At 38.1% G+C, this 144,179-nt stretch overlaps 2 protein-coding genes across 4 annotated transcripts; one reads left to right on the plus strand and one right to left on the minus strand.

Moving 5' to 3' along the window:
* Positions 1 to 2,320: 2,320 nt before the first annotated feature.
* Positions 2,321 to 57,465, minus strand: ADGRA3 (adhesion G protein-coupled receptor A3). Of its 3 annotated transcripts, none has more exons than XM_030492689.1 (19): positions 56,941 to 57,465; positions 41,144 to 41,215; positions 34,467 to 34,538; positions 33,100 to 33,171; positions 32,154 to 32,225; positions 30,379 to 30,539; positions 29,338 to 29,551; positions 28,267 to 28,431; positions 22,885 to 23,086; positions 19,594 to 19,743; positions 16,612 to 16,773; positions 16,122 to 16,325; positions 14,812 to 15,025; positions 14,449 to 14,657; positions 9,930 to 10,054; positions 9,252 to 9,375; positions 8,094 to 8,239; positions 4,097 to 4,192; positions 2,321 to 3,898 (listed from the first exon to the last, which is right to left on the minus strand). In XM_030492689.1, the coding sequence occupies exons 1-19, from the start codon at positions 57,204 to 57,206 to the stop codon at positions 2,656 to 2,658; spliced, it is 3,969 nt and encodes a 1,322-aa protein (XP_030348549.1). In that variant the 5' UTR covers positions 57,207 to 57,465; the 3' UTR covers positions 2,321 to 2,655. The 3 variants fall into 3 exon arrangements, with proteins under 3 accessions (XP_030348549.1, XP_030348551.1, XP_030348550.1); XM_030492691.1 differs by lacking the exon at positions 56,941 to 57,465 and adding an exon at positions 53,359 to 53,408; XM_030492690.1 differs by lacking the exon at positions 33,100 to 33,171 and having other exon boundaries at positions 56,941 to 57,395.
* Positions 57,205 to 96,098, plus strand: LOC115610783 (cytosolic beta-glucosidase-like). The gene is given in 9 exon segments (XM_030492783.1): positions 57,205 to 57,900; positions 85,143 to 85,215; positions 89,416 to 89,643; positions 94,585 to 94,630; positions 94,632 to 94,686; positions 94,688 to 94,820; positions 94,823 to 95,173; positions 95,617 to 95,681; positions 95,964 to 96,098. Coding segments are annotated over 9 exon segments (1,782 nt in total).
* The last annotated feature ends 48,081 nt before the right edge of the window (positions 96,099 to 144,179 follow it).

Below are 144,179 nucleotides of genomic sequence, written 5' to 3' on the forward strand. Positions count from 1 at the left end.
AATGCAAAACGTCGGTTTTTGAAAGCAGGGATTAAAAATTCACAGGGTGTTCGTTTAAATTAGAACCCTTCTTCATGTTTTGTTAAAGTTAACTTTGAACTATAAGGACAATAGTATTTCTCACAGATGTCTACACTATTAATCCCTCTCAGATCTAGAAACTCTGACACCACACCACCCCCCTCAAAAAAAGCAGCCAAAACACACCGAAAAAACCCCAATCCTTCAGTTCACTCAGGGATGTGAAAAAGCACCAACATAATACATGAGACAAACAGCTTTGGCAAGCAGCACAGTGTTAGCACAGAACTGGTCAAGATGGGATACAGTAAAAATGAAAGAACTTAACGGAAGGTAATTGCTTCATCTTCCCTCCTCCCAACACCTGAAGTAGTTCTTAACCTACACAAATGTAAAACAGTTAGCATTTTAGGTGTTTTGATAACACTTTACCTATGAGCAAATAGTAATATAGAACTCTCTTCATTCAGTAAAACCAAAACACTTGCACCTTCATGTCTTAATCGTATGTTCAAGCGATGATGTTTCATGTGTGAATTTTGTACTGAGATGTTCATTAAAAGCAGGAAAACTTACCTTTTTGGTTAGGAAAGACACTTTCTTCAAAGATGTCTAATCCAAAAGTGACTTGTATTTCCCACGTTTTTTAATGCATTCCCAGAGATTACAGGTAACAGCACTTTGACACGATGCCTTCCTGCACCTATCCAAACAGTAGCTGTAATGTCAATTACAAGCTAAAAGCAACCTCTCTTGAAGCCAGTAAAATAGAATAGCAATCAAAACTGAGTCATCCACTTGTCAGAATGTTGCTTGAGGAATTCTTAAATGGCAACTACTCAGAAGAAGCAGAAATAGAACCCAAATCTGGGTTCACTGTCCTACTGGAGAGGTTTGTACAATGCATCCAAGATTAGTTCAGATTATCAAACCAATCAGTAGAGTGCAGTGAACCTGGCAAGCAAGAACTAAACATACCTGAGTCCTCACATTATAAGTTATTTAACACAATATTTCATTACTGAGACCTGCACCTGTACAGACCCGTACCTGTATCCAAACAGATACACTTCACTAAAATATCCAACAGGAATAAGTCTGAAGGAGGTAACCAGGGATCCAGGTATACACAATCCAACTCCACTTGTTGCTTAGAAGTTATCAGTACTAGATTATACAGAAGTATTTTTTGCTATTTAATACACATGGTTTTATCAAGACAGGAATCAGTACCAGAAACAGATAAAGCCCCAAGCATTTTTCTGCAACTAAAACCTCAAATTTGTCACTGCAGCAGGATGACACAAAATATGATCTTGCTTACATTAAGGTGTCAACAAATAAAACTATATTTCTAATTTAAAAAATAATCTATTCTGTAATATTTCATTTTACATAAAAATTTTTGACCTTGACACTAATTTTTGTAATTATACTACTATTATAAATTCCCACTTAAAACTACAACTTTTATTTTTCAAGATTTACAATAATGTAAAACATTACATGTTTTAGCTATTCCTAACTGCAGGAATTCACATGCTTTTTAAAACTGATAACCTTACTAACATAGCTCTGCTACTGCAACTTTTTTGACACAGATGCTGTATAGTATGGGAGAAGATTATTCTGCAAATTGTCACATACACGTGAGTAAAAGTGAACTTGCAACTCAAAACGCTCCCTTGAGAGTTGGCTTGTACAGAGGCAATGAACCTGAAGCCCCTGATTTTGCACACCGATCCTACTCCTAACAGATTATCTCATTGCCACCTATCGAAACACCTGCACTATTATTCTCCCACACCATTACAGCTGAGTTTTTACTGGTAGGTACTGACAACCTTCACAAATTAGCACCTGTTGTCTGTGAACATTCATAACCTCCTCAACTATGAATTAAAACAAATTAATAAAAACATCCCAGCCAGGTAATTATGAGGGCAGAACAGAGTATTATCCAAAAACATTACAAAGTAAACTAAAACTCTGTACATGTGCACTAAAATAAGCTGCAGCCATCTGAAAATATAGCTACCTTAAGCAACAAGCAGAAGACAATGATTTTGAAGTAAACAAGTTGCTTGTATATTAAAAATCTCTTTAAAACATAGCTTCATTTCAAACAAATTCCAGGCCTTATGCAATTAATTGAGCTATTTGCATTGTCTATTTCAGTCACCAAATATTTTCTTTAGTAACTGAAACTCGTAAGTTTCAAATACTGAAGTAGTAAGATCAAGATGTTGCTTCAGTGCAGTAATCCTCAAAAACCCAACAAATAAGTGCAACATTGGGCTGCTGGGGAAAATACTATTTATTATACATTTAAATACAAATTTGAAATGTGTTGTGGACACATCTGCAGGGTTACAGGTAAAAAATAAAAATGTACAAAGCTGTGTTCTGCATCCCTCAAGACTGATGCTTCCAAAAAAAGTCACAAAATACCAACAGTTCATCTTTGTAAGAACAGCAAAGATAATAAAGGATAGTCTTTTGCTTGGTAGGTTATCTTTGTTCCCTCCCTGCATAAAGTACCTAGAGTTTGTAAACAGTCTTCGAAAGTGTTAACAGCTTTAAGGAATGTGTAATCACAGTTTGTATGGATTCATCCCTCAATGAATTATGCCGCTACACAGTAGTTTCGTGTTTCCATAACCCAGTTCTAATATTACCAGTACCGTCTGCAGTGAGCAAGGGTCCATCCTGTCCACTGCTTTTAAGTGGTCCATTCTGAATGGCTAAATTTAAGCCATAAGATTTTTGTTGGTTTTCAAGTTCAACCGCTATGGGTTTCCTCAGAATATCTTTTTTGTTGTTGGTAGCTATTGTTTTTTCAGTATTTCTGCTACTTTTTGGAAGCGTACTGCAAGCATCACTGCTGTCTTGTTGGGACTGGTTATACTGACGTTCTCTATATGCCAAGTAGGCTCTTCGGCTCCTTGAATGCCCTTCGATGTTGCTTTGTCGACTTTTAGGTAAGCCGTTTTGCACACTTCCTTCCACACTTGTGGGAACATCATACGCGTATTCTCTCAACACTGCAAGCCTGCTAGCACGATGCCCCTTGCTTCTGTTCTTATGGTGCCGACTTGGGTGTCCATTTGTCCGAAACTGTACCTCTAAGGGAGCTACATGCATTTTGATATCGTTATCCACTGAATGTTCAGTGAGGCTGTTATCAAGCTGAGGACCTGTGCTCAATGGCAGAGAAGTAGGGTGGCACTGAGCTGCTGCAGCTTGCAAGTTAGTTAGTTTACAACCTTGAGAAGAATTTTTTAGGCTTGATGCACTTTTATTTGTGCATGAAGATTCTGCACTACTGTTAGTGCACTTAGGGGCTTCTCCATTGCTTCCACTGGAACTGGCTGGCTGCACATTTACTTGCACTGAATATGTACTCCTTCCAGGGCAGCAAGTCGTTATCCAAGCGTGCCTTACATCTTCCCTGTTAATGCAATGGTGCACCATAAGGAAGGCACTGAAGCCTAAACACGTTGCCCCAAAAAAACAGCTGAAGATCAGGTCCATGGGATAATACAGGGAAACTGACAGAGCTCCAAAGATCCACAAAGCAACATACAAAAGCAAAGTCAGGCCCACTCCCAGCAGCTGTGATTGAAAACTGTGCTCGTTCTCCAAAGCCGATGTGGAAACTAGTGACACCGACAGCGAATCTTGATGAGCCAGTTCTCCGTGTTCACTGGTGGCCAGACGCTGCTGCTCCTCAACAGGTTCCTTAAGTTCGTATTTACGTTCAGGGTGACGTTTTAGTTGTATGAATATGCTGAGAAAATACATACAGTTGATGAAAATTATAAAGCTAGCTGGTCCATAAAATGCTCCTAAGCTAGGCTCCCACGTCATCCAGCAACTGGAAAAGAAACAAACCAAAGAATCAAAATTAATGTCTTCTCACAAGTCACTTATGCTTTATCAGTTCATAATGGTACTTTGAAATGGTCTTGGCTATGTTACATTTTCCGGAAGAATCAGAATTAATGGCAACAAGTACTCAGAAAAGAAAACCCATGAAATCTTATGACAGAGCTCTCGGTTATATGGTACTTACTAAGGAGCATTAGGTCTGCTGCCATAATTTCGGATGTTTGCTGCTGCTGTTATTCCACAGACTATGATAGGGATCCCTCCACCAATAAGGTAGAACCTAAAAAGTAAAAGCCAGTATATTAGTGGCTGCTTAATGGCAATGGAATTTATTCAGCATGAAGGAAATGAGAACTTTCCAGGATTCTGAAACTCATTAAGTTCTTTGAGAAAATAAACAGGTTTGGGCTTTGGCAATATGATTTTTTGCCTAAGCCTTCCTCACTACGATTCCTTCCTCCCACGGTAAACCACCTCTCTCTCACCTCCCTCACAGGCACTAAACAAAGGTACACACGGTTAGAAAGAAGTAGCAAAAGCTGGCAGTCAGAAGTTGTAAACTGCTGGAAGAAAATATGGAAACTTAGAAGGAAAATAGCAATCTCTTGTTCCAGAGATAACTTGCCCATATTATGGACACTATGTTCAGAAGATCAGCTCAAGAACTCTTGCACCTTGAGTTTTTTGGGGTGGAGGTGTTGGTGGTGGTCTTCTTTATTTGGGTTTAATCTCAAAGCATATACCTCCTGCTTCTCTGTGGCGGTGTTAATGAAAACTGCCTTCACAAGGACGAGGGCATTTGTTATTGGGAGTATCTTATTTTTCATTCCAATTTCTATGAATTCACATTGAATTCATTAGTGGCAGATCAATAATTACTGACAATTGTTCCAATTAATGGCACTCTGTCCTGCATCTTATGCTAATCCAGCCCAAATTCAGATCAGAACATGCAGTAAAACCTACTACTGCGACATACAGATTCATAGTTTATTTTATCGTCAGGAGACACCTATTCCTATGATCCTGGGCCTTTCCACTGTGTTTCAGATTATTCACCAGGAGTTAATACTGCCCCCCTTGAGATACAAAACAACAATCAAACATAAATTTAGTCTTTCTTGGAAGCCTAAGTACACTAAATATATTACTTAGTTGCTGAATCCTACCAAGATCAAATGCCATGATTTGTTTATTCCTTATCTTGATGCAGCAATCAAGACCTGGCTGAATGAAATGGATCTTTGTGGCACATTTTACTTATCATTCACTAAAAATAACTAAATCACTGCCTCGATGCACTGCTACTCAAACATGAACAGACAGGTGAAGGTGGTTCTACGCAAGGCAAATTGTTACTGGTGGGAGAGTGAAGCAATATGGATCATTTGCAGCTGTAGTTCAGGTTGCTATATTGAAGGAACACGTTTACAACTGGCCTTGGACCAAACCAAGACACCAAGTACCAACACCAAAAAAATAACAAACAGAAAAAACAAAACCTGTGCCCTTGTGTGTTGTTAAGTCTCAGCAATTCCTAAGAGTCTAAATTACAAACCAAAACTATTATGCAACAAGGAGTTCTATGAACAGAATATTAACTAAAAAACACACACAAAATATGCTGTAAGGCCAGGCTGGATGGGGCTTTGAGCAACCTGGTATAGTGGAAGGTGTCCCTGCCCATGGCAGGGGGTTAGAACCAGATAATCTTTAAGGTCCCTTCCAACCAAAACCATTCTGTGATTCTATGATCCTATGCTAAGGGAGATGCAGTAATACTAAGATTTGGGGGTAGAATGCTGTACGAACTAAAACGTTTCTTTAAATTAGATCAAAAAGAGAAAAACAAATCTAATGACATGGGTACAACAAGAGGTGTTATGCTCGTAACAAAACCTTAAATAGCGAAATGTTGTGTTTCTAAGTAGAACATTCACCCAGTATTTTTATTATAGTAATAGAAATATTTGTATTTTTATTTTATTTCATGCTTTACATAAAGTACCCCATTATCAAGATCTTCAGTAAGATTCTTTGCAAAGCAGTTCTTTTATGTAAAAGAAAAATTGATGCTGTTTCCTTTTGTCCTGTTTGGGATCTGTTGAGCAAAATACCATTTCTGCATGACAAACTCCATTGACTTCTTGTGATTGGTATCTGAGGACCTCAGTTATTTTTATACTCTCTTGCCTGGCATGGCAATGCAAAATATTTACTTGGCATAGATTTTTCACAGTTAAGAAATTCCAACTGGTGCCAACTGTTGCACTATCTTCTCAACTTGGCTACAGTGAGCCACAGCAAATCTCCCCTTTAATGTCTGTAGCAGCTTTCTGAAGAACGCCAGATCCATTTCAAAGTCTTTTACCACCTTGTTCGTGACCTGTGACAAAGTTCCATCAACACGCTGAATGAATATAATCACCACCACCAAAACTGGTTTATTTCCCAAAATAAAGAATAAAGCTTGTCGATGCTAGAGGGGAAGGAAGCTAATAGGTATGGAGTGCACCTGCAGAAAATATCTACAGAAACTGAAGATCAGTGTAAGCATCATGCCTACCTATCACCTGCGAGGTGGACTTTTTTAGACCCAAAAAACACAAAGCAGGATAATTTACACATGGCAAATAAGTAGAAAAAAGTGTACTTACATACATTAATCAGGGCTTTTAGTTTTAATGTTCTGAAAGACCTTTTGTAATTCTGGAAAGGCATACAGAGGAGGAATATAAACAGTGTGGAGGCAACAGAAAATTGGTTGTTTTGTCCCTCCAAATTCCAGAAACAGGGGACCTGATAACAGTGGATGACCAGTTCCTGCACAGAACTTTGTCCTATGCCACCACAGATAGTTTTGTTTTGATCATAAATTTAAAAGACAACTGAATAAAAAAAACCCCAAACCAAACAAAAATAATCCTTCTATGGTTGTTCCATGCAAAAACATCAACATCACTCTGACTGTGGAAAAACTTGATCTGAAAGAACTTGGACACTGAGAAAAATCTGAAGAATATGAAGCCTGGTTGCTCTGATCTGATATTTTCTTAAGAGTCATTGCCATTGTCGCAGATGAGGTGTCTATATCTGAAATGGTATGTACATGTTTATGTGTACGCAGAGCTGAGCCTGTGAGGCTGGTAGTTACGGTAACATTTCCCAAAGCAAGAACTCCATGACAAACAAGGGATGAAAAAGAAAAAAAAACAAAAATCACAACAGGTTTTAAAAGGCTACTCAGTACCCTGCTGGAAGGCACACAGTTGGCAATGGGCATGATATCCTATAGCGAATACAATAGATTTACTTTTCCTTAAAAAAAACCCAGTAAAAGTTAAAGAAAGCAAAGACAGTGCTTAAAAGTGGTACAAATATTAACATTCTACCTTCTAACTTATTAATTAAATATTTCTATATGCTTATACGTAATAATACAAATTTTATTTTATGATATTGAGAAAAGCATTTTTGATTTTCTGCAGTCTGTGTACTTGGAAATGAAGCTTTCTACGTATTTGCCTATAACTAATCAAAGTTAATCGCCTTCTGCCACCTTGTGGAGAATTCCAGCTTAGCAGTTCTAAATTAACATCCAGAGGCTAACTAAGCTACATGAACAATGTTTGTTACTCTTTTCTATTAAAAATACTTCACACAGGATGAATTACACAGATCATTAGTTTGTCCTATTTTGGTGATTTCAGAAGTAAAAATTCTAAGAGGAATGCTTCACAACTGTATTTTCATTTGATAAAGCGTGATACCTATTTTTCAAATTATTTGTAAGGAATCCTTGGAAAACATACTAAACTTTATTTACTTAAATTACAGTGCTTATTGTTAATTGTGTGACAGCAGTTCTACACATTCCTTTTTCTCTGATAAATCCATGGGAAGTGTTGCTATCTAAAGTGCTAAACAAAGCCCCAGTGGTGATGCTGAAAAGCTACCAATTTCTTATTTTACAAATCACACACACAGCACTGCAACAGCAATAGTCTAAGACCAACCGTCCTTCACCTCACCCTCTTTAACACAACGCTGAGGAACAGAAAAATCTAGAAGGAACTTTATGGAACTTCTGGAAAGTAAAGTGAGCAATGACCTGTTACATTTTCTGGTCAGAATATAAACTCAGCAACCTGGGAAATAATAAGTTGCAGAAACAGCCTCACCTCAGCATTGGTCTGGGTGGAGGAGGTGGCTCATCAGGATCTTGACATCTTTTTGCTTTTTTGGTTACTTGCTTGTAAATATTACGAGATGTCACTCCCAGCCACAGTACTGTCGCAAGAGTGGAATAATGGAGAATTATCCCAACCTGAAAAGAAAAATATAAATGATTGCCCAAACATTTCCTTGATAAGTTAAAAAATTAATCATTTAACACACAACTCACATAAAGCCTGAATAAAGACTGAAGAACTCAGTTCAAGATAAAAAAAACACCTTACTGTGACTGTTCTAAATGCCAAGTCATTGTGAAAAATAAAGTATGTTATACACACCCGTCTTCGTATCAGTTGAGTCTGGAAAGGCCAGCTGCAGCTGCCTCTAGGGGAAGGAAAACTTAACACAGGAAGAAAAAACCAAAACCAAACCAAACCAAAAAGCATTATGGAGTATTATGGTAAGGGATTAAAAACTTTTATGAATCACTGGATGGAAAAAACCAAAACCAAGCCAAAACAAAACAAACAAACAAAAAACAGTAAAAGAAATTTCACTGATGTAATTCCAAAGTGGGAACTGTTATTATACTGAAACACTGCAACTGAATTAAAGACGGCCAAATCTTAGAAGAACAAATCACTATAAAAGACGAGTCTCAATAAATCTAGTAACGTTCTTTTGGAGAAAGCATGGAGTCTCTGACTTCAAACACTTCTCTCTCCCTCGCTTTAGGGTATACTGAGCAAATGGAAATAATTATTTTAATACCTTTGGAAATCAGTTTTCACATAGTCTATAAAGGCCACATACAGGCCTATACAGAATAATTTCATAGTAAGTTAGTCTCAAAAATAAAACTAATAAGTAAAACTTATTTCTTGTGATAGCATTTTGGGGAAAAAAAGAATTTTGCACTTCTAAAATACATTTCCAGTTTTCAAGTAAGAAACTAGTTTTACCTCCATGGCTGATTGAAAATACAGAGAAATCTTAAAAAAAAAAAAACCACCTTTTTTTTTTTTTTTTTTGGTCTAAAATTTTACATTCTGATAAAATGTCTGTACTGGACTACTGTTCTGTAGGAGGAAGAGGGGGTATACACATTTGTAGGAGTATGAAACTGATAACTAATTTTTTGAAGTATTTGCATGTTTACTTACTGCTTGGCAAATGCTGGCATTCCTGGTCTGAGTTATGCCTCCAATAAACATCACACATGTCAGGAAAATATGAAAGCTCAGGTTAACTAGCATATGCCAGCTTTTCACACTGATCCTGATCACACTGTTAAAAGGAACAAATTAGATAAAGTAAAACACAGCTACATTATTGTCTTTCACAAACCAGCAAGATACACTTGTGATAAATGAGCTATAATTACTGCTAATGATCATTTGACTACCACATACTTTGTAATCAAATAGAATCTGGTCTTCATCACAAGAAATTATAACAACCTCCTATTAACTACCTTTATACGACCATTTGGGGCCTGATTCAAAAAATTTTAGCCTTCGAGCTTTCATATCAACAAAAATGTAAAATGCTGAAGGGTTCGTTAAATTCTACCAACATTCTTGAGTGCTCTCTTTCATTGTGAACCACAAGTGAGATACATGGCTAAAAACATTAAAAAGAAATACATGGTTATGAGAGCTAAACTGTCATACTCAAGAACCTATGAAATAGCTACTTCCTTAACTGCTAGTTTGCATCAACAAATTTTATAGGGAAAAATCCCAACCAAATGCAGATTACTGTGTCGTGTTTCCATCAAAAAGAAGTAGTAATCCTAGGCACTATGAAACTTTTTTTTTTAGTTAAGTTTTGATTCATACCTGTGATGGTATATGTAACTGACTATGATCATCAACAGACACATTAGCAAAACCACGGCAGTGGCATAAATTACTGGGTGCAAAAGATCAGCTGGCTGCGTATATAATTCAGCTCCCGTCAAGTCCTGACAACAAGAAGAACAAAATTAACATTAGTCCATGTTATTTCTTCTTTTTGTGAGGGCAGGAAAATGGCAGAGGACACACAGGTAGTAACAGGAACCTTTAAGGTGAAATATGATGCAATATGACCTCACTTTGAAGGTGATTTGAGCAGGTAACTGGATCAAATGACACCCACCTACCAGACTGTTATTCTATGATTGCTGTTTGACCAGAATAGATAGCTGATAACGCAAATAGAATTCAACAGCTCTTTAGCATCGTTCAAGTTTTCTGAACCCACCCATCAAAATATTACTCAAGAGTAAGCATGAGATGGAACCTTGGACTGTTAAAGCATGGAAGTATTTCAAACATCTAAGAAGTGACGTTTTCATTTACTAACAAGAGCAAAAAGAAAGAATTCTGTTTGGATGCAGTTACAATTTAGAGTTCCATTTCCATAATGGTAATAAACACTGGGAAGTAAACAAACAGAAAAACACCCTTCAGTCCATTCCAGCACAAAACAGACTTTACCACTGATCATAGAACCATAGAATAGTTAGGGTTAGAAAGGACCTTAAGATCATCTAGTTCCAACCCCCCTGCCATGGGCCGGGACACCCCACAGTAGGCCATGTCACCCAAGACTCAGTCCAACCTGGCCTTGAACATTGACAGGGATGGAGCATTTATCATTTCTTTGGGCAACCTGTTCCAGTGCCTCACCACCCTCACAGTAACAAACTTCTTCCTTATATCTAACCTGAACTTCCCCTGTTTAAGTTTGAACCCATTACCCCTTGTCCTATCACTACAGTCCCTCTCCAATATCCTTGCAGAGCCCCTTCAGATACTGGAAGGCTGCTATGAAGTCTAACACTGATCTTAGGCAAATTCAGTTTATGAAAAATAATTTTTCAGGACAGACAGGATACAGAAACTTCTCTCACCTATAATTCTGAGTAAGTGCCTCTAAAATCTCTAGAGCCGGCAAAGTTCAAAAGTGTGCTGGTGGAAAGGAGAACAAATTTGGCAATCATAAAGGAAGGTAGAAAATTAGGAGGAAGCCTCAGTTTGTTTTGAGAAAAAGCACAGTGATGTACAATCTGTTGTTATGGTTAAGATGGGTAATCTAATTTCACAGACAGAAGAAGAGTTCTTGAATCGAGGCTTGTAATTAAATTAGAGTCAGCAGTCTCTTCACCACTCCTTCAATTGTTCTTTCATCAGAATATAAATTTGTTATTCCTACCTAACTCACCAACCTCATTTCAAACTAATTTAATCAGATTGTCAGTTTGAGTTTTATGTATTTGGTTTTCTTTGGCACCTGGAAAAAACACTTCAGGAAAGATCATAAGGTATTATGCCTGAGGCAGCCAGCGTCATATGATTTCAACACTACCCATACGCTGGCTGATACCCAGCCAGAGATCCCTAGGAACTCACTGATGTTACAAGCATGAGCAAATACATCGCCACACAGCCAGTGAGTATTGAAGAACAGCAACTTACAGAATTGTAGAATGGTTTGGATTGGAAAGGACCCTAAGATCACCTAGTTCCAACCCCCTTGCCATGGGCAGGGACACCTCACACTAGACCATGTCGCCCAAGGCTCTGTCCAACCTGGCCTCGAACACTGCCAGGGATGGAACATTTACCACTTCCTTGGGCAATCCGTTCCAGTGCCTCACCACCCTCACAGTAACAAACTTCTTCCTTATATCTAATCTGAACTTCCCCTGTTTTAGTTTAAACTCATTATCCCTTGTCCTGTCGCTACAGTCCCTCTCCAGTATCCTTGTGGGCCCTTACAGAATTCCAACTGCTGCTTCCAGACTGGTGACAGGTAACAAGATGCGATGCATGTACTCGTGTGAACTTTGAGAACAAGAGCTACAAAATCACAAGATTTACAATAATCTTCTACAACACCTGAGAAAACTCAGTATGCCTAGCCTAGCTAGGACAGGCCTTGACCCAATACCCACTAAGTCAATGGAATTCTTACCGATTGCACTGACATTTTTAATCTGACCTACTAAAAGGAGTGAGGGGAGCTAATAATGCTATTTCTAAGCTAAACTGACCCTAAATAATATTTCATTTAAAAAAACCCGACTGTAAAATAACAGTAGAGATGGCATTAAGAACAACACTGGGGTGTTTGCAGCAAACTAGAACTCTCTTCTCAACTACCATTGCTGGTTTTTTTCCTCTGCTACAGGCCTATAATAATGAGACTTCAGCTGACCCTCCTGGTTACCTTCTCTGTTATTAAACAGTGGTTAAAATAATTTCCAAATTAATACAAAATTTTACAACTGTATCTTCCTAAATCACTAGATTAGAAAACTAGGCACTCCATTACAAGTTTCCTTACGAGGCAGGACTTTACCTTATGTTCTGAAATGTATGAAGACAGGTCAGTACATTACAGCCTGCTTTCTTCTACACACAAACACACTAAAGTACAGTAGACTAAAAAAAAGAGTGAAATAACTCTGGTTAAGTCATTCACCATCCAGCCAGGATGATGAAGCATTGCATTCAGGTCTCTCCTGACACTACTGTTCAAGTATCTGCTGTTAATGATAACTGCTGAATTAAAAGCCAAACGTCTAAAACGGAACCCAAAAGAATCTCTTACGACCCTGGGACCAGAACCCAGACTTTCACAACACTGCAAGATTTTACAAACGAAATAAGTTATTATGGCTTTTTTAGTTACTATATGGATAGGCAATATGAAAACCTTTTTCAGCAGCCACTTAAGACATCTAGAGCTTTTGCAGTGTATTAACTGTGTGCAAGGAACATCTCTTGGAAGAATATTGCACTGTTCCACTCCACCTACCCCCTCCTCTCCAGTCTCTACAGCCTAATATTTTGGTAACCAGCTAAATATTTAACGAATACTAGTTTTCAGCAAGCACAGAATGAGAGCGACTCAGAGAAAAGTAAGAAAGCTGCCCCTTCCTCTAACTTTTTTGATTTCTGCTTGTCAACAGCTCTTCAGATAAGTCATAATAAGATATCAATATAATCTTAACGTCTATTAATTTACAAATACAAATATAATTTACAGCACCAAACCGAATATGCTTTTATTTCCTCCAGATGACAGAAAAGTGACCAATTTAAAGCATCATCTCTTTAATGCATACTACACATACAAATGAAGTTTAATTCTGTTTTAAAGAATGCTGTTATGTATTAGAAAAAGGTTATATATTAAAAAAAAAAAAAATCAAAGAAAGTAACTATAGGATTATAACAGTTTGAAGTAATTTAAAACAGTACCTTCAAAGGTAAAGTTGCTGAGTTCTTTTTAAAAGCTTGACATGTAAATCTTAATTTATTTATGCTTAGCTTTTTGGTATTCTAACATTTAATTCTCTTAAGAGGAATTTTTGAAAATTTGGGTTACAAAACAAAAAAGTAGCTTCTAATGCACTGATCATCATAAAGGAATCCTCTTTCTTCCACACACATTACATAAAAATATGTATTTAATTCCACACAGAGCACATTAACTACAACAAACTCCATACCAAATTAACACTTCAAAATATTTCCTAAACCTCTTGCTATTTCAGTCAGCTTCCTGCTAGCCCACCATTTTTAGGTATCACATTTTATCATTTAGCATCTGTGGTGATGACTGATGAGCAGGAGAGCAGTCACCATCTGTAAAAAGGGAATCTTCCCAGGCCAAATTCTGAAATGAAGAGCTCTGGGAACAGAGAGAGAAGAAATCCTGCTTCATAACTGACAAGCACTAAAAGAAGGTGTCTTGTTCCCTTCTTCTTTAACTATTGCTACATTTTAGAACTGGTTAACCATTTCATTAACATTGATTTTTTTCCTTTTTCAATTGATGTCTTCTGGTAATAGACTTCTATACTAGTGAATGAATAGCTAATTTGCAGTGAAATAGCTATCTCTGCTTACAGATCACAGAAAAAAGAAATACTTGGGAACACATACCTGTCAACAGACAAAGCTAACAAATTTAACACAGAGAAGATAGGGTTTGCTTAACTTTGTTTTCAACTTTTTTTTTTCAACTGTCATTATTAGACTGAAGTTCATAAAAGCCCGTTTGATTAAGTAGCTCATTAAAATGGCTTCCTATAATACAGCACATTTCATATGAAAATTCTTTTGTGTCTAATATATTCAGCAATTAATTCCACTTTGACAGATTTCCATTTAAACCTCATCTTACACCAACATTTGTATCAATGCAAGCAAAACCTGAAGATTTCTTATGCCTAGTTTTATGTGAAATGAAACATGGGAATGCTCATTTTATTTAATGCAAAGAAAAAACAAAACAAAACCAGAATTGGTTTCTTAATATTTTTAAGTTCCAGAAAGAGACATGTAATTCTAACTGTCATACCATTAAAACAGCATAGTTGCTGAGGGAGTAGCACTGAATGGTAGTAATGTTTTCATCGGACAGAAGAATGCGGCAACCATCAGATTTCCATCCCCCTTGTCCGTTCAGTAGATCAAAGTCCCACTGAGCTGCAACAGCATCTGCTCCATGTGCAATGCGCCGCAGTGTCACATTTATAGGAACGTGGTGACTGGCTAGGTTTAAACCATCTGTTACAAAAGAAATGTATTTGCATGTGAATTTCTCAACACATAACACGAGATGCTAAAAACCTTTTGTAAGATCTACACTAGCTGAAACAAAGAGGTCAAAAATCTTTCCTACTTTTTAAAGATTATAAAAAAGTAATAACAAAAAACAAACCTATCTTGGTAAGAATAACTGGTGTTACAACTGTACGACGTTTCCCATCGTCAGCCAGATTTGTGGAATTTCCTGTTGCTGGAAAAAGCTTTCCATTGCGAAATGCAATAAGCTGAAGCTTGCAGACAGATTCATCTGCTGGTCTGATTTCTCTTTTTTGCTTTTGGGTGAAGAGAGAAGCTGGCAACTGGATAGAAGCCTCTACAACTGTGTTCTAAAAATAAACAGATTTTTAAAGTTTTAAGAGAAAGTGAAATTCTTTATAGAGATTAAATTAGCAACTCCTCCAACTACATTTAGCAGACTATGTGTTGTGACAAACCTATCTGACAGTATCTCCAAATAATCCATGATAAAATAGTTGAATCAGGTTATTGAAGTCTGAACACTTTTTAAGAAAGAAAAAATAAAAATAAAAATTAAGATTCTGCAGTTACCTTACTTGTTACAGAGAATAAAGTTGAAGTTAATATCAGTAAAGTATTACCAGAGTTTTCCAGATTAGACTACTGGCAACTAGAAGCAGCAACCAAGACAAGCAAAGAGAAATGCTGTAATTGTGCATTAGTACCTTTCAAAATGAAATGCTGTGTACAAACAGGTTTTGACAACCTGTATATAAATTATAGTTGGGTAGAGAAGCATGCATGTAATTTCACAGAATTACATAAATATAATTTCAAATATACACCCTACAGTGACATTCAAGCGAATTAAGTGATAAAAGCAAGCCAGTATGTGAGGGAATGTAACTGAAAAATTACTTTTAAGCAATATGAGGAAGTGTTTCCATACTATACACAGCCACAAATACATACGCGTGTGTGTGTGTGTGTGTGTGTATATGCATACACACATTCAAATAAAATTAACCTTTCAGGTTCATTTTCTACTTCATACTTAATTACAGCATCACCCTGAGCAGAATACTTCAGATACTTAAGGAGACTGGTAATATTTCATTTAATATGTAATGAAGGTGAATACACAGCAAAATAAAGCCAAATATTATTATGACCTAGGGAGCATTTCGATTTCCATACTTATGAAAAGGTCTGAAAGCATCTTTCAACTTAGTAAGTTTTAATAAAGGAAGCCACACCTACTCATTAGAAATTGTGTCTATTAAAAAACATTCTATAACCAAGCTTTATTATCCTTTGTCGCTTTAATTATCTCTTGTCACAGTCATTCTGGCTATGTAAAAATGCTACTTTAACATTAAAAATTAATAATATAAGCTTGCTTTCCAAATTACTCATATTTTAGATATTTTTACAAAGTCAGTAGGGAAACAATGAGTATACAACCTTTAAAGCCAGACTTGACAGTGTATTTGAAACGTTGCACTTAAAGCTTAATTGTTTATCTAGATTTCCATCTGGATCTCTTCTCCCATAATCACTGAGTCCTGTACGGTCTGATGTAGCCACTTTCTGAAATACGGTGCATGTCATCCCAGTGAAACCAGCAGCCTTTATTACGTAAGCCTCAAGAGCAATATTTGGAGAATACTGTGATGACAAAAATCAAACATTAAATAATTTTACACATCACAGGAAGAAGAATAATCTTAAGAGGGATTCTCTACCTTAACAGAATAAAAAAAAAAACCCCACAAAACAAAAACCACACAGAAAACTGTTTATCTGGCAGAGATAAATCTCTTCAGAGTATTTCTCTTCTCCCTACAGAAATAGTAGGCATTTCAGATAATGCCAACATCTATTAAGAAAAATAAAAAGCTATTGAAACTCGAGGCAGCAAAAATGCCTTCTAAATAAATAAATTTATACTTACAGTAGAATAAACTTGAGCTCCATTTGCAAGCCGATACATAGCAATTTTCTGTAGACACTGTACAATCCTAGTGCAAGCCTTGGCTTCCCTTTGTGCCATCCACAGAACACGTTCATCGGCTAACATAATGTTACTTGCTATGTCCACCATCACGTCACCAAGCTAGCAGAGAAGAGAAATAAGAATATTTTATATCTCTGAAAGCATTCATCAGGTAGGATCATTATCAGAAAATACAAAGCAACTTGTCAGCAAAAAAGCAAAGGGAAATTGGTTGTTCGTATTTCAACCACCCGCTTGTGACATTGAGATATTGAAATTCTTTTGACTCAAGCGTTTACTTTCTTTCAAGAAAAATTTTATGCCAATGTAATTTGTCTGTTACATTATACTTAGAAAACAAAAACATGAGAAATACAGGTATTTCATTAAAACCAAAGAGAGTAATGCTTCGCGTTCTACTGTAATAATTATTTAAAAGGACTATTTATAATCTACTTTAGACACTTAAATTTATTAAAGTAAAATTAAAATAAAAATAAACTATAAATCAACAATAAAACAGCTTGCATGTATGGGGGAAGATAAGAAGAAAAGAGAATACAGGCAAAGATTAGGATGCAATCCTTCTGCTTCTCTTCCTTTTGCTATGTCTGCCTTTTCTTTTACTGCTTCCTTACTTGCCTTCATTTTTGCATGACCTGTTTTAGGTCATGGGTTATACATGAGACAGCAAATATCCGTTGGTACCAGAGCTGCTTTCAAACCACCAATTATGTTGTTGTAAGTTTATGCTCACAATCCCTACCCTGTCTTCTGTATGACAGACAAATACAAACTATAAAGGGAATTAATTTATTTAGGCCACAACTCCACCAAAATTAATGAGCACCTACATTGACAATGTTGACCTTCACTGGATTTTCGTAACATTTAAGAAACAGTGACAAATACTGGACCAAAAGAGAAGGTGCATGTATTTTCTAGTTGAATTGACTGAAATGCAATTCACAGTGACGAAATTTAGGGACTGGGATTTTCTGCTTAAAGAGAAACAGGGTGGGGTGTGGAAGACATCTCCTTTGCCATCCAAACTTACCAATTTCTTTTCAGAATATTACTAGTACGGACAGAATACAGTAGTTTGTTGTTCTTTTTACGTTTTTAAAAATAAAGGCAAGAACTAAATATAAAAATATTTACTGTTTTAGGAACTGCCTCTTGTAAGGACAGAAACTACAGTTAGTAAACATTCTCAACAGCTAACAGAGCCTCAAACAGCATTTGCAGGTTGTAGCCCTTTAAATACTCAAGAACAAATCAAAGTTCAATTAATTGAAGATGCTTATTATGACATTATTACTTGAAAAATAGTAACACGTTTTACACATCAACAAATGGTGGGTTTACAATAAAGTATCAGTATTAAGATCTTGAAGTCACAGGATTCAAGTTGTTTCATACTGTTAAAAAAAAAAATAAAATTACACATTCTTTCCCCAGCTTAACAAGGTACACACAAGTTTTTTGCCAACTCTATTCTAACTTAAGACAATCTGCTAAGGACTTTCTGAACATTTGCCTTCAGTTTGCCGCTTCTGACATGAAAAAGCTATTAAATGAAGCTTTTTATAATTTATAGTATTTATGTTAAAAGAATATCCACTGTAACACAAACTAAAGAACAGTAACATGGTACAAGTGAATAAAATAACAAGACAAAGTTTGTAGAGCAATACCCTAATAATAACTAAGCCTTACTATAGATACTAAAAATTATTATGTGAAATTGCACTCATGTTCCTTGAATATACCAGCAAAGCAAAGGCTGACTTCAAATCAAACCAGTTAAGACCAAGACTACCTAAGAATTTAACTTAGATTTTTTTTTTTTTATATCATCTATGTACCTTCAGACATGGCAATGTAATGCCAGGCTGTGTCACTCTACAGCCAATAAATCACAGCCGAGAAAAGAATATCCTTATAATGTAACAAATCATGCAGCAATCTAAAACATGTTTCTATTTTCAACTGGGTACAAAACTAGCCAGTTAATGAACTGCTTGTATAATTCCAAAATACACCAAAAAGTCCAAGCTGTGATTGTAAAAAGGAAGTTTGGCCTGAAAAGTCTCCAAGGAGTTCTGCAAAGAATTCAGAATCAGCATTTACGGTTTGCTGAGGGTAGACAGGAAAAATTTCTTTGGGTTTTGTTTGGGTTTTTTCTTTTTTGTTTGCTTGGTTTGTTTTTTTTTTTTTTGGGTTTTTTTTTTTTTGGTTGTTTTGTTTTGGGGTTTTTTGGGGTTTTTTTTTTGCACAAGTTTAAAATTGAGGTATTGTGGTCTCCAGCTTCCCAACATGCACTGTACAGTGAGATCAACATAACCTCTGTTCAGCAGTGAAACAGAGAGTTCCTACCCACAAGTGGGACTATTCAACCACTTGCATTTTTCTCCCCAACAATGAGCATTCTCTAAGATTTTATTTTAAAGTCTTATATCTTGCAAGATAGAGGAATACTGAAAACCTTAGAGATACAGCTCAATATTGAATAAAGACAGCCTACCATGGTGGGAGGGGAGAACATAAGTCTTGTTTTATTCATTATTGAGAGGATCTCTGAGGCTTTCATTACTTGTATTTTTATTAGATAAGAACACACCAATGAAAACCTGTGTGACCCACTCCATATTAAATAAAAACAGACTTACTGTACCTATCTCCCTGCTCCAGTGCTGACCAGAGGTGTTACTCACATTACAGGTCCAGTGAATGCTGGATCATCTCAGCGCGAGTGCGAAGTCTGTGACCATGGGTCAGCAACTTCAGGGACCTACTAAACAAACAAAAACATGGAATAGAATCTGATAATCCACTAACTCAGTGCCTGCATCTAATGTTGAGACGGTTTCACTGCTCAAAATACTTAAGGACAAACACTTCGATTATCTTTAAAGTGATGGCAAATTATCCAGTTACCTCTTTATATTTTTCAGCAAATCTTCCAAATTTCTCTATCATTTCAGCCACAAAAATAACATCCATCTTATCAGAAAAATTTGCTGCTTCAACAGTGTAAGCCAAGAGCTGTCTTGCTGTTGCCACTGCATTAGTAAGGTTGAGCGGCATCTACGTAGAGAAGACACATAATCATTTTGAAGAAGTGAAAATTAAGTGCAAGATAGAGGTAACAATTCAGTAATCGATATGCATTTTTCCCGAAGAGTACAGGAATTCCCACAGGGATCACAGTGCTTTAAGTAGCCAGGGACTACCACCTTATCTGTTGGCAAAAATAATTCCTACAAACCAGGGAACCAGCACCTGTACCGGCACCCAGAAACCAGGTTTTGTCCTGTTGCCCTAATAGGAGAAAGACGTTGCACCAGGAAAAGGAGTGGGGGGAAGCCATTACTGTACAGTGGTTATTTTCCTTTTCACCTGAGCCTAGGCAAGACAACACAAAGCTCCTAAAATACAGCATTTTATAGCAACAGAAGCCAAAAGATATTCAAACACACCACTGCTGTAGCATTCAATCTTGATTCTGTAATTACAGAAAGCATTTGGGACACACACAAAAACGCCCCAAACAAGATAGACCCTCTCTATGACAAAGCTCATGATTTCATTCCTGAAACAAGCACCATGCTGGAAAATTCTTCACTAAATAGCGTACAACATCAACATGCCTGAGCTAGCAGGGACCAAAAATGGGATATTTCACGTAGCATGGTGGAAAGCTGTGCGAATCTTATCAGCTCATGTTCAGATGCTGTTTATCTATGATAATCCAAACCAGAGTTGTTCCATCTCTCTGTTTACTAGTGTACAGATATCTGGTCTGTCCTACCGAATTTGTAATGTGCCACATAAGCACAACTATGCATTTGTTCCTGCTGGTCTTAGCACTTGTATGTACATTTGAATGCAATTAATGGAAGATTAATTTTTTTTCCAAAGCACTGAAAGACAGGCCTATAAAGAGTAAATAAAATTCAAAGTCATAACGTACACTTTCAACAAAGTAAACTTTCAAATTCAGATATTATGTATAATTTCTCTGAACTTTTTCTTTAAACATCAATTTCTTTTCGCCTAAAGCTTTATATGTATGATACACAAACAAGAACAGTGAAATATAAATGTTCTTGCATAAGTGCTACAAGGGTTTCAGTCCATTTTAGACCTAGACCTCTGCTTAATTTAAATTGCTTGGCAGAGTTCTAATCTTCAGAACAGCTCAACTACCTTTGTGTTCAAAGGCTTTAAAGGTGATTGTAGTATTATTACATTTATTATTAGTCTCAAAGAGACAATAAATTTCTCTGCAGAATACTGCTAAAAATTCTAGACCTACATGTAAAAAAAGGGTCTAATGAGTAAAACCAACTAAAACAAAAACATGCCAATTCTTTCTTCAAAATAAAAATTAAACCTACATTTCAGTGTAGCACCACTGTGTGCATGTATTTTTAATGAGATAATAGGAAGTTACCTACTTCACACATGGAAATTATACTTCAGCTTTTTCTGAAGATACTGATCTGACCCTCACATTTTAAACTTTTTAACACAAAGTTGGCAACATTCTTCCACAACCTGATAAATGCTGGCTAAACAAAAGCAGTTAAGCCAGGCTGAAGTAATCCAGGCTCTTGAGCAGTTCCAACTCTACAGTACATACAGTACTGTACATAGCCAGGAGTAGTTACAGACCCTGCCGGAAAATGTGAATTCCCAGCTGAGGGAAAAGCAAACCAGCAGCATCAAAGCTTTCAATAAGCGAACACCCAACTCTTGCAATGTCCTACAAAGGGATGCCCGGCATCGTCTCCCACCTGCTAATCAGTCATTTAGCACTACCACCCTCCATTTCAGCCCTCAAGTATCTTTCTTGTGACCAAGCCATGGCATGCACCTCTACTGCTAGGAATATAAAGCAGCAGAGCACAGTTATGTCAACCCCTAAGTTTATCTTAGACCAAAGCAGTTAGTCCTTTCCCTTTCTCCCTCTCCCACACTTTCGATCTTTCTTACACCACTGCTCATTGGTCCTCAGGGAACCAGAGCATGAAGATAAAAAGCTATGCCTGCATTAGTAACTGAACGCAGAGGAAGCAAGTCCACAATGACCTATCTACACAATATGCAGTTCAATGCTTTTGCCTTAAACTAGATATAGCCCAAGCCACTAGATGTCAAGATCTCACTACACGCATAAATCTCAGACATCCAAAGGGCAAATATCAGTTCAAATCCAGACTGTCCCAGTCAGGGGCTATGGCGCTTTTGATACAGTGCGAAGTGTTTTCTAAAAGCATGTGAGCTCACTCCCTGAACACATGCAGTAATCCTACCCAGAGATCAGACAAGCACCAGAGCTTATGTTAAACATGGGCAGTGCTATCAACATCATCAAGTGGCATAGCTGTATTAGGAAAAAACAAATAAACAAAACCAACCAACCAAAAACCTCAAACCCAAAGAAACACAGGACTCACCATACCAAAAAACATTCTCACATCTCTGTAGTTTCACCAGTGGCACTGATGCTAGTGAGCTGATAGTATGCAGTGAAAAATATCAAGCTTAAACCAGAGGCTCAAAGCTTTGTGGACTATTATACAATACAGCACCTATACATACAAGGCTGGATACATCATTGTAGAACAGTGTTTGTGAAAGTGTGAGTTAACTAGACATAAGCCTCAAAAGAATTTGGAGATGAGAAATTTTGTTTCATAGCTACATTTAAAATCTAGAATACCCTCTGGTATCCTGGTGAGTATTACCAGATTACAGTACCTAGTTCATACTACTTTCACGAGTTAACTCTCATTGCCCACACTGAGTCTCTTAGAGGTTTACAGCAACAGAGACAGAGTTTGACTACTCTGTTAATATAATGGAAATAGCTGTTCTCCTTTACAACTTCAGCCTGCATTATTTCTTTAAAGCATGTGGCCAGGACAGGGCATCCAGTTGACAAAACCAATCATGACAAGTACCATCCTCCTCTGCTTTACGCAAATACACCAAAGAAGAAAATTTTCCTTGCACTTTCAAGCTGGGGGCACTCAAAACAGATATTAAACCAAGCTCTTAACATAACCCTACAAATTCTAGTGTTGTATTCAGAGGCATGTGTTCATCAGAATTCATCTACACCACCAGCATTACCCACCTAAAAATAAACCTCAGAGAAACAGACTTTAGAGTTTTTATTTTCATTAAAGAATTTGATTTTCTAGAAATGTAGAAAATTACCTGATTGAACATATAAAGAACTCTAGTCACATCATTTGCATACTGGCACCTGGAGTAGTCCTCTTCGGCCCAGTACCCTCCCCTGTCGCATCTGCGCCAGGCTCTTCTCTCATCTTGTGAGTTGCCAGGATATATCCCACTGCCAGCAGAATACCGTGTACACAGCAGGTATGCTGTGATGCCTGCCAATGTTCTAGGCCACCTGGGGAGGCAAAGGCAGAAAAAAATTAGACAAATTTACATGACAAGTAAATAAAAGGATTAAGCACTACAACGTGAAATAAAGAAAATAATGAGACACTCAAAACTAAGCATCTCTAAAGTATTTAAAGGGCCACCTTGGCTCATGTTCAGTATTTTCAAGCTGTTCATATTTGTGTACTATTAACAAAATGAGTTCTAATGCTAGCATGCTTTTTTTTAATTCTTTCATGAGGTTGCAGGTGGAGAGAAGGTGCTTATAAAAATTACTAAAAATAGTTCACTTTTTTATATGCTTGCCTACTTCATGAAAAATTCCGTATTAACACTATAAAACCAGTTAAACACATATTAACAGCCTTGCAAGCTTTCTACTTGTCCTGTTCACGTGCATCAATGTAACTTTCAAATGGCTGCATTCATATCTAAACTGCAGATACGAACAGAAGACTACATTTACTGTATTTAAGAGTAGCAGTAGTACAATCACTTTGATCAATTTTGCAACCAAACATGATACCAAATAGTAATCAATGGGAAAAGAAAGTGGTCATAATGTTAAGAGTAGAAGAGAATTCCTTTCACTCGAGGCATGTGGAACTAAGCACTTTTCCAGAAAACTTCTAAGTCTCTCAACTTTCTCCTCTGTAATTTTACTGCATATTTTATCTGTATAAACATATGCAGAGATAAAAATGAATTAAAGAATAAAAGCAGAAAATTAAATTGCAATACAGCTTTAGTACACTGATCATTCATTAGATCAGAACTGATTCAAAGGAAACTTAAGAACAGAAGGCAACCACGCCTGAATTAAGGTCCAGTGCTGAGAACAGAGAAAGACAGGGACAAGGAATGCCGTTCTGTAAGGAATGCCAGCCAGTCTGCCTGCCCCTGCTTCTGGTGCTCTCCCCTGTTAACATATGGATAACCAGTATTTTATCATTCAGTAGACTAATACTGAAAGTTTAAAAGCAAAAAGCATACATACCTAAATTGCAGAATGCTAAGTATCTCAAATCCAACAACCCAACATACAAGGTTTAACTAAAACTGAGAGCAAAACAGAGCTTCATTTGGTCGTACCAGGCTTTCTGTACCCTAATTAAGTCAAGCTCCTTGAACAGTCTTAAGAGCTAACATACTTTTTCTCAGTTTTAAGTCTTTCAAAGAGCTTTGCACAAAGCAGTTGTCTCCAAAAATTGAAATGGTCAAACAAAAAAACTCCGTTAGATTACAGTGTGATATAAGGTTTGCTTTTGTATCTGGACTGCATTTCAGTAAGTAGCCATTTAATCATTACTATCATGTAAGTTAAGATACACTCAAAACATATCTATATTTGAAAGAAAAAAACAGAAACAAAAATATCTGTGTTTTCAGAAGGATGGAGTAACCACCTTGAAGAATGTTCCATCTCAGGAAATTAAAAGCTAAGTAATATTGCCAAAACACAAAATGAACAAGTCAGCTTCATTTTCCACATGGCCTTAGAATAATTTAAACTCTGTGGTACTGACAGATGTTGTATGACACAGCCTCCAAGACAAATATTTTCACAGAAAAATGGCACTCGCTATTCACACCTAGTGCTAAAATATTAGAAAACTAAAAAACAGAGTGGAACACCAGGACTTAAATGAAAAACACATTTTTCAAGAGAGCTTTAATTACTGTATTTTTAAACAAGTATAATTTCTATATATGTATCTTCTGGAACTTTGGTAGCCATCGAATGGAAAAAGTGAGAGTTTCAGTGTTGAACACTACTTCAAAGGTTATTTAGATTACCACAATACTATTGCCTTCTCCCCCTGTTCTTCCTACCACTTTCCCTATTTTTTAATCCACCTCTTCCTCTTCTGTTACTGTCCTTTTTTTCCTACTGCATTTACTTTTAACTTACCTCTCTACACAGCATTCTATCTTTTACCATGATCTTCTCAAAAGAGTACTAGCGATGTCAGTCACAGTCTGTACTACATTTATAAAAGATACCTACAGAAAGATTTTACTAATAAAACTACTATATTATTTGTCTAATGTTTTAGAAAGCTTCCCGCTAAACCAGATATAAAAGGTGGAAAAATTAAAATTCCCACATTCTGCCATAATCTCACATCACAAAAACAACAAGAGAAATGCTTTGTGGGGAAGTGTCCTTTACCCTCTTTCCTCTCCCATTCACAATACCCCTTGTGCAGGTACAAGTTTCTCTGCAGCCCAGTGGTGAATGAAATGGGAGAACCGATTCCAGCTGCAACTACATTCACACTTCCCTTATTCTTTACTTTTGCTAAGTGAATGCTAACTTGAGTCATTCCCAGCCATGAATTGTTTCCTCCCAATACTTGTATGGGATGAGCTTATGAGGAACTCTCCACTTTCCATGAAGACACAGAGGACATCCCTCCAGCAGGGCTCAAAAGGTGACTAATGACATGAAATTCTCGTCATTCAAACAAAGGCTACGTAAGTTTGGCTGCATTCTTAATTTCTTATGAGCTTAAGCTAGAATATTTTTCACGGTTTATGTAACTGCTAGCAGAAGTGCAAATCTGGACTGTATTAACACCCTTATTTCATCGCTGTTTATAATTAGGTGCTCAAAATTTATCACGTGTACATGAGAGTAGACAGCTGTGCAGAAAAAGATGGTTCATTTACATTTAAGTACCGTAATTTCATTTCAGGGGAAAAAAAAAAAAAAAACCAACAAACCCCAGACCATGAGATTATAAAAGAATCCTTTTCTTTATGCATATTAATTCTGTTTTGAAAACATTCATTTATTTAAATCAACAATACTTTCAGTTACAATGAGTTTTTATATCATCATTTCATTAGCTTACAGGTAGTCTAATATTTTTTTCTTATTATACCTTGACAATTATAGTTTCAGGATTAACTACGTCCAGTGAGTAACAGTTTTCAAAAGGATAATTCTTAAATTTAAGAAAGAATTTTATCAACTACCAGCATAAAATTATTCTAAACACAACAGTTGAAGGATTTACTGAAGTAGAAGCATTAGGTTACATTTTAACATGCAAGCTGTATTTTCAGTTTAATCATGGACTGTAATATCAGGGATATTATCTGAGTAAGACTTAAAAAAATATTTATTTAGGAAAAAAAATTGTTTCCAGGATGAAGACAGTTTTTACCCGATCTTTATAAATTCATGCTAAACTACTATTACTGCCAAAGACGCTGAAGACAAACATCCACCTTTGCCACACTTTGCTATGCCATCTCTGAAGGGATAAAAATCTAGATGTCAGTTTTGAAACAGCTTCCAAGCTAAAATGACTAACCAGTTCCAACTAAAAAGCTATAAAATCAAATTCACCTAGGATCATTTACAGCCATCTGTTCAGAACCATTTTCTCACTAGTCAAAGCCTTATTTCCATATGGTCTCAAAGGTGAAAAATTACTCTTTATTATTACACTACCTAAACTACAAATGGAAGTCTGTTACAGTAAACCCAGATACAGTGAAATTTTTGATATGCTGAACATTTCCTGAAATCTTATTTCTTTCTACTGAATTCCAGAGGGGGTAAATCCTATTACACTGAACAGTCACTGAACAGCATAGGTTAATTTAATGGAAAACACTTTGAAATAAGCCTTTACCATCTGTTTTCACCTCTAATGGCAAATCAAAGAAGAGCGATTCACACTTGTATCATAAAAAAATGCATAAGTGATTTAAATAGATGTGTTCTTTGATGAATACAGCATGCATCTGTTTGACTTTCTTCACCTTTTATTTTAAGCAGGAAGTTCTCATTTTCTAAGATAATGCTCATCCCTGCAATTGAAACCACCACAGTGTAAAAAGAGAATAAGCATGAAGTTTTTTATATAAATAATTCCTTATAATGTAAGTTCTTCAGTAGCTCTAAATTGCCTCTGTGCAGCAGGTTATTTTAACACTACTTCCCTTACTAATAGTTCCTCATACTCAGCTACCCTTCTTCTCAAATTGTCCAACAGATAAACATATAAAAGATGAACTCAGAACAAAGGCTCTCACTCAGGACTTTACCTAATTCTTGCTACAACTGGAGAAGGACTTCTGCACTTGAAAGCTTGTCTTCTCTCTCCCCAAAAACTATGTCCCAGCAACATGCTTTAACTTAGTTTTAATTCCTTCAGATAAAAGATTTATGGTCTTACACTAGCTGCATAGAAATAAGGCAACTTTAAAGAACTCTAATGTACACAGGGAAAGGAAGAAAAGTTTGTAAACAAAAGATCAAGCAGAAGATCAACATAGTCAAGCAGCATAAGGAAAGTGAAAATAAGTGTGTAAAAGCAGTAATTACAACATTAAGAAATCCTACAGACCACCATGAAAACATATGCTGTGACATACACTAATTCTCAGTAGGAGCTATTGCAGGGAGGTACAACACAGAGTAGTTATAAAGGGAATTACCTTACAGATAGAGAATCTATACAGAAGCTATCTGTTACAGCTGGCACCTCCAGGAGTAACGTGTTGTTAGAGTGACCAGCAGCAGAAAGATCAGAAAAGGGAAAACAGGTGAAGAGGTAAGAACAAAAGATAAAATACTCTGTAAGACCCAACAAAATGGAACATCAGAGCTACCACTACAGTCTCAACAATCATTAAAAGAAGCACCATTCATTTATTCCAATATTCACAAGGTGTGTGTGTGGAGAATACCTTGCGTATGCTTTTATATATATATATATATATATATATATATATATATATATACACACACACACACACATACACATACATAATTTTTATATATATATAAATATATATATAGAACATACTTATTATATAGTGATTTTGTCATACAGGAGCAGGAGGGTTTTAAAAACAGTATGATAATCTGATGGAAAGCCCCCTGTCAGTTTGTAGTCCAACTCTATCTTACAGGTAATCTAAAAAGTTTTACTCTATTCCAGTAATTTCATTTATATATTTCAAATATCATCACTTACTTTCCATCTCTTCCAAAGATGTGAATTAACAGGCTCAAAGTCTAACATTCCATAGTATAGTTGTGGGCGCTTCTTCCAACATATACTAATTTAATACAGTTAATAATCTATTACACATCACTTACAAATATCCACATAGGTGCTTTTAAAGCATAACATCTTAGTTAAAAACAAAATTAAGGTTACCAACCTGAAATCCCCTTTATTGTTCACAACCCTCTCTGGAGGGCAGTACTGCGCAGAACTTTCTAACACCACAATGTCTACTGTCCTTGTGTTATTCCCACGTCTGGTTTGTACATGGCAACCCCAGTTTCCTGTGGAGCCAGCCTGAATGTTTGAGATTGTCAGAGCACTGGGAAGATAAAATAAACAAATAAAACCCAACGGTCTTGCAATAAAATTTACATAAGCTTTTAACAAAAGATGAATAAACTACAGAAAGACAATGGACGAAATAACCAACTACATACAACTGTGAGTGATCTTACAAAACCAGAGCTATCTATGAATCAATGTACTGTAATTCATAGAGAAATATTTATTATTCTTCTAGCTTTCATTTTTGCCAAGGTAGGAAAAAAAAAAACCAAACAGAACAGCCATGGGAAAAAGTTCCTTGACTTCAGAAAGAAGAGATGAGAAGTCCAAGTTCCCCAAGTGTTACTATCATTGCTCTCCAACACAGAATTTTTCTAGTTGTTCCAGAAAGGCCAACCTAAAATAACTTCCCAAATGCATAATTTGTGATAAAGTTTCGAAGTCCTAATTTACTAATACAACTACAGGATATATAACCACTTTGTAAATGCTGAATGAGTCAAAAATCTGCTGCAGGCAAAATAAATTATACTTACAGATCTCTGCTGGAGATCTTCAATATTACCAACTGCGGTGTGCTCAAAACGAACAGGAAAAATCCATGAGTAGTTCACTTAAAGATCTTTTTTTCATACTTGCAATGTTCTCCTGCAACAGTCTCCTGGGTAACCTGCTCTAGCTAATCCTGTTGCAAGCAGGTGGGTTTGACTAATCAAATTGCTAAACCTCCCTCCTCAAACTTGATAGTTAGCAAAGGTGACCAAATCCAGGCAATTTAAGAGATGTGTGAAGTTAAAGACTACTTCCCTAATTGGAATATTTCTGTCTACATATGTTCACCCAGCAAAGACATAAGAGGTCCTTACTGGTTATGGAAAGAGTCACTAAACCAGAGCAGAAAATAAGGAGTGTGAAATACATTTCCTCTTTATGGATTCACCTTGCAATCAGAGAGCAGTTATGAATCATGTTTTTTTCAACAAAAATACCCTGGGACTCATCAGTTTCCACTATCTTTCCATCCTGATACCACAAGACTTGCATATCTTGATCAATATATGAAGCCATACACTGGAAGGGTAGGCTATCTCCTTCAAACACAACCTGACGGTGAGATGGAGTCATATAGAAAGATGGTAATTCAAGTGGCGGTTCTAGAATTCAAGAAATAAAAGTACAATTAATAGCAAGAATCTGTCATATACATAATTTTCAAAAGAGGAGAAAAATACACGGAGTGCAAGATTTATATAAAAGCTACCTTTCACGCACTGGATATTGAAAAATACAAATTCTCATCATATTCTTTTTCAAAACATATATTCCTTTAATGTAATACATTTTAAAAATCTTTTGCTACCCCACATCCAAAAAAATGAAGCGTATAAACTCGAATGCAAAATAAATGTATGCATTTTTTCCTTCATAATTTCTCATTATCAAGATTTCAAAGTCACAAATACATGTTTTATTATTTTGATAGAATAACTCTATGACAAAGAAGTTAAGCAAGTTGGTTATTGTTTCATCAAAACAGGAAAGCTAGTCAACAACAGAATCATCATGTACGAAAGTAAATCATAAAAGGAAGGCCTTTAAACTTCAGAAATTTGGGCTTGGAATACTTTGCACATCTTAAGTTGGACAGCTAGGCTTTGGAACAAAATTATCAGTTTCCGACTCTTGTGAAGTTTGGGTAAAAAAAGAAAAAAAAAAAAAAAAAACCCTGAAAACATGGATTACCAGGAAAAAGGAGGTTATCTCCACAGAGTGCTACTCATCCTTAGGTTCTACAGACTAACATCCACAATCACCAATTTATTTGTTTCCAAAGCAAACAACACTAAATCACCACTAAAGATCAGCCTTTGAAAAAGAATCACTATTACCACTGGATTTCAGGGAAACGAAGTTTGTTCACTAATATTAACAGAATATGGAATATGTTAGAAAACAAGTATCCATTCTCCGGAGCGCTTACCGCAGGTTAGAAGCTCCTGCTTAACACCAGTCACTGTCTGTGACTGAAGTGACTTGGGATAGGCACATTTAGTTTCACGTACAGTTATGTTTCTTTCTTTTAACCATTGATGCATCCACAGTATGTTGCAATCACAAAGAAGATAATCAGTCTGAAATTCTCTGCAACACAAAACAGGTATTCACATTGACAAAATGCAACACTCGAACGTCTGAAAGCTTGACATCAATAGCTGTGCAATGCCTGTCACAGACACAGAGACTAGCAGTCAGACCCCAGAATACAGCGGAGTTGCCTACCACTACATATATATACTTCTGCAAGCTGTGGTCTAAGAACAAAAGTACACACTCCCTGAGAAAAGGAATCCTCTTCATAAACATGAGCAACACCTGTGCATTAAGTTTTCTAGTAACTTCTTTCCTGGAGTAAGTTCACATTATTTAATTGTGTATTAACAAGGAATTGCTTGAATATACATCAACAGAACTTAAGAACGCATTTCATTGCTTCATTTTAGCAATCAAATGCTTTAACAGTAAAATCAACAAAAATGTAAAAATAGCCTCTTACATATTTCTCTTTTCAGAAACACTATTCACACAATTTTAATGATAGTTTTATTCTGCTTTATATGAAAATCAAGGCTTCTCACTGATTCCTAATGTCTTCTCTGTACAATTTAATACTTTCTACTAAAAAGACACACCAAATATCCCCATGAGTGACTGAGGCAGTCAGCTAAATTAAAAGAGAACATAAATATTTTATCTGTTCAGAAACAGTAAAAAAAAAAAAAAAAAATGTATCAACCCATACGGCTATGTCTACACTGTTTTTTACCGCTAGTGAAAACATTATTTTTTTTTTTTTTTTTTTTTTTTTTTTGCAAATGTCTAAAGGATAACACAACATCACAGGCAGAACACTACAAACACTAAATCAACATTCCTGTGAAACTCCATTTGGTCTTTGTTCACAGGAATTCCTCCAGACACACACATTTTTAATAGCAATGGTTGTATCCAGATTCTCTTGTCAGATCTATGACGTTCTTGCACAGCAACCTTTCTGTACACAAATAAAATACCAGGAATAACAACTTACGAACAATTAAAAGAAGCTGGAGGAGGAAAAGAAATGTTTGCCTTTATAAACAAGAAAATAACTCAGTGTCAAAGCAAGAAACCAGAGCTTTTGAGAAAGTCCCCACACAATGAGCCAACTGTCATGAGTACCAGGGAAAAATGCAAGCTAATCATCAGCACTGCTAATTTTTTTTTTTCATTTACTGTATTCCTTACACAAGAGTACAACTCATGAAATTAAGTAAGAGAAAAGTAACATGAGGTTGGGATGTACACACCGTTATGTGCAACAAAACTATATTGTTTTAAAGGATTAAGAACTTCCTTAAAAGTATTTGTTCCCTTTGTTAAAAAAAGGTGCAAAACTCTTATTTATTTAATATAATATAAAGTAATGACACATACATGATGCATACAGAATAAAACTTTCAGAAGCCCAGATGCAGTTACAGCTTTGTTCTCTTGGAACTAAGTTACCACAAAGTGAGCATCTTTTGAGGGAAATTATACAAACACGCAAATACCCATACATAGATTTCCCCTGCACTTATTCAGATAACGAAACCACTGTTAAGAGGCTTAAAAATAAAAATGCAGAAATGTAGTACAAGCAAGCGTATATGAAATGGTTTTTGTTAAGAACACAAATGATGATGCGAATTAAGATTAGATGCAGTAAGTACTTACAGAGACTTTAGTGAACCAAGATGATCAAATGTTCCCTGTGTAAGTGTAGAAAACTGATTTCCAGAAAGATTCCTAAGAAGCAAAAGCATCATGATTTGAACTCATGCTCAAGCAACTGACATTTGAAATTAAATAAACAACAAAAAAAAACCCCAAACAGAAAAACCTCTTCAAGATAACATTATTTTAAAACACACAAGATACTATTATGACACTGTTACAAGACTCTGTGAATAACAATCAGGTCTGATAGCCTACCAAAATCCCAAAATTACATGCTCCCCAATAATTCTTTTTTAGCTGAAGAATTTTAAGACTGGGAACAAGGATTGAAAGCAAATACTTTATTTTTATTTAAAGCAACAACTAACACATATTGAGCATACATTTAAAGAAGTTTAAAACTAACAGTGAACTGTTATGTTGCTATTAACGTGCTATTAAGAACCACGTTCAAGCTAGCAGAATGTTTTTGAAAAATATTATACATCCCACTTTGCTATTGGTGAAGACACTGCCTAAGACACTAACAATTAAAGCAAAAAAAAAAAAAAAAAATCCCTAATCTTACATGTTATCTTTTTGAAGTAAATCAAGAGCTACAAAACATGCAAGAGAGCCAGCAAAACACAACCACACTGATGCCATGGTAGAAGGCATGGATATTAAAAGATCCTATAACCGTGAAATATTTTTGTAAGGAAAATACTTTGTCTAGTCTGCTAATCTCACCCCCGTGCCCTGCTACACCTAAGAAACTGGGAAATGTCTGCAAAGCAGAGAAAGCACTGAGGAGGCATGGTTTGGGTTACCCCTGCTACCCACCCTCATGGCCCCACTGCTTGTCTTTCAAGCACATGCTTAAAACAAACTACTTCCATTGAAACAAAGATTGTCAATGTACATAAGACTAAAGAAGAAGTTATGTACAACAAATTATACTTACAATCTAATAAGATTTACAAGTCCTCTAAATATATCTGCATTCAGGCAGCCTATTCTGTTATTAGTTAAGTCTCTATAAATAGGAAAAGGCAAAAAAATAAGGAAAAATTGTTTTATTTCCAAATGACATAGTCTGCAAACAGAATCATGAATTTTAGTTGAAATACAGATTGAACCATATTTACGTTTAGTCTTTTTCAGCAAAACCCAAATGGTACTGCTGTACGGGTGTACACAGGCACATAGAGTACTTATTCCATTTCTACAGCAATAACGCTCTGCCCATACACAGTTAAATGAGCCCTGCCTTACCAGTAAATCCCCTTAGAACAGGCTTGGCTTACATCACTAAAAGTAAATTTTCACATTTGTACAGTATATTCATTACATGAGCTACATCACTTAATTTAACGTGCCAGAGATCCCTATAATGGTACATTTATTGTCCATAAATAGGATCACTTATGTATTTACACTTACATAAATATTTAAATATTACACATTTTACAATGTAGGTCTTAAATCAAATTGCAAAAAGCATTCTAAAGGAATAAAAATTAAGCTTGCAAGCAGTAATGGTCCAGAAATGGTCCTTCAGCTTTACTTTTCAGGTGCAATTACCAATAAAATTCCCTTTTAAGTGAGCCAGATCATCTGCTCAGTGACAAATGAGCATATATACTACAAAAACTTAAGAAGGAAAGCTGTATGCCAACTAGAGGCAGCAGAGGAGGAGTAAAGCAACAGAATCACTAAGAATTAAAAGCTGTCCCAGCTATTCTGAAAATCTGAAGAGTGGAAGTGGGGGAGTGGATGAGGCAAGGCCATCATGCTGATGTCTTGTTTTTCACATTTCATCTGGGACAGAATTTTTACAGCTAAGGTATAAATCCCAAAAAAATGTGTTAACGGGAATGTTGGCACAACCTTCAACAAAGCAGCATTAACAGAGCTAAAACTCCAGTGTAGTATTAATAGCAAGGGATAATGTGTTCCACCATGACCTTTGGGGAAAAAAATCATAAGGAGGTTAACGTTTAACAAAGCAAGACTCGATGACATCAAAGCTCTGAATGAATGTTCACCCAGTGATGTTTCAACTCACTGAAACACAAAAAGGGAGGAATAAAACATGACTGTCAGTAAGAACAAATGAGACTGCCAAGCCACAAGCAGTGGATGTTCTTCAGTCATAAGACTGAAAGCAAACTTTGTTTCATACATAAATATATGTATGTATATAGACAGTGTATACATATTCAACTTTAATACATAATAGCTTTGCTGTCTAAATTTCCAGAACCTAAGACTTACTCTACTTCTAAGGGGCTGCTTTGTTTAAACTGATTAGCTAGATAGACTACTTACAGTCTTTTCAGAGATGAAAGCCCCAGAAAAGCTCCTGGATCTATCGTACTAATAAGGTTGTTCTTGAGGTCTCTGTGGAGAAAAATGAAGACACTACATTTACCACAAACTACCCTTTAAAACAGATACACAGGCATGAATGTATGCTTAACTTGTTTGAAAGTCTTGTTTGAAAACTGCAAAAACACAACAAAACCCATGCAACACATTTCTACTTTCTCTAACAGTATTTTTCAAAATTTGCAAATCTGTATTTTAACTAGAAAGAGAAATATAAACAGCATGTGTATTCCATTAAATATTCCTATACCAGTTCCTATCACACGAAAGGGTATAGAGCCAAAGATACTTTGCCACAGTGTCCCAGTAGGTTACAGCTGCTCAGGATGTAACATTTGCTCATTACACAGTACTATACTGTTTAGCACAGTGTTGTCTTCTTCAGCCTACACATTTTCAAATACTTTAGCAGTGCCCAACACCTACCAAAAGAAGCAAAACAGATCCTAAAAACACACAACATTGAAAGTTACCACTGGTTACTAGCACAAAAGCAAACCCTGGCTGTAAACCCCAAGTAAAGCTAGCGAAAAACTCAGAGCACAGATTTTTATATCTTAAATTTCCAGACTATGACACTGTAAGGAGAAACGTGAGGTAACTATGTCATTAAACTGCTTAATTAATTGTGCAAGTGATATAGGAGTTTTAACTCCTAGTTCAATACATTTTGCAGATACAGCTTAATTTGAAGGGTCACAGAAAGTATCTGTCAGCTTCTACAGTTTTGAACAAACTTTTATCACTGCACGAACATTAAAATTATTTCTACCTCCTTAGGAAGGCAAGATTTTTACTACACTCCTATCTGAAACTTTGCAGGCACTTATTACTACTACCAAAAAAAAAAAAAAAAAAAAAAACTCATTCCTTAGTAATAGCTGAGCATTCTGCATTTGAAAAGAAAATCGCTAATTTCAACTGAAGTCAATGTTTTAGTATGCAAGGGTAGAAAAAACATCTCCTAAACCTACCACAACATTAATAATTCTGCCCAAAAGAGAAGAGCACAAGAGGATTATGTCTACCATCATACAGATATGTATGAGTGAAAACACAAATTCATCCCAAGATTTCACAATAGGCTTTCCTGCAGACAGATTAACAAATCATGGCACAACAGACAGTGTCATGACACATGGATCACACTTCAATGCTGTGCCTAAAAAACATTTTTAAATACTTGAAATACTTTAAATTCTTTAAATTTGTCCTATATTAATTTTCAATAAAACTATGACACATACACACTCATCTCAACTTGCTTTTCTTGCCCTGCACGGAGGCAGGGGCTGCCAACTACTTACAAAGCAGTATCGGCAGCCGGAAGAACTATTATGTTTTTAAGCCTCTTTCTGCAGTACCAAGACCATGACAAATTTGAGAATACTAAATGTTATTCGTTACTTATTTAATGAATATCCATCAGTCTTTGGGCAGGGAAGAAAAATGGTACTTACTCTGCACATTTAAAATTTCAGTTTAAAATCATGTAACTCCCACTTAAAATCTCACTGGGGAAAATACTCAGGGAGGAAAAACCTGGACAACATGCCTTGGAAATCCACTAGCCTATAGATTATCAGTGAACATTCATTACTTAAATTCAAAGCATACACCCTGATACACCTCTTTTTTAAATCCACTGGTTTAAAACTAAAAGCAAGAGTTTTACTATTTCCACAAACTGTTTATACATTGTCAGATTCGCTGATAGTACTAACTAGTCTATTCTTTATGTAATTTTTTGCCTTTTTGTCTCCTCCTTAATACCAGTTCCAGAGGGATGATTACACTAGAATGGATAAATTCTCTTTTAAAAAGAAATCCCAAAAAATACCATGTTTTTATAAAACTCTGTGTGTATTCCATATTTTCAAATAAGATAGCAAAGCATTAATGAAGCACCATACTAAAGTAATTGTAAAAAACAAGCATCCTGAAAGCCCAAATTGTCAGCATTTTCTCAATCAGCATCTACAACAGTTGTGGAGTCTCTGGGGATTTTCCTCCCCTCCCAGTGGCAGTCATTAGTAAGCACTAGCTATGTATCCATCTATCAAAAAGTATTAGCAGATGAAAACTGTGAAATAAGATATTTAAAGATCTCAAAATTAACATAGCGCTGACATGTCTGGCAGCTCTTCTGAAACAGTAAAAGCTGTTGATACACAGGCTGGTATAACTACCAGTACTTCAGGATCTAGGACAGTTTCTAAATGAAGAAATGACAATTGTGGGTAAACCAACAGATTGAGAGGATTCTCATATAAAAGGGAGGTGGGGGAGACAATCTCATTAGACAGTTGTGTTTGGCTTTGAAGTTTCCATTGGTTTTAACACACACAAATACATTTATACAAACTATTCATTTCTAGCAATGGGATTTTAATAAATTTTCTTTGGAAAGCTCAACCAACAGGATACAGTCATAGATACCTATTTGTCCAAATGAAAAAAAAGAAAGAAATCCATTAGAAGAGTGTATCAGGGTAATATTACAATTCCTCAGTAGACAGTTCTGAGACCTGGACATTTTCCAAATGGAAATTAAAACATCATTACTAAAAATAATCTCTTAACTTTTTGAAAAGTTCTTACATATGCTTTTGAAATCCCCTTGCATGTAAAGAATTCAACAGCAACTTAGATCATTTTGCTGTTTTGTGCTTACCTCATCAAATCACCTGTGACATGCACTGATGAACTACAAAAGCAAAAATTTCTTGAAGATGTAACACAAAAAAGCTTTAAAAAAGAAAATGCTTGAGACATTTCTGCAAATTAACAAAAGCTAAAACCTCGACCAGAAAACCTTTCTGTTTCCTTCAAATAATTTCTATACTTACTTCCAACAGTTCAGAATACTCCAAAGCATTCAATCTCACAGCACAGATTTTTTTTTTTTACCAGAGACTACAAGACTATTTCCCACCAGCACCACTCATCTTTTGGAAATTACCTGAGAAGAAGGTGAGGATGGGAAAAGTAAACATTTTGTTAGCCTAACACTCATGGTCTTCTCCTGAAAAAAACACAGCTAACAAAGAGATGATGCTTTCAGAACCAAAACCAGAACTAAAGCTAGAGCAGAAAACTTCATGAATATTCCTGAACAGTTTCTCTGCTCAGTAATATTCAAACAAGAAATACCGATACTTTCCAATCTCTTTTAACAACTTCAAAAAAAAGATTCAGATGAACCATTAAGAGAACTCAGGTCTACCTTTTCACCTGTTCTGCTGCACTACCACAGCAAGAATTAAAATCAGAAATTATTACTCTCTGAAAAACTATTAAATGCTTCTATTTTTATTTAAGGCATCCATATATCCGTAGACTGGTGCTGTAAAAACAGGAGACAAAAATAAGACTGTCTACAAATAATCCTCCTTTCACACTGCATATTTTCCCTTTTCAAAGGTATATTAGTATATCCTAAAAATACTTTGGTAAACCCTCACCATTATTTATAGTTTAATAAATATCAAACCCCTCTTTTGCTATCTAAGTATCTTACTAAATCCCAAGCCTGTCTCTTCCTCCCTTCTCCCTCACATATGATTAAAACCGGTACTTTACAAATACATAATCTTCGTTATCCTTGCAAAAATCAACCGGCAGCATTGCCTAGCTTCCAAATGGAAGACAGCAGTTTGCTTCTAAACTGGTGAAGTTTGAATAATACCATATGAAGTCAAGTATCTACTAAATGAAAAATTAACTGTCATAAACTAGTTGTGCAAGAAGTTACTTCAGCATTTAAACTGCAGGAAATTCATAGCAAAACATAGCATTAACAAAGTCAATGGAGATCAAAATATTTAACATCTTTTTGTACAGACACTTTAATTATCACTTATGGCAGTTAAAATCTTTGATCTGCTTACTGTTATTTGCATGACTTTTTTCCTATAAGAGTAGATGTTGACGAAGTAGAAAATGACTAGCTTCCAAATGGAGTAGAAAATGACTATGCTATAATTAACAAACATTTCACCCTCCAGTAAAACAAAACTCTTGTTTTGGTAATCTTATCACCCTGTTTACAAAATAACGCATTACCAAATTTTACATTTTAATAAATTAACATACATACACAAAATTATTAACAAACAGATTTGAATTTCTTACTTGGAGGCAGCATTTTTAATGTACTTCCCCATAATTTTGGGGCATACAAGCAACAAATAAAACAATCTCTCCCTTGCAACAGTAACAGTGAATAATTGTCAGATAGGGATGAGGTCAGAAGATAACGTTTGAGTAAAACAAAAACCTAAAGGGCAACAATTTGCCAGCTGCAGATATCATATCCCCAAGTTTATCTGAAGAACTGATAAAATAACAGAAACCATTTAGAAATATGTACATTTTCATTAAGATGCCCAAGAACTAAACAGGAAAAAACAAGTTTAGTGTGTTAACACATGAATTATGAAATAGTGAATCTGTATTTCAGGATGCAAATAGTGATTAAAATGCAATTAAAACCAATTATTATGCTGATACATGTTCCTGACATTAGTATGATTTATTTTCTTTTAAAGGCTTTGATTAAATATATCTGTACATCTAAACTCTTTCAGAAAACTATTAAAGAGAAATAGCAAAAAATATTTGTTGGGAAGTATAATATTACAAGGAATGAACAAGCAAGCATTAAATGCATACAGAATCTCTCCCCCAGTAAGCAGTAATGTTAAGTGACAATGCTACTGTCTGAATGAACTATTTAAATGCTGAGTGAACTTCTTTATCTCTGTTTCCTCTCTTAAAATAAAAGTGGGAAAAAGAGAATATCTACAAAGGAAGAAAACACTCAGACAAGGGGAAGTATAAGTAGTAAGAAAAAACTAAAATAAGCAAGAAACTGACAAAAAACTGCAATTTTAAAGGCATGCAAGTTATCACTGTGTACATTAAGGAGTGTAATTTGAATCTACTTAATATAATGTTAAAATTTAAAACAGTTACAGTGGCTTCCATTTTTCTTCTACTAAGGATTATCCATTTAAGTTTGAAAAATTATTTTAATTACAGTAGCTTCTGTTCAGGGTCACAAGAACATTTAAAGCAAAAAAGTTTAATTTTACTGTGGTTAAATAGATACTGTTTTTAAATAAGTCATGCACACACAAAAAAAATAAAAGAGAAGGTCATTAATGACTAGTGTGTCACGCTAGTTATTCCTTCCTTCAGGATGAAGGCACCTGGTCATTTAGAATCATTTGTTGATGTATTAACTCTTACACCAGTGTACATAAAGCATGTCATCTCCTTCAGATGAGACTACCATACCCTCTAAAATACTGCTATCACAGATCACTTTAAATGCTCCAAACATGATGACTGCTTTATTGCTTTCTCTTCATTCATGAAAAGGGAACATATTAAAATAACCTAAAAAAATCCTTACAAATGACAGGAGTTAAATGGAACAAAGCTAGGATCTTATGATTTTAAAGAAAATTAAGATTTGGATTCATAGAGCAAATGTAAATTATCACCTCCAACTAATTAGAGTTTCAAGTATTTCCTGTCTGAAAATTGCATGAGTTAGAACAAATAACAACTGTCAGCAGATGCCTTTATTACCTAAGCAAGGATGCCAAAAGAATGTGTATAGATCTAGAATGCCATCACTGCTGATAACCTTGCTTCTTTGGCACACTGGCTTATTTCTACAATAAAGCTCCTCTGCGAGGGCAGAAAACAAATCTTTCTTCTGGCATGTGGGGGATGGAGTGGTGGAAGTGTTTGAATTTATTTAGGCCAGGTGACTGGGATTGCATCCTTCAAGTTTTAGGAAAGAATAAAATACTTTTAATCCCCTGAAGCCAAATTTCATTTGGAACACTTCCTAGATGTTGTGAGATGATTATGAAGCTGGCAACTTTCCCAGTCAAATGGCCTAGAAAAATCCTTATCTCTAAAGTTTCTGCTTGCTCCCAGGTAGATCAACCTGCCAATCCTGACCTTCTACCAGCTGGAAAAAAGCTGACTCTAACAGAAGCTAAAATGCTTCTTATGCCATAGGCGATACATCATCTGAAAGGGAAAGTGAAAACAGGAAGCAAAACATGTCCAAGAAGTTCCTCCCATCAGATTTTGCCCCCGTTCTCCTCCCTCATGCATTCAGTATATACTAAAGTTGTGAAGAAGCAAAACTGTTAAAGTAAATGTCAACAACAAACTTTCAATGAATTTAGCCTTCATCTGCTTCCCATGCAAATATCCCTTACTATTGTTCAACAAATGGTTTGACACTTCATAAGAAATTAAAGAAACAGTTTTCTTTACAACATAAGGTTTCATGTTATGAGACTAACAACAACAAAGCACATCCAGCTGGTGTAGCATGCCACTGAACTTCCCACAGAAACTGCCCTAATCACAGCCACTGGTGAGATTATCCCTTTATGCTGTTCCATGACATTCATGTTCTTGCAGAGAACATTTAAGTGTGTTAACTCTTCAAATGCACACAAATGAAAATACTTGGAAATAAAGAACACATCTCTTAAATAAGACATTTTGTTTTCAGAATTATTAAATGAAACAAACAGTATATCACTTATTTTTAAAGTGAAAATAGCTTCTTAAGAAGTGCTTACAATCTTTCAAGAAGGTGTAATCCAGAGAAAGAGCCATTCTTCAACTCTGTTATTTTATTGTTACTCAGGATCCTGTAAACAAAACCAGACAAGAACAACATATTTTAAGTTTGGTAACAAATTATTTGCTGCAGCTTACCCTTCTGGTGTACATCTTCTGTTTAGCAGCCTTTACATCAAACTACCATGCCTAGCTCATTGTCTGAGGTGTACACAACAGCACTGCTTAAAGATTGTTAATGAGAAAAAGAGGATTTTCTGTTATGTGCCCTAAGTAGCATGCAACCTTACATAATTAACACACGAAAGTACCCTCATAAAAAATTATCGTAATAAACCACCAGGATTGGCATAATAAATAATGATACTGAACAACCAGTCTACACATTCAACATTCTGTTCTTCCATACCCATTTTGATTTTCAAAACTAGGTAGCATATTGCCTGTTTTGTCTCCTCAGCCACTCGCACAAGTTCATTTCTCCCATGTCTTGCCACCTTTCCCAGCCATCATTCCACACATTGATCCTTCTTCTCAATGCAGTCTTTTTAAAACATCTGCAAAAAAACCTCAGCAAGCACTCCTCCTATCTATCCTTTTTTCTTTTAAAGGACCACACAACTGCAAATTTCCTCTTCACATGAATAAGTGGATCAGGCCCATCTAGCCAAGTACCCTATTCTCCAATCATAGCTGTCTGCAGATGCAAATTATCCACAAGTTAGGAAACCCCTTGTATAGCTGGATGCTTCCTTACTTAGACAGACCTGATTTCTATATAGCTTCATACTTCTCTGTCACAAAAAAAGCATGTATTTTCCTTTTGAATCACAAAATTTTGGCATCCACAACGAAGTTTCGCAGTACAAAGCTCTGTTTCATAAAGAATGCTTCATCTCATCTGTTTTGAGCACAGCTCCTGCTATCTTCATTTGATACTCTGCATTTTCTTACATTGAAACAAGCAGTAATCAATTCCTACCTACCCTCTCTTTAGTGTGTAATTATGTAGAAACCTAGATGGTCTCTTGCCAGATGGAAGATTCATATTTTACTTAATTACTCTTCACACAAAAGTAATTTTGTGCCACCATAATAATTTCTGAGCTCTTTCTAGCCTTATTACGCCAAAAAATTCTGAGATAAGACCACCAGAACTCAAATAGTCTTCAACAGACAAGCCACAAATCTGCATAGTGGGATAATGATGTTCTGTTTCCTACTGTTTTCCTAGCAATTCCTAATACCTAATCTCTCTTTACCACTTGTACTAAGAATTGAAGATTTCTGGTCAGCTCAGTGCCCATCATCTTATATATGAAGACAGAATTGTCATCATTCCCGATACAACTTTCAATGTACTGCTTCTGCCACTTTACTGCCCAATTATTAGTTTCATAAACTTCTTTCAAAATTCTTCACTTCACCCTCTTCCTTATTACATATCAAGCAACTCACACTCACAATGTTGTACGCATTATGAAGAAATATGTTGTGCATTTCAGGTCTCTCAAACTGCACACTCCACTAAGACTAACCATTTACTTCCACATCCACTTCTTATTCTTCAGCAACTTAGCTGTACATGTAATAATTTTCCATTTCATGCTGACACACTATTTTCATCAAATCCTTTGGAAAGGAACTGAGAGACGTCATTTGGAAAAGCATCTGTCCCATCATATCAACATGATCATCCCTATTTGCTGATTCTGAAAACTCAGTTTGTGGGGAAGAGCTTCCCATTACAGGAGATGTTAATATTCCAGAGTACATCTTTCTCTTTATCTAGGTGTGAAGTATATTTGTTATAAATTCTACTGATTTGTTCAATACAAACATCAGACTTGGAACCATGTAGTTCTTCGAAACTCCTCATGCACTTACGAACACCAGCATTTGCCATCCTGCCAGTCCTCAGAAACCAAGTTTATTCTAAGCAAGACTTCAGACATTCACCATCTGACTTCTTCATCCTTGAGTTCTCCCAAAAGCTCCCCTGTACACACCATCTTGTCCTGGAAGTTTATTCACTCTGTCAGATTGTTCCACAACTTCTGCTACAGTCACTTCAATTTCAAACAAGTCCTGTGAGAAACCTATGCTACAGATCCAACATGTCCATGCACTTCTTCACTTATACCAATTACATCTTCAGGCTGGGTAACTGTTTCTGCAGTTAAAACTGCCACTAGATTTCTTTCCAGCCTACTTCATATTTCAGACATCCTTTAAAATAGCCATAAACCACACACACACAACCCTCTTTCCTCCAATACGTAAAATTTGTTATCTAATGACAAGGATCAGTACTTGAAAACACATCATAAATAAGATAGAACTAAAATACAGAAATACTAATCTATGAAAACAGCATCATTTTGACACAACCATGTATTATGCCAAGTAGTTTTCTTTCCCAGGTTTCTCAAAGATTGCCTCAAGTCTCTGTGGCTTAGACGAACATTGGGCAGGCTTTCTTTTATCTCAAAGCTCTGGTTTTGAGTCAATCCCTCTCAATCAAGAGAGCTGAACAAATTATTTGAAAATCTTTCTATTTCCAGCCTGACGGACAGAAGTTTGAAAATTCTTCAAAAAAGTACAGATTAAAACATTCAACCAAGGTAACATTTCTGATGCTAAAAGCAGAGATCTCATTCCTTCTCCTCCCCTTACAGTCATACCATGTATTTCTGCAGCTCATCTCTAGTCTTCCCCAGGGCCCATTGCTCTGCAAGCAACGAATGTTAAACTACACATTTACCTAAGGCATCTTCCAAGAGATTAATTTGTGTCAACTGCAAAAGTGTGATCATCATAGTATGCTACACAATCAGCTAATCCCAGGCGAAGGCTGATCACAAGAATGGTAGAAAGGATGAGAAAAAAGAACTTAAAAGTATACTGAGAATTTGCTGTTGTATGTGCTTATAATGCCTGTAACATTCACTAAAGCATCAGCTAAGAAAACATGCTCTTGTGAAAATACAGTACTAGTCAAATACACTAAGATACCTTATAGGAAGGAAAGAAGGAAAACTGCCCCTTGGCAGCAGCTGTGACAACCTAGATGACCAAACAAATGAAAGAGAGTATTTTTAAAAAAGAGACATACAAACCAAGGAAGCCCGGGTACCCCTTAGAAATCTACATGCATTTCAAGGAATCTTTGCCTCAAGGAAGTTCCAACATTAACAGAAACAGAATACATATTTGCAAGACTTCAAGTTTGGTAAGCATAATAATAATAATCTCCAACTTTGCCTCCAAAACTAGTAAAATTTAACTGAAGCATTAAAATCACACATCCTAAAGACTTTCAAACTACTTTTGCTTCTACTCAAAAAGGTCTTAACCTATATAGTAAGTATTATTATAGAAATGGTAGGTACAGGATTCATTCTTCAAATCTATTCAGAGCAAAGCACATCTTTATTTCAACATCCTCCCTGGTTTCAGAAATGTCAGCAGGAAGAAAAAGAATAATCTATAAAGAAAATAAGGCATGTATAAAGGCGTGTAAAAAAACCCCTTACTAATAGTTAATGCAAACTGAACATAAAGTGTAACAGCAACAGCAAGAAAAAACACAGACCAATTTCAGACTTATGGGTAAAATAAGAAGAAAAATATGAGGTTCACAAAACATCCAAGTCAACAGAAGCAAGCAAGCACACTACAATCTTTACCAGCACAGAAATAACTTGTATTTTAGTTATAAATGACTTCATCTTAAGATTTATTGATTTTACCTGTACTTTTCTATGAGAAAAGAGCTATTCAAAATGGAGCAGAAACTATTTCAAAAGTAGCTATAACTGACAGAACTAAATTTAAACTAAATAAAAATCACAGTTCTATAAAAAAAATTAGTTTTCTGACATTGCCTATAAAATAACAGGCCTAAAGTAGAAGCCTTTGAATATCTGTGCACTAGGTAAATTTCTCTCTAGAGTGTGATGTACAGATTATAGTCACCCTGATTTAGTATTTTCACTGCAGAGGCTGTTAGTTGCTCAACCATAAAGGTTTAGTACAATAAACGGTAGATTTTACAACACTCCATATAACCTAAGACATTTCATCACACTTAAAAATGTTGTAAGTGTAATCTTTAAAAAAATGCAGTTTCAAACTTGCTATTAATATATTTAGTCTATGCATTATTTGAAGTGCTAAGGGGTGTGGCGTAAGATGACAAAATATGATAAAGCATTCATCTCAAAGTAAACATTTTATAGTGACTTTCACAATTTCTGTGCATTAATGTACAGTGAACTGATGGACTGTTATGTATCATTTAGGCACAGCAAATTATTTGTGATCAATAATAATTCTAAGTTACTAGCTTAAGACTATAATTTTCCCTAAGAGGCAAGTAATTCTGAAAATACACGAGCTTTTCCAACATTAAGAAGTTTAAAGGGAAAACCATAGAGAGCTACAGATCTCCACTGATGCCCATCCTGTTCAACTCTTCTTTAACAAGTGACTTTGCAACCTAAGCTATGCACCTGGAGATTTCATGAAGGGGTTTCCGTAGCCCAGTGTTATTGTTGCTCCATATGTCTTACAAGCTCCAGACCAGATTTCCACCCTACCCCGCAAACCCCCCTTTTAAATGAACAACAATACCTGCTTGGAATAAATGCATTTTGCTTGCCCAACCCTTACATAACTGCAAATAAAACATGGAACTACCGCATGCAAACACACTCACAGTCACAGCAATTAAAAAACTTGTAAGAAAAGGCAGCTCAAAAGTAGGTTCTAGAAAGCATTATGAACATCTCAAGTCACCTTAAAGCAACACAAACAAGCAACAAACTCTCCTTTGACCAAGCAGAATGGTTTTAGAGACAGAGGTGATCTAAAACAACGTACCTCATAAAAAAAAAAAAAATCCCCCCCCCAAAAGACCCCCGATCAAACCAACAAACCAAATACCACCCCAGCTTTTCACCCATTCCAAGAACATTGCTGAAGTGTTCCTTTGTTGAATAGACTTTATTAAGCGATCCTTTATTAATAGTGATCCTTTGTTGGATCTGAAAGCCCTGTTTCCATTTTGCTTCATAAAGTGGCAGAAGAATTTAGCAAAACTCTGCAGAGAAACTCAACTCTGGCTTTTAACCTATTGGCAAGACCTCTAGCAATAGACACCTGGTCTCTAGCAAGCAAAACATAACTACGCAGTCAAACTCAAAGTCTGTCCTCTGTATTACAGAGTTTTAGCAACAGATACTAAATGTGATGTAATCATTCTTTTCTTTTTGATGCAGCAGGAAAAAAAAAAGAATAATCAAGGCTTGACTTGTTTTTACCATTAAAATGAAAAGCACCAAGTGAAAAAAGGTTTTACTCTATAAAACAGTTTGGCCTTCACTAAGACAGCAGTCAACTAGACAGGAATTTAGAATCCATCTGCAAACTCACAAATTAATCCCTTCATAGGATGCTACTAAAACACACATCCATTAACACTATTATAGAATAGTCGAAATGGCCTCCAAGAAGGCTGTACAAAGCCTGGGAGACAGAGTAACTTTTAGCCGAAAGCTGAAGGAGCTTCCAGAACACATTTTAAGAGACTCAAATAGAGAGCCAGTAAAAAGAAAATAAATCAAATCATTATATGATGATGGCTGTATATTCTAAGGACTGGGAAAGCGGCCACCAACAAAAATTGGACTAAAATAACCATCTGTACAACCAAGAAAAATGCTTTCTGCTGAAAGCTGTGAACATGCAAAAAGAAATACATTTTTCAAAGTTTATCTTGTAGAAGCTGTGATTTAACAAGGATATAAAAATCAATATTTTTCAACAGTTAGTATTTTGCCTTCTAGTGAGTTACTGGTGTCAAACAGAAAGAAACATAAGTAATACACTGAACAGAACATGAACAGGACTTGCGTAAAAGTAACCCTAAAATGAAAACACTCCACAAGCTACATACAGAGAATGAATTACGAATCTTTCCTGAGTCTCTTACAAAAGGAGAAAGTATTTTCCAATTTAACAAAAGCATTATAATTGAGGAAGCTTAGCAATGAAACATTTGCAATGTAAAAGTTTGCAACAGATAAAATATTTCCTGTGCTATTTCATTCTTATGCATATTAAACAATATTAAGACTGTAAACTAAAACATTCAGATATAACAAAATTACAGAATTAAAACTGTGTCTATTTATACCACTCCATTTTAACTGGGAATGTCCTAACTTTATATCATGTAATGATAGACCTTTTTTTTATTCCTACACAATTCCTGAACACTCAAGCATCCAATTTCTTCTAATATTAATTCTGAGCTGCTGTTTCAAAAGCTACCCAAAAGGACCGTAACATAACCTCTGTGAACATTACATTCCAGGAAGCTTCATTCAAGTTCTCTCTCCCTTAAATCTATGTAAGTTTAAGAGAAGATGATGACCTTCTTCTGCAGTAATCCTAACTTACTCCCCTCCTTCCTGCTCCTTGCTGAGTTCAGAGAATCATAGAATAGTTTGGGTTGGAAGGGACCTTAAAGATCACCTAGTTCCAACCCCGCTGCCATGGGCAGGGACACCTTCCACTAGACCAGGTTGCGCCAAGCCCTATCCAACCTGGCCTTGAACACTTCCAGGGAAGGGGCATCCACAACTTCTTGGGGTAACCTGTACCAGTGTCACACGACCCCCACAGTAAAGAACGTCTTCCTAATATTTAATCTAAATCTCCCTCCTTTCATATTAAAGCCATTCCCCCTTGTCCTGTCACTACATGCTCTTTGTAAAAAGTCCCTCCTCCAGCTTTCTTGTAGGCTCCATTTAGGTACTGTTATGCTGCTCTAAGGTCTCCCCAGAGCCTTCTCTTCTCCACGCTGAACAACCCGAGCTCTCTCAGCCTCTATTCATAGGCGAGGTGCTCCAGCCCTCTGAGCATCTTTGTGGCCCTACTCTGAACTTCCTCCAACAGGTCCAAGCCCCTCTTGTGCTGAAGCCCAAGTTGGATGCAGTACTCCAGGTGGGGTCTCATGAGAGCAAAGTAGAGGGGAAGAATCTCCTCCCTCAACCTGCTGATCATGCTCCTTTTGATGTAGTCCAGCATACTGTTGGCTTTCTGGGCTGTGAGCACACACTGCTGGCTGGATGGTCTCACTCAAAGAGTTGTGGTCAACATCTGTTCAGTTTCTCATCAACCAACACCCCAAATCTTTCTCCTCAGGGCTGCTCTGGATCACTTCTTTGTGTTTGGGATTGCCCCAACCCAAGCATAAGACCTTGCACTTCGCTTTGTTGAACTTCATGAGGTTTGCATTGGCTTACCTTTCAAGTGTGTCAAGGTCCCTCTGGATGGCATCCCTTCCCTCCTGCATGTTGATAACACCACTTAGCATGGTGTCCTTGGCAAACTTGTTGAGGGTGCAATCCCACTTGTCCATGTTGTCAATGTTGTCAACAAAGATGTTAAACAGCACCAGTCCCAATATCAAACTTCCGAGGACCACCTCTCATCACCAGCCACCAGCCTCCACTTGGATATCAAACCGTTGTCCACAACACTTTGAGTGAGACCACGCAGCCAATTCCTTATCTACGGATTGGTCCATCCATCAAATCCATGTCTCTCCAGTTTAGAGACAAGGATGTCATGTGGGACAGTGCCAAATGTTTTGCACAAGCCTGGACAGACGATGCCAGTGGCTCTTCCCTCGCCCACCAATGCTGTAGCCCCATCATAGAAGGCTACCAAATTCGTCAGGCATGATTTGCCCTTGTGGAGTTACGTCGGCTGCTAGCCATCACCCCCTTATTGTCCATGTGCCTCAGCATAGTTTCCAGAAGGATTTGCTACATGATCTCCCCTGGCACCATGGTGAGACTGACTGGCCTATAGTTCCCTGGGGCTTCCTTTTTTCCCCTTTTTAAAAATGGGCATTATGTTTCTCCTTTTCCAGTCAGTGGGAACTTCATGGACTGCCATGACTGCTCAGACACGATGGATAATGGCTTAGCCACTTCATCCGTCAGTTCCCTCAGAACCTGTGGATGCATCACATCAGGTCCTTGTGCACCTTCAGGTTCCTTAGATAGTCCTGAACCTGATGTTCTCCTACAGCAGGTGGTTCTTCCTAGTCCCTGCCTTTGCCTTCTGCAACTTGGGCAGTGTGGCTGGAGCACTTGCCATTGAAGACCGAGGCAAAATTTGTCAAGTACCTCAGTCTTTTCCACATCCTGGGTAACCAGCTCTCCCATTTCCTTCCAGAGAGGGCCCACACTTTCCTTAACCTTCTTTTTATCACCAGCATATCATAAGAATCTTTTCTTGTTGCCTTTGAGTCTCCGGCCAGATTTAATTCTATCAGGGCTTTAGCTTTTCTAACCTAACTCGCTGCTCAGACAATTTCTTTGTATTCTTTCTACGCTACCTATCCTTGATTCCACACTTGGTAGGCTTTCTTTTTCTGAGTTTGTCCAGGAGCTTATCACCTACCACATGTACACTGTTTAGGATTCTCACAGTTAAGTGCAAGTTTACCCCACCTCTCCACACATACATGAAAGAGAGTAACTTGCTTCACAGAACATTCTGTACACACAGATACCTAGCCAGACTCTCCTAACAAGCTGTTACAGCCAATACATTCTATTTGTCATATCACAGTAATATTAATTAGAGCATAGGCTGTCACACCCAGTCTCACATTTATTTACATTTCCTATCAGGTATACGTGCTCTCTAGAAAGTGCTTTGTCTAGACATGTTAGCAAGCTCTTCCTGTTAGCTGCTGGCACACGAAGATTTTTCACAAAAATTTAAATCCTAATCCTATAGATGTAAACTGGTTTTGGATAGTTTAGCTCCCTGAACTGACCAGGCATGGAGCCAGAGAAATGCCAGCACAGCAGCAACGGAGGCAGGAGGGAACCCACCCACACCGTGAGAGACTGCGAGGTGAAGGTACAAACACACCAGTTTGTACCTCCAGTTCAGGCTACAGTTCTGGAGGCAGCTGGATGCGGATGTAACTTTCACTCAGAGGAAGAGATCTCCTCACCCCTGCCCTTGCTTCTCATCATCCCTGTGCCAGAGCAGGAAGAAAGGGTGGACGGGGACCTCCGTTCTCCAGCACAGAGCTGTAAGGTCAGCTCACTGCAATCTATGGAAACCTTAATGAGCCCGACAACACACAATTCTGAGAACTGCTTTAAATTCCTGCTAACACCAGAGGCTGTTGCCCTAAAACAACAGTTCAAGGTATTGGAATCAGTTGTTTGAGATGTCTTACAGGATGCTTTTAGAAATCTGAGCATAACTTGCAAACTCTGCCTAATACTAACTTTCAAGGCAAAAGCTATTCTGTAACAATACAGGCTAACTAACAAGTTCTTGCATCTGACAGAAATAAGCCTTTATGTTCATCTCTTCAGATGGAAATAGCACATCATATGGATGATAACAGAAGTTTTTCCAGATTGTGTTATACCACTACCATTTCCTTATATGATCCATCTCCTACTGGCATTGTCACTAACCCCACCTTTACTGATTTTGTGCGCAGTTGCTGAATTTCCAAGAATTCTTGCCGATACCACTCTAAGCCAGTTACACTCATCCTTCAGCACCTTATCTGGTCTGCTTTCATTCCCGCTGAAGTCCTTCTGATTTCTCATCTCCATGGCAAACATATCCATTGAAAGAAACCCACACTCCCATCTTAACTCCTCCCCACCTCCCAGTAGTAGTTTCTGCCTTTTAATCTAAATCTCCTTGCCTTTCTTCATTCTCTGTCTAGACCCTAACCTCCCTCTACCTCAAAGCATCTTTTTTTTCCCTAAATTGAACTGACCTAGCAGAGGACACAGACTGTACTCTTAGACAAAGCACCTGAAGACAGCTCAGCCCACAGCCACCTAGAGATGTAATGCTGGCAACTTGCCTGGATGAATCCTAGAACACACTGCTCAGTGTAGAGAATTGTGAAATTAAGCTTTCTACTTCTTAAACATCTTTCATCAATCTATATTTATCATGTTTGGTTTGTTTGGGTGCCTCTCCCTCCTCCCCCCCCCACCCCCAAAAAAAAAAAAGCTCTTGGTTGGTCTACCTTGCCAAAAAGGTCAAGTTACTACTTCAAAAGTGAACTCCGAAGCCCTGCCAAAACTGGCTAACTAGCTTGGATCACACATATTACGAAAGCAACTACCCTACTTTGGGACATAACAGCTCTGCACTGCAGTGCACTGTCATCCCATTTACTCTAAGGCAGCTTGGAGATCTGTAGGACAGTACTGTACTGCACCACTGTTCACGCCCTGTGTCATTACAGGAAGAGTCACAACACGGTAATGCACATAAACAGTAATTAATAGATATGATCTGTCCCAGTGTACCACTCTAAAGGCAACAAGACATTGCAGTGCTCAGTGCTAAACAGCCAAGCAGTGAAATCCAAAGGTGACAAGAAAATTCTCACCTACTTACTGTGTTAAAGACTAAAGATATTTAATAAGATTAAGATTGTGCAAATTAGTATTTAAAATTCAGTCATTATCTCACTGCAGAAAGCAAAACTCACAAAAATACACATTAGTTCTCTTAAGTTCTGAAATTTAAAACAATTTATTATGACTAAGGAAATGATCAACTGTTTTTAATCTTCATGGATTAACTAAGTCCTGGTACAAAGAAAGTATTTAAACTGTATAGATTCAAAAATCATAGAGACTATTATGGTGAAGATAACAGGCTAAATAACACAGTAATGACAAATTCATGAACCTGCAACATATCTGGCCCATGCAAAGTACATATGGGAACCACTAAATTCTGAAAAACCTAATCTTGCAGCTATGTACTTATTTTAAATTACAAAAATAACCTCTGAAACATAACAAACCGCAAGCAAAGAGGAATGAGAAACACTCATTCTTCATCACTGCAGCACAAATTCTAGTTCAATTTCTTTAACTTAGCATTTACTTTTAGATTTGGCATACAGCAAAGGATGAATCTAATTCTGCATCTTCTCAACAAGGTAAAAGACATGCACAAAATCCGATAGATTGAATAGGTCTACTAGAATACAAGCCTACCAGAAAAAGAAACATCACTAACAACTTTTAGGAGTCAGATGCCACTGGTAAAAAGGCAAGTGCAAGTACTTGTGAATTACTAAATTGTGGACAATTCTCAAGTTCTATCTATGTACTGCCATGTGTTCATGAGCAAAATATATTTTGCAGAGTCTGTGTATCCACTGACCAAAGGAAATTTTAAGTTAAGATTTAATGGGAATTAGTAACACTTTATGTCTTAAAAAAAATGTTATCACTGCCCAAGCTATTAGTACTGAGCACTTACAACAGTCTAACCTAGAATATTTTAACAAAAAGGCATTAGCTGCCAAGCATACCTTCAAGTTAATAATGGAAACGTACTTTAAAAGAAGAGGCAAACTGCTGCAGTTACTATGCCTACTTCCTGTTTGTCAACATTTTGGTAAAGGACACTTTTCGAAACACATAACAGAGAAAGGCTGGAATAAGTAAAACAAAGGAAATTAAAACAGTTTAGCAAAACATTACATCACACCCCAGAAAAATACTATTATAAACCATAAATATAAATCACTATATAATAGTAGTTTTCTACTTCAAATTTTAAAACTTGAAGACTTGAAGAGTTCTTTTTCTATAAGAAGGAAAAAAATTATGTAATAACACAAAATATATGTAATTACAATGTAATCACAATGTAACCACACACTGTGATACAAGTGACTTCTTGCAATACCAGTGATCTTTTGCTTTAAAACTTATGTAATTGAGGAACTTGTGTCATAAATGGAAAGGCTGTGTAGATATCCAGAGGTCCGATATGTATGCCTTTCAAAGCATGCCTTTCAGCTGCCCAAAACCCATCACATTTTAGGACGTTTCTCAACAGCCACCCAGTTAAGTATGTATTTGAACAGTTCTGAACAAAAAACCAGGCTGATGCTCTGGCTTGGAAATTCTAACACTTCTAAGTGCAAACACTTATATGTTCCTGTCAGGATACATGGGTAAGCAAAGTTGTTTGCAGACCAGTAAGGATCCAAATTCAGAAGCACAATTCTTTACTGAATAAATATGCTTTTTCTCTGTTTAATTAGATTCCTTTCCCTGTAGCATAACTTATGTGTAACAGGTAACAAAAATTCTAATCAAATAACAAGGCTTACAACTTCATGGGCTTGCCTTCAGTAGGATTAGACATTCTCTTCCAAAGAATGAAGTAATGGCTAATATCCAACAGGTCATGACATCATCATTGGAGCTTACCTCAAAAAACACAACAGCAATTAATATCTTATCTCACACTGCTATTACAAGACTATAGTGCATTCCTTACTTAAATGTGAATCATGGCAATGACTTCAATATCTACTGAAATACAGAGCATGTCAGACAAAGCACTGAGTTACATTCAAGCAGTTATGTTATCTTCACACCAAAAGCATCTCATCTTGCTAGTTAAACTACAAAGGTCAATGCCATCTACGGTGTTCATGTAGATACACCTTCATTTGCATTCCAATCAGTCTTTATTATATCTGGCTAGCAAAAAGGTCCTTTGCTTAGCTATAACTAAAATTGAATTCACTTTGGAATTTGACCCAACTCTCCGTAAAGCACCAGTTAATTCTACCTTGATTCTAAAGCAATTTTGATGTACAGTACGGCCAAAATCCTAAACATTACTTATTCTCCCACAGACACCTCTCTATAATACTTCCAGTGTTTGCTTTCCTTCTTCAATCATGAAACAAACTCACTTTGCCTCTTACCAACTGAAATCAAGTTCAGATTTTATGAATTGTAACTAAAGATTCTAAATAATACTGACCTAAATAACTAGGACAATAAAATACTTTCTGGCAAACAAGGGCCAAGACATTTCATAAATGAAGTGACTTTGCCCAATTTATCAATATCACTGTTAACCACTAACTACAATGGTGTGAAGAATGAAAGAACCTCACCAGCATCCTAAGACACTATTAATTTATCTTCATTTCCACTATTTATTTCCTTACCTGTTAGAGACTTTTGTCCTCAAAACAATTTAACTGGGAAAAAAAAATGTAAATGCTAAATGCACCATAGCTGATCTACTGAGAGTCCTAGAATTTGATCAGTGATAAGGATGGAATATTCCTAGCTTACTCAAAAACCAAGAGGTTATATAAAACTATATAAATATACATATATAAATACATATTTAAAACAGGTTTGCACAAAATAAGTCAACATAAATAGAAGTTAACTGAATTAAAATGCAGCTGATCTACACAACAGTGATCTATTTTCAACTACTTATCTCTGCAGTGATCCACTAATCCAAAAAGCTATAATAGAACTCATACTTATCTTAGAATAGAAGAATCCCACAAGATTCAAGATAACTTAGGGCACTTTGACTCTAATCAGACAGCCTTTCACTATCCAAGTGCTGCAATTCTAAGTATCAGCTTGGAGAGGAAAAAAAAAAAAAAAAAAAAGGGTATTTTTTGACAAAAGATTAGATAACGATTAACTCAGCCACTACTAATCAACATGTTAGTGAAATGGCACCTGGCAATACACCCTACAAATCACCTGAACTTTCTAACCAGGTTAACACGGATTCAGTAAAAACTCTCTCAGGGATATGGAAAGTCATGCCTCAAGAGTCAACAAACTTGAAAGATCCTGAACAACAACAGTTGCTGTGTCCACTCTCTTAAAACAAGCAGGAGCCTTGGTTTAATAGTCTTTGACTCATATTTAAGTAAAATTTCAAAGCATGTGTTCATATTAAATTATATCAACAGTTATGATACTACATATAACAATGAAAATAATCACACTGGTTATTGCTAGGTTTATTAAAAAGTTTCGAAGGGAAGAAATAAATATTATGGAAGTTATAATGAACTTCAAAGGCCAGTTAAAATTGAAAGCAAGTAATTAGTGTATGTAGATATGCTCTAGATACGCTCTAGATAAAGACTATGAAAATCAAAATGAAAGATGAACCATTCTTCCAAATTCTTCTGTCACTGCAATTATAAACAAAGGCCCATTCACAGTAAAGCTGCTGTGTTCGATATGCTTGTCTTTCACAGCAATCAGAGCTGTGACTCCAAGTTTTCTGAACCAAAAGACTTCTGCAGTCAAGTTCAGCATAACAACCATACTAACATTTACTGTTATCAAAATTATAATGGATAATACTGTATTTTTAACAGTTAATCAGCTGCAAAGCATTTGAGCCCAACAAAGACAGAAATGGATTTGTTGATCAAACAGCCATCACCACCTACTTTCTGCTTTCTTTTCTATCTCACATATGAACATTTCTGGTCGCTTCTCACAGGTAACGTTGAATCATCCTGTGAACCCTTGCAGAGTGCCAAGTGAGAACAACTACTTTAGCCTTAAACACCTTCCTTTTTTTGGCTTTCCCTTTTCTCATACGTCCAGATCCATGCATCTGCCGCTGACTGGGCCCACAACTCACTAAGACTTCCTGGAGGAAGCCCTTCTTTGGTGCTTCAACGTTGTCAAAGTTCACAAAAGCAGCAGTCAGACTGTTGTTCTCATGACAGAGTTATGTTCATACTGTGCTTATTAAATTCTGATTATTAATAGATCTTTCAAACCTGTAATTTCTAGTTAAGTAAATGCATATCTTAAACTAGACACCATAATTCAGTTTCTTTGCATTGATTTTCTTGAGTACTAGTTGGTTGCTCTTGAGTCTTCCCATGGTAGTACAAGCACTTTAAGACTCTAAAGAACAGACAGGGTTCCACTTTTAGGACCATCCACCAATGAAATCCAGTACTGCTGATGTCAGGGGGGTTGGACTAGATGGTATTTAAAGATGCCTTCCAGCCCCAACCATTCCATGATTCTATGAGCAACTTCTCTGTTAGAGTGACCAGTTAATGTCTCCAGAAGAAAACAACTTGCAAATCATTTTTTCACGTGTGCACACTCATGTCTAAGTACATAGCAACATATATCTTACTTTGGAATAAGCTGCACATCCTGTTTGAAACTTGTTATTCAAATGGATGAGCTAGGATTGCCTCCACATAAAAAGAGCACACCTACTGCTACATGGAAGTAAACTGAGCTTTTTTCCAAAGAAGAAACAAAACAAATCCCTTTGGCTGGTTTTATTGCGAACTGCAACAAACAAGTTGCTATTTGCTACCGCAAAACTTCAGGCCCACCTAGGCTACAACACACTGAGCAGCTCGTACTCTTTATCAGCGCTTGGCTGTTAGAACTACCTCAAAGCACGGAACTCCTAAACCGAGTTTCTCCTGAGATTAAAAAAAAATAATAATAAATTTAGGTAAGTTTAAAACACCCCCCCCCCAATAAACAAATTAAACTGTGGAATTAATTACTTTTAATAAAGAAATACCTAAGCCTTAAGACTACCCTGAACCCTTTGATGGCGAGGAACCCCAAGAGGGAAGAAGGAACAAGGCGCGGGGATGCTGAGCCAGATGAGCCGAGCCCCCCACCCCGCCAGTGAGTAACGGGATGCTCTCCCCAAATCACCATCCCGGGAAACTGAGGGAAAACATGAAAAGCATAGCCAAAAAAATCCAAAACACTTTTGGGGCTTTCCTCAGCAGCAGAGGGGTCAACCACGCTTCCACACCCCTTGGCTGACCCCACTTTACCTCAGGCTGGCGCTCACTCCCACCTCCCCACCCCGTCCACGTCGGACCGCTCACCCCCCACCCGGGGTCGGTACTCACAGGGTGACCGTCCGGTTAGGCAGCGTCTCGGGAGGCAAAACCTGAGCGAGCTCCAAGTTGCTGCAAACTACTTTCACCTCCACCGGGGCACCGGCCGCCGACGCTTTGCCGGCGCTCTTGGGGCGACCGTCGTACTTGCAGCCTGGGGGCAGCGCGGCGCCACCGCCGCCCCCCAGCGCCGTCAAGAGCAGGAGCGCGGGCAGGAGCTCGGCCGGGCGACGGCGGCGTGGTGGACGACAGAGAGCGCGGCGGCCCGGCGGCAGCATGGCGGGGCCGTGCAGGGCCCCGCTCCGCTCCTCCCGCGGGCGGCGGGGACGGACGAGGTCAGCCGGGCCGGGCGGGAGAGCAGCGAGTAGAGGCGGGAGCCGCGGGTCGCCCTGGCCTAGCTTCGCGGAGGCGGCGCCGGGCGCGCCCGCACCACTACCGCCATGTGGTGCCGCGGAGCCGGTGGGCTGCGGGCGGGAGCCGTGGCCGCCACAGCCGCCCTCCTCTTTGTGTGGGACCGAGCGGGCGGCGTGCAGCGCCCGCAGCGCCGCCTGCCGCCGGAGCCCCGCGGCAGCCAGCGCACCCGTCGGGCCTCGGCACCACTGCGCAAGCGCCGCGCTGGCGGCCGCCGCTACCGCGCTTGCGTGTCGGAGAGTCGGGGGCTGCGGTGCGGGTGGCTGTGACCTGGTTGAGGGGCAGAGCTGTTCTGAGGGAGCAAGTGCCCTCCCGATGAGGAACTTCTGGCCCGTTCCGTCGCCGCGCCCAAGCAGGGCTGTCGGCAGCGCCGGGCCTGCTCTGGGTCTGCTCTGGGTCCCACCGCACCCCGCAGCGGCGGCACCGCTAGCTGTCGGGACCTTCCTGCCCCGGTCCCCTCAGGCGGGAGCTCAGTGCTCGAGCGTTGCGTGTTCCCCGATGGCCGGTGTCTTTGGGCCCTGCTTCCTTGGCCCTGTCCCCTCGCAGGAACGGGGTGGAGCAGTTTGTTTCTACTTCCATGCCTTGCCTCTCATACCCAGTTCCAAACCCTTGGACTTACTGGAGGAACTCTTGCCATTCATGCTTTCATGGAGAAAGGATAATCCCCTGCTTAGGGGCTGAATGACCTTCACTACTCTTAACACAAAGTATCTTGTGCTTGTAAGACATTTGTCCTCAAATCATCCCTGTAAAATGAGTTAACCTGTTATTCTCACTTGGCAACCAAAGGATGGAAAAATACTATCAATCTGAAACGTAAAAAAAACCCAAAAACCAAAACACACAAACAAACAAACAAAAAAAAAAAAAAAAACCCACTCTTTCTACAACGTGCCTTTTCATTTCACTCTTAGGACTGCTTTTCTGGGTGTAGCTAGATCATGTTCTCACATTTGTCTGCAGCCAGGACAGCCAGGCACAAATGCCTCTGTGCCAATGACAGCTGAAATTCTCAATATGTTCTTTACCTCTAGTAGGTGTGAGGGTAATAAAATAACTGTTACCTGACTCGCAGTCAAATTACAAGAACTGGCAGTACGTACTTCAAAATTTAGGCAAGACTTTGCGGAACCCATAGGAAGTTCTGGTCCCTAACCAAGAACTCACAATGCCCCATTCTTACAGAGGAGCACTGGCAAATAACATCCTGCAAAATACCTGTTATTACACAGCAATGCAATTTTAGGCATTGGCAATAACAGCTGCCAAAATTAGTCTTACGAAGTCAGTGACCTAAGGTGTCCTTGAATAATATTGAACACTCAGGTTGTAACCCAGTTTTAAATGTAACCTAATGAAAGATGCTGGCAAGCAACAGGAATTGTGGACTGGGGCAAGTGGAACAAGGTTAGAATAATAACTTCACAATTAGCAGGGCATGTTGTAGATACCCTTTACCCATTATCATGTTTTTTCTCCTCGATTATATGGCCTCTTATAAATGAGGATGGAACCTGTCCCACATTATGAAATTGTTGACCAGAATACAAAGAGGGCACAGGTCCTTGAAGTCTAATATTAGGTTTGCATGCCACTGAGTTACTCAGCAGGACCAACCTGATCTGGGTGAGATGCAAGGCTGCTACGACACTTGAACTAAATTAGGTCAGGACACAAAATACAAAGTTGACAATTCTTTTGTGCTCCTATGCTGCTGTTGTGCCAACTGCAAAAGAGAGATCTAATTAGCATAAGTTCACCAGTTAATTCATCCATTTGGGGCTTTGTTTTAAACAAATTCAAGCTGCATAGTGAATTTGTATTGGGTCAGAGCTTTGTATCATGGAGCCCCATCATTTTTGACCTGGCATCAGGAGTTTTAAAGCTGGAGTGACAATATCAAACCAGAGCCTAATTTTTCCCTCAGAATTTGTGCTGGGTTAAAGAGTTTTTCGCTTTTGCTACTTTCTTCCCATAACCTTCAGCTACATCAGTAACGTGGCCCAATTCACTGCACAGCTACATGAAACATCTGTGCTGGATTAGGGATCAACATGGAGATAGGGCATACAGCTGCCTCTTCTGGCATCGGAGTTGGTTTGTGCCAGTTTAAACCATTGATCCCACCAGAATTTTTGCTTGGCATCACCACAGCTTCAGCATAGCTAATCAGGATTGCATTTCAGTGCTACTGGTGGAAACATTCCCAAGTTTTTCTGAACCTACTTGCTTCTCTCCTATTTGTGGCAATGTACATGTTTTGATCCCATTAGCGTCCAGTTGTATCAGTGAGATGATCCACATGGTCCCATCATCTAAAGATGATGATGGAAGTCATGAACCGTTGCTTCTGGTGACTGTGATCGTAGACCAACTTAACTCTTGATTTTGCCATAATCATGGCAAGACAAATTTCTTGCCACTGCTTTTCATCTTAATGTCATGTCCAGATACTTTCAAGTGTGATAATTGCCATTGGTGTTTCTGAACTATCTGCTGTGTTCTTCCCACTCCATTGAGATCACCCTTACTCAGATCTCTAACTGTGGATCACAGTTGCAACTCTCCTGCAATTTTAAATGATGTCGCTGTTTAAACAGCTCGTATGGAAACCTTGAAGTGTTGTTTTCTGTTGTTTTATATTATCTTAGTTTGTCTGCTTCCACAGTGAATTTAATTCCAGGGCGTATTGTTCCTCACCTGTTTTCAAAAAGCTTGAAGGCTTCAAGCTAAAGGCTTTTTTTTGAAGGCTTGTGCTTTTACCCTCATCTTTCTTCTTTCATGCAAATTACTGCAACTTCCATTCTGCACCAAAGATTTGAAAATGTATTTTCTTACATTGACTCAGGAAAGCTCTTAATCCAAAACATATGTCCCACACAGCAGTCACTTAACAAATTTCATGCAGGTTTTTTTGAACTGCCGTATGCCTTCATCAAGTTTATTAGATCACTACTTTTACTGTAGTTGTGGTGGTCTAAGTGTATAAGCACAAAGTTACACTGTATGTTTGCTTCAAACACCAGAAAGTCCTTCTTCTCCTGGCTTTCCAACAAACCCTCTGCCAATAGATTATGTGCCCTTTCTCTTCCTCTATGGTAGTCATCTGATTGTTCAGTAAACCGGTTCAACTCCACAACTAGGCTAACCCTTTTTTTTTTTTTTTTAGTTTAGTTTCCTGCCAGGTTACTGAGTTGAAGGGTTAGAGAGTGCCAGAGCTGGAGGAAGGTGAGGGCACTAGGGAAGGGAGTGGAACCTCTTACCTGGGTGGCAAAGTAAGCCACCCTGTGTAACTTCAAGAAAGACAAGGATTGTAGAGGGAGGCAGAATCTTTTATTACAGTAGCTGATATTGCAAAAATGGAAGCAAGCTGTTCCTAAAACTTACTGGACATAGCTGCATGAATATTACTTCTTCCTGCAACTCTTGCTTCTTTTTCTATATTGAAAAAAACCCCAAACTTACTTTCAATCCCCCCCCTCATTTTCCATCAGTGTTCATCATGTTGTTGGTGCTAGTAATGCTTTACTGGAGGTGAGGCATGTAATTTGAACTTTCTTGAATGTGCTTTGCTTCCAGATTGCAAACAAGCATACTTTGTCCTTGTCTGTTGTTTCCCTTCCCTTCATAAAATTTGGCACTAGTACATTCAATGTTGAAAATTATTTTTTCCTCTCTTCTTCCTCGTCTACTAAATACTAAATTCTTGTATCTAAGATATTAAGAAAAAGGGTGTGAGAAAGAGGGGAAGGCAAAAAATAAAATCTTATCAGTGTTTATGTGTAAACAAAGGTAGCTTTGGCAGCACTTCAAATCCTTCATTTGTCCTAAGGTCAGAGAGATAAATAGGAGCTTTTAAGTGATTTTTGTCTATCTTTCATTCTGATTCTTTGCTTACTCCTGTCCTTTGCTTTTATCAGTTCAGGTTTCACATAGCTCCACATTTTTATGGGCTATCATCACCTTCACTGAAATGGTTGCTCCCTAATTCTCTCAAGGGACTCTCATGCTGCCAGTACCTTTAGATCTTCTCTGTTTTTTTTCTCACTGTCACAGTCTTTTACCTACCACATGTCATGGATTGGGACATCATCAGTTATGTTTTGTTTGCTACAGCAATTGTCAAGGAAGAAGCAGCATTTGATTGCCCTCAGTTATGTCTGCAGTACTGTGGTTATCTGCTATTCCAAGTACAGGGAGGTGATGTTAACTGCTGGAACATGCTGGCATGCTGTTGGTAACCACTAAATCCAAGCAGTCACAGAGGCGTCTTTACACAACCACTTCTTACACAGCTACAGGTTGTAGTATTACATCCCTGCCTCTATCAGAGAGTTCACTGAGTTACCCCAAGCTCTGCTGTTGCTTGTGACAAACAGAGGTATTCCCAAATGCTTGGCTGGTGTTTGTCATGATGGACATCTCCATTTGTTCTCAGACACAGAGATGTTCTCTGCAAACCCTTCTCTCAGTCAACTGCAGTCAAGTGCCAGAGATCTTCCGTGTCAGTAGTATAACTGGGGAAAATGCAGTTTTTAGACTCAGTTGGGAGTCTGGAGAGAAACACTATTTCTCATTACCCAGTTGTTCCTTTAAGTAGACATATTTCAAGAATACTTTGGCAGACTACGAAACATTAGTTGTTTTAGTTTGTATAGTTATGGAAAACTTTTTGGAAACGCTTTAAAGGAGAATGCTCTCAAAGCTGTTTGTTTAGAAGTCTCTGGGCTTGGTTATCAATAAATCCCAAATTAAGCCAGCATTAGACCCTGAAGTTTTAGGTATTAAAACTTGCAATATCACCAGATGCAATTCTGCAGAAAGAACAGTCAGGCCCTGCAGATTTTCATGCTTGATTTTCATTATTTTCTTTGCCTTGAGTGAAGGAAAAAAACCCCTACAGTGTGGGTTCAGCAGATTCATAGAGGGATCTCGCTCCTCTTCTACTGTTCCAGCCTATAATTTTAGATGGAATACTGACTTTGAAATACAGCCCCATTGCTAAATTTTAAGAAGCAGTGTACACAGCTCAAAAATACGTAAAATGTGCTGTGGAAGGTTTCTTTTTGACATGTAATTCCATCACCACTTTTTTAGTGTTTGGCCTCCAAATAATTGTTTCATATAATTTTGCATTCTCCTGGCTTTTTATAAATCTGATGTGAATTTTGAAGGAAATAAAGATAGAGCTATAGAAATATATATTTACATGGAAGAGAAAGAGATAAATGTAGTTTTCATACAACCTTGCATTAAAAATTTTGCTAAAATGTGTAACTGTCAATTCAGCCCCTTTTGAAAAGATTGTCATTAGTTAGGCACATTACTCATCATTAGTAAGCTTACAGGCTTCCAAGCAGTAATCTACTAATAAAAATGGAAATAAAATAGTTTTGTTTCTACTCCTTCTTATACTTAAAAACTTTAATATATTAATTTTATAATGCAAGTAGGATCCAAACACACAGAGTTGTGAGAAAAATTAGTAGGGAAAACAAAAGCTGAACTACTTCATTACTAACACATCAGTGCTTATGGCTGAAAAGAAGGCAATGGTGTTCCAAGATGGTAGTGATTATGTCTAGCTAGATGGATGGGAAGTTGCACTGTTGTGTGAACAATGCATATGAAAGACAAGCTGTCTGATGTTTAAGCAATTCAAATGGTTCAGAGGTTAAGCTTCCTTAACATGAATACTTTGAAGAATTTCCTTCACTCCCAAATCTTATCACCTTAGATTTTACAGAACATTGGCTATAGAAAAGTCCCAATTTTATTGGCTGTGTAATGGTGCCTGAAGCAAGAGATTCTCTTTCTCTTCTCTGCACAGTACCCCGAATTCAGGCAGAAAATTCGGAAGGAAAACCAGAAGGGAAAAGGCTAATGTGATAGTTAAAAGAAAATAACAAAGGCTACACTGACCAGAGACAGACAGCAGCTGCATCCTACACTGACAGGGGACTGTAGCTCAGACAATATCCTACAGGATTGAGACAGGGCTGGGTGATAGTCAAAAAAGCAAAAGGGGAGGATGCTAAGAAGCACATCTGGGCTCAGAGGTGTACCTGCAGCCAATGTAGCAGGAGTCACAGACACATTGATGACAATAAGTAACACGTTGCCCTTGAGACAGAGGCTGAAGTCCTTGCTGTCAAGTAACCAAGGTGCACCTACATGCTGTATGGCATAAAGACATATGGCATGGCCAGCACCATGCAGAAATGCAAAAAAACTAGCAGTAGGTGGATAGGAGAAGCAATGTGTTTTACCGTGGTACTCCTGAACTCAAACCCGTACCTTTCAGCAGGTGGAGCCACAGCAGTAGGTTATAGCATGCCTGTCTGGTTGCAGAGCTAGCATTCCTGTCGTTAGAGAAGAGATCTTTGTGGCACCCTAAATTACTGAATAAAAACACGGTCTAAACAAGCTGCATTAAGATTCATACTGGTCTTTTCTCCCGCTCCATTTTATCCAAAGGATTACTTTTAGTTTTGGTAAGCAACCACAAGCCATAAAAAAGTGAAGCAATAGGAAGCATAATAATAAATAGCAATTAATACATCATTATAGGTTTGCTTCTCAAGGCGTAAGGAAATAGGGAAAACAATGCATTTTGATGTCAACATCAGCAGAATTTCTGGGTCTTGCTTTTTGAGTACTTAATCATCCTGACATCTAGGCAGTTTCATGGGAGTTTCAGCAATGAAACTATCCAGAGAAAACTTTTTGTTCAGGCAGACCCCACAGAATACTCACTTTTTTGGCTGCTTTCAAAACAATGTGATTTTATGTTGATAAATGCAGCACGGTAAACATACTCTACATTGTGTTTCATACTTCCTAGACATTTTTTCAACTTAAAATTTAAGTATTTAATTTAGACTTTGTTAAACAGTTATTATATATTAAACAAATAGCAACTACATACTGAAACATATTTGCAGAGTATTATGACTATGCAGTAGGTCCATATCAATTTCACAGTTATGAATCTATTACATAACTTTTAATCCTTGGTGAATGTTTAATATTCAAATAACATACATTAACTGTCCTATTAAATCTAAATTAATTGTGGCTGAGGGAACATTAATTTAAAAGGTTACCAATTTTCCCAGCAGATCTGATCTTTGTTTCGTATTTTCTACTAAAATTAGTGTTAAAGTAAATTTATTTCATTTAGCATGTACTCAGTAGGTGCTCTGAATATCTGTGAATCACGTTCTGCCAGGCTTCTCTGCTAACAGTGATATTAAAGATTCTCTCCCATTTTCTTCCAGTGTAATTAGCAATACCTGGAGATAATCAAATATCACATATTTGTTTAGGAAAAGTAATCCCGATTGACTGAAGGACCTGATATTCAGTGGTTTGTTAAAATCAATGAGTCAAAATTTGTGGGATTTGCATATTTTGAGTTTACAAAATGACCAAGTCTCAAGAGGGGATGCAAGACTGGAAATTTTTGAAATAATTTTCTTCTGTAAGTGAATCAGGATCACCACAGAATTGAACTAGAAGTGACTGTATCGTTGCAGTCCTGTGCATAGCAAACATGAGAAGTTGCAAGAGTGCTGGATTTAGACCTTGGAGTCTAGGATTTAATGAAGATTGCACAGTCATGAGCAATAACTGGCATCTGAGTGTTTTGATCTAAGAATTGAGGTGTGTCATTGGAGAAAGGGACAAGACTCCTCAAAATTAATGCCAGAAGAAACGGGCACTAAATTATGTAGTCTAAAGTATACTATCAATTCAATCTTGTGTTGCATTCTGCTATACTTTTCCATATGTAAAGTTCACACAGGTCATTACGCTTTGAATACTGGCACAACAGTAATATGGCTTTTGTTCTCTGGAATTCATTCAGCTTTACAAGACATTTACAAGAACATCTCTGAGTAAGAGAGATGCTTAGCAGACTCTCCCTGGAGTCTCAGCCACAAGCTAATTGATCACTAGGAAAAAAATTGTCCTTTATAGATGTTGTATGACACCATGTCATGGCCACAGCAAAGAGACAAAATCAAATGTGTTATTTTTACAAGACACAAGACTTCCAAATATTAAATATGTAGTTTTCAATTGTGTTTTCGCTGCTCTTGTGCAGACCTCTTAAGTTTGTCCAGTAATTTCTATTTTGCACCATCTTGCAGCTAAGCTGTGTTCTCATAAGTTTACAATGCCATGTTGTAGTTTTTCTCCCGCTCTGTAGCACTGCATGCCAGATGCATCAACTACCTGTCCCTAGCAGGCAAGTCACAGAACAGAATAAAGACTGGCATGGTATGCTGCATATGGTGAGCAGTCAAAGGATTGCTTTAAAAAGCACATTCCTGAAGTGCAGGCTAGCATTGAGCCTCTCTGGCTAGCTTCACATTTGTTGTGTAGAATCTTATTAGTTTGAGTCTGCATTTGCGGCAGAGATAAAAGAGTGTTGGTGAGGACTTTTCCACAGCATTTTCTAGGGTCTTGATCGTTCGTTGCTCTCTCTCTCTCATGGAAGTTGAATTTTGAGGGAGTTGATGGCAGTCACTGCCATGGGAGAGTGCAAGCCTCATAATGTTGTGCAGTCTGAGAAAAGAGGGAGTGTTTAAAAAGAGTTAAATTGTGTTAGCTAAAGAAATAATGTAGACAGATTTACTACCCTTGGCATTGTTTAGCTGTTTCTGGCTGACCATGGAGTTTAAGGCCAAGATCCAAAACTTTGATGAGATTTAAGAAATAAATGTCTTTCTGTGTTGGTTCTCAGCTACTTAAGAACCAGATATTTTATGTTTCTCTGCACTTTTCAAATAGTGTCCATTTTCTTTGTCTTGATAGGACTTGATTTTTGTTCCTTATATAAAGCCAGAGATTACATCATTTCTGGCTCTTGCTGTCTATTTCTTGCTGTACTGCCTTAGCACTGATGTTGTGGCCCTACCTCTAATTTGACTGGAGCAGTTATCTTTAATCTCAGCTGATTCATGATCCAAAAATACCAAGCAAACAACAGTGCCAACATTTTACTTTACTGTCCCTCTCACCATGAAGAAATACACACTTATGGAAAACAGGGAAGTACAAGCAAGAGAGAGTACGGTCTTGTAAGCCAGAGATGGAAGCCACTTCTCAAGTCCAGTTTAAGTAGAACTTTCTCCTTTGCCCACTAAAGGCATTTGTAGACTGAACTAGATTTTATTAGTTAAGTGTTATTGTTTACTGCTTAGTTGAATATCCATTTCTTTGCATCTAGAAACCAAGGGGAGCATAAATTAAATTACAGTTTAAAATAAGAGAATAAGTGATTGTTGAGGAAAGATGAAGAAGAATTATAGGCCACTAAATTTAACTTCAACACCTGACAAATAACTAGAACAATTAGTAAAGCAAGAGCAATCAGTATGTAAACAGCTTGAAGAAAACGCAGTGATAAATCAGTAACACATTTGTAAAAAGCACAAATCAAGTGAAACCAAACTAATTGGTTTGTTCAATGAAATAATGCATAAAGCAAAAGTGGTACACATAGAATTTCTTAATATTGGTAAGACACTGATGCTGGTTGCACGTGGCATTCTCAGAAAGAAGCTAAATAAAGTGGGATTAAATGGAACCAACATAAGATTAATACACAGGTAAATAAACACTGAGAAAGTTTATGAACAGTTGAGCTGGTTGCTGGGAGGAGATCAGAAACACTTTAGATGATAAAACATCTTACACAGCTCGATTTAGACGGGGTTTTGTTAGATTTTTTATAAGAGAAAACCCCCCATAAAACAGCATTGAGTGTAAGAAACACCTAAATAAAGAAACTGAGCAGAACAGCAAAAATGACAGCCATTTTGGTTCTATGCCAGCACCAGAATAGCTTACATCAGCATCATTTTTCTGGTACACAGCTGAGTTTCTTTATTTAGATGTATTAAATACTCCAAAGCCTATCTAAATGGAGCTTTGATTACCACAGGATTATCTCAAATTTATTTATTGACGTTGCTTCTGTTGACTGATATTTCTATCCATTCGTCTATAAAAATCACACGATTCATGAAATGTTTATGCCTTTTTGTTGTGACTGAGTGAGAAAAGATGTCTAGTGGCATCACATGTCTCTGGGAACTTTTGCTCTGTTTTCTTTATAAAAGGTAATAAAGATTCTTATGATTATTTATTTGTTTTTATCACAGCAAGTAGGCATGCTGTTGGCAGTTATGGCATCTATGTGTTTTGGCACCTAAGAGAATATTTTGGGTTTTAAGAACACAGAATAAAAACTTGTCCCAAAAGCTGATGTGACAAGAGAGATCAGGTGATAGAGACATGAGAGGCCAAGATATCAATGAGAGGGATTTTTGTAAGACTTATAGACAGCAATTGTAGAAAGAACATCAGCTGCCTCATCATTGTCAAGGTTTTTCATAGGTACTAGAGGAAAAGAACATTTTTTAGAAGTCTTAAAGGATGATTACCAGGTTAGTTTTGCAGATTCTTCTTCCCAAGAACAGCAGTAGACACTTGGACAGACAGTGAGCTAATCAAATCTGACAACAAAACACCAAAAAAAGTATTTTAGATATTAGAATAAAAATATAGTATTGAAAGGAGACATCAGTTGTAAAAAAGGATTGAGATGCAGAGCACACAGAATAAGCAGATGCAATTGAAAAAGTGTTTTACACAAGAAAAAGCAAATACCATTTATTGTTAAACAGTTGATTTTGTCTGCCTGTACAGTCTGCTGTAGTTTTTATTTCAAAGTATAATGAAGAGAACAGTAAGATATAGGTGACAAATGACCTCCTAGTCAGTAAAACTTTGCCACGGTCATTTCTACACCCTTAATATAGACCAGATTGCATTAAAGGTGAAATAAATGCAAGATTGCTTCTGACATCCCCAGGGGTGGCTTTGCATTCGTGGGCAGTGTACCTTCTAATTTCAGTCAAATACCACATGACATGAATAGTTCATTTTAAAAAGAGCAAGAATAAAATGTCATTAGATAGATTGGGGTTACAAAATTGGGAGCTTATATTTAAAATAACAGAAAAATATGGCATTGATTTTTTTCAGGGCAAGTATCATGTAAATATGCAAAGAATAAAGTAGTTCTGTTCTCCATAATGAATGCTACCTCAAATGTGCATACTAATACAATCACAGTGTTATTGTAAGATAAATGTAAGAGTGAAAAAAATGCAATAAAAATGACTGGTTTAGGGTTTTTACCCTTATAACTGAGTTTCTAGGCAGGAGTGTTCACTTCATAGGAAAGAATGATGGCAACATTTAATAACCTACAAATACAAATATATATTAGATTGCAAATACTGCTTGCTGAGAACAATATAGAAGATATAGGCAAATTACAAAGGAGAAATTTTGTTTATGATGAGCAGATTAGACAGCAAACAGGAGTGACTGCGGAGTTGCTGGTACTGGAGATCCACATGGCTAGAGTTGATGCTGCAGTGTCAAAACAGAAGACATGAGATATGTTAAATTAGTCTCACCAGGCAGTAAGGGCACTGTAAAACTTCAACATCCAGTTCAGAGGCTACCACAACTTTTGAATATTCTGCCACTTAGGAAGCCCACCTGCACCTATTTCTGAGGAAGTAATGTGCCAGGCACTTTTTACAAAAGTTGCTGGGAAAAGTACACCCCATCTAATGTTTCAATTTTTACATTGCAGCTAATTCCTTGTAAATTTTAATAGATTTAAGTACTTACCTTTCTACCCTAGAACTAAAATAATTTATTATAGCATACCTAAACAGGTTTATTCATAAATAATAATGCTTTTACTTAAAAACACCCCTAAACAACAATAACAGAAACCCCCTGCATCGTCTGATTTAGGGAGGGCTGGTCAGAGCTTATAGCTCCTAGAAGATATAGAAGGGTACTCTTTTTCATTGTTAATTGAGAAGCTGTAGTATAAACATGTATGTACAAACATACACAGATAAATAGTTCCCAAAGAGTTTTAATGTGTTTTTCAGATATACTCCACAGAAATGCATTTGGGCACATGAACTTAAGTAAGAATAGAAAACAAGATAACAACTGTTAAGATAATTATAAATATGTCCTTTCTGAACGCCTCCAGCAAAAAAAAAAAAAACCAACCCAAACCCACAACTGCATAAGGTGATGAGAGTTGTCTGATACGCTGAAGGTGAAGAAAATTGAACTAAAGCTGTATATGAAATTTCATCCTCAAATGCTTATTGCTCATAATTACTATTCTCTGAATGCCAGTCTACAATGATAAACAGAAAATTCAAAACTTGGAAGATTTTTAAGTGAACTATTAGCATAATTTATTTTCAAAGACACACCTCCCACAAATCCCTACCAACAATCAAAGAGATACAGCTTCTTCCGAGGTGTAGCAAAGAGGACCATGCAGTGGCCTACTATGCAGTGGTCTAAACTAAGAATAGAATCATAGAATAGTTAGAATTGGAAAGTACCTTAAGATCATCTAGTTCCAACCCTCCTGCCATGGGTCAAAGACAACATCTGAGTAAGACTAGGTGGCAGGAATAGGAAGATTTTAAGCAGGCAGAATTGTGTTAACAAATTGTATTTAGCCAAAGGAAATAGTACAATATGTATTATTTCACTTTCATTGAGTACAGTCAATCTAATTGCAATTTGCAGTCTGGAAGAAAGCATTTCCAACATAGCCATGATTCAATCCTCTTGTGAGGCATATATCCAAAACATGCAAGGCTCTCAAGACATCTATGCTGCGCTCAAATAAAACACCTTAGAAAACTAGCTTTTGCAGATACTAGCTGTAGCAGAGGCAACCTGTAACACAGCTGCGGATGGCCATATGGCCATGGCAGCACCAAGATCAGTGCTAGCTTGCTCTTTGCATATGCATGTGAATATTTAATAGACTGTTAAGTACAATTGCTAGCATGATAACAGTGCTAACAGCACTGAAACTAGTTAGCTGAAACCCTAACCTCTGTAAGTGTACAGAGCTTATCACAACCTTCATTACAGCATAAATTTACTGCTGGAAGGAAGAGCATCACTCCTGACTTGCTGTTGAGATTCCGTTCAAAAAAACTGACTTTTTGTTCAGTTACTGGCTTTGCCTAATTTTATATAGAGTGAACAGACTTAATTATATGCAATTGTCAGCTTTGGTACCCACGGCCTCAGCCTTCTCCAACCATTAGACCAAAAGAAAGTTCATTTGCTCACTGGAGGTTTAGTGCCTTCTTCTGAAGCATCTTCTGCTCATTACTGCCACACGCAGAATACTCACATAGGTGGATGCACTGAATCCAATCCAGCATATCACCCCTTATGATCCTAGCTAGTGAGCAGGTTTCACTGAAGCACCAACAGTGAAAATGCCAAGGGAAGTTCGGATGACCTTCTCAGGCCATGCCAGCAGGCACAACTAAGCAAAACTGCATGAATTACAATTCTTTAATTCATGATTCAGGAAAAAAAAATTATTGAAGGTACCTAAAAAGACTTCAGTTTATGAGAAATTAAATTATTCTATACTAGTATGCCAGGATCTAGACATATGTTTTAGCATAGCATTACCTTGTTTGAATAAATAATAGCAGTGTGCTAACATAAGTACACTCATCTGAATTTCACTTGGGCCTCCAATTGCAATAACATCATTATGAATCAATAGTCTATTTTTACCAGGCTCACCCACTTCCCACTAGAAAAAGTCTTTTGTAATCTACTAAGGAATGATGACTATGGCTCTTAATTTTTGGAATATAAAGGGTAACTTCTCCCACTAGATTTTCACGACTTGGTGAAAGCTGAGTTCATCAATACCCACCCCATTGCTTTCACCACATATTACCCCACCAGTCTCAAATGCAGTCAGATTTTGTCTAACTCTCACTTGGCAGGAAATGTATTGTTCATATAATTTTGTTTTAACCAAGAGTATAACCATATCTAATCCAATTCACGTTGAATAGTCTAATCCTTTGTGATTTTGGACCTGAGTAAAAGAGCTGTAAGTATTAGGAAGTTTATATTTCTGGCTTAAAATGCCTGGAGTGCTTGAGCTGACAGTCTGTACATCTGCCTTGCTTAGGTAGCATTTGTCAATGAAAGACCCTCATCCTCAGCATTTGTGCCCCAGATAGCCTGGCAAGTCATTGTACTCATATCTTCAGAGTATGCTCCAAATTTCCTAGGCTCTTTTCTGAATAGGGTATGTACTGTCAGGAGAACAATTCTTTCTTCATAAACAACACCCATGTTGATGACTGTAGTGTTTATAAAACTCACCTATTTTATAGCCGAACAGTGTATTATATAAATGTGAAAATAAAATGCTTATATTAGGGTCTTAAAGATGCACGTCTGAACACATCCTTCCTCTCCTAAATGCAAATGCTATTAAAATCACTTTTTTCAGCAATTAAAGAGCATTAGGTAGACTCTCAGTTAAGATAAATTTACCTCAAAAATGTATTCATCACTCTTAAAAAGTAAAGCCCCAAAGCAAAATGCACACAGTTGCTAGCAGCTTTAGTTAAAGCTAAAATTAGCCATGCTGATTAAGTGGATTTTGCATAACCATAACTATTAATCCTTCATATTAGTCTTCTTTTCTTTGAAAAGTCTTGAAGTACCAATAACCTAAAGGTTTATAGAGTCACTTTTTAATACTACTTAGTTAAGATTTAATCCTTTGTATAATAGTTAACATTGGCACCATCTTTTAATAGCCCAAGATTTCCAACATGCACTTGCTGAACAAAACAGACATTTTCAATTCCAGGGAAATAATGGCAACGTGTATAGAGCAGAAGAACTTTGATTTAAAGAATTAAAAAATATACTTGCAAGAGATAAAATGGAGCTAACAATAAATTAATCTCTCAGCTTTCACCATTTCTTTAAATAGTGTTCTTTTCTGGCTTAAATCTCTCTCCTTCCATTTTCTTTAACTGGGGTCCTTATTTTCTAACAATTAGATTGGCTTCCATCTTACCTGGATAAGCAAGGCGTAAATTACGTTTTCCAGTGAGACCAATATGGAATTTGACTGCAAGTCTTTCTCTGAAAGTGGCCCCTGTTTTATAGATACTTCCTCTGAAAAGGCAAGACAGTACTACTTCTTGAATCATTCTGTTGCTGTCAGAGGGAAATTAAATTGCTGCCATTAAAAGTTGAAATCGTTCCTGTTCTCAGATGAAGAAAAGAAGGAATAAGCTAGGTTGTTCTTCGTGAAGTGATATGTCACTGTAAACTTGGCTCTTGTTTAGGTCTGGTCCTGCTACCAGATAGTGCTCTTCCTTGAGAGTTATCTAACACATTTTGCTTCAGATTTGCTTGAGACTAGGAGTGCAAATACTGTTAGTTACCCAAGCTCAGCCAACACCTGGAAGCTCATTAATTTACCGTAATTCCTTTGTGTGCCCCAGCCCTGCCTCAACGTTTCATAGCATTTGCTCATCTGCTTTTTTTTTTTTAAAAAAAAGTAATCAACCTTCACATTTTGTAATAATTAGAATTTTCTGATATTTATTTTTTTAGCACCAATAATTCAAAGAGAGTTTGGCGGCCTCAGTGATCCTTCTTCCTTCACTTTAAAAGGAATTAACAGAAATTCAAAAATTAGCTATTATAGGTAGCTGGTAATTATAGTTCACACCTCTGTTTTGCCAGTCAAACAATTAAAAAAATCAATTATAAGGCAAATTATTAATTGAGCAGTAAACATTTTTACTCTTTTATATCAGTCTTTTTTCTTGTGTTCAAGCATTAATTCATTAATTGTTTTAAATATCACTTCATCAGCAGTAAACTCAGAGCAGCTGACAGTTGTGTTTTGTTTATATATTTGATCAATACAACCAGCTAAAAACTTTCAGATCATTGATCATGTCATGTTCTGCTGAGAAATTGGCCAGTAAAACTGGATATTAGGAAATTGATGACTTCGTGGTTCAAGGGTCAGTCTAGTAAGAAACTGAAGCTGGCGAAAACAGAATTTCTTTTCCCCTTTGTCTTTTTTTTTTTTTTTTCAGTAGGTGGTCTTCTGGATGATCCATGATCTCATCTCCTGTCTTCATGATGATTTTCCTCTTTATTAATGACAGATTGTTTTTCCACAAATCACCTTACTCTGCTGTCTGTACTGCGTTGTAAGAGTACTAGCAATGATATTCTAGATGGGAAACATAGTGACGTTGATAGTTCCCTTAATGTTTTCTTTCTGTCCTTTTCAGTTATTTGTGAGTTTGTCAAACTTTCACCTTCATAGCTGAAATTTCTCCGGTATGATCATTGACCAAAGATCAGTTTTATTCTAAGTGACTTAGAAAGTTTTAGAAAAAAATTACATTTCATCCAACTTTGTGATCTTAAGTCATGTAACAGTTTGCTTTTTCTTACATGGAAGATTCTGGATTTTTTCTAACAAAGCTTTAAGCACCACTCTTATCTGAACACTTTGAAATTTGTCACGTAGAACCCTTCATGTAGAAATGTTTTTTTCAATGCTTTATTACCAGTCTATTCCTATTTGGTGGAGTTATTCAGATTACCCAAGCTATGCTTATTTTTCAATGGTATGGGCCATGTGTGGAAAGAAACAGAACTTTAAGAAACAAATTATGAGATGGCCAATGTTTGGAAACTTGAATTATTTCCTGTCACTTTAGTAAGGTTCCTCTTATGAATAAGTACATGCAAACTTTTAACTCACTGAATGATGCAGTGACTGCAGGGGAAACTTGCACCTAGGAGAGACTCCACAAAGGTGAAAGAATTGTAAAGAGACATTGTGCCTGAAAAAGTGAGCAGGAGGAGTGAAGTCATGGGAGGTTACAGGTATCAGATGCTGTGAGTGGTGTAATGGCATTACTCCATAGATTTCCCTGAATTAGGCACAAATAGCCAAACAATTCTTTTGGCTATTTCCAGTGTTTAAAAATACTTTCCTTCATTTATCATACTGATGAATATCTACACTATATATACGCAAATACAGTTTGAGAAGAATTTGTATTGAAGTTTTAATGATTGTTAAGAAGATAAATTTTAAAGTGCTGGATGGGCAATGAAAGAGAGAAACCACAATGGAAAACCATAACAGTTTTTTGATGCTGTTGAATGAAAAAGCTATTGTTTGCAGATAGATTTGCCACATGTGTTAAAATTCTAGTCCTAGTCAAATACTTATCCACCCTCTTAGTAGATTGTGATCACAACTCACTTCAAAAGCAGTTATAATTATGTCTTATATAAAATCACCTCTTTCCATTACAGATTTACAGGAGAAATTTGAATGATAAAAAGGTAATCTCTAATGTCATTACAGTGTTCGTGTTTGAATTGGGTGTATACTGAACACAAGCCTTTAAGATTTCCTTCTCCACAGAAGCTGAGATTCTGTAGTACTGACTTTAATAGGCAATTATTCAACTTACTTTTAAACTTTCAAAATACAAAGTAAATTTAGTACAGGAAACTTGCTATTGCAAAGTTATGGATAAAAAGGTACATTTCAGCATCCACCCAGCAGTGTTATGGCATAGAAAAGCAGAGCTGGGATACATGATTTTGATTTTCATGTCTTCTTTCTGACATTTTAACATTTGAGTTAGAAAGCTCTGTTAATGACAGTTTTTGGAGGAATGTACGAAGTTTCATACTCTGTCGAGCATTTATACAGAATTTCCAGAAAAAAGCAGCACTGTAAACTTATTTTCATTATGTGCATAAATATAAAAAACAATTAAAGCTGACAAAGAACTTTTACATTTCCATTTTTATAACTGTATATTGTAAAGCAAATATCTATCTGCATGTTTTCCTAACTCTTCAGAAATGTGCTCAGTGCCAGATAATTCTGCAGTAGATGTGGGAAGGTACAGGTAGGTATTGTCTCCTGAAAAGCACATTTGCCTGATGAAAGATCTAAATGTTTTCCTAATCCTGATATTGATCTTTTGTATGGCTTTTGAGAAATCATTTCTCTTTTCTCTAGGGGCTCTGTTCTCTTAGTGTTTTTTTAGCGACAGAGAAAGATCTGTGCACAACAGCACTGGAATCTTTTTGCACTGTAACGCTTATGGTATTGTAGCAGGAAACAATTGGTATCTGTTGATTTTTTTAAGGATTCTTTGTCTTTTTACAGTGTTATTTCCTACTTATTGTGTTCTCTTTCCATTGTTCCATCTGTGAAGACTTCTCATTGGAAAACTCAGCGCATTCAAGGGAAAAAAAAAATGTTTTTTTTTTTTTTTTCCAAAAAATTAATGTCACCTTATTTTTAAATGGGGGAGAAAATAAATCAATGCCTAGACAAATTAAAGGCTGTAAAGTATTCCATGCAAAATAACCAAGTATTGCCAGAAACAAAAGTTGTACTAATCACAAGATCATCTCTGAAGAAAACATACCCAGGTTGCTTTGTCATGCTGACATTCTCATTGAACTTTCCTAGGAGAACAAAGGTTTTGTTTCATTTGAACCTTGTCCTTGAATGGCAAAGGTATGCTTAAGGCACTAATCCAGCTGTATAACAATTGCAAGCTTTATAACCAATAGCACATGAGAGAGCATGCTGAGAGATACACATCTTGGGTCTGTTCTAGGCATCAATCCAAGAGTCTGTGCTGTAACTGCAGGAGAAATACAGAACCTGCAGCCTTTAGAATACCCTTAGAAGTCTTATACATAGCATATGTTAATGAGGAGTCAGCTAATCTTGACTGGGAGAGGTAGAGGGAGAGTGAAAGAAAAAAATCCCTAACCATCTTGCAATTTCCATTGCCATAGTGGAAGTTCAGCCATATTGAAAGAGGACTGAGAAAATAGCTTCTAAAGTATCAGTTACATAAAAAAAAAACATTTTGTTGGAGGAAAAAATTTGGGTACAATTCAAGTGTTGTATTTTCTTTCCTTTTATTCGGGTTTATTAAACAATTTATTCTGGTGAAAGCTAAGACCTGATCCAACTTCCAGTGACTTTAATGGAAGCTTGTGTCAATTTTGTTCATAGAGGCTGTGTCCATATAGAGTCAAAAATGGGAATCTTTTTGTATTCTGTGTGTTGGAAATGTGATAGAATTTGCACTTTTCCACTGCACTCTGAGGAATTCCACACTAATGCATTTTCAAGGAAGAAAACATCAGGGTTTTAAGCCAGAGATTATTATAACTGTTTGAAATGATTTTTTTACTGTGGAAAAATGACAGTTCTCTTAGAACCAAATAATTTGTCAGAATGCAGCATTGTGCATCATATGCATTTTTTATCAATAAGATAGTCAGAATGGCAAAAAAAAGGAGAGGAATTTATGAGTTCAATGCAGGATAGCTAATATGTGCTGCTTAGGGCACTCATCTGGTAGTGACTGCACATTCCAACCTGACTTAGGTAAAGTAAGAACCAGACTCCTGCAAATATTTCAGCTAACACCTCTGTTCCTCATTGTTTTGGACCATGAGTCTAACTGCCTTTTTCTTTTCAGTCTCAAATTTATTATAGTATGGATCAAAGGTGTCTGAAACATGAGATTTTTTTGCAGGAAGAAAACAAGATAGCTTTAGCGTCTCCAGATATTGAAGGAGTGAATCAAAATTGGGACACCAATAACACATCCTCATCAGCACACCTCTCTTTTCCTGTCTGTTAAGATTCGTTACAGTTTGGACCCAATATAAGCATTGGAACAAATACACTTTACATAAGGTCAGTGGAGAACTTGTTAGGGTTTGGTTGTGTAATCTGCCAAAGATTCAGTCCACTTTGAGAAAGACACTTCAGCTCCTCTCAGCTTCTTTGCATTAACTGGATTGGGCTGTTCCTACAGAGATTGAGAAGGCTCCATGCTAGAGTTCAGAGGCCAAAAAAACTTCCCCTGCTATTTTCCTACTATCGCCAAAGGTTGTTTTTAAAAAAACCCAGACATTAAGATCAGGAATGCAGGCCAGAAGCAGAGTATAAAAATAATTGATAATCAGTAGAGCACACTCCACTGCAGAACTTGGAACTCAACATAAAATTACTCAGTCTTTGGCAAGGAAACAAATAACTTAAACCAATGACAAGCTGTAGTAATAGTCCACATAAAAGGTAACAGCTTTCTATTACTACAACTTCTCACCTTGGCTGAGGCTCAGAGGAAAGTGATGTGGGTAGCAGCACCACTAGTGGACAGTTTTTAAATACATTTAACAAGTTGCTATATGTATTCTGCTAATAATAATAATTCACAAAATCTGCTTTTCAAAGGCTAGAAAATAAAAGGTTGCCTTTGTGTTCCCCATCCCAGTCTGTGTCACAGATCACGATGCAGTCTTTTCATTACATAAACATCCACTATTTTTCTACAGGCCTCCATGGGAATATAAGGAACCAGAAACCTTTCTAAGAACTCAGTATGTATGTTCACCCAACCTCCACATCCTTGCAGCTTTAACTATTGCATCCTACTGGATATTGGTCATTCAGCAGCCAAAAGCTTTAATACAACAACCATTTCTAGATGTATTCAGCAGTTTAGTTTGAAAGAGGTAATGAACAGAGAGAGATACAAAGGACCTGGATCCAAAAGTAGGCTTGCTTACTCACAAACTCAATTTTTTTGTTGTGTGCTTATCAAATTCTCTAGTATTTCATCAGAAAGGGAAAAATGTTTATGATTTCATCTATACTATGCAACGGTTCAGTTTTCTTTGTGCCAAGCTAAAATATGAGGAAAGATCTAAAGAGCTTAAATTGAATGAGATGCTATATTCATCTGTGTGACGACTTTGTTAAGTAGGCAACCTCTGTGATGATAAAAGGTCGGTGCTGCACCATTATATGTACTTATTCTTTAATCTTTTTTTTGTTTGTTTGTTTTAATTTATGTGTTTAAATCAAGCATAAGAGAGCTATGTTAAACAGTTGTATTGTTTTTTTTTTCTTTTGATTCTATTAGTTTAGCTTCAGGGTCAGGTATGTGTTTAGTGAAATTCCCAGAATAACATAATCCTGAGACATCACTGCACATCTGTAATACTGTTTGGAAGACCAAAAATAATATACATATAAAGCACAAGTTGTTCGAAAAATAACCTGTATTTACTGAATTTCAAATAGGTATCTGGATTACTTTGTCAAATTAAAGTACTGCTGTACTACTTATCTCCCTTTCCAGGTGCAAGCAGTAGTGTTCACTAATATTTTGCAGGGTAAAAATGAAGAGTACAATGGATAGTATTTCTTGCAAAAGGAAAAAATATTTACAGCATAATGGCTTAGCACAAATCTTTTGAAAAGTAATATCAACTACTGTCTCTCATAGTATGCTGCTGCTTAATAGCAGAGAGTTCCATATTGCTGATATAGGGAAGTGAATTTTATGTAAATGCACTAATATAATGAGATTTCTAAATCCTGACTGGTGGAAGCGGCTTTTCATGCATATTTGCTAAAGTCATAGTCAGTGTCATTAGTCATAGTCAATGACATTAGAAACAACATTTCTCTAAGAAAAGAAAATGAAAGGTACAGTTTCACTGCTGTAAAAACTAGTTGCACTATTTCTAGCTAATTCTGAAAACAAAAGGTGGGACTTTACAGGACTTGATGCATATAATAAATGACAAAATAATTTGGTTTAGTCAATATATCCCAAGAATAAAATTGGTCTAAGTAAAATGCTTACCTAGTTTATTCTATGTATGTGTTAAAATAAATAAAAAAGCCTTGAAAGGAAAAAACAGTAAAAAGTGTTAAGATTTTTTCTAAAAGTTATTAGTGTTTTGGTGAGAAAACCTGCATAGAATTGAAAAATAGAAAAATGCTTCTATAGTCATTCAGTTTTAAAACCAGGTTTATCTGAAGATTTTGATTTTTGGTCTTATGCATCTTGCTTGAAGCATTTCCCGTAGTATCCTGAACTGTAACGTGTCTCCTCTGAGTATATTCTCTGGTGCCTAATATTATAGTTGTACCTACTTTTCAGGCTTTCTATCAGTTGCAAACCCAATATCAGTCTATCCATATATTCAGCCATGTATTCTCTCAAATTGTAGTTTTCTGTCAAATTTGTTTGGTGCTGGCTCGTGATTTGCACTGATATCAGTGGGAGGTTGATAGACTGTGAGACAAAGCTTCATTGTCCCTGTAAGCGTTCAAACTTCTCAGCAACTGTGTTGTGACAGGAGCACACACCTCTGCCTCATGGGAGTGCAACATCAGCAGGGGCTGCGGGTGGACGAGTGCATGGGGTGGGCTTTACAGTCTCTTCAAGTTCTTCTCTGCTTTGCTGCCGCCTTGTTGATGCATATGGGGTCAAAAGCAAGCAAAAGCTGTGCTGGGAAATATGTAAGTTGTGAGTGTTAGAGTGGGAGAATAATATAGACATCATGTATGTAATCTCCCAGGAATAAAATCTGAGTGATACGACAGGTTTCTAAGGGTAAATATGATTTAGCTGTCAACAAGGGAGAAGTTTCAGAAGCATTAGAACAAAGAGATACTGGGCCCACATTTTCAAAAGAGTCGAATTTGATCTCTAGATTCCTATTCATATGGACACTAAGTGGTGTCCAGAGGGAGATAACTCTTGGATAAGGTGCTAAGATTTTGAAGTGTCCATACTGTAAAAAAATGGGATATACTGTTTTTAAGCAGAACTTGGTATGTGCAGCAAAATACATGATTTTGAAAATTTAGCTGTGTAGTGAAATAGCCTGCAGATTCATGACACAAATAGGGAAACTACACTCCTTTCACGCACGCAGAAGATTTCTTTGCCTTCTATTTTAGAAATGTTAACACGTTTAGTTTAAAATCATTCAGATGTGTCATTCTAACCAGCTGCAGCCAATCTGATTAAGTACAGCAGATATTTTCCTGGCAAAATTGTATCAAGCAAGTTTGCCTGTTGGTAGCTCTACAAATGTCTTGAAACTCTCAGTTTCTGGAAAACATAGGCAGGTCTCCCTGAAACATCAGAGGAAGGCTGCTGTCTCAGCAAACAAGTCACATTCACAAGGGACCACGGGGTCTGTCTCTGCTTCTGGTAATTTTTACATTGGTTTTCATATATATATCCTCCTTTTTTTTTTTTTTATCCTGACATTTTTGCATGATGGCTCATTGCCTTTAAGCTTGTTCACCTAGAAGATGAACAATCCAGATGCAAGGAATGGCAGGACATGCTGAGATATGAATGAATAGAGCATGGTTTTACATGAAAGGGCTTTTGCCAGGTTTTCTACTGAAGTGTGCAAGTTTAAAGCTGTGGATCAGCGCCCTGCTATCTGCAAACTTAGTGTTGGGTCACAACGTAGTGACAGTGACAAACTCCCAAGTGGCCAAGCCCACTTAAAAAACTCTATGGAGGCACTCAGCAATAAAGGACAATGCCTTCAGCAGTCAAGAGCTACCAAGGACTTTTGAAGACTGATGACCAAGTTGGAATATCACTTTACATACATACTATACATCCTAATGCTGTGCCATGCAGAATTGCCAAAACTGTGTCTGGTACAGAGAGTGATGTAACACTAGTTTGGCACTCCACCATAGCTTGTGTAGAGTTACTCCCAGCAAGATTAATTTGTATGAGCTCTTCAACTGGAATTAACTTGGTCACAACTAGCTTTAGCTCTCCAAGATATTGTGCACATATATCTGGTATTGGAAAGCTCATAGCAGGAGGCATTACATCAGCAGTTTCCTCAGCAATATAAAAAATTCAAGATGCATGATGCGATTACCAAAAGCAGTAGGAGAATATTTTATTTCTTCAGTCTCATGCTCTTTTATGGTCTTTTAGCCAGTGGCTCACTGTTCTGCCGTTCACCTCATGAAGGACAACACTCTGTTAAATGGATGGGTTACTTTTAAGTTTTCCTCAAGGAAAAAATTCCATAGCTGCAGAGTTTCTAACCATCTGACTGATAGTCTACTTTTCCAGTGCCCAGACTAAATGCAGAATAGCTGATGGTTGTAGAGATGCTTGAGATGAGTCATTACTTCTTGCTTACTCTTTAGTAGTTTAGCCCAAATTTCACTGTTTTTCTCTGCTGCTTAGTTACAGAATCTTGCCTAGTTTTCCCTATGTTCTTAATTTTAAATGTCTTGCAGCATGACAGCTCTCCAGATTTTTACCTATTACCATCTGTTGAATTTTTTACCCAAATATTCTTCTGTTTTGTAAACTGAATGTCATTGCAATATTCTGCCTGTGTTTCTAATCTTCCCGTGACCCCTTGTATTATTTCTCCATTTTCAGCAGTGTGCTCAGCTCCTCCTAGTTTAATAGATCTGCAGATTTCATTAATGTACCATTTACTCCCTCTTCTAGCTCATTATTGAAGCTATTAAATGAGATCAGAAGTAATACTAATCTTTGTGTATTGCACTAAATGCCTCCCTTCAAAGTTGTTGTTTATCATTACCCTTCATTGTTTGTCATCACCCTTCATTTCAGTCAACATGATAGTTCATTTCCAATTTGATTTAAATTTGGGAGCAGAATTTTGACACCTTTGACATAGGAGAAGGAAGGCTGATCAACAATCCAGCAGAGGCTTCTAGTTAATGCTCAATTTAGAGGATCAAAGTTAGGAGCCCTCTACTGCAGCCACAATGTAAGGCGGAAACTGTCTCCATAACTTAATTGAGAACATCTTAAGCTCAGTGCTAAAATATCCTGCAGAAAACAGTATACTGCTAAAATTCAGACATGTGACAGTATAGCTTCTGCTCTTTATTCATTAAGTTTGTATTACTATTAAAAAATCAAGTTTGACTGGCAGACTTCAACGTAAATTTTAGTAAATTTGTTTTCTCAATAGCTGTTCCATTATATTGCCATGGAAGGAAGCTAAATTTATGAGTAGCTATTACAAAGACAACTCACAGAATATGTGAACTTCTATCTTTGGCTGTTTCAGAGACATACAGTCATGCTTCCAAAGCAGCTACATCCTTCTGTTCCTGCACAGTGTAAAATGTCAGGAAAGAGATTTTAATTTTCACAACTCCTTCAAAGTTTAATTTCTAAATTCCCTAGTAAATACTATTAAACATGTTTATAATATGTCAAGAGGAAACATCAGTCAAGAAAAACTCATTTTGACAAGATATAATTACTCTGATAATAATTAATCCCACATGACTTAGGGGGTCAACACCAAAGCCTGTTCATCCTTCACCTTAATATAATACGTGGCATTTTATAAAGTTAGGTTGCCAACCGTTAGCATCAGTGCCAATTACTCTTGGTCTTTATTGACTTATTGACAAATATCATTGTCCAGATACATTTGGATATCCAGGAACTGCTTGATTTATTCCTCGGAATACTCTGCTTGAGCTGATTTAGTTACATGTAGTCCTTGCCAGTGCAAATGTAGAAAGCCAAAACCTAGTCTGGAAAAAACCTGCCGCAAGGTAGAGCTGAGAGCTTTTACAGTTTTGTATTTATATGTGTTGAACAAAACAATGGCACAGTGAAATACTGAAATTTAGGTTGGGTTCAGGTTGTTTGTTAGATGTACTGAAAATTACCACAGTAAGAAGGTGGGTGCATCCCAGAGGCCATCATGTGCAGTGGGTCTAATGGAAATATAATTGCCAAGTCCAGCTCCTGCAACAAGGAGTGGGTTCATGAGTCCAGAAACACAACCAGAAGTGAGGTCACAAATACAGAAATCATGTTGCCAGAAGAGTTTGAGATTAGTTGCTATAAATGCAGCTTTTCTGAACTTTGAAGCTCTGCATCTTTTGGTATCTACCTACTTATCTGGCATAGCCTGCTATCTCATTACTGCGAATCTGCCTTAACCTCTGAGGCAAATTTTGTTCATTCTTCCCCAGACTGCTTATGAAATATTTTCCTCCCACTCAGTGTCTCCTAAACCCCATCTCTGGCTCTGTTGATTCCTGCTAGAGAATCAACACTAGTTCATTCCTGCTAGGGAATCAACAGTGACACTTTTTAGCCTCGTTTTTATGGTTAAGCATTTTATAAAACTTTTCATTGGGTTTTTATTGCTACTATCTCCTGTCTGCCCCTCTCCCCCATTATTGAGTTGCATACTTATTATATGTCTTGTGAAATCAAATTGTATGATTTTCTGGGAAAAGATTTAATGTGACTTACATTTAATGATGTAAAAAATATGCATTATTACTCTGATTCATTAATACCTATTAATCATGATTTCAGGTGTCCCTGTTGAGTTTTACTGTTAACTGCCCAGTGCTTACCTTCTTGCAAATGAAAGCCTGAGGAGGCTACTTCAACCAGAGAATGTTAACTAGTTCATGGCATGAATTTTTGGTCATGTGTATAAAACATGTAAGGGATATGTATGTTTGCTTAGAACATATGTCAGCATGTGTTTTGGGAACAAGTTGGTATGTTGTGCCTCATTTCCCCCTTTGGTCCTTTGTATTCAAGGGGCTTTTACCTTTCATTTGAAAGACGCTTGAGGAAATGCATGCCTGCTGTGAAAGCCTGATTTATTTTGCATTGCATCTGCACTGTCTGGTTCTGCAATGTGCACTGTGGAATTAAATCAGCTTGTCTGCATCTCTACAAGGGATTATATTTTTTTTTTCCCTAAGAAGCTGACTCTTTCATTGTGTGTATTTCTGGCAAAAGTATGTGCATGAACTGTGCTAGTGGCTTTTCTGGGTATGTTAAGGTTTGTCTTATTTTTGTTATCAAAGAAAATATCACTTACGTGTATAATGCTTTGCAGGAGTAGGTCCTCACCCAGAGAAACTGCAAAATCAAAAACGTGCAAGAAGAGCAAAGAAGAAGAAAAAATAGTAGTGGTCATACATTATTGCCTAACAGTCCGATATGTGCAGGTACTGAGCTTTGCAAAAGCAGTGTGGTTATGGTATTATAATAAATGGGGAAAAAAACTCCTGTAAGTCCAGAAAAAAATTGCAGTAGTGACATCTAGTGTGCCAGGTATTGCATTTTTTTGGGAAGGGACAGTAAACTACTTGGAGCCCACCCCACTTGCTACAACCATACCTTGACTCGTCCTCCTGCTGCTGCTCCCTTCCCAGCCTGCTGACAGGAGAGTAGTAACAGCATTGCCAGAAGGTAGAGGAGGAGACTTGGGGGATGTTTTGCGGGTGCTGATTCTGGCACACATGCTATAAGGTTGTCATTGCTGCCTTAGAAAAAATGAACATCCATGGCATTTTAAAGAAGAAAGATAGCTGTTCTGTCTGTATGCTCATACAAATCTTACTCTTCTACTCATTGGTTTCAACTGCTAAACATGTCCAGAACATCCTTTCTCACCTACTGCAGGCAAGTTGTTTTGGTGTTGGGAGAGAAAAAAATAGATATCTGATGCCAGAAAAGAAGAGGTGCTGCTGGTTTTTGAAGCTTACTAGAAGAGGTGGAAATGACTTTTTACCTGGTGGCTAAGGATTTATGTTAAGTAGAGCATCCAAAAAGTCCTTTGGCTGGGAGGTGGGAGGTGGGAGAGAAGTGAGGGAAAACAGGGATCTGTTCTGTGTACTAATGCTTCGTACTAGGTGGAGCCCTTTTACTGTGACCACCCTAGGCTTTTCCACTGCTGCCTTTTCCACTTTCACTGTTATCTGACTGAACCCCTCCACTTTAATCCTGAGATATGCAAAATGCATGGCTTGCCCTTCAGTGTGTGAAGCTGCACAGGGTTTATTTTTGTCTTCAGTGCAGAATCTGCTTGTAACAAGTGGAAGAGTGATCAAGCCAGAAACCGTTGTCTGCAAATGAAGCCCACATCTCCATAGCATCGCATAATGTTGTGTATTCGCCTGTCCTCTGCAGCCGGTGCCAGAGGATATTGCTTTTCCAGTTGGATTTGCTTGGAGGGCAGCTACAACAGCATATCAAATTGAAGGTGTAAATTTTTAGCTGCCAAAGTGTTAAGGAAGTTTTAAGTGAACGAAAAGTCTGGATCCAGAAAGGAGTGTGCTTGCCTTGTTATGTAGATGCTACATCTGATGCAAATCAATGTGGCACTTCTGTTTAAACGCTTCTGGCCTGAGTAGTAAGAAAAGGGTAAAAGATGTTTCAAATCTCAGAAATATGGTTAGGAAATTGAAATGGAGGAGAAGCCTTTCACTACCTATTGAGAATAGGGGAAAAAATAAAGCAGATAGATATACAAATAATTTTCCAATTAGTTCTTGAGGATTTCCTTTCTCTAGTGCTAATTTAAGTAGATTACTGTTGGCTATTCCAAAACTGGATGGGAGAACCATCTCATCAGACCTTGATAATCATAAGGGGTCCTCAGTTAGGAATTCAACTCCAAAGAATATGAAAAACAATGAACTGAGAGATTAACAGTTGGACTTGTGGAGGCCCTCCCCCAGGGACATGTACCATGTTCCCCACTGAATGGAGGTGCTTCTAAAGGGATTTGTCCAGCATGGTACGAAAATATGTGGCAGATTAGGGAATGTAAACCCATAAGGTACAGGGCTACCTACAGCCAACCCCCCCCCCCCCCCCGCCAAGTTTATTCCTTCATAAATGTGTGTTTAGAGACCTTTAAAATACATATGGATCTGATTTTCTCATATTATACCCTGCAGCTTGAAGGCACTTAACTCCCATTGATTTCAGTACCTAAATGGGAGTTGTAGATCTAAAATAGTCTATGAGGATGTAGCCTTTAGTTCTTGGTTATTGCTGAAAGTGATAGTACTTGCCCATGCTTGGTACCTTTTAACGAGCTCAGTTAGCTTCACCTAATAGACTGAACAGCTCACTGTTCCTGGGAATCAATATTCTGGGCCAGATTCTAACTCGAGTCCTGCAATGCGCATAGCTCTACTAACTAATTTTTAAAATGAGAATTGTGTGTGCATATAGAATGACATTATAATTTCCTGCCTTTTGAGTGGCTAGATGTGCAACCTTAATGTTCTCTTAATGTATTTTTAATGAGCTTTCCTAAGGTTTCTGAGTGGGAGAAACATTAAAAAAAAATCTATAATGTGGTCTAGACACTACTCAGATGACCCTTTTCCCGCAGAAGTAAGAAACACAACAGGGAATTCCTTCTCCTGAAAGCTTTGGAGCTGTGCAGCTTCCAACCTAAAGGCAGCATGATTGAAGCAATAGTTCTTGTAGAGTCCAGACTCAGTTGCTGCACATATCACAAGGTACACAGTGGATGAGGCAAAGGCTGACAGAGTATTTTTTACTGTCAGCTATGTATTTATGCACAGCACAACCTTCTCCACTCTGTATATTTCAAAGTGCTAAAAAATCATACCAATTGTACTCTGCATGCTCAAAGTGCAGATTTCAAAGGTTCATGACTCAGTCAAATCAAAATCAATTTGCACCAGAACACTCAAAAGCACTTCTTCTTACTGAGGGCTATTTCTATGCTAAATTTCAACTCTGCTTGATTTTTTTTTTTCTTAAATTTTTTTTTTTTTTTCCAAGACAGAGAAGGAGAAGTTGCAAAAAATCTCATAATGGTAAAAGTGGTTTTCTTCACTTCTTTCATATGCCAAATAGTTGAACTGTATTAATTCAGACAAAATGTCACCTTTTGGGCAGAGACCAGGCCAGGAAAATTTCGCTCGAAAATGTGAAAGCACATCTGAATTAGAAGAAAAGCTAACTTGGATAAGTACATGAAAACTCAAATACTCTGATCAGTAATATTCCTGTTTCACTAGCTTCACTTTAATGGAAAAACATTCTATCTTGTTCCATTGTAATAATGGAATGCATTACATAATGCAGAGAATGGGGAGCGTGTATCGTATTTCATGATAATTCATATTAATCACTTGGTGACATGCTATGTGATGAGTTGGTAGTTAAGTCTCACCTATGTGCTTGAAAAGTAAAATCAGTTCCTCATCACTGTTCTTTCCTGGCCCCAAAGCTCACTAAAACTCAGAGTATGTCTACGCTATGCAGTGCTATGTAGCGTGGAGGTTTCAGAGCAAGCTTAGAGGTGCAAGCTCTGTTCATTGAAGCAGAGCAGAGCTCTGTGCAGACTAATTGCAGCTCAGCAGGATATGTTAGTGTATGTGAAGCTTTCTGTTGCCTTGGCTAGATTGCTTCCTACACTTTATTTAGCTAGCTCAGATACTCTGGACTGTACAGAGAGGCTCTTCGAACAGCATGAGGAGTGCTTGAAAGTGGGTTTGTTGCTACAGCCCCAGTCAGGGCTTTTTAGTGGCTAATGGCTACTGGAGTAGCACTGTCATACTCTGCTGAAAATCAAATGTTTCTTCTTTTCCCTCCCACCTCCTTTGCTGGAGGAAGGCAGACAAAAAAAAAAATTGTTCAGCATCTGCTCTAGCTGCTGATTCTTAAATGAAGGTGTGTTGGTTGCCCATTATGGCAGCTTTTGGCTTCCCTTCACTCTGACTGTAGTGAAGAAAGAGCTATATCATATCGATATGGTGCAGGAAGCCTGCTTTTAAAGGCTTCTGAATTCTAGGTGCCACCAAAAAATTACTGTTGTTATTTCCTGCACTCCTCTAAAATGATTATTTATTTCAGCCGGCATATTTGAAATCAAAAGCAGGATGTAGCGAACTTTTAGTACTGTGTTTTTCTGAAAATCATACAGACAGAGCACAAAGTCTGTGATAAAATCTGAGATTAAGGGAAACTCAAACTGTCTCGATCTAAAATTTGACCTGCTTTGAAGGTTGTCCCATATAAGAGTTTCATTTACTGACCAACCAAATGTAGATATATCAGTGTTCGTGTGCTTCAATAAAATTCTGTAAAGAACATGAAATGTGACAATGATCTTTGAAAAGCTAGGTTATAGAAGTGATATTACAGATTTTAGTAATGCTTTAAATTAAGTGTCTTCAATATGCTTAACCTTGCATTAAACTTAGATTTAATAAGACAGATGTGTATTAAGTACTGAATATACTTAAGGGAGCAATCTTGCATTGGCAGGGGATGGACTCAATGACCTCCTAATAGTTCTCCTCCATCTCTAATTTCTATGATACTAATTGATTATTAAAACACTTTTATTGAGGATTGATATGTAGCTATTATATAGTTATTAATCTTACAACCCAACTAATATTTAATTTATACATGATTTTAACACACAATGTCATTTTCGTTTTTAAAGAGTAACCCTGGAACAGTGCATTCACTGGGACTCTGAAAAGTCTTGCTAGTAAATGAAGTTGGCCATTTTGGGGTTATTTGGAATTTTATGATACAATCACTTTTTGCAGGGCTGTAAGTTTGCAGAGTTCTCCCTGTTAAAAATGAAATGTTTGCCACAGCTACAGCATTGCTCCTGAAAGACAAAGAAACTTGTCATGAAGAAAGGTGCATTTATTTGGTTTAAATACTATGGAATGTTAATACTGTGTAATCTCGAACAACGGCTGTATTTTGAATATTTTAAAAGTAATCTATCTCAATTTTGGAATTTAAAAGAAATTTACCAAAACACTGAAAGTGAAGAAAATGGTGCAGGGGTTTTGAGCATTCAAAATTCATTTCTGTGAATGTTTGGCTAAGTAAAATGCAGAAGTTTTGCAGAGCTGTGTTATTAATTCAGCTTGCATATGCCTAGGGCCAAGGCTCATAATGGCGTTCCTTTCTTTTTAACAGACTGTCGGGATTTTCAAAGGACATCCAGAAAGCCATAAGTACCTATTTGGTGGATGTATTTCTCATACCCTAAAGGCTTTCTTTGATATGGACTGATCTTTTACGTTTATGGACGGAAGCTGCATTAGAAAATGCTCTTTGTGAAAACCTGTAATATCTCAAGAGTTGCAAACATCTGATTTTTGGCCAAGGAAGTACGAAGAGTGTCAGAACTCTGAATGCTTTTTAAAACAGGATTTTCAAATAATTAGCAGCAAGTGAAAATATGAATAAATGCAAAACCTGACACAAATACTAATGGTTGAAAGCTCCTAGTTACTTTAAATGATATAAGGAGCGGGTAGGGAATACTGCTCATTTTACTCACAGGATTTTGAGGGGTTTGTGCCTACTTTGTGATAAATATTTACATTCAACATATGTCTTTTGATGTCAAAAGTGTAACGACCAAGTTTAGTTTTTCAAGCAGAAGGCTGGAATGCAGATGGAAAGGGCCCTAATGTCTGGGACACATTCACCCATCAGGGAGGAGATCGAGTTTTCAAGAACCAGACTGGTGATGTAGCTTGTGGCAGCTACACTCTGTGGGAGGAAGATTTGAAATGTATCAAACAGCTTGGATTGACTCATTATCGCTTTTCTCTTTCCTGGTCACGTCTGTTACCTGATGGGACGACAGGTTTCATCAACCAGAAAGGCAATTGTTTCTTAAAAATAGAAGGTTGCAGCTTTAATTCAAGGTTATTGCCGCAGTCTGGCATAATTAATCCAGTATGCTATTCTGCAGTGTAGCTTTGAAATTGCAACTTTTTTCAGAGTAATTATGGGATGATTTTTTATAGGTTTGCAACAACTTACTAATTAATATTCTAGATCCCCTTGGATAGCACAATCTTTTGGGATAGGATTAGTATTATGTTTCCTATGTATCTTTTTGCTTACTCCATTTTTTTTAATTGTAACTCTAAATCGTTTTGCTTCATCAGAATGTTTATACTTACAGGGATCCTAGCCATGAGGGTATTTTTGGATGGCTTACAAGAGACAAGTATCTTATTTGGCAAATGCATTTAGATAGCGTATCAGTATACTCTGATGTACTGAACTTCACATTGACTGTTTTGCACTCAGAGGGACATATTTTTCCCAGATATTTTTGTTAGCAAGTTAGAGAGGATTCTTCAGACTCAGGTAGGAACTGCACTTAGTTCTGTGACAAACACAAGACAGTCCCTCTGAAAAGAAGAGTTTTCACAATCTCAGCATACAGTGTAAAAGTGAAAAGGGATACAGCACATAAACAGGCTGGTCAGATTGCTAGAAGTCAGACATAAAATTTCCTACATTTCTGATTTTTTTATTTTAATTCCATAGATATGGATTTAAGATTAAGATCATTCACTAGGAAAAGATAGGAAATGGCAGCTTTGCCTGCAGAACATAGGAAATAGAAGAAAGAAGAAATAAAAAGAATTGTGAAGAATAAAAGCAACTGAGGCTGAACCAAAAATTATGTGAGTATCAAAGTACTTGGCTGAGGTCTCTTGTATGCTGAGAGGATAATATTTTGAGGGAAAAAAAAGCAAAGTAGATTTGGATGAGCTCTGAATCTCAATTCTGCCTCCTACTCTTCTGAATCTCAGTTCTACTGAGAAGACATGCATGTTTATACTTGTGGGGCAGTGTTTGCCTTGGCAATTCTTTCCTTCTGCTGGTTTGAAGATTGCAAAGATGGAAGGCTACGAAGGGAAAGGGTTTCTTAGAAAATGCTCTTCAGGTTGTCCTATCTTGATAGGAAGATACCAGCAGAAGCAGTATATTTCTGTAGAATTTCAGTCATATGGAGTTTGGCGGTTTAATAGGCAGCAGCCTGTCCTCTGCACCCTACAGATTACAGTTTGCACTAGAGAGTGGAGGAACCTTTGTTTCAAGAATTCAGAAAGGGGGGCTGGTGAATCTGCTGTAAACAGACCAACCAGCCATTTCCCCCTGCAGAGCATGACTGCAAAAACTGTGCCAGCATCCCGGAGAGGCTTGAATGGAAGCTTTTCCTTTGCCACCAAAATTTACTATATGCTTCCCACTTTTACTGGCACAGCTTGCCCTTCCCTTGGAATGCTTTCTGTGGTGCGTTGAATTTAAATTTGGCTGAGTCCTTGTGGTTTCTTTCCTATACTGATATTCCTTCAGATGAGGCTGCAGGCACTGTACAACCCCACAGAGCTGCCTACTGAATAGGCTTTGTTATTTAGATGTCAGAGTGGAAGACAGCAAGCAGACATTCTGAATGCACTTGGTAAGGAAAGCTAGCATTTTGACAAAACTCAGCTGTAATTTCAGAAAATGTTCACTTTATCCCCAGTATAAGTAGTTGCCTGATTAATATTATGAACTTTGCATTTAACGAAAGGGCATTGGAAGAACTCCAAGTAGGCCAGCTTTCATTAGGAGGGAGTTCACTTCTCTTGTGCAGTGATCTGTTGAAGCAATTGTAGCTGCATAGCATGGAAAGGCCATCATCTTTCTTATAAACATTTTTACAAAGAGCATGTGAAGAATTAGAAAGCTAAAGCAGTGTCCTTTCAAATAAAATCATCCACACCAAGTGATTCACTACCAATTTCACACCCAAGACGTAGGACATTTGAAAACCTTTAAACCCATTCTGTTTCTAACCCAGTGAGGATGAAGTCCTTTAAAGTAGTGATGTTGTAGGTGTATTGTTCCTAAGATGTGTCAGGGTTTATGTTAAAACTTACACCAAGTTTGTTTTTAAAGTATTTTTGTCCAATTATTTTTATCCTAGAAGGTACCCTGAGCAGAATAAGTTAACTGCAAAACATGAGGTGTCAGTGTGGAGGGAGACGAAAATAGTAAAAGTGGGGGCATTGAGTCTGGGAGAGTTTGATGTTATGCCTCACTTCAGCACGAAGGTAGGGAATCAGGATGGGGAGAGGAGATGAGAGAAAAGTGAAAAGAACAATCCTTGACTTTCCAGTGACAAAATGCTCCTTAATGTCTGTAATCCCCAAATTTTGGGATGTCTGCACAAAACCATTATATACACACTTTCTCAGAAGAACATTTTCTGTATTTCTACTTCTAGCTGACCCGCAGATACAGCCATAGAAACTAAACCAGGCTACTCTGGAAGGTATGAGGCAATCTGAAAATTTCACTTGACATTTACATTTTTCAGGGATGCAGTTCTATTTCTCTTCATTTCCTAACACAAAACATAAATCTTTTCCAGTATTGGTGTTTAATTGAGATGTAAAAAATGAATGATAACTGGTTGCACTTAAATGTTATAAATTGTACTGAGTAATTTATAATCTGAAAATTAGAATGAGAAATGCTGGTGTCTTCTACACAGCATTACTCTCAATATGGTAGAACAGGATTTTGTACCAGCAAAGGATTTCTTTATTCCCAGTTTAAGCTTATGTGGTAAACCCTGTAGTCCCAACTGCAGAGTTAGCACACACCCAGTCCCACTGATGTCTAATAGGTCCCTGTTGAAAAGTAACATTTACAAACCCTATTTGTTCTCTCGCAAATTGCAAGAATTTGCTTTTCAAAATTTAGAATTCTGGTATATTCCTTCCTCTTTTCTATGGATGCATTCTCAAGGCACAGGCACGTATCTCCTCAGAATTTAATGTGTTTTTCTGGTGCTGCACTTGGAAGGAAAAGCAAATTACCAGTGAGATTTATTGTGAATTACTTTGTAAACAAACTTATTGAGTCTTGCTGTGCTAAAGGATGTGTATGCACCTGTTTGTTTAGGAGAAGGCACTGTCTAAGTCTGGGGTTCATAATTGATTGCTGCAGTAAATTTTGTCTTTAAAAAGACATTTGACAGAAATCCTTACGATTAGCCAGTTGAAGTTACGTTAATTTGAAGTCTAATACTGTCCTTTTAAGAAGAAGATAGTATGGGGTTCTGTATTGGCATTTTTAAATATAAGTACACAGTAACCTGACCCTGAGAATACCAGGGAATATATAGTACAATATAGTACAGACATATTTATTAATGAACAGATTTTCTGCTTTGAATTAAACAAAATCTCTGGTTCAGAAACTTTTAAGAATAATAATCTAAACCATCCATAACCTCCTAAGTATACATTTTTGTTAACTTTTGCAGCTTAGTAACCCTCCTCCTCCTTTCTGCTGTTTTCAAGTTCTTTAGACCTTTCTCGTTCTGGGTTTCAATACGTCAAGGCCTTGGGATAGATATTTTGTACACACCTATGTCTTATTAGATATGTGCCCACACTTCGGTATATTTAGCCCAAGTCTTTGAAGCAAAGGGTGACTGATTTCTACATTCCACCAGGATGATGGAGACCTATTTCTGGCTCAGATCTCTTAGCCTAACAAATAATAATTCAAGGCCACTGTTGGCCTTTTCCAATTACCACAGTAAACCAGATAGTTCAAGTAAAAGAGCAAGCTAATTGATACTCTTTGAACCAGAGCTTACAATGTGTTTTGCAGTATCTGGTGTTTCCAGAAGGCCTAAAAGCAATGTAATTTTGTTTGAATGCAAGCAAAATTAAAAATACCTATTGGAGATCTTAAGGTATCCTGATATTTAAACTTACAGTGACCTCTCAGCAGCATAAAAATAGTCCTTTAGGAAACATATTCGTGTCAGCCACTGCTAAATCTGAACAGAAGGTGAATTCCTTTTAAGCCTCTAGAAATACATCCCCAATGCTGGCCAGCTTTAACAACACATCCAGGAAATTAAAGTTGATCTCTCTCTTATCAAGAAGGAACAAGAAAGGTAGGAAGTCATAAGTTTTTAGAGAGGTGAGCTAATTCCTTCTTGCAGTTAGAGGGACTGAACAGTCTGCAGCAGTGGCAGTCTAAATGGAAGAGAGTTGATTTCTTGGATAAACTAATGCCAAGGCATTCAAGTTGGTGGCTAAAGATACCAGTGCCCTAAACTCTATCTAAAACCTAGTAAAGCCCAATGAAAAGCCTTAAATATCATATAGATCTAATGAGGGAACTGTTGAATTCACACAACTGCAAAATGTTGAATGCATTGACAGTATCTTCTTTGTCTTGACCCTGGCACAGACAGTGGTGGAGAATGGAACAGTCTAGAGTAAACTGCTCACCCAGCCAACCAAGTTCAAATCATAACAGATCAGCTTAGTTACCTTGCTGAGTGTGGCATTGAACTTTTTAAAAGACACAGTTCTTAAGGAGATAAATGCTTTCATTAGAACAAATCTATTTGTAAGGCTCTCAAGTGTCAGGATTTTTCCAACACCCATGCATCTTGCACAGGCAGCCAAGCTTCCATTCAGGCATTTAAATTAAAGGATTATATTTTCATGTGACCAGCACCCATCAGAATTATGTTTCTCCTGGGGAGTTGCTGTCCACTGATCTATTTTGAAAATTTGCATCCTCATTTCATTTTATGTGCCTGGTTGGAAGATTTTGTGTGCTGAGCATTTTTGCCAACTCTGGAGTCTTATAACAGTAGTCAGCACACAGTTGAGAGAAAATATTTGCATCTCATAACAGAAAATGTGCAGTGAGGTTTCTTCATGTGTTAAAATGTAATAAAGTTTTTAAGTTAACCCTTTTTTGTTTCTTTTAATATTTTCAGGAGTCAATTATTACAGCACAATCAATAATAACTTGGGAAATGGCATTGTGCTCCCTGTATCACTTTGGCTTACCTCAGTCCTTAGAAGATGAAGATGGCTGGGCAATCTGAAAAGATCATTGAGACCTTTGATATTCATGCAAAGTATTGCTTCAGAACATTTGGAGACTGAGTGATCACTATTAATGAGCCTTATGTTGTTGCTGTATGTGGCTGTGAAAATGGTATAGCGCCAGTATTGGTATCCGAGCTTACAAGACAGCTTATAATATGCTAAAAGCTCATGTTAAAGCTGGACATAGTTGTGACAAGATATTTGGACAAAAGAAAAGTGGGCTTATGACTATAGCTCTGAACTGAGATTGGTAGAACCTCTGTAGCACATCAAAAAGCAACTTTTGCTTTTTACCCTTTACCTTAGATGTATTTTTCAGGACAATATTTACTGATGATGAATATCCAGCCATCATGATGTCTGATATTTCTGCAATGCATTCAAAGCAGGGTTATTTATCAACAAGGCTTCCAGAATTCACTAAAGAGGAAAAAGTTATCATCATGGGTACTGCTGACTTCTTTGCTCTGAACTGTTAAACTTAAGACCAAGAAAATGCAGACAAGAGGCTAAATGTTTCAATGGACTGTGAAGCTGAATGTTGCAACTGGGAGTTTATGGTTACCTGTTGTACCATGATGTTTGCACTGTCTTCCGTGTTATATCAAGGAATGGCTCACAGGACCATTTTACTGCTATTAGCTGGCCAACGAACGAATCTAAGAATCCAGTGTGTAATATTGGTGATTTGGGGTTTTTGAGGTGCCCATCTGGATGGCATAAGACATTGTACAAGATATAAATAAACAAGTCACCTTGGGATTCGTAATTTAATTTTTGCATGCTGGATAAAAAAAGTAGAAGCCTTAGTGTTTTCCTATTGCCTTTGTACTTGATAGCTATTTTACAGTTTGAAATCACACACCAGTGTTATATCATCTTTTGAACTCCAGAAATGATCTTTCTGATGCCAACAGTAAGGTTTTCCTGGCATGCAGCTGCTCCTGGCAATGGGACCTGCAATGACTGCCAGTACCAAGGGGTTAAGGAACAGTGACAATAAGCAGATGCTAATGCAGGAAAGATATTTTAGTCTTCTCATTAAAATAAGTCATTTCACTGTCTTCATGGATATTTGCACAGTTTTGCTTTTCCATTGTTAATCATAAAAGGTCAGCTCACGGAAAATTAAGTTAATAGGGTCAGTGCAATTTGATGAAAACTAGTTTTAGTTTGTAGCTTAGAAAAGATAGAGGGTAATGCATCTGATTTTATGGACTTTCTTACATCTGTTCTGAATAAAACTTCTGCTCTCTTGTTCTAGGATACATATAATAACCCTATAATTTATATCACTGAGAATGGGTTTTCCCAAAGTGACCCTGCACTACTTGATGGCAGTCAACTATGGGAGTATTTCAGGCTGATTTTACAGGAAATTTTAAAAGGTACCATTTAAAATGATGAAAGATCAATTGTGCAAACTTAATATAATTTTACTCTGTGCTTATTTGCATTTGGAAATGACCAATGATTCTTGAAGCTAAAATTCGTGTAAATCGGACTGAAGGGATGTGATTTAAAAAAAAAAAAAAAAGCATGTTTAGCTGAAAGGAAAGCAAGCAGTATTAACTCTGCTTCCCCATCTTGGGGTAGAAACAGATGAAAAGGTGCTCCATATGTACATTATTTTTAAACTCAGTTTTGTAGGGCCATAGTTCTTCATTGAGCAAAGCAACTACACTGATCTTCAGAAGTGCTTATCTTTCATACTTTTCATTGTGAAGAATGCAAAGTTGAGTGCACTTGAAAACCTGACCGTTGCATCTCATAATATCCTTACAGCAGAATACAACCTCCCATACAAAATGACTTCCTTGTGATAATTTATTCCTGTACAAGGCCATTACATCATTGTAGCTCAGCTTCTAACTTTATGTCAGGATGGCCAAAAGTGTTCAGCACTGGTGAAGCTTTTTTTTTTTTGAAACATGCTTTGCCATTAGTTTTGATAGAAACAAAGTTAGCCCAATTTACAATCTTCTGGAAATTCCTTCCTTACCTTCCTTCTGTTGGTAATATACAAAGAGTAGATCTTCTTACTATGTATCAAGTGAACGATATTTTAAAATGCCAGTTCATTTAGATAACAGCTAGTGTCCATGTTATATTTGTCCAAAGTGACTACATTCATGAATGTCATATCATAGTTCAATAGTTTTTTGTAGCCATTTTTCCATCTTTATACTTTTTTCTTTTCTTTTTTTTTTTTTTTTTTATGTAATTTTGCTGGTTTTATTCTTTATCCTTAATTTCATAGAATCATAGAATCACAGAATGGTTTGGGTTGGAAAGGACCTTAAGATCATGTAATTCCAAGCCCGCTGCCATAGGCACGGGCACCTCCCACTAGATTGCTCAAGGCCCCATCCAGCCTGGCTTTGAGCACTGCCAGGGATGGAGCATCTACAGTTTCCTTGGGCAGACTGTTCAGGTGCATCACCACTCTTACAGTAAAGAATTTCTTCCTTATATCTAATCTAAATCTCCCCTTTTTAAGTTTAAAGCCATTACCCCTTGTCCTATCTCTACCTGCCCCTGTAAAAAGTCCCTCTTTTAAAATGAACCTTTGCCATTTGTTCACTCCAACAAAGCTTTTAAATATGTATATTCCTTGACTGTAATCAGTTCAACCTTACATAGGCTTAGTTACATATGCACTTGGACATTAAGTTGGATCGGTGTTTATAATTTTATCCAGTAAAAGGCATGGTGGAACATATTGATTGAAACAGGTCCCTCTATGCAAAGATAATATAAATATCAAATCCATCAGCTGTAAGGTACTCTCTGAAGAAATGCCAATAGCTTTATCCCCATGTAACATCTCTCCTGCTGTTTTGAATAAACAGTTTGTTAGGGCTGCTCCGCAGATACTGACCCACGAATGGGCAACCCATTTCAAGTTTTCAGCTCAGATATCCTGCAAAGCAGGATATTTGAAGATGTTTGCTTTATTCAGTGCTTAAATGCTTAACCATTTATTAAGCATTACATGAAGCAGAACAGTTTAATTGCTTTGCATATAGTGTCTACAATAATTTCTTATCTTTTGAGCTAACTTTTGAAATTATTAGTACAGGCTCATTCATGCAATGAACTCTGGGTCAGGACAGGGGCCTGTGTGAATTCTGCTGTGGGATTTGGGCATGCCTACTTGCTTTTTTGTCTAACCAAAAAATAAATATGCGTGACTACAAAAGAGAGTATATCTACAGCCTGTTACTGCACTTGCTATTAGAAACATTTTAATATGTTGTAATTGGATTGATATATCCTTATTTTGTCTTTTTGCATTAAGAACTCTCCTAGCTATTAAAATACATGCTTGCAATGATCGGGTTAATTTTGTGAGCCAGAATTTTCAAAATAATAAGAAGCTTCCCTGTTAAAGATCTTGTGATTTAGAAAGAGCTATGCTCTACTACTCTGAAAATCAGAACTTTCAATGGCTCTAAAGCTAAGCAGCAAGAATACTGGTGTCCAAAATTCCTAAAATTTTTACTATCATTAGGACTATTTAAATTAGAAGATTTTGGAGGGCAGGAGCAGTCCTGAGTTGGTACAGCAACCTTCACCCACTAAGACTTACTTATCCATTACGCAGTATGGGTAAGTAATAAAACCACTGTATGTTACCCTTATGCTTTTTTTTTTTTTGAAAAATATATTGATGCTGTCAGAGAAAATTGAGATATTTATTTTTCAGTCACTTAAGATCAGAAAGAGCAATGTAAATGTGAACAAGAAAATAGAGAGTGAACAGCATGCAGCTACTATAAATATATCACATTATAGCTATTATAGATGGAAAATAGTTTTTAAATGGGTACAACTTCTGCCATGTTGCTTCTGCACTATATGAATAGATAAAAGCATCAATATTTTAATAAATGTGGATATACAAATTTAGTATCTTTACAGAGCCGTACATATGTATGGTGCTTTACAGATAAATGAAAATGATGTCTTCTTACCCTAAGGAACTGAAAATCTAATTTAGGTACAATGTATGAAGAGATGACAAACAGAAAGCTGGATGAGAGGGAAGAAGAGAACATGGATCAGAGTAGTGAAATGCTTTTTACTATGGCTGCTCTTCATTAATTTTATGTAATATATGTTTAGGATGACATCTAGACCAAAGATCAAGGCTGCCAATAAAAAGGTAGTTGAAACTACTTAGTTTTGAAAAGTGGAACCTTCTAAAAGAGATGAGATAATAGAGTTTCATAAAGTTTCATCTGGAGGACAACAGGCAAAATAGTGGGTAAACTGTTGCCATAGGCAGCTGATGGAGAAAAGCAATGAAGTTATTCCATAATCTGGATGGTAGAAGATGATTAATAATGTTGATAGGGAGGAAAGAATGAATTAAATGAATTTTATGTTGCAAGAAGGAGGCATTGGAAAGAGAGTTGAATTTGGTTGGAATAGAAAGTAAAGAAGATGAGGATGATGTGATGTGATATAGGCAGAAGCAAATAAGAGGGAGATGAGCAGGAATAAATGTGAACAAGCAGGACTAGATTTGGGAGTAAATAGAAAACATATGAACATTTAATTTGGAGTCAGCTAGAAGGTCAACAGTAAAAAATGCAGAGCAAATAGGAGAAATTATTGTGAGAAGAATGGGATGGTTAAAGCTTAATATTCAGATGGTGTTAATTTTCTCCTTAAATATGCTTGAATGAAGCAGAAATGACATACAGAGAACGCTGACTGCAATGGGAAGTGTAAAGTAGAACTAAAATTGAAAGTAACCAAGGTGGTGCAGTTAAGCGGATTTTTTAAAACTGCACTTTTGGTTAAATGCAGTCCCTTCTGGACAGATTATTTTTGTGCTTTTTTCCCTCAGATTACTAAGAGTTGTTATAAGACCTTTTATATATTGTCATCACTGTACACTTTGACCTTGCTCTCATGAACTAACCATTTAGTCTGTGTTGTAGATTCGTACTAGCCTGCTTCTGCCGCATGCCCATGCACATAAAACAGTGAGGTTATAATGCAATACTGTAGTGCATGAAAATATGATATATTGTTAAATTAAATATGGGTGTCATAATGTGAGCCCCTTGAGTCAACTATAAGCTTGAATGTTATTGAAAGAACTGCAGAGGCAGCTCTGTTTCTTCATTGCCGCTGACAAAAATGCCTCTACAAATAGAGTACAACAATGCAGACATATTAAGGAGTCTCTGAGATGTGCTGTCCCTGGCATAACATTGCCATGTGACATTTTCAAGAACTATAAACACATTGACTGCATTATAGTGTAAAAGTTAAGAAGCTTTGCAGTAGTCACTGCAGAAGTGTTAAAATGAAGCTGGATTTGTTGTGAATGCTGAGGGATTCAAAGCTTTAAAAAAACCCCAATAAAAACAAACAAACAAAAACTCCCTAGAGCCCCCTAAAATCATAAAGCTATAGCTAGCATAGAATGATGTATTTATCAGATTTTTAATATAGTTTTAAAAAGTCCAGAATACATAAATATGATTCCATAAAATTCTAGTTAAATGCCAGTTTTATAACTTCACATTATGGTAAGAAGTCACATGTAATTTCTTAGTGAAGATGGCTGAGACCACCTCTAGACAATAGAAATTACCACTTTGTAGCAGTGTTTTCTTGTTACTGAAAGTTTATGTCTCATTTTTTTCACATTGATCCTTGAATCTGAATGTTTTAATCTGCAAAAATGAGCATATTTTTTTCTTTTCCAACTCTTAACCAGAAGTTTTCCAATGCAAAATTATGCATTTTTTTTCTTTCTTCAAAATGCTCTGTAATCTGCCTTCAAAAGTATCTTCAGTGAAGATAAAAAAGCACAGTTGCATGCTTGTGTTGGGAAGATTTCTGCTGGAACCAGGCTATAGGAACCTGGTCAGTACACTGACAGAAGAGGATCATCTCTCTGAATGAAAGGTATGTGAGTGGATTTCTTGCTTGCCACTGTTTTGATTTTGATTGAAGAGATTAAATTAAAAGCACAATTATGCAATAGCTGCTAGATGTCTGTGAGCTAATTAGATGATCTCTGGGAAAAGGGCTGTGGAAGACAGAGGAGCTTTGTGTGCAGTGTTAGACAGAGGTCACTAGGCTGAGTGGTGCAGTGGTTCAAACTGTTGGGAATCTGGATGTAACCAGCATTGCACATGCTCATGCAGTACCTGAGATGTGCTTTGTTTCAAAAGTAACTAGACCCCAGCCCCAATGAACTCTTAGTTTTCAGAAGTGTTAGCAACTGCAGCACAGGAATAGTTTCTGCTCTACAGTGGAGACATACTGTGTGGGAGGTTATGTGACTACTAGTCACCTCAGAGAGGATAACCTAAATATTTAGGCAGCGTGGATGCTGTAGTGCTGCTGGATAGCTGGTGATGAAGTCTCTTCTAGAACCCATTTGGGGTATTGCATTTGCTACAGAGGATTTGTTTTGCTTAGGTAGAAGTACTACTCCATCGTTGAAGCAAAATTCAGCTTTGCTACTAGTTGACTCAGTTGTGAAAGCAAAGGTTGGGGATATCAGTAACTAACCAGTCTCTAATCTCCAAATCATATCTACGTGGCCAGAAAGTTGGAGGTAACTATTACTCACCTGCACATTAGAGATTTCCCTTGGGAAATGATTGTACATATACAACATAATCCCAACACCAGAAGTAGCTACTGTAGTTTTTTGATTCTGCCTTTTTTGATTCTGCCTTTTTATTGTACAAGATGAAAGATAATGGCAATTCCACCAGAAAAACAAAAAAAACCAAAAAAAACCCCCTCACAAATAGAATATAGGGATTTGGGCCTTCATGATGAAAACACAGACTTTTATGAAAATTGTGAGTTTAAATTTGTCAAATGTTGATTGCACATAACATCATTGGGTTTGATATTAGTTCTAAGCCATATGCTTCATTTGGAGTTACCTTTCAGGAGAAAATGTACTGAATCCACAGAGGCACATCATAAAAAATTACTGTGCTAGTGCTGTGGCTTTGAGGCAGTTTTTAATTTAAATCTCTCCTTTTTCAAGATGATTTAGTTTTAAATAACTCAGGCCCATTATGTGCATTCTAAATGCCTTTCCTAGGATTATATACATGATCACTCATAGCAGAAACTAAGTTAGTATACAATACAGTTTGGCTAAGCTTTTCTATATGGGCACACATCTTTCCTGGAATTGAGAGATAAGTCCAGTATATTAGAATAAACATCTGTCTTTAGATACCTATCACTTCTTAGTCACAGATTTTTATTCCAGAAAATGAGATTTTGCATTTTAATATACAACAGGAAACATATTTCTTCTGAAGGCAGAGCTCATTACCAAAAATATTATGAAAATTGGTTTAAAACGTATTAGAAAATTAGTAAGAAAACTACTAAATATAGTAGTGCTGGTACAACTTTTATCTCAGAAGGTTTGTAAGTGGTGATTCCTGAGTATTTTCCTTTGGAAGTATTCATGCCCTGCTTCTCATTTTCTGTCTAAAAGTATCGGCTGTTGATCATTTAAGTGGATGGGCCTGTGATAAGATCGTCCTTAACATTAATTTTACAGTTACTGAAGAATGGATCTTTTTCAAGACACATTTTTAGCAGTGCAAATAGGAGAACGAATGAGAAGAGAACCTTAGCTAGGGTCTACTGTATTAAAAAAACCCCTGTGTTTTGAAGTGCTTTGATGGCCCATGTAATGCTATCCAGTTTCCAAACTAGTTATTTTTCATTATGTTTCTGTGATAATAATAGCTTATCGTTTGATTTCATGGGAGTTATTGCCATTCTAAAGGTCTGAAAATTACATAAATGCAGCTGTATGGGGAATATTACAATGTCAAATGAAGCAGTGTCATTGCAGTTATTTGTATATGCTGCTACAATGTCAATATGAAAGGAAAGAAACCATATTGATCAATATAGCAGAGTATAAGAAGTGATTGGATAAAATGCAAACAATGCATTATCTATTATAAAGCCTTATTAAATGAAGATACAACTTTCAGACTATAACAGTGCATTGAATTTGAACCCACATATGTCTGGCTGTTTAAAGCCACTGCAAATTTTCCTGAGCAAGTATATGTTCTTTCAATACATTAACACATACATTCAATATGACCTACTTTATAATTACTGTGGGAGTTTGCCTTTGCATTTTTTTGATAGCTCTCTGTTCAGATTCTCAACCATAGCATTGCATTAGTTTATTTGCATTGAATCAATTTTGCCAAGGAATCTCCCATTTTTATATAAAGAAATACTTAGCTTCATTACACAGGGAGTGAAGTATCTGATCTCAATTTTAAACTAGGGACATTGAGGTAGCACAAGTTCAGTATAATTTGGCTAAGGTCAAAAAGCAGATGGGTTAATAATAGGAATAGTACCTGGATTTTTCTGCGCTCCTGTTCTGACTCTCTATGTGCAATGTCACATTCCTGCTGCTAACAAACACATTTTGAAATAAACATTCATATCAGAGAATATGAAGATGTACATGAATGCACGATATACATCTCTCAAAAACATTAATGAGAAAGTCATCTACTGAACTCATATAGTAGTTGGAAACTAAATACAAAATGTTACTATTTCAAATGTAATAAAGATGCTTATCCTTAGTGAGGCAAGCCTGATGTTTGAACAGAAGATTTTTGAGGAGTTAATAATTCTATTACACAGTGGAATAATTTGCCCAGAAAAAAGGTGGGCAATTATATTTCTGGGAAATGAAAAATCAAACCATCAAATAGTAAAATAAGTACAAGGCATTATTCCTCTATAAGAATGCTACATGTATCTGGATATGACACAATTTAGAATATATAAATTGGAAAAAAAAGACTTTTCTTTCTTTGTGCTAGAGTAAAAAAAGATCAGCTTCATGAAGTTTTCTAGTCTTCCTTAACAATTTATCTTCTGGAAGAATTAAATGTAAGAAAATGCAGTTCTCAAAAGGAAAATTAATTTTATCAATCATATACATGAATGTTTAGAAAGTGTTTACTTTTCCATTTAATTTTCTTACAATAATGTAACAATTAAATATATTTTTCTTGTTATTCCCTGAGTGGGTGAACCCTCTGTTTGTGTCACTATTTTATTTTTGAAACGTCACACCTGAAAGTAAAGACTTTCCTTATATTTATAGCAATTCTGTGTTCTACTCTCACATTGTGCATCCTGGCACATTTACACAGTGTAAAAGTGACTTGGAAACATCATAATATAGTGCTTTTTTAATCATCTTGCATGGGAGATTAAATCTGGAGTGAATTGGACTTGCATGACAAGTATTTGTTAGTGTTGGGCAAGGGGTTAATTGCCAATTAAAGGAAAGAAGGAAATTCCCTGCAATGGCTGTTTGCAAAACAAAAGAAGAATGCCTGGAAAGGTTCCTTCTCCTGCATCCCAAACTAAATCTTGTGTGTGTTTCAGTTATTAAGAAGCATTTAAGATATTTCTAAGTTAGTCTTCCTTTGTTCGTATTGCCTTGGTAACACCAGTGGGTTGAGCATAGCAAAGACTTTAAAATTCCTAGAAACTATCTCCTCTGCTAAAGTCTAATTTTTGTTGTTGATGTTCTTTGTGTTGCTGACTTTACTGAAATTCAGACAATGGAATGATAGTTTATATGGATATTAACAGGGGTATGGGACCTTTAGTAAAGGGCTTAAGCAACAAAGAAAAGCTTTGATTTTCAGAGAGGATCAGCTTTAGGCCATATGCGCCTTAGTTGTTTGAATGTTTATTAAAAAAAAAGTCAGATGTTCAACTCCCAGCAACAGTCCTTTGCGCTCTCCCTTCTTGGACGTCTAAGAAATTATATGAAGCAGTTTACAAGAGTGTTAAAAATGACATGTTCTTAAATATTGTGTATACTTTATAATCAATTCTTACTGATTACATGGATGATTTTAAGAAAAAAGGCAAAACAATGTTTATGCTACTGTGAATACAGGGTCAGCACTTACAGTGAAGAGCTCATGCAGTATATTTTCTGCGTGGGCTAATACCTTCACAGTAGTAAGTAGGCTCCTGCTGTAACAACTGAAGCTGCCATGCACTCTTCAAGTTTGTTCCTCAGCCACCATGCATAGTAGAAATCCAATCTAAAGATCATAAAGGAATGAATAAGCGTGGCTGAATGCAGAGCCAGAGACAAATGCAGAGGAGAGAAGAGAGTGTTTTTTGCTTCCACAGCTTCTGAAAGTCATTCGAAAGCTCCTTGGACTTGCATGCCTTTTGTATCTGCAACTCAGACTGTCGCCTCTGATCTCAGCAACCAGCTTTATGCTTGTCTGGCAGTCTTTTTCTCATGAACTATCCCAGCAGTTATGATCAGCTGGGTGCATAAGTAAACAGTTCCTAGGTTCTACATCCAGCTCTTTACTCAACATCTTTATAAGCTTCTAAAAAGGATCTTTCACCAAGAAATGCAATTTACAGAGCCAGAGTGAGGCAAAATCATCAGTCTTCTCTCTCAGGCATTGGCTCTGCAGGGTGGGCATTGGCTTGAATACTGGATGTGCATCCTGAGATTTCAGTAATTTTTAATACAGGTTACAACATCAATTAGGGTCACAAAAACCCTTTTCCATTTGTATTCTTTTTATTGTTGTAGATTTTTTCTGTTCTTATTTGACTGTCATGGCATGTCTCTTCTCTTTTATTCCTTGCTTGCCTTACCCCTGTTAGTCTTATGTTTTCCAGCAGGCAGATGCTGATTCTCCTCATCCATGTGTAATCCCAATGAAATTTTCATTTTCCATATTTTATAGTCTGCTGCTATTCACCTTTCTAAACACAGGCAATAGGAGTCCAAGGGAGAAGAATTCACTAACCTCCTGGGGAAACTAAAAATGATCATAGCCTAGCAAGTCAGTCTTTAAATGTCCTTTGCCCATTCCACCCTCCCCTCTGCTACTCTTTAAGTATTTAAATCTGCCCCCTACCAGTCAGACTTCCTCACCAGATGGTGCCTTCTGACTAGCTCTGCCTTTCTTCAGAGGATGAATAAGTACAGCAAAGAGCATAAGGAACTGGTAAGACAGCTACTGGAATATTTCATCAGTGCTAGTGTCCACTTTTTAAAAAGGACAGTGAAAAATGGGAGAGAGTTCAGAAAGGAGCTGCAAAAATGATTTGAAGGCTGGAGAAAATGCCTTAGTGTGGGACTCTAAAAGAGCTCAATCTGTCTAGCTTATCAAAAAGAAGATTGAGAGGTGATTTGATTACAGTGTACAGATACCTTCATGGCGAAAATATACTAGGTACTAAAGGGCTCTTTAGTCTGGTAGAAAAAAGTATAGAAAGAGCCAATGTCTGGATGCCAGACAAATTGAAATGAGAAATCAGACACATTGTTAAACAGTAGAAGTATTAAATATTGGCACAAATTATCAGAAGGACTGGATTGTGCACCTCATGTGTTCACATCAGGCTGAGTGTAGTTTGGAAGAGATGCCTTAGCCAAACACAAGTTTCAGACACATTTCAGGGAAACTAGTGCAATTTAAGAGCCTGAGGATAAAACTAGATGATCTTATGATCTCTGTTTTTAATTCTATGAATTTAAAAGTGCTGACTACAATGACTGTCCATGCTTCATGAAAAGTAAGCTGGTGTGAGGTGTACCTTTGGAATATTAAAAAAAGAATGGAGTGGTCCAGAGTGTATAATTTTAATATTTATATTATTTTAAGTTATTGTCATTTTTTAAGTCAAGACAATTTGAAAAGATATACCTCATTTTGTAAAGAAAAGTCAAGCTCTTTCTTTAGGAAGGTTTTTAATTTGAATATTTATACTTTCCCAGAATCTTTTCACATTGCGTTTTTCTGGCTGAAAAGATTCTACCCTTCTCACACCATAGTTGCATTTACAGTATGCTTATTTTCAATGAGAAAACCATCCAAGATTTGTTCAGAAAAATGGGAAAACATTCTGTACTAATGCTTATTGGTTGTTCTTGCTCATTCTCTTCTCTGAGAATCATTATAATTTATGCAGACAGTGATAGGTTTTTAAATGATGTAATCATATATAGGTGTGAAACGGTAATGGCTTTATCTTTAAAAATAAAGAATTTTTAAAAGGTTAATTATATTCCACAAATCGTTTTAAAAGTAGAATGTTAATATTATTGTAAGACTCAGACTTGGAAAGCAATTCTCCTGTCTAATATATGTCATTTAATCCCAACATGCTTCCTTCTTTTCTTTCCATTATTGCTACTGTTTCCAGGTACCAAGCTAGATAATTTCTCTCTTTCTTTTGTGTTTATTCATATAACTGAGGGTAACCGTATTTCCTGTCCTCCAGCTATTGACACTACTTAGCCAGGCCATCCATATTTGTCCTTTCTTTTGGTCTTAACTCATAATTTTTATTTTTTTCCATCTCTTGATCACTTTTGGTTTTCTTTCAGCTTCATTCAATTTCTCACTGTGTCTCCAAACAGTCTCAGGTCTTAGGCTAGGGAAGGGTCAGTGGAAAACATATCAGCCTAATGTAGAAAGCAGAGTTGTATGTGTCATGGCTTAGCTAAAGCAGGAAGTCAAAGGTCTCAAGAGTGTGGTCAAGGCAGGTTAGATGGAAAGGAGAGGTGAGGAGAAGGAATGTGTCAGCAATGACCCTTGGCTACAGAAAAGTTGGAAGCTCTGTTCTAGCCATAACAAAATATTAGGCACAGGAACCTTATGAGATTTTAGCCACCTGGATCTCAGGAGATGAATTCTCATACTACTCTATGGTTTACTGGTATTATCTCTTTTCACCACCCATATAGTGGTAGCAGCAACCATCTTTATCTCAACAGCTGCAACTCTGCCCTTCTTGTTTTACATGTGCTTCTCTCTTCACATCAGTAAAAAAGCGCCCCACATCAGTGCAGTCTTTCAGCCTAAACCATTACCTCTATTTTCCATGGGTCACGGACCTTCATGAGCCAGCCTGGACATCCCCTCCCTCTGTGCATTTTCCAATGTCGTAGGCTATCACCCAGAATTTTATAAGTATTCAAGAAGTAGTTCATCCTAGACAACTAGACAGCAAGGATGTACGGAAAATGGGAAGATAGATTCCCTTTCCTTTTAAGCTGAGTGGGAAAAGCGTTGAAGTTAGAGTCCTTTGTTGAACAGTCCCTAGTCATAAGAATTTTGCTAACATGGCAACATGCTGTTACTAGTGAGTGGGGAATGGTGGTTTATTTGCTTCTGTGGTATCAGGTTTTGTTACTATTTTTTTTTAAGTCAGCTGTGATCAAAGACTCAGATGTGTATGTGCCTCTGCTGGCAGTCAGTGTGAGCCTGTTGCCAGAGCTTGTGCCTGTTTTTCATTTATTCTGAGTAAGTGCCTGAATAATATAGACAGTGTACTCTGTGCGTGATCTGTAACTGGAGGTGGCAGTGTTCTGCTACATCCTTTCCATAGTCAGTTTTAATCATGGAAAGTCCATTTTAATTCTCTCAGTATTAATCTATTGCTCTTAAATAAGTAAAACATGTACACGTTTGAAAGTTGTAATAGAGAAGATTAATATAACATGAAAAATGTCTTTACTTAAGCAAAAAGGTTTTCCAGAACCTTAGTTTTATTAATTTAAACCCATGTTTATGAATTACATACAAAACATACTGTAGGATAGTGACAGTTTTGTGTGTAACAAGGGCAAACCATGTTCTAACACAGGAGACATCCCTCTTTGCCATGGATAGCTGGAAGTATGAATATGCTGCATGGCTGCTACAGTTATGCAAAAGAACTCAGAAAAAAAAGCAAGCTAGACACTGTGAAACCAAACCCTTGTTTTAGACCCCTACCAGTTACAATACAGCCCTGCTCCAGAGATGACCTTTTTTGCCTTTTTGGGGTGTGTAGTGGTTCACTTTGTGGAGCAGTGGATGCTTTGAATTTGACAAACTGTGGGAGATTTTAGAGGAGCAGGGGACTGGCTGAAGATGAGTGAAGGAGAGACTCTGCTACAGCATTCTGCTCCCTTGCACTGATCCCAGGTGCAAAAAATGAGGCTGTATCTATGTATTGATTATTTTACCAGCCAAACCACTGTGTGTACCTGAATCTGTAAAACAACAGAATATTGATCCATTAAAGAAAATTATCTATTTAAAGTATCTATTCTCTTTTCTAGTTCACGGTGTACAGAGACATCTATTTGTCAGTGTAGCCTTGCATATCTGTACTTCAGCCACCAGTTTGCACCATCTGGGTATAAATTTAGCCCATGCCTCCTCCTTAAAAATACCTAAATACTGGTTAAATCCTCCACTCTCACTTCCCAGATATACTGAGTGGGTTGTGTGGAGCCATTTGAAACAGAACAGCTATTAACAGGCAGAATTGGATTTTTTTCCCAACTAGCAATTTGTTTAACAGGTTTCCACTGCAACTCCTAAATGATTTCACTTAAAAGGACACTGTGAATGTTAATTAAAAACATTCATTAGGGTTTTAATAATTTCTTAGAGGCTTTAAACACAGATTTGTTTCTGTACCAAAAATGTTTTTCTTCCTGTCTTAATCCGTGTATTCTGGGGAAGCCAGTGTCTGTTGCTGGACTGTTAATACTCTTTTCCTCCTGCCCCTACCTTGCTTTGAGAAAAAAAGTATATGTTTGATTGGTGATGAGGAAAAATTACACTCAAATTTAAAGTGTTTCTTTTACAATGAGAAATTAGAAATCAGAATTGAAAACCAATCTTTATGTCAGTTCAGACCTACTTGATTAGAGTGTGGTTTGTGTAATGTTGGCTAGGTATGTAAGCATGATACAGTAAATCGGTATATCTGCCCTTCTGTTACACCAATACAACCTTGAAGTCTCCATTAGGATGGTATCAGTATAGCTGGGACAAAATTTTCTGATTTCCTGAGTGTGTATTGATCATTTTGGGGAGCAGTATTGTTAGGCATGAATTGTGGCCTGAAGATGTCTGAACATGCCACATAAGTGAAATTCAGGGTTCCTGAGTCAGTGAGAGGTTTGACATTAATGTCAGTGTAACCAAAATGTAATTATAAATAAATATATACTCCATTTAGTAAGAGGTCCTAAGTCCCTTCATCATTCACAAAAGGGAATGGATTTTGAAATCTTTAGGTATTTTTTGACAGTATTTCCTGATTCTTTCTGCATATTTCCATATAGAGAAATAGAATTCAAATATTTAGACTTTGGCAAAGTGTGACAATTGTGATGCTGTATGTCTGTCTTTATGTCATACTTCTGTGTTAGCAACTGAGATTGTCACTTATATTAATGGAATTTTGATTTCCTTTTTTGGTCTTTCTCTTCTGCTTTTTTAGTTTGTGCTGTTGAAATCTAAGCTTCAGTCTAATCTTATTCCATTGTTCAGGTCAATTTTTTCCCCTTTGTGTTTCCGTCAAATTTGCTAACTTTTTCCAGGTATGAGGCATTGTATTACACATGGTACTAAATTAATGTTCTTTTTTATTCTTTTTGCCATTAAATGTCTATTTAAATCCATATATATTGTTTGCCTGTACATTTCATTTGAATGATTGAATGCGTTTTGGTAGTGAGACAGATTCTGTATACTGTAATATGCCAATTCCAGAACTTTTCAGAGAAGTGTATTTCAGAGTTTTCACTTTGTGGTCTATGAGGAATCTTATTTTTTGAATAAGTATTGATTGCATAATACAAATGTAGAAGCCTTCTTTTTATTCAGAAAGAATGAGCTTGGTTGATGATGAACAAAAGTATTCATGGCAATCCAATAGGACAAAAGTACCTTGGCACCTGCAACTTAGTAATTGTTGATGTAGGGAATAGCCTTGATGAACAAGTTTTATAACAAATAGAGCAGGAGACAATGCCAAAGGAGAATAAAAGTCAGAGAAAGTTCAATTCAGTCCGTTGAGAAAGAACTTGGGTAAGATTTAGGCAGAGGAAATAGAACAGTGATGCAACGTCTAAGGAAGCCACAGGGAGTCTAGCACAAGACACTACAGAAACAAGGCTGGACAGGCAGACAAGCAGATTTAAGAGTCATTAATGATGGAAAATAAGTGGGTCCAGGATAGTTGGCGTAGACACCCAGGCAGAGACTGGGAAGAAGGAAAAGGGAATGATGACAGAGCCTTGAGAGGTGCCCGCAGAGGTGGGGGAGAAATAGAGGATCCATCAGCAATAACTCTCTAATGCTGTTAGCCAGATGAAGAAACAATAATTTAGTGTCACATAAACCTAAGGGCGGGAGTTCCTTGTGGAGTAGTAAGTGGCCTATGGTGTCAAAGGTAACAGAGCTATCAAGGAAGAATGAGCACAGAGAAATGACCCTACAAGAAATAGGCACTTATTGTGAAGGATGACAAGACAAATTGGGTATTTGGCAGTATACCTAAAGCAACTCCTTCAGCTACTGCGACCACCTACATTGGCAGAGTAATTAGAAGATCTTCCAAACACGGTGATAAATGGTGTGATAGGGGCAGGGAGATCTATGCCTATTTATAAAGTGCCTGTCATCATAGTATCCAGATATCACAGCAGCCAGTTAAAGAAAGGTAGTCACTATCCAGTAGTGGAATATTTTCTTCAGTCATGGTTAGGTTAGATGTGTTCGGTATAAAAGGATACCCCAAATAAGCAAAATTTTGTCAAGCATGACAAAAGCAGAGAAGGCCTCTCTGCAGTGATGTACTGTTCACATCTTCAGGAACAGGAAGTATTCATGCTTTGAAGCTGAAATAAAAACATCTTTTACAGAATTTTGTAATGGTGACCCTCTTCCTGAAGAAAAAAAAAAAGTCTTGAGTAGCCTGTGCAGACAAGAGCTGGTGCAAAATTTAACTAGCAGTGTTAGAAAATCATGCTTAGGGCTTAGAAATAATGAGCTCCTAATGTGTTTTTCTAATCAAAGTATCAGCATGAAATTCACTGTATTTGGAGACCATCCTATTACCAAGGCAGTAGTGTATCAAAAGTTCACTGTGGGTATTACTTTTGTGTCTCATTTTTGAATTAGATTTTCTTTTGCTGATCCCTTTTAACAGTTTTAAGTCAAAAGCAGTAGAAACAAGAGAAGAGCAGTTCTTATCATATCTGTTCCAGCATCTTCGGACCAACAGACATCCCTGTCAGTCTCAGTTAACTTTCCATGCAACACTGTTTTGAACAGAGGTTTGATACGCAAGTTTTTTCCCTCAAGATTTAGGCACATCATAAATCAAACAGACAACATGATGGGACTTCTTTCCCTATTTAGTCTATTGGACGCAGACAGGCATGTACTGTAGGTTTCTCAATGGCTTATTTTCTCACAAAAGCATAATGTTGTGCAGTTCAGATACTACAGCAGGCTTTTCTTGGATTTTACTCAGGCGATATTTTCCTGTCGTAAAAACAGAGCCATATTTCCACTACGGAATCCACATAATTTTATCAGCCGTGGCCACAGTGGTGTTTTTAAGGACTAGTTTCTTCTGTTTCTCCCTCTGCCTTACAGTAGCAACATCCTTTATTCTTGAGAGAATGTTTTTCTGTGTTACATTTTGTTTAAAAGACTTATGCCTATGTGTAGTTAGTGACATGCATGGTTCTGCTTCTAGGAACATGGAAAAGAGAGGCAGATTAGGGGTTTTTAATCTTCTTAGTTAAACCAGTCAAAGGAATCCGGGTTTTCTTCACTTAATTTTTGCCTGGTTTTTATTACCCAGGTTATATGAGCATTGTAAAGTTTCATGCAATTTCTCTTGATACTTTTTCCAAGAAAATCCCCAAACAGCTATCCAGGCAATTGTTACTTGATCTTTTTTTTTTGTTAGCTTTGTCTCACATCCACCCTCATATTTATGCAGACAGCAAATACAGATATGGCCAAGCCTTTGACATATGATATGGGGGAGTGCAATACAGTCTGGTATTAATGACAGAACAAAGATCTGGAGGGTTGCTGGAAGCTCTTTAAACCCTTAGATATCTAACAAAGTCTGCGCCAAAACATATGTAAGCACAGAGATGTCAAGTAGTAATGTGGTTATACTGATTTTCTTCATGGCATATGTGTATTACTTGAACAGCAGTTTGCTAGTTAGGGGTTATATGGAGGCTAAATCATGCATGCTGCTTGTGTGGTGTGCTGCAGAACATAACTAGCAATCAGCATGTAGCCTTGCTCTTAATATGCACACAGTGCACTTCAGACAGGGATGCCATAAAAGCTGTCATGTTGAGAGGAAGTTGTGAAAAGTTCCATTAAAAAATATCTTAAATTATGTTCTTTACTCAACTTAATTTTTTTAATATTACATCATTGCCCAACTTAAGCTCCCAAACCAACCCTTCCTTGACAAATAATCTAACTGTATGGAAAAAGGAGGAAACAGTGTCTTGTAGTCATTAGCTTAGAGGACAAAGGTAGAAGGATCTGCATTGATTGGTTTTAATAGACCAAAATGAAGGAAAGGGAGAGACGTTTAATGCCCTGCTATAGTCTTCCAAGCCACTCTACACCAGAGCATGTGTAAGTGTAGAGAAGGGGAGTTAAACAACCTCCCTGAGTAAAACAATGTTATGCTCAGGTATGCCAACCTTAACTGCCAATACCTTATGAACAGCAGGGAAAGACTAATCCTCTGGATTACATTCACAAAAAGGCTGTAAATAGTAAGAGTTCTATTTTTGGGTATTGACTCATTTAAAATTGGAATATAAAAATGTGAACCCATATACATGCCACATTTGCAATTATGTGTGGTATTTTAATTCCACCCACTTCTTTTGAGGTTGTCCAACTTATAGTATGTTTTGTGTGATCCCTCTGATAACTTTGATAACATGCTTTCCCTTCCCAAGAGAAATCCTGTGAGAAAGACCAGCAGAAAACTGGAATAAAACCCCCTCTTTGAAATGCCAGTATGGTACTGATGTGCTTGTAGCACTAGCAGCAAGTCACTGCCCTGGCTCTTCACTTTCTCTGAAGGAACAAGGGAAATCTCTCTCAGATGAATATCTCAGGAGCGTTCAATATTATGGAGCACCAGCCTAGTTTAGGGCTAGTCCAAACTAACCCAGATTTTGAAAGGCACAATTTAAGCTGGAATAGGCAAAAGGTTTTCAGACAGAAGCAATGCACGAAAAGTTCATGTTCCATCCCTGTAAAAATAATTAATATAGATTCAAATTTTCAGTTAATGACCCCTTGCTTTGTCACACTCTTATGCTAAGAGTTTCATTGCACCAGAAGCTGCCACCTCCTCACAATGGAGAGAAAAAAGTTGAACTTTTATTTTTATTTTTTTTTAATGAAAAGGATTTATAATAAGAAAAATTAATGTGAAAAGACTAACTTCCTAGAAAAAAAAAATCACATAGCTGTGATACTTACATTAAAACCAAGGTTTTTTTACCCGTATACACAATGCTTGCAATCTGCAGCTGTTCGCATAAGACCAAAAGACTTAAGATTTAAGCAAGTAAGGTAGCTGGCTTTGTTCTCTTCTTTTCTTGTAAAGGACATGTGTACTTTACCTGTTCCCGTGTTACATCAAGGTGCTCTCCTTGAATCGAGATTTTTTTTCCTCCTTTTTGCATTTGGGAGGGAAGGGAAGGGGAATAAGTAGTAATATTTTGCTTTTACTTTGAGAAAAAGCTTTCATGCTTCATCTTTAAAGTACTTTTCTAAGATTCAGCGTGCCAAGTATCCTGCATTTTACAGATGGGAAGAAACTAGATGAAAAATAAGTACTTTATATTCAGATCTTACACTGGTGTTTAATCTTGCAATTGCTCTTTCTTTTCAAGTAGCTGGCACATGTCACCCCTATGCAGTTCAGTTTCTCGGGATCTAGGAATCAAATGAGCTTCGAGCTGCAACAATATTTCAATATTTGGCCAGCCTCTGTCATAATGTTAGCTTCCCGACCTTTGATAGAACTGATGACAGAGTTGATTTTACCACCTACAGCTCAAGGTTCTGTAGCAACTATTACTTTAGAGTGGTGCTGTGAAAAAGATTAGGCTACAAAACTGTGATTTACTCATCTCATCATAAAATGTTCTTTTTTTTCTCCTACATTTTTGCCTTGTTCTTTACTTACCTACCTCCCACACCCCCTTTTAAGGCACTTCACTTCCAAGAATGTCATCAACACTATACCTTTTTCTGTTTAATTTTATGACATTTTTTAAGTTTGCCTTTCTTGGTGATTTCAGCATTAGGAGATCTACAGTGGACCATGTAGCCCATGTTGGCAATGATATTGCCTCTGCATACAGGAGATCGAGTGTGTGCTAAAAGCACAATCCCTGTTAATGTGGGTATACCCAGTATCACTAAAACACAGCTGTGTAGGTCCCTTAAGCCCACCATCATCCTGCACTTCACAGAAGCTCTACTACATTATTCTCTGGGTACTTCAGCTTCAGCCAAAGAACTTGCAGCCAGCATTTGATTTTCACTGTGGTTATATGCACACAATTTTGGAACAAAGCTGGATAGAAGAGGATCCTAATAAATACTTTTCTTCAGGAAGAGGATAGAAACAAAAATAACTAATCATTACCTTATCTGTCTTTACTATCTGTTTTCCTATGGTTTAAGCAGTGAAATCCCAGTAAAGGTCTAAAAATCTACTTTCATATTCTTTTTCAAAGGCTGCCTGCTTCATTGCACATCCAGAGCCTTAGGTATGTATATATGTTTTAAATGTGGGTCTCCTCATATGTATGTTTTCTGCTTGTGAGGGATGACATCGTTGTCAGAAAGCCAATCATCAATTGCTTCTGGTGGCAGTTAGAACCTAGCATTTGCATTTCTGGAAGGTCAGAGCTTCAGTAGCAACCCCTTTATATCATACACAAACCCTCCAGGATTGACTACACTTATGAGACCTTACTATCATAAGGTGTCATAAGTGTCATATCTACTTTCACTTCACCTCTCATCTTACTGTTTCAATTATTTCAACAATAACGTTTCTCACCTTTCCATTGTTATATCCCAATGTATACACAAAGTATAATAGCAAGTATTCTGCTTGCACAGATGATGACTTCCCTGGAAAATGCAATGTGATGTACTTCCATTCCCCTGTTACTAAAAAGCTAAAACTTGTTCTCAGATTTCCAAAACCCACAACAGTAATACATGAAAATAATATGAAAAATCAACCTATATGACTAAGGAGGGAGCTAAGTATATTTTCATGTTTATGTGTTATAATGATACTTTAACGGTACTTCCAAGGAGATTGGGATTCTTATTTGCGTAGTGCAATCACTGAAGACTTCCAACCTTGCTCCTAAATCAAAGTCACCTTGAGCCTTTGGTAATTTTCTGGCAAAGAAACTGCTCTAAGTGACTTGGTTTAGAGAGCAAAAATGGCCATATCAACACATTAAACTGGATCTTCTGGAAAAATTGGTTAAGGTAAATAGTTGTCTTTTTTTAACTGTTACTCGATAGCTTTATTTTATTTCTTGTTCTTTCAAATTCTTAATTGCACAGCAAAAAGTTTTCAATTAGCTTGTTTAAAACCAGTATGTGTTATATATATTTTATCTGTGCTGCATAGGTTGTCTTGTTCAGTATAACATATTGTCCATTTACTTTTCCCTCCTGTGTTTTGTATGAGGTAGTTATACTCTTTCTTCTAATTATGACAACTGGAAAGAGTATCATCTATCCTATAAAGGATATTTGCATGTTTTGCAACAGGACAAAATAGGCAATGCATTTTTCTTTGTAGAAATTAATATTCTTCATTGTAAACAATATAATCCATCATGTTTGGTCTATGTGGTAAATGAATATCCTGATAGTTAGCATGAAAGCTTACTGAAAGTACAGTGACCATCTGCATCTCTCTGTTGGGCTTTAAAGGCCAGTTCTCCCTTCTAAAGATTTATAATACAAAGGGCAATTCACTAATTAGTACTGTAAATTAGTGTTGCCATGAGGTTAAAAAAGACTAACAGCCCCTGCAGTATTTCAATTAATGTTATTTTTAATTGCTTGTATTAGCATTTGAGAACAAGATTGATTAGCTTTTGACTGTCAAAGAAACAGAACTTGAAGCTCTTAAATACTGAAATGGAAGTTGTTCATTATACTTAAAAATCCGTAGACACTGTACATGGAAATCTGGAAGGTTATCTGGGTACTAAAGAGGGTATGTTTCATTTCTGTTCTGTTTAAATAAAAATTAAAAATGTTTGCATAGAGCCACATGTATTTCTTATGCTCTCTACTAATTGATCACACAAATTAACATCTCCAAAATCACTCTAAAAACAAAACAGCTTTAATAGTGCATCTGTTTATAGAAAGTAATTTTAGAAGTTGTTTAACTTTAAAGTGGTTAGTTAATCCTCAATTTGTGATTAAAGTGGCAAGACCTGAAATTTCTCCTAAAGTTGCCATGAGTTTTCCTCTGTAGATGCCAGTTCAACAAATAGCAGCCATTTGGTAGAACTCAAAGGCTAACTCCAAGACAGGACTTGTGCTTCTTCATCCCCAAGTTCAATGCCCTACCTGAGGCAGATTTAGAGACCTCAGAACAGGACACAGAAAAGTCAGCAAACACAGCAGAGGTCTTCCTGGTAAGGATCCTGAGGGTAGCTGTGCTGTGTTGAATAGGATTCTGGAACTAATATGTCTAATAAAACTTTTTTCCCCCAGTCCAGTTGCTTTAAGTCAGATTATCATAGGTGGAGGATTGCATTCATGAAGTTATGGATATAGCAGGCATACTGCTTCAGCTTCTGCTTTGAAAGGCAGTTTAACTTGGTACTCTGACCTTGGTCCTTTTGCTTCATTAAGGCTCTGAGATAAGTTTGCTGGAACATCATCTAACCATAGACTCTCATTGGCCTTAAGCATAGGGCAGGTACCAGAAAAAACTGGTGCACACTGGGATACACAACGAAGTACAGCTATCAATGCATGAGAAACTTCCATGACTATCAAAAATTGCGGCACTTAGGAAATTCATGTCTCTAGCTGAGGTAGCAGCCAAGTGGCAAACCTGAAGGCTGGCTGGTACTTCAGGTCTTTCTAAGTCCCTTTTGTTATAGATCTTAAATAAAACACATGGAGGACCTGGCTCCTACCACTACAGATGCAAAGAATATGGATATTATGTTGGTAGCAAAGACCACGGTAGTAAATGACATCATTATCCTGACATCCATGTTCTCCCTCTCTCTCTTGCCATTTGATTCACAACCCCTTACCACCCTTCATCTCATGCATTTTAAGAAAAAAAATACTGTAGATTGTAAGTAATCATATACTAGCTATTCTACAGTAATTGTAACATGAGCGAAATGCTGCTTAGCTTCTTACTGCTTTACATCTTCTAACTACATAATAGAAAAATGTGACGGATGCAAAAGAATGGGAGATAAAGATAAATGAAAATTAAATTTAAAAATTAGATTAATAAAAAGAAATCTGATAATTTTTCACTGTTAGAAAAGCAAAACAAAACCACATTTTAACTGAAAATTTTCATTTTGGAAAGGGCTTTTTCAGCTGGAAAACCTTTCATACAAAAAAAATTTCAGCTACATGTGTCAAAACAGTATGTCAACTCATCAGAGGACCAGGATTTTTTTAGAGGCAATTAGAAGGTATATTTTAGAGCTGATTTGACTATCTAATGAGAATATAGCAAATTAAGTGATTCAGGGTAGCTCAAGTACTAGTGATCAGAGTTTTTCAAGGTCAAAAGTTTCATTTATTAATATTTATATATATAGAATTGGGCAAATAGTTTATTCATAGTTAATATTTAGAAAAAAAATCTGTGATGCAGTGACCAACAAGGAATTTTCAAACCAATCTCTCTAACATGCTGTTGAATTCCTAACTGCAGTACATGTCAAATAGAACAGTATATTTAATTCCTGGAGAAACAGATTATAAATCAAGCTAAATAGAATTAATAGTGCCTAATTACTAGTTATATACTTCACCTGGAGTATCATATTCAGTAGTGATCACCATACTTTAGGATATAATTGCTCTTTGTGGCTTATAACACGGAGCCTGAAGTACAATAAACCTTAGAGAAAAGCGTTAAAAATAGAGAGAATAAAAACTAGTTTATTTTCAATATTTGAAAATAAATCTTGAGGTTCAAGGAAATCATCATACATGGCATTTTTAGTAAGTCATAAGACAATGAATTGTGTGACTGGTGCAAACACATACTGGTGATCTATGAAAAGCAAAAGTAGCCTTAAAATGTTTTAATTCCTTTTCTCCTACAGGGCTGTGACATTCTGGGAATATGGTACTAAGTCTGCTTGAAGAATTAGTTTCCTTTTTAAAAAAATACTTCACTCTATGGCATCCTAAACTTAGTTATTGGTGTTGTCACAGTGTTGTGACATGGTTTTTGGCTGAAAAGGAAGAAATATTAAAGCTATCGTAGAATCATAGAATGGTTTGGGTTGGAAGGGACTTTAAAACACATCCAGTTCCAACCCCCTGCCACAGGCAGGGGCACCTTCCACTAGACCAGGTTGCTCAAAGCCCTGTCCAACCTGGCCTTGAACACATCCAGGGATGGAACAGCCACAGCTTCTCTGGGCAACCTGTTCTAGTGTCTCACCACCCTCATAGTAAAGAATTTCTTCCTAATATCTAATCTAAATCTACTTTCTTTCAGCTTAAAGCCATCACCACTTGTCCTACCACTACCTGCTCTTATAAAAAGTCCCTCTCCAGCTTTCTTGTAGGCCCCCTTTAGGCACTGGAAGCTGCTCTAAGGTCTCCCCAGAGCCTTCTCTTCTCCAGGCTGAACCACCCAAGCTCTCTCAGCCTGTCTTCATAGGAGAGGTGCTCCAGCCCTCAGAGCATCTTCATGGCCTCCTCTGGGCTCGCTCCAACAGATCCACATCCTTCTTATGTTGGAGGCCACAGAGCTGAATGCAGTACTCCAGTTGTCCTTGCTTCCACCCTCTGTAGGCTTTCTTTTTGTGTTTGAATTTGTCCAGGAGCTCCTTGTTCGTTCATGCAGGCCCCCTGGCATTTTTGCCTGACTTCCTCTTTCTCGGGATGCATTGCTCCTAAGCTTGGAGGAGGTGATCCTTGAATATTAACCATCTTTCTTTTCCCCTCTTCCCTCTAGGACCTTTCATTTTATATATAACTGCTCTACATGTACACAATCTAATTCTTCTTAACCAGTCATATAAATCAGCTTAAAAAAAAATCTAATGTTGAGGTATTCTGCAAATTTGAAAATAGACGTTGTGAAATGCTGGATAATTGGTATGTTGCAATTGAAGTCTTAAAATAGATTTGGAGACACCAGGCTCTTGAAGATTTTACAAAATGTTCATGTTACTTAATTTTAAGTATTTTTTCTCAAAGAGTGCCTCTTGAGGGTTTGATAATTTATTTCCTAATTTATTGTGTCAGTGAGGAAAGGCAGTTAACATCTGTGTCTTATTTTACCTATTTGTAGTGGGAAAATGTCTACCTACTTGTATGCATAATCAAAGTCTCTCTATGGCCTTCAATTAATATGTAGAGTACCAACTTACTATTTTACAAGCGGACAAAATAAGAGAGAGGACTTTGGTTATAATAAACATTTTTCTGCTTTCTCTTCATTAAAATCAAGGATATAAAAGTACTTCCTCAGGCTAGACTTAAAAATTAATTTCTGAAGGGGTTTCTAAAAGCATTACCATGTTAGGGAAAGATGGTCCAGCATTTAGGGATGTGATTAGCTTTCTAATCACTGAAATTCTGATATATATGCAGCCTTAATTTTTACATACATCTACCTCTTTTTGGCTAAAAGAAAAGTAGAGGTGAGTAAGAGGTCATCTTCTCTTTGTTGGGTGTCCCACAAAGTTGTTACTTCCAGCTGTTACTTCCAGGTTTTGCCTTGCCAACTGGAAGAATGTTGTTCCAAAGAATGACCAACTGATAAGTTCTACTGCACATATAGAAAATCAGACATGAGGAAGATCTCTGCTGAATATTACTGCTAGCAGAGTTAGGAGCTGGGAGCTCATTCTAGGAATCTGGCCTCAGGTCATTTCATGCAGCAGATTTTACATGCGTTTGTATATTAAGCTGGTGTCAAACAGAACTGAAAACATGGTTTTTTTACCACTATACCAGAAATGAATGGGTCTGTGGTGGGAACTCTATATTATATTTCCAGTTTTCTTGTAAGTGTATTTTTACGATATACAGTTCTTATTACTTTAATGGAAGGTGAATTGATTTGCTTGCTCTATAAAAATAGTGAGAGCACAGCTCTGGGAATGACATGTTTCTTGCAATTTCATTTTTTACAGTACAATAGGTTACTGAAACACTCCAAAATCATACAAGTCTTGATAAACCATTCTCCTATAATCCTTCCTAATGTCAATCTTTACCTTATTGTCCATAAATTTCATTTAACCCTGTTAGGACTGTCGTTATTGAAAGATAAAGGTGCACTTATCTTAAGACACTGAAAGCCTTCATGCACCAAGATATCACACTCAGCAAAGTATGAATCCAGTTTTAAACTTTTTCACACAAGAAGTTTGCTACATTATCATGCTGTGAGGGACCTGTTGGCAGTACTGGCATATACTGTACAAATAATGATAGAATCATAGAATGGTTAGGGTTGGAAAGGACCTTTAGATCACCTAAGTCCAACCCCTCTGCCATGGGCAGGGACGCCTCACACTAAACCATGTTGCCCAAGACCTATGTCTAGAACACTCTAGATCATGTCAGTAGCACTGCCAGGGATGGAGCATTTAGCACTTCTTTGGGCAACCTGTTCCAGTGCCTCATCACCCTCACAGTAAAGAGCTTCTTCCTTATATCTAACCTGAACTTCCCATTTAAGTTTAAACCCATTACCCCTTGTCCTATCTCTACAGCCCCATGGTGAAGAGTCTCTCTCTGGCATCCTTGTAGGCCCCCTTCAGATATTGGAAGGCTGCTATGAGGTCTTCATGCAGCCTTCTCTTCTCCAGGCTGAACAACCCCAACTTTCTCAGCCTGTCTTCATACCGGAGGTGCTCCAGCCCCCTTATCATCCTCGTGGCCTTGTGGACTTGCTCCATGTCCTTCTTATGTTGAGGACACCAGAACTGCACGCAGTACTCCAAGTGAGGTCTCACGAGAGCAGGGTAGAGGGGCAGGATCATCTCCTTTGACCTGCTGGTCATGCTTCTTTTGATGCAGCCCAGTATACAGTTGGCTTTCTGGGCTGCGAGCGCACACTGCCAGCTCATGTTAAGCTTCTCATCAACCAACACCCCCAAGTCCTTCTCTGCAGTGCTGCTCTGAATCTCTTCTCTGCCCAACCTGTAGCTGTGGCTGGGATTGCCCCGACCCAGGTGTAGGACGTTGCACTTCGTATTGTTGGAATTCATGAGATGATTGGCATCAGCCCACCTCAGAAGCGTGTCAAGGTCCCTCTGGATGGCATCCTTTCCCTCCAGCATACCAACCGAACCACACAGCTTGGTGTCGTCAGCAAACTCACTGAGGGCTCGCTCAATCCCACTGTCCATATCATTGACAAAGATGGTGAACAGAATCAGTCCCAACACTGACCTCTGAGGAACACCTCTCGTTACCGGTCTCCAATTGGACATTGAGCCATCGACCACAACTCTCTGCATGTGTCTATCCAGCCAATTTTTTATCCAGTGGGTGGTCCATCCATTAAATTGATGTCTTTCCAGTTTAGAGACGAGGATGTTGTGCGAGACAGCATCGATCGCTTTGCACAAGTCCAGGTAGATGACGTCAACTGCTCTGCCCCTATCCATCAGTTCTGTAGCCCCATCATAGAAGGGGCTGTTGCACTGTAAGCATGTTCTGTACCATGTAGGATGAGACTTGGTAAGTCCAATGAGAACCTATTCATGAGCCATTCTTCCAGAAATGGTGTGATTCTGTTATAAAGGATACTTCATGGAGGAGGAAAGACTGTTAGATGCAGCACACACATTAAAATGGCATGGCCCCAGGAAAAATATCTACATAGAAGATTTTTCATCATGCATCAAGAATGCATGATGATAGTCTTGTTTGGGCAACGAAAGGTACAGAAGTCTTTTACTGAAGTTTATAGAGCTTCCTTGGTAAACTTTTGTGTTAGTAAATTTGGTTTGCATAATAATAATTTGATGCAATAGAAAACTATGCCAAAGCGCACTTTTGTTCTTGTCATGAAAATACGGAGAATAAGGTCTACATATCACTGCTGTGGCAAGTTGACACCCAACAAGATTTATGCTATTTGAAAACCCTGTTCTTGCTAAATGCATTGCATGTGTAAGTTCAGTATAATTTACTTGGAACTTTGCTGCTACAAATAATGTTAATATCTCTGTTTTGATTTGACATTAGATTTATTTAATTTGGTACCTCATTTTGAAGTATATTCATTAAGAGTGTTGAAATGGGAAAAAATCTGTCAGCACAAATGGTGTTCATTTTCTATGTGACAGTATTCACCAGTCCCAAGAAATAGAAGAGTTGAATAGATAATGTCACATATCATAGCATTATTCAGATGGTGTGATCTTCTTATTGATTGGACAGCAGTTGCAAATTTAGAGCTTATGCTACATTTCACTAATACCATGACAATGAAGAACATGAGCAACGGCCTGTCAAATGTGTGAAAACTGTGCCATGCAAGTAAATAAAGACACAGTTTATAGTTCTCTGAAAGGAAGAGGATAACATTTGTTCTGGAATTAAGCAGTAATGAAACAGAGGCTCTGCTTTATGCCTGAAACATAAAATGGGGTTATAATGGAAGAGCAATTCTTTCATCACTGGTATTATGAAATAGCTGAAATGGTTAGCTTCCCTGTAGAGTAAAAAGGCCACTTCTCAAGCAGACAAACAGATAACTCTATTGAAACTGCAATTTGTAATCTCTGTACCATTATCAGCCTTTAAGACAGCGGGCATTTTATCCTGGTTTTATTGTTGTAAATAATACTGAAAGCTTTTTTAATAGAGTTCTTTCCTAGTAAAAAAAAAAAAAAAAAAAAAAAGTTGAGCTTGGATCATGCAAGACACTTACTGTAGCTTGAGTCCAAAGGGACAAACTAAAAATTTGACTAGGATTCTTAAACCACCTTTCACCAAACTGCCTGGGAAGTCCCAAGACGTGGAACAATTAAATGAGTAATATCTCATATCACAGCATTATTTGGATGGTGTGAACAATGATGTATTAAGCAACATAACTAGAATTTGTTGAACATGTTTATATCCTGTCCCTCCCACTAAAAGGGGCAGGCAAGGGAGCGATTCAGATGTATGAATACAGATGTTCAGTGGCATTTTAAATGCTATAGGGTATCTCACCAGGCCCCTAGCTTTCACTATAGAAAGGCACAGTTCTTTCACAGATCCTCCTTAATTTTTGCCAATTCCATGGACATGTCTAGAATACTCTAGACAGTGTTCTGTGGCACATTGTTAAGGCTGTTGAATCTCCCTGGGAGTGTTTCTGGGCTTTATTGTGTGTTTAAACAGTAAGGAGAGAGCAGTAATGGAGAAAGCAAAAAGAGGTAGTCTGACCTTCAGGCAGAGAGTCAGGGACTTTATGCTTGTCTTACATTATGCACTGTTACTGGGGGAGCATCTATTTGTCCCGTGTGAGACAGGTCCTTGAATCTTTGTGTTTAGGGCATGCAGAATTCAACACAATCTTTGATTCAGCATTCAGTTTAATTGCAAAGCTAAAGCTTGGAAGATGAGACACAACTGAAGGGGTCTATATCTCTTGGTTTCCCAAGAGCAGAGTGAGAGGATATCCTTACCCACCTCAAGGCTGCATTTTAAGAGCAGTTTCACAGTCACTGTTTACCCTCTGGAGGGCACTCTGGAACAAAATTAGAGCAAACCAACTGATTAGAACAAACTTGAGTGATGGAATAGAGAGTGCCTTTAAGCATTTCTTCAGTTTAGGTTGTGTAACCACATGCTTACTGCACATTGCACCTAGCTTGGCTGTCCCTTGTATTTATTTGTCGTTGTGGGGATACTGCTTGACCAGTATTGGCTATGTAGAAGAGCCTAGTGTCAAAGAAGCGCCATAAAAGCGTTTTGATGCTGCTTTCCCTAGGAACAAACATTTACAGCATTTAGGATGGCTGTGAAGATAGTATATACATGAATAGTGAAATCTCAGAAGAACCAGCACACTTGGGTATGTACAGGCTTAATTATTCTTCTAATCTAGTGCCATATTCACTAGCCTGCATCTGCATTGTTGGGGACATAGATTTTTCTTTATTTACACTTGTTGAATAATTTGCTGAACTGAATTTTTCACTGCAAGCAAACAGAAATATCCTTGTGCATCTTTTCCAAGCAGGACTGTGCACAAAAGTTACCTGCTGTTTTACCAGGTATTGTGGGTGTGACTGCTACCATTGACACAAAATCTATATCGGAGCTGGCAGGGCAAGGGAAAGATTTTATGGTTGTCTGTTGGATTTTCTTTCTCCTGAATATTGCTACCTTTACATTTTCATTTATTTGGACAAGTCCACTGAAAATCTTCACCTATCAGCCAGGTTTGCATTTCTTTTTGGCATGCTGCTAGGTTTTTACCCATATTTTTCCTTATTGCTATGCAGTTTGGAAAGGTGGGAGTGCAGGTGCCAAAATGGATTGATTTTTTCCAAAGGTCAGCTTGGGGAAAGGGTAGGCCTACAGGCCTGATCCCAGTCACACTGACAAATGTCAGGTATAGCTCTAGACCTTTTCAGCCTGGCAGGCTACATACCCTTGTTTCAACCCCAGGGGAAGTCATGTCCTGGAATGTTCCCCATCACTCACTGTGCTGTTTGCAAACAACATGTCGTGTGAATGCCTTAACTAACTGCATCAAAATATTGTGCATTCCTGGCCTTACTTGGAATGAGTCTCGCTCCTAGGAAGCACTAGATTCCCATAAATGACGAATTTGCACCATTGAAGTGCATTTATCTATTCATTGTTTGCATACACAGAATTCACAGAATGGTTGAGATTGGAAGGGACCTCCAAAGGTTATCTGGTCCAACAATCCCTCAAGAAGGGACACATAAAGCCAGTTGCCCAGAATCATGTCCAGACAGCTTTTGAATATTGCCAAAGATGGAGACTCCACAACCTCCCTGGGCAACCTGTGCAAGTGCTTGGTGACCCTCACAGTGAAAAAGTTTTTTCTTATGTTTAAATTTGATTTCCTATGTTTGAGTTTGTCTCTTGTCCACTCTCTTTTCAGGTATTTATAGAAACTCATAAGATCCCACACCTCAAGCCTTCTCCTCTCCAGGCTGAACAGTCTCAGCTCTCTCAGCCTCTCCTCATAGGAGAGATGCTCGAGTCCCTTCATCGTCTTTGTAGCCCTTCACTGGACTGTCTCCAGTAGGTCCACATCTGCTATATTGAGGAAAAAGCAATGTCCACTGCTCTCTCCTCGTCTACCAGGCTACATGCAAGAGACATGGTGGATGCCTACAAGAGAGAGGAGCTTTGAGGTGAAATCTGGGCAAGCTAGGTTGCCTTGGGATAATAAGTGTGGTCTACAGACCCCAGCTGCTGTGACTAATAATACAAAGTTAATAGATAGGCAGGATCAAGCTTCATCAGAAACAATTCTTTATTTTTCCTAAACCTTTAAAACCATGTTTCAGTCATTCCAGCACACAAAATAAGGCTGAAAAAAGATTTTTATATATAAAAAATTTCAGGGACTGTGCTGCCTTCTAGAATGACAAACTGCTGCACAAGGAAAACAGATAAAATTATATGACATAAATTTGTGATTTACAGGAAACCAAAATAAGCAATTTGAGTCAATTAGGTATGTGCTACAAGTAATTCTTCTGTGTGTTTCACAAGCGAAATTTTCTATCTCCTGGCACAGTCTATATATTCTGTTATAACTGTTATTTTTCTAGAACAGTAAAAGAACAGTCTCCGGCAGCATCTCAGTATTTCTGCTGCTGTCTGCCATGCCACGTGATCTGTCCTTGGCACCAGCAGTGCCATGGTAGTGCTGAGCAGCAGCTTCACAAGAAGCAGAAGACTCCAAACCTCAGCAAAACCATTCAGCTGTGTGTGTCGTGGAGTCACAGCCGTGGAACATGTCAGGAGAGTGGCAAAACATTGCAATTCCTCTGCAGGATATCAAGGGATCCTGTATCTTGCTACAACCATTCATAGGCCCCTATCACTTTCGGACGATGGCAGAAAATCATTGACACTAAAGTCCCTACTGTCCAGCAATGACAAAGAAAACGGCACTATGTATCAATTGTCTCGTAGCAATTGTCACTGAGCTCTGACATCATGCAGAGTGCACTGCCATTCCAATTATTAAAAGGTCTTGTAGTCCAACCTGGTTTTCCCAAAGGTAATTGAGATCAATTTATTTATCTAGTTTTTCCTAATTACAAGAAGAAGAAAAAATGGCTTAGTGAGATGCATTGGCATTTCATAGTGTTTTCAGGAGGAAAAAAAATCCCCAGCAATGTAGACAAAATATGTTTGTCTAGGAGAATGTGATAAGTCATTCTCTATGGATTTAAAAACTTCATATGAGGAAAGTTTTGCAGTGTCTAGAATGAGATTGAAAAGTGAATGCATTGGAATTTTTTTATCTGTATTATCAAAGTCTGGGGTTGGTTTTGATTCAGTCTTTTTTTTTTTTTTCCATGATGAAATGTTTCATCTTGTAATGTAATAGAATTAATAAGATCTGATACACTGACTTTTAATGAAATTTCATTTTTCAAAAATAGGCATATAAAAATGTCTCCATAATAAACTTAATTAGGGAAAATAGAAGATTGTATTATTTCATCATTAATACAAAGAGATGGATAATTAGGAGGATGCGATATGAATAGTGAGTGAAATCAACCCTCCTGCAGGAGGCTGGAGTGCACGGGCCCAATGCGAGAAGCTGTTTAAGCCAAGGAATGGGACTAGAAGGCTTGCTAAGGATATAGTGTTCAATACTCTTCAAAAGTGCTTTTCAAACTTAATGTTCTACTGCCTCTCTGCTTTTTTATTTTATTTTTTACCTTTGGATGATCTGGTGCCATTTCTCTGTAGACTAAGGATCTTTGTATTAGCCATTTTGTTCCATTTAATAGCCCAAAAAGTCCAAAGCAGGATGCATATTCATGGTCTCCTTTCCTGTTCCTTCACCTTTTACTAAAGCTCTGCTTACTTGGTTTCAGAAATTTTCCTGACATCTTTCTTCATTTTCCTCTGTACTAGTGTATCTTCATGTGCCTCAATGTTATTGTCAAGGTCTTATTTCATTATGCAACTTACATCAGTTGATACAATGTACATGTCAATATTTTTATTAACCAGATTTTACCAATGAAACAGTAAAAACCCTCTACTTAGCTTGAAAGCAGATTATTTGTGTACATAGTATAAACTGTGTTATTCAAAAGACTGTGTTGATGACTGAACCAGTTTCAGTTTTGCTGGAGCATGGAGCAAATTAATTTTCTGATGCAATCAGAATGAAAGGTAGTTTTTCAACTGTTGAGGGTGAAATTCGCTTCCGTTCACAGGGTCTGTACAAGGACCTAATTTAAGTTTAGCTGATGCATGAGACCTTGTATGGGTACTCTACATTGACAGAAATTTATAGACCCGATTTGTTCAATCTATTATATTAGTACTGTTCTGAATAAGGTAAAGCACTCATTGGTGGATTTCCTCTTGTAATGCCATTCTTTTTACCCTGTTACCAATTTTATGATAGGTATTGAATTAGTCTTGTCAAGGATGGTAGCTTCCCCACCTGTCCTAAAGTGTCGTTAATTTTTTAAAAAAGTACAGCCAATATATTTAAAAATAAATGTTCTAAATGATGCTTATATTGAAAATTAAGATTCTCAGTGGCCTACATTTATAAGAAACTATGTAATAATAAGGTAGTGTAACAGGATCCAGAGAAAAAGTAGCAAGTAAAATACTTGCATTGCAAGCCTACAAACACCAATGATATTTTGAGAAGTATTACTATTCTTCCAAATTAAGGTGCCTAAGATGACTTCTAAAATCACTTGAAGTCTGTTTTTCCAATGGAAGCAGAATGGTTTAGTATTCCACTTTGAAATAAGTCTATCATGTAGTGGGATTTTTTGTGTGTGTTTTGGGTGAGGTGTTGTTTCTTTTGTTTTTAAACAACAGCTTCCATTCCAGGCAGCTGCCATAAAGCAGCATGCTATACCCCCTTCTTACAAAATCTGGACTGAAAACTATTGTTCAAGGCAGCATGAGGAACTAAATCCAACTTCAAATGCCAATGAAGCGTATTCCTAACTATGCATTCCCAGAGTTAGGATTTTAAAAGACTCTCTCAGTGTCATCCTGCTGCCCATGTTTTCTGTAGATGTGTCTGTGCCCTTACTCCCCAAACCATTCATAGCACTGCACCAAAAGCATATCAGTGTTTTAAGATGAAATTCATATTTCCCCATTTAAAACATGAAAAGGTCATTTTTCCAACTGAAGATTACTGCTGAGAATTGCTCCTTACCCCTTCTAAAAAATGATTAATTTTGTCATTGCTTCTCATCAGATGCCTCATGACAGTGGGTCTGGCACCCAAGTTCAGACAAAAACCAGCAGTCTCAATGATTAAGTATTTGTAAAGAAACATCTGCTGGGAAGATGTCCACCTCTTAGTTTGTGGGTTCACAAACTAAGCCAGATCTTGCTATATTTTCGTAGTGGCCTCAAGGTCTAGCCAAATTTTCCACTTATAACTGCGCACATCTCCGTGTACTGCTGGGTGTTCCCATCACCTTCACCTCCTTCATGGCCCACAGAAACATACCGTTAATCCTGCTACTCAGCAGAGAAATATGTCCATCATACATTCCCAGAGGCCTAATTCCTGCAATAGGATCTGCCATGAGGAATCACAGGTGGAGCCAAGCTCTGAGCAGTCGGACTACCTGCTGGGCATTCCCAGTAGCCTCCCTCCCCAGATGACATGCCCTCTTGCAGATACCTGTCTTTGCACTAGTGCTGTGCAGGGTAAGCCAGGCAGCTTGCTTCAAGCTCTGAATGCCAGTGCAGAGGTCAGATATATGGAAAGCAGGCATTGCAGACAGTATTCAGACCTTCCAAATGTAGGCACTTGAATTATAAGCTACTTTTTCAGTCAGCGTTAATGGCTGGGCTCCGACAGGAGAAAAGGCAGATGTTAGATGGTTCTCAGGCTGCATCAGCTAACCTGCTCTAACTACCCTCTGAGGCAGAGCTGCAGCCAGCACAGATGAGGTGCCTGAGTTAGGGGGGTGAACTGCAGTGGTAGCAGGACCCTCTTCATAATTTCGAAGCATGCCAGTCATTTCTTAAATGTGGTCCCTTTGTCTTCCACTGATGTGATGCTTGGTTTCTACTCCCAAATCAATAGCAGCCTGCAGACTCTATCCATCCCAAGGCAAAAACAAAAGGTGGAAAGGCTAAATAATGCTTTGGAAGTGTCCCCAGATCTCTCTTTTAACCTGAGACAGCCTAGCTGAATAGCTTTGATTAGATGTCTGATTTTAGATGACAAGATTTAGATGAGTCACACACTAAGAAAAGTCAACATTTTATCTCTCCATGTGTGGTAGTTTTCTCCACAGTCTCTGGAGTGGGTCTCATATGATTTCCGGCTCTGAATTTGTTCTTATTCTCCATCTTTTTAGAGACGCATTTGTAGCAACCTTACATCCAAAGTGGAGTAAGTGGGCCCCAAAGGCCACCAATAAAACAGCTGTTAACAGCTCATTTTATGGAGAGTTTGAACTCTTGGGGAAAGACAGGACAATGGAGGCTACAACTGCAGGCTAAGATGCAACAGTCTACCCTACCTGGCTACAATGCATAATTCAATCAGCATTATACCTTAAATGTTTGTCTGTTGTTATCCAAATTTATTACCTGTTTACTCCCGTGATCCCCTTTATAGTGCATTTCCTATTGCCATCAGTCTGTATCCTTTTATGTCATTTACTTCTCTGCTAGAAGCCATATAATTCTGATCAGCTCCCATAGTATATCATTCAATCCTCCTTTACTTTATATTGTTTGTTCCTATCAATATTCCATTCTTATATATATTTTTAAACTCAGACAAGAATATTGTATCATCTTTACTTTGCTCTGATAAAACAAATGTAATATTTTGATATGGAAACTACTCAGTAATCCACATGAACATACAAGAGATTTGTTTTCTCTATTGAAAAGAGGTCTTTTTTTTTTACAGTATCTTTAAATCAGAAAAGACATTACCTTTTTTTTTTAACGTTTTCTCCTTGAAGGATGAATTTAGTACTCATGAAAGCTGCCACATTGACAGCTCTGAGAAAAGAAGCCTATTTAGTTGGCCATGGAAAAGATAAGTAGCCTCAGTAAGCTTCCTAGACTGTTTATGCATTCACCTGGAAAAATCTATGATCCTGCTCCCATTCAAGTCACTGGTAGAATTCCCTAAAAACTGGTACTTCATTTGGCTTCTGAGTCTGCCCATGGAAATAATCCTTATGGCAATGGTAGATGTGCTGTAATCTTAAAATTCTTCTCCAAGTGGAGATACCATGAATTTGCTCTGAGAACTGAACACCTTTCATATGGGCACATCTGTAGCTGCTATCTGTCTATGCCAGATACACATCAGTGACATAGAGAAGAGAGGGGCTATAGCTCTTTGCTGCTCTCTTAAGCCTCCCTTATGATATTAAAATTGTGATGGTATTAACTGTGCGTGATATATTACAGATCTCCTTCAAAGTCACATTTTAGTTCTAAAAGGGTTGAGAGACTTTACCAATAAATAGGTGGTATGGTGTCTACCACTGTGGTTTGAAAATACTATGCCCAGAAGAAATCCTCTTTTATAAACAGATGGATCATTTTCACTTTATTCACTAATGCTTTACAATTAACTAATTAACAGGTTTATTGCCAAAATTAGCAATAAAAAGTGTTCAGGAGTTTTGACCAAAGCAGTCTTCAGCAATTACGTAGATACAAAACAATCTGTGTGATAGTTTGAGGCTAAACACTCATCAGATCAGAATTTAACCTGCTGTTTTCAAATAAAAGTTGACAAATAGGAAACCAGACCCTGCAGATTTTATCAACCATTTCATGTTTGAGAGCTTCAGCCTTAATTAGTATTAATTACAGGTAACACAACAAAAGTTTGAAGGGCTGATTATGTGTTTTCTAGACAAACCAACCAGTTTAATATCCTGCACTTTGATGGTCTAGCTTCTTTCAGGCTCCTTTAATGATATAGTTCTGGGTCAGAAAACATTGTGCTTTTTGTGCTATAAACAATATTTGGTTTTAAAGGGCACCATATCATATAGAAATATATAGCACAAAGGACATTTAAAATCTAATTATTTAATATTACTACAGGTCAGGAAGAGAAGGGGAACTCTAATAAAAATAGACTACTTCTAAGTAGTCAGCTCCACAGTTCTTATATTAAAATCTGTTCCATTCTACTTGACATCAAAAAATGCAAACGAACAAAACCCATATGATCAGAGTTTTATAAACTCTGACTCATTCATTTTGTAGATTTATCTCTAGAATTGATTAAGAGATGGGGTCTGAGTGGTCCTGACCATGAAGGTTTCAAATGAAAAAATTAACGAAAATACAAGATACAGTCAAGGTGAGCCATAGTCAAGTTTGCAAGTGTATCAAGTTGATGTGTGTGTCCATCCGTATATACTAATTCAGTAATGATTTATTGTACTAGCCATTGAAAACCATTATATTTTCTTCTTGACATCGCATCTTGCAAACTGTTTATATTTTTCTTTTTGGACAAGGTCTATCTGCTGAAGGTAACACGTAAACTGGATAGTATTTTACAGAGCACTCAATTTTTAGTAGAATGGATAGAGACTTAATTAAGACAGGAAAGGAAGTTTTTAAATTCTATTTTCTAAAGACTAAAAAAAAATATATAGAATCATAGAATCATAGAATAGTTTGGGTTGGAAAGGACCTTAAGATCACCTAGTTCCAACCCCCCTGCCATGGGCAGGGACGCCTCACACTAAACCATGTCGCCCAAGCCTCTGTCCAACCTGGCCTTGAACACTGCCAGGGATGGAACATTTACCACTTTGGGCAACCTGTTCCAGTGCCTCATCACCCTCACAGTAAAGAACTTCTTCCTTATATCTAACCTGAACTTCCCATTTAAGTTTAAACCCATTACCCCTTGTCCTATCTCTACAGCCCCATGGTGAAGAGTCTCTCTCTGGCATCCTTGTAGGCCCCCTTCAGATATTGGAAGGCTGCTATGAGGTCTTCATGCAGCCTTCTCTTCTCCAGGCTGAACAGCCCCAACTTTCTCAGCCTGTCTTCATACCGGAGGTGCTCCAGCCCCCTTATCATCCTCGTGGCCTTGTGGACTTGCTCCATGTCCTTCTTATGTTGAGGACACCAGAACTGCACGCAGTACTCCAAGTGAGGTCTCACGAGAGCAGAGTAGAGGGGCAGGATCATCTCCTTTGACCTGCTGGTCACGCTTCTTTTGATGCAGCCCAGTATACAGTTGGCTTTCTGGGCTGCGAGCGCACACTGCCAGCTCATGTTAAGCTTCTCATCAACCAACACCCCCAAGTCCTTCTCTGCAGTGCTGCTCTGAATCTCTTCTCTGCCCAACCTGTAGCTGTGGCTGGGATTGCCCCGACCCAGGTGTAGGACCTTGCACTTCTGTCGTGGTTTGAGCCCAGCCGGTAACTCAGAACCACACAGCCGCTCGCTCACTCTCCCCCCCCGCTTCTTCCTCCCCCTGCTCCCGGAGGGATGGGGAGGAGAATGGGAAGAATGTAACTCCCACGGGTTGAGATAAGAGCAGTCCCACAACTAAGGTATAACACAAAACCACTACTGCTACCACCAATGATAATAACGATTAGTGAAATAACAAGGGGAGAGGATACAATTGCTCACCACCCGCCGACCGATACCCAGCCCGACCCGAGCAGTGATCTGGGCCTTCCGGGTAACTCCCCCCGGTTTATATACTGGGCATGACGTGCTGTGGTATGGAATACCCCTTTGGCCAGTTTGGGTCAGGTGTCCTGTCTCTGCTTCCGCCCGGCTTCCCCTCCTCCCTGGCAAAGCATGAGACTGAGAAAGTCCTTGGTTGGAATAAACATTACTTAGCAACAACTAAAAACATCGGTGTTATCAGCGTTGTTCCCAGGCTGAAAGTTAGAAAACACAGCACTGCACCAGCTACTAAGCAGGAGAAAAATGACTGCTATAGCTGAACCCAGGACAGTATCCACCCCTTATTCCATACCATTCATGTCATGCTCAGATCCCACATCTCTCAGCACGCCATCACCCCTGTCCCATATATATACACATATATATATACACCCACACCCACACACAGAGAAAGATATCATTCCCTAGTCCATGGACCAATCCCTGTAAAATTGCTGAACTCATCCAGTCCATGATGTCAGGCTCCATCTCTTGTAATAGTCTTTCAGGGCAGGAGGGACGGTATGTAGTGTTGGGTTGTGGCCTGCTGATGATACCGCCAAACTCGTCTGGTCACTGCTGAGCTCATCTGGTTTCCTCAAAATTCATTCTTTGTTGAGGTGATGATCGGAGGGAAGTCAGGGTCAATTGCTGGCGACCTGAAGATATCTAGCTGGTGGGCTATAAAAGTGTTATAGAGCAGGCAACAGCGTACAATTGAGTTCATTGGCTGTTTTCCCCCAAAATCAAATCCCCTTGAGGTACACATCGGACTTCCCCATCTTCCCGCATTACCCACCAAGTATATCCAGGTCCCTGAGCAAAAGCAACCCCACGAGTGGGTTTGCCTTTACCTGAAGCAGGAATAACCCAGACTGTCTTCCCCAACAAATTCTTTATGTGCACCACAGGAACTTTATCCCCCTCTACGGTACGTAAAAGTTCTGATTGGGCTGGGCCAGCCCTGTTGGCAGATCCCCTACTGTTAACCAACCAGGTGGCTTTTGGTAAATGTGTATCCCAGTGTTTGAAAGTCCCACCACCCATTGCTCTCAGTGTAGTTTTTAACAGCCCATTGTACCGTTCGATTTTCCCAGAGGCTGGTGCATGGTAGGGGATGTGATATACCCGCTCAATGCCATGCTCTTTGGCCCAAGTGTCTATGAGGTTGTTCCGGAAATGAGTCCCATTGTCTGACTCAATTCTCTCTGGGGTGCCGTGTCGCCACAAGACTTGTTTCTCAAGGCCCAGGATAGTGTTCCGGGCAGTGGCATGGGACACAGCATATGTTTCCAGCCAGCCGGTGGTTGCTTCCACCATGGTAAGCACATAGCGCTTGCCTTGGCGGGTTGGTGGGAGTGTGATATAGTCAATCTGCCAGGCCTCCCCATACTTGTACTTCAGCCATCGTCCTCCATACCAGAGAGGCTTTAACCGCTTGGCTTGCTTAATTGCAGCACATGTTTCACATTCGTGAATAACCTGGGCAATAGTGTCCATCGTTAAGTCCACCCCTCGATCACGAGCCCATCTATATGTTGCATCTCTGCCTTGATGGCCTGAGGTGTCATGGGCCCACCGGGCTAAAAATAATCCACCCTTATGTTGCCAATCCAAGTCCATTTGAGCCACTTTAATCTTAGCAGCTTTATCCATTTGCTGGTTATTCTGGTGTTCCTCAGTGGCCCGACTCTTGGGTACATGAGCATCTACGTGGCGTACCTTCACCACCAGGTTCTGCACCCGAGCAGCAATATCTTGCCACAATGCAGCAGCCCAGATGGGTTTACTTCTGCGTTGCCAGTTGCTCTGCTTCCATTGCTGCAACCACCCCCACAGGGCATTTGCCACCATCCACGAGTCAGTGTAGAGATAAAGCACTGGCCATTTTTCTCGTTCAGCAATGTCCAAGGCCAGCTGGATGGCTTTCACCTCTGCAAACTGACTCGATTCACCCTCTCCCTCAGCAGTTTCTGCAACTTGTCGCAGGGGACTCCACACAGCTGCCTTCCATCTCCGATGCTTTCCCACAATACGGCAGGACCCATCAGTAAACAAGGCATATTGCTTTTCACTCTCTGACAGTTCATTATATGGTGGGGCCTCTTCAGCACGCGTCACCTCCTCTTCTGGTGACATCCCAAAATCTTTGCCCTCTGGCCAGTCCATGATGACTTCTAGAATTCCTGGACGACTGGGATTTCCTATTCGAGCTCATTGTGTAATTAGTGCGGCCCACTTACTCCATGTAGCATCAGTTGCATGATGTGTAGAGGAGACCCTGCCTTTGAACATCCAGCCCAGCACAGGCAACTGGGGTGCCAGGAGGAGCTGCGCTTCAGTTCCAATCACTTCTGAGGCAGCTCGAACCCCTTCATAGGCTGCCAGTATCTCTTTTTCAGTGGGAGTATAGCTGGCCTCGGATCCTTTATATCCCCGACTCCAAAAGCCGAGGGGTCGACCTCGAGTCTCCCCTGGAGCTTTCTGCCAGAGGCTCCAGGTAGGACCATTCTCCCCAGCTGCGGTATAGAGCACATTTTTCACATCTGGCCCGGCCCGGACTGGTCCAAGGGCTACTGCATGAACTATTTCTCGTTTAATTTGTTCAAAGGCTTGTTGTTGCTCAGGGCCCCATTTGAAATCATTCTTCTTCCGGGTCACGTGGTAGAGAGGGCTTACAATCAGACTGTAATTTGGGATGTGCATTCTCCAGAACCCCACAACACCTAAGAAAGCTTGTGTTTCTTTTTTGTTAGTTGGTGGAGACATTGCTGTTATCTTGTTGATCACATCTGTGGGGATCTGGCGGCGTCCATCTTGCCATTTTATTCCCAAAAATCGAATCTCTTGTGCAGGTCCCTTGACCTTATTCCGTTTTATGGCAAAACCGGCCTTCAGCAGGATTTGGATTATCTTCCTCCCTTTCTCAAAAACTTCTTCCGCTGTATCACCCCACACGATGATGTCATCAATGTATTGCAGGTGTTCTGGAGCTTGCCCCTGTTCCAGTGCAGTCTGGATCAATCCATGGCAGATGGCGGGGCTGTGTTTCCACCCCTGGGGCAGTCGGTTCCAAGTGTACTGGACGCCCCTCCAAGTGAAAGCAAACTGTGGCCTGCATTCTGCTGCCAAAGGGATTGAGAAAAATGCGTTGGCAATGTCAATTGTGGCATACCACTTGGCTGCCTTTGACTCCAGTTCATACTGAAGTTCTAACATGTCCGGTACGGCAGCACTCAATGGTGGTGTGACTTCGTTCAGGCCACGATAGTCTACTGTTAATCTCCACTCTCCATTAGACTTTTGCACTGGCCATATGGGGCTATTAAAGGGTGAGCGGGTCCTGCTGATCACTCCTTGGCTCTCCAGTCTGCGGATCAGCTTATGGATGGGAATCAAGGAGTCTCGGTTGGTGCGATATTGCCGCTGGTGCACTGTTGTGGTCGCAATTGGCACTTGTTGTTCTTCGACCTTCAGCAACCCCACAACAGAAGGATCCTCTGAGAGACCGGGTAAGGTGGACAGCTGCTTAATTTCCTCTGTCTCCAAGGCAGCGATACCAAAAGCCCACCTATACCCTTTTGGGTCTTTGAAATACCCTCTCCTGAGATAGTCTATGCCAAGGATGCATGGAGCCCCTGGACCAGTTACAATGGGGTGCTTTTGCCACTTCCTCCCAGTCAGGCTGATTTCAGCTTCCAACATAGTTAATGCTTGGGATCCTCCTGTCACTCCAGAAATATAAATGGGTTTCACCCCTTGATACGTTGATGGCATCAGAGTACACTGTGCACCGGTATCTACTAGAGCCTTATACTTCTGTGGGACTGATGTGCCAGGCCATCTGATCCACACAGTCCAGTAAACCCGATTATCCCTCTCCTCCACCTGGCTGGAGGCAGGGCCCCTCTAATAGTGATCACAAAATTCTCCGCTTCTGTCTTGTAGAAAGGGATTAGTATTCCTTATCACAGGAGCTGGAGTAAAATCAGCTCTTTCGCTCCATCTGGGAAACTGCTCGCCAGAGACTGGAGCAGCAGCTTTCCTGGGAGGATCATCCTTGACCATTGTTCTCCTCTTCAGTTCACACACCCGTTGCTCCAGAGCTGAAGTAGGTTTTCCATCCCACTTTCTCATGTCTTCTCCATGATCCCGCAGGTAAAACCATAGGGTGGCCCGTGGCGTGTACCTCCTATATTTTCTTTCTCGAGCAGTAGGGCGCCTTCTGTTAATAGCTGAGACATGGGTTGGTACGCGTGGGGAGCTGGATAGATCGGATAAATCGTCTCTCAATTGTTTGAACTCCTGGGACAGTTTTTCCACAGCTGAAATGATGGAAGGGGTGAGATTGTCTTCGAACTCTCGGAGTTGACGAATCAGGCAATCCACTGTTGGTGATATTCCGTCATTCCAGGTCATTGATGCCAATGTGTGGGCATATGATGATGGCGCACTCCGTGTAAGTTTCCGCCACATGGGTCGTGTACATTCGACTTCATCTGGATCTACGGATGTGTTCCTGGAATCCGGCCTACGATAGATCATCTCTATAATGGCTGATTCCCTCAGGGACTGGATGCCTTTCTCTATCGTGGTCCAGTTGGCTGAGCGATTCGTAATATCGTCTTTGTAGGGAAACCTTTCCTTCACAGCTGCCAGGAGCCGCCTCCAAAGACTGAGGGCTCGCTTCTCTCTTGCAATCGCTTTGTCAATTCCTCCTTCCTTAGCAAGTGATCCCAGCTGCTTGGCTTCCCTACCTTCTAGTTCGTGACCGTCGGCCCCATTGTCCCAGCACCGGAGCAACCAGGTGACAATGTGCTCCCCTGGAAGACGGGTGAAATCTTTTCGCATATTCCGTAGTTCGGTTGAGGTCCGGGGTCGAGAAGTGACCTCTTCTTCTTCTTCCTCTTCCTCTGACCCACGTAGTAGTAACTCTTGTTCAGGTGCTGTTGCATGTAGTAATGGCACTGGGTCTTCATCTTTCTTTGCTTCGCGGATTGCTCTTTGTGCCTTTCATCTGCTTTTGCTTACAGGGGCAACAGACATTGTCACAAACTGGACATTTGGTTTAGCTGCAGTGTTTGTCACTGTGGTTGGAGTGGCTGCAGTGTCTGCCACTAGGATTGGAGTGGTTGCAATGTCTATTGCTGGGTTTGGTGCAGCTGTTGTGCTTGGGAGTTGAGTAACACCAACAGCTGCATTATCTGTTGCTGTCGGGGTTTGAGTAGCTACTGTGCTTGTCACTGGGGTTGGTGTAGCTGTGGTGCTTGGAGTAGCCATATTGTCTGTTGCTGTCGGGGTTTGAATAGCTACTGTGCATGTCACTGGGGTTGGTGTAGCTGTGGTGCTTGGAGTAGCTATATTGTCTGTTGCTGTCGGGGTTTGAGTAGCTACTGTGCTTGTCACTGGGGTTGGTGTGGCTGCGGTGCTTGGAGTAGCCACATTGTCTGTTGCTGTCGGGGTTTGAGTAGCTGTTGTGCTTGTCACTGGGGTTGGTGTAACTGCTGTATTTGAAGTTGGAGTAGTTGCGTTGTCTGGTGTGGTCAGGGTTTGAGTAGCTGTTGTGCTTGTCACTGGGGTTGATGTAGCTGCTGTACTTGGAGTAGCTGTGTTGACTGTTGTGGTCAGGGTCTGAGTAGCTGGTGTGCTTGTAGTTGGCATAGCTGCGTTGTCTGTTGCTTTGCCATCAGATCCAGAGACATTTTTTTCCCTTTGAAGGTGCTGGATAGTGTTGAGCAGGGCTCTGTAGGCATAGGCCAAGCCCCAGCACGTTGCCATGATTTGTCCCTCTCTGGTATAACCAGGACGACAGCACACCTCGTTTAAGTGTTTTACTAGTTTTTCCGGATGTTGCACTTGTTCAGTGGTGAAGTTCCAAAGCACTGGAGGGGCCCAGTGGCCTAGGTACTTGCCCATACTATCCCACACACCCTGCCACTCATAACTGTCCAGCCTCAGGGAAAATCTCCTGGTGGTCCTCCTATATCGTCGTCTAACCCTAGACCAGATTCGAACCTGATACTGCTGAATTTTTGACATTAAACGAAATAGGATGTTCCTACGACGGGATGGCCGTGGGTAAAACACACTCCGTATGTTTGCCAACATGCTGATCCCCAGCACAATCAGCAGGCAGGTTTCAAGGGTACTCAAAGGCCATCTAAAACCTTCAGAACTCTCAATTGCTGTTGCAAATAGGCTGGTGGGGGAACGGGGGGTGAAAGAGAATGCTTCCTTCGTAAGTTTACCCCCCGAGGAGAAAAAAAAAGATATGCAATTGCTAAAATATTTCATTATATACCTCCCAATGTATAGTGGTGATGGCCACGCTGGAAGCACAAACCAGACCAGTTTCATGATCAATGAGTCTATTGTATTACAAGTCATTACCATGAAGTACAGTGAAACAAGAACCTTAGCCCAGGCCCCCCAGCCCATAAACACTAAAACAGCAAATAGTGGCTGTAAGTAAGGTACAACATGCTGAAACTCTGAGATCAAGCGCAACACGTCTGAGAGCCAAATAATCACCATTGTGACGAGTAGTAACAATGAATGCTTATCACAAATATGATTAAACACACTCTGGTCAGATCTGTCGTTATCTCAACCTTTCGAGCCCCACGTTGGGCGCCAAAAAGAACTGTCGTGGTTTGAGCCCAGCTGGTAACTCAGAACCACTGTCCTGGGTTCAGCTATAGCAGTCATTTTTCTCCTGCTTAGTAGCTGGTGCAGTGCTGTGTTTTTTAACTTTCAGCCTGGGAACAACGCTGATAACACCGATGTTTTTAGTTGTTGCTAAGTAATGTTTATTCCAACCAAGGACTTTCTCAGTCTCATGCTTTGCCAGGGAGGAGGGGAAGCCGGGAGGAAGCAGAGACAGGACACCTGACCCAAACTAGCCAAAGGGGTATTCCATACCACAGCACGTCATGCCCAGTATATAAACCGGGGGGAGTTACCCGGAAGGCCCAGATCACTGCTCGGGTCGGGCTGGGTATCGGTCGGTGGGTGGTGAGCAATTGTATCCTCTCCCCTTGTTATTTCACTAATCGTTATTATCATTGGTGGTAGCAGTAGTGGTTTTGTGTTATACCTTAGTTGCGGGACTGCTCTTATCTCAACCCGTGGGAGTTGCATTCTTCCCATTCTCCTCCCCATCCCTCTGGGAGCTGGGGGAGGAAGAAGGCGGGGGGGGGGAGTGAGCGAGCGGCTGTGTGGTTCTGAGTTACCGGCTGGGCTCAAACCACACAGCCGCTCGCTCACTCCCCCCCTTCCTCCCCCCGCTCCCGGAGGGATGGGGAGGAGAATGGGAAGAATGTAACTCCCACGGGTTGAGATAAGAGCAGTCCCGCAACTAAGGTATAACACAAAACCACTACTGCTACCACCAATGATAATAACGATTAGTGAAATAACAAGGGGAGAGGATACAATTGCTCACCACCCGCCGACCGATACCCAGCCCGACCCGAGCAGTGATCTGGGCCTTCCGGGTAACTCCCCCCGGTTTATATACTGGGCATGACGTGCTGTGGTATGGAATACCCCTTTGGCTAGTTTGGGTCAGGTGTCCTGTCTCTGCTTCCTCCCGGCTTCCCCTCCTCCCTGGCAAAGCATGAGACTGAGAAAGTCCTTGGTTGGAATAAACATTACTTAGCAACAACTAAAAACATCGGTGTTATCAGCGTTGTTCCCAGGCTGAAAGTTAGAAAACACAGCACTGCACCAGCTACTAAGCAGGAGAAAAATGACTGCTATAGCTGAACCCAGGACAGTATCCACCCCTTATTCCATACCATTCACGTCATGCTCAGATCCCACATCTCTCAGCACACCATCACCCCTGTCCCATATATATACACATATACAGCCACACCCACACACAAAGAAAGATATCATTCCCTAGTCCATGGACCAATCCCTGTAAAATTGCTGAACTCATCCAGTCCATGATGTCAGGCTCCATCTCTTGTAATAGTCTTTCAGGGCAGGAGGGACGGTATGTAGTGTTGGGTTGTTGCCTGCTGATGATACCGCCAAACTCATCTGGTCACTGCTGAGCTTGTCTGGTTTCCTCAAAATTCATTCTTTGTTGAGGTGATGATTGGAGGGAAGTCAGGGTCAATGGCTGGCGACCTGAAGATATCTAGCTGGTGGGCTATAAAAGTGTTATAGAGCAGGCAACAGCGTACAATTGAGTTCATTGACTGCTATAGCTGAACCCAGGACAACTTCGTATTGTTGGAATTCATGAGATGATTGGCATCAGCCCACCTCAGAAGCGTGTCAAGGTCCCTCTGGATGGCATCCTTTCCCTCCAGCATACCAACCGAACCGCACAGCTTGGTGTCGTCAGCAAACTCACTGAGGGCTCGCTCAATCCCACTGTCCATATCACTGACAAGGATGATGAACAGAATCAGTCCCAATACTGACCTCTGAGGAACACCTCTCGTTACCGGTCTCCAATTGGACATTGAGCCATCGACCACAACTCTCTGCATGTGTCTATCCAGCCAATTCTTTATCCAGTGGGTGGTCCATCCATCAAATTGATGTCTCTCCAGTTTAGAGACAAGGATGTTGTGCGGGACAGTGTCAAACGCTTTGCACAAGTCTAGGTAGATGACATCAACTGCTTTGCCCCATCATAGATGGCCACCAAATTGGTCAGGCAGGATTTGCCCTTAGTGAAGCTGTGTTGACTGTCGCCAGCCACCTCATGAGAATGACTGGTCTATAGTTTCCCAGCTCTTCCATTTTTCTCTTTTGAAAATGGGGGTTATGTTCCCCTTTTTCCAGTCATTGGGAACTTCACGTGACTGCCATGAATTTTCAAATATGATTTGCTTCCAGTTTCTAACTAAGAGTTACTGGTCAATTTAAATTGCTGGTAAGCAAACCTGTTGTATAAGAAAGCCTGTATAATATGGAATTAATTAGCTATGATTTTTTATTTATTTGAAAAAGATATAAATACTGGGAAGTTTATTTGGACTGGGAAGTTTTTTAAATTTAGCTATTGTCTTAAATGAAAGTTAAAGTCATTTTTTCTAATGACTGCATTTTGTTTAATTCTTGTGCAAATTTTTATTGATTTCAAAAGGACTGCTCCTTTTCTGACTCATAGTTACTTGAATGAAATGTAGACATACATTCAGATTGATTTTGAAGATAGTCTTAATTTTTTATTCAACAGTATTAATATATTTTTTTATAGTACTGTGTATGGTATGCTGCACTTTTTAAGAAGTACATTGTATTATAGATTCATTTAATGAACTGAAGCATATTAACAGTAATTTATTCACAATGGGTCTCTTGTGTTTGTGTGTATTTGGGAAGGACTCTGCATGAGAGGTCATAAAGATTGCGGAAGTTTGGAATTGCTTTAGATTAGATTGAAGGAAGTTTGCTTCTTTAATGTTCCTAGCATATACACTGTCCAGAATATTTTGTGAAGAGCATATGTACTAAAAAGCAAAATTCCAATTTATATCAGTTTTCCTTTAACTGATGGATGTTATCATTCCCTTAGAAAGGAGTGTTATAATAATAGAAACACTGAAAGATTTAAATGTAGCAGAGCTAGTGGACAGTGCTATAATATACAATTTATCCTATTTGATACTTGTTAATAAGTGCAGTGATCCATGAAGAAGATTCTTCTTTAAGTTTTTGTGTCCAAGTTTAAATTAATGGTTTGGGAGTAGACTCTTTTGCTGTGTGCTGTATAGCTAGCAATCATTTGAATTCAACACAAACTACACAGACTGGGGTTCTCAAGGTGCCTAGATATGGTTGTGATTGGCAACCAATCATTTCTTTCTCATTTTCATTACAATATGTCATCAAAAACACAAGTTTGTTAGATGTTCTTCTGTTTACCATACGTTTGATATTCCTGTCTCCAAATGCAGGGTGAAAAAAGAAAGAGTAACTTAGCAATATTACTACGCTTTTCAGATTTGAAGTAAGAACATACATTAGTTTTTAATCTATCTGATCTTTAAGGATTAGCAAAGGAGAAACAGACATCAGCAAACAGCATCTGAACCTTTAGGGACAGTGTAGGCCAGCATGGCCTACACAGTGGTATAGTGATTCCCATGAGTAATAGAGGTATTATGTCATTGAAACAGAAATCAGAGAATCATGATCTGAGGATCAGCAAGAAGGAAGGTTTTGACCTTGAAGAGCTTTAAGAGTGTGTTCTGAACAGCTATCTGTGACATAATTAAAGGCATTTTAAGATGATAAGCCCTGAAGAATGCAAACTATCATCTGTGCGCATTGAAGAGTAAAAGATATTGCTTTTATAGCTGTGGAGCTTCTGGTCAGAAGTGATATGAAATATTAGAAATGTGACAGTTTTATAATAATTTTGTATTCATTGTAAAAATTTTAATTTGCAGCTTTTTGTCAGTGAA

This window comes from Strigops habroptila, chromosome 7 (genome assembly GCF_004027225.2).
Source record: "Strigops habroptila isolate Jane chromosome 7, bStrHab1.2.pri, whole genome shotgun sequence".
Lineage (NCBI taxonomy): Eukaryota > Metazoa > Chordata > Aves > Psittaciformes > Psittacidae > Strigops > Strigops habroptila.

Excerpts from the sequence above, each read along its gene's own strand:
- ADGRA3 (XM_030492689.1), bottom strand. The coding sequence starts at position 57,206 with ATGCTGCCGCCGGGCCGCCGCGCTCTCTGTCGTCCACCACGCCGCCGT. Across the intron at positions 30,540-32,153 it reads CTTGGTTCACTAAAGTCTCT|AGAATTTCAGACTGATTATC; the intron begins GTAAGTACTTAC and ends TTTGTGTTGCAG. Across the intron at positions 4,193-8,093 it reads CCACCCAGACCAATGCTGAG|GTTCTACCTTATTGGTGGAG; the intron begins GTGAGGCTGTTT and ends TTTACTTTTTAG.